Below are 103111 nucleotides of genomic sequence, written 5' to 3' on the forward strand. Positions count from 1 at the left end.
ATACTTGCAATTTATAGCAACAAATTGATTTAATCTGAATTGATAGAATCTGAATGGATCTATCAAGTATCAATTGCCAATGTAGGACAGATAATGCAATCTATCAAAGGTAGGTTTCTTGTAATCTCGTAAGCATTTATAACTCAAGTCAGAACATCAGGCAACTGCTTTCTGTTTTGTTACCATCAGTACATCCTTCCTGTATTAATTTAAAACCAAATTGCTTCCATTTACATGTAAACTACAGAAGACAGTCAAAATATTGTCTTGACCAATTTTCCTCATGTACAAAGTATAAATTGCTGAATTTGTCAACACTTGCTTCATCTACTTTCCAATTGTTCTCATCCCAAATGGCCTAATTCTATTTCATCTACTAACCATTTGGTCTAATTACTGCATAGCATGTTTGTCTAATTTTCAGTAAGACTATACCCCTTTTGTATAATATAAACCTGGTATAACACCATTTACCAGTGAACTGTTATGAACCAAATTTTCATTTGACAAGGTGAAAATAATAGGAAGATGAAGTGGAAATTAGACCAACTGAACATTAGACTAAATTAAAGGGGTTTAGCCTATGTGATAATAGGCTATCTGAGATTAAACCGACTGCTTGTAAACCAAGTGAACGTAAATAAATAAATAACCCCTGCTTTCCCTACCCCCGCCCCCTCCCCCACTGACACCTGGCTACGGAATTAAAGACCCGGTAAAGACAAAATGTATGATCATTAAGTACTATGATGGTAATATGATTTATTATAGGAATCATATAAATACAAAGAAAGTACTCAGTTTGACTGCAATCATGAAAATGTCATAATTTGCTAGTTAATGTACATACCTCCATGTAGGATCATGTATGATAATTTCAAAATATATTTTTTTTGCATAGAATATATGACACATAGACTGCATAGAATTTTCAACAGGAATCTTATCAATTATGACAAAATTATTTGAGCATATTTTGCATCAAAATTCATACATTTCAAGTGACAATGATAATAATTAAAAAAAACATTATGTATATAGTGGTTATCACAATTAACATTATAATTATCACAATTAACATTTACAATTATCACAAATTAAGTAACATCAATTTTATAGCGGTTATCACAAAACATGTCTCTAAGCGACATTTAGAGCTATTATTAGGTGTCATATAAACAAAATAATTTTTTCTTATTATCATGTTCAAACTTTGGAGTATGCATGGTTTCAGATGTTCAGATTGCATTTATAGGAAAATGAATGTTTAAAATAAAGTTGAATGATATTTCAGAAAGTGAAACCAAAAATGCCAACTAAATGAAAGAAGCTTCTAATTTCAGTTATATGTAGGTACATGTAGCTCTGATAAACAAATTTAATTCAACAAGTGGGTAATTCTTTCAGTGAATGTAAGAAAATAAGCAAATCCTTCTAAGATGTAGAAATACCAGTTAACTTACATTATACAAAAGAAGTATGAAATAGCAAGATACAATTAAGCAAATTCAAAGTTTGTTTAGAATACAAACAGAACATTCTTGAGACAAATTCAATGTTTTGACATAAATCAATCTTTAAATGGAACCAAGATGCTTCATTATTTTGATGGTATCAGAAAAGTTAACTTAAGAGGGTGATCTTCCTATTTCTAAGAAAGTGAGAAGCTAAACTTAAATCTCAAATCTCAAATTACATTGTAATCAATATGCATAAGATTATAAAATGGACCATATTCAACAAAACATCATATATATCTTTCAATCAAAATTTATTCAAACACTTTTTTTATTTAGTCTGTAACTTTGGTGTTAATGAAAATTCAAATTTTTTTCAAAAATCAACTGCTGACATAAGGAAAACACAATCAAAATAAAACCTGACCCTCAATTCAAACATTTTACATCTTTCGAGGTTTGATGGTTGCATGGTAAAGGCTTTTACCAGCTCTTCCGTCAGCAAATGTGAAGTCCATTCCAGAAGTTGTTGCTTCCATGTACGCAAACCCTCCAAGGCTAGACTCATCAGCATAATGGAACTTCACCCAGTTTTCTGGCACATCCTTCTTGTGAGCCACTGAAGGATCAACCTCGTGTGCTGATCCAATCACAAAGTATTCTACAGACGAGTTGTCTTCCCTGATATGTTGCAGGTTGTGATCATGACCGCTGAAGTAAGCATTCACGTTGTACTTGATCAGCAGCGGGCGAAGACGGTCGACAAGCAACTCTGTTGGTCCATGCTCTGCAATTGACCACACAGGGTAATGCCCTGCAACAATGACATAGGTGTCGTTCATAGTAGCCTTCAACTGATCCTCAATCCAGGAAAACTGCTTTTCAACAAGGAAGAGGTCTTTGGGCTTTGTTGGTTGCTGCAGGACATTGGAGTCATCCGTGGTGCCAGACAGCGAGACAGTGTCAATCATGATGAAAGAAACCATTTCTTGTGTCGAAGGGATCTGATAGCGCACCAGGTAATATAAGGACGGAAAGTTCCATCTCTTGGACACATTGGAGTAAAGTATCTGAGCCGTAACATTGCCATGCCAGTCATGGTTCCCCGCCACCACGTACCATGGAACCTGAAGGGAATCTGCTGTGAAGACATTTTCAAATGTTTCATTGAATCGAGGATCGGTAACGCTCTGAACTCCATCATAGTAGAAGTTGTCTCCAAGAGCAAGGACAAACTGGGTTGCATAATTCGATGCGAGGTCTCCCATCTGTTTGGCAACATACTCCTCGCAGGTCGTATAGAATGGATAATTTGGCTGCCCGCCCCAGTCAGCGAGTACCATGAAATTTAATGAATTCTTTTGACCCAGGTATGCTGAGTAAGAACCTTGTAGAGATACTAAAACAAACAAAATGCATGATGTATATAATGATGCTCTCACTGTGTGAGAATCCATTTTCTCTACTGTTATTTTCAACTTTCTCAGCTCAACAGTTGTTACAAAGTTATTGATGCTTTTGATGCCTCCTTCAAAATTCAGCTGAGCTGGTCTCACAAATCACATCTCATGCTAATTTGGACATGACCTGCTGTCTGCTAACAAGGCCGGGGACAAGGAAGTGCTAATTGCAATCCGACTTCACTACGACTTATTTTATTTAGTTAGCTTGCTGCTTAGTTGGACCTCGAGATCCCCCGATGAGTTTTATCGCCACATCAGCAACAGTCAACCAGTTCTTGATCAAAACCAAAGTCTAAGTGGTTTGGAGATGACTGACAAGTTTATTGACTACAAACAAATTTAACAAAACATGGTGAAAATGAATGATGAGCTAATTCTTGCGAGGACGCGGCGTACATGTAACACGGAAATCACACTGTTGCAATGTCACATGATCCAGGCACTTTTGATCAGGTGACCTGAGTTCGTAGTATCTGTAAATCAGGATCAAAAAGAAAAATATATATTTCCTTAAGTCATAAATTATGCCCTTAAACTCTTAATTAGATATATAAGTTAAGAAAAATATACATTCCTTGTTATTAAATTCATGATTATAACTTTTGATATTTCCATCCGTTCAAATCTTCATTAACGACGAAAACTATTTGGTAAATTAATCATCTACAGCTGAAAAGTAGCTATCCCGCGCGAAATTTCGTAAGCAACGTTAACCGTGCAAGCGCAGCCAACAACAGTAAAGAGACTTTGTTTTGTACAAATACAATAGGCCTACCGTATTTATACCGGAAAAAATAGCTGCCTACAGTAAAGCGCTTTTCATTATATTCAAAGGATCAAAGATCTAACTCAATGTCTCTAAAGGTTAAGTATGAAATATGCTTCTTATTTTTTTAAAAGAAAATCATAGTCATTTTAATAGATTAGACAGGAATAACCGTCGTTTCTGGGATTTGTTCAACAATTTCTGACATTTTACTATAATCCCCATTCACATTGTATTGGTGAGTGAGCCAACGCAGTTCAGCGGAACAACCAAAATACAGAGACTGAAGCTTTTGGTCTATTTATGGATAAGAATTGAAAATTTGAAGGATATGACCATCTTTGGCTTTGCTACTACCAATGACTACTAGCATGACTAGCTGAACCCAGGGGCTTACCGTGTATTTGGCCATACTCACGGGACTAGCGTGATTTATGGTCTAAATATTTCTCCAAATGAATTGTGAAAAGAGAAATTATGCACTTACCATGAAATGATGATTGTATGGATGAAGGTCTAATGAGTGGCAGTTTTCCTGACATCTGGGCACAGACTGGAACCTCAAAAAACAAAAAGTTCTCTCCTAGCTATCCCCGTTTCGATTGGCCATTTACAATTCATAACAAAAATGGCCGATCGAGACGCGGGTAGAAGTAGGAGAGAACTTTTCGTTTTTTGAGGTTCCAGTCTGTGCCCAGATGTCAGGAAAACTGCCACTCGTTAGACCTTCATAAGTTCATCCATACAATCATGGTAAGTGCATAATTTCTCTTTTCACAATTCATTTGGAGAAATATTTAGACCATAAATCACGCTAGTCCCGTGAGTATGGTCAAATACACGGTAAGCCCCTGGGTTACTACTAGCTCAGACTGTGTCAGAGCAGTAGCAGTAGGTACCATAGGTGTAGCTGAAATCTGAATGATGGGCCTAGTAATTAATACTTTAATGGGCTAGCTTAATAAACCTTGTACTGAGAGTGGCGAACATGCGCATGCTTAAACTAACCAACTTTAGACAGTTGATCCAGCCGAGAACTAACGTTAGAAAGACTACTTGAAAATGAAATGACTAATTTTATAGGAAAAGGATTAGACTGAGTGTGAGACAAAAAACCTTCAAAAGGCTTCAGTGTTAGAGACTAGAGTGGCTAATGACTGGAACTCTTTGCCCGCTGAGGTAGTCACAGCAACAACATTATCATAATTATCATTACCATCATCAATTTTGGCATTAGCATCAATCATCATTATGATTATGCCTACTGTTAATTTCTTCTGCTTTATCCTCTTAAATTTTTGTTTTAATGGTGTTCTAATTTCTAAATAAGTTTAATTAATGTCATATTTTTTTTAGTGATCATGTTAATAATATCAATATCTAGTGATACTCATTTTCTATTTCAAAGGTCTTTTCCATTACCCGGTATTGGCTTGTTATAAAAGGCCATGTAGGTTGCGCATAACTTTATGGTAAATTTGGGTTGGGCTCAATTACAAGGTAATTGATCAATTACTTAATTCATTAATTCCATGTTTTAGAGTAATTGTAATTGAAGTTTTGAAAGGGAAAGTAATTGTAATTGATAAGAAAATGTAACTGACTTTAATTACTGTCAATTACTTCGAATAACATTTAATGACTTAACATTAATCTTCAAGTGTGAAGGACACAGGTCTACCCTGAAGAAGAAGAATAAACTGACATTAATGATTTTAGAATTTAATTTCAGGACCTTTTCCATGTCAACTGCTTCAGCATCAAAGAGATTAAGAGGCAGAATCCGTGCTCTCTAACCTAAACGTTCATCTTGTCAGTTCCTATGTAACTTTGAATTACGTTGAAATAGGGGGTACTCTGATAAGAATAAAAACTGGTTCCATTTATGACTTTCCTAGAAAGTAATTGACAAAAGTATTTGGAAATTGTAATTGAAAAAAGTGTGATTTAATTGAAAAGTACGCCTAATTGTAATTGGAATTTTCTTCAATTACATAATTGTAATTGAAATTGAAGAAAATAGTTTAGCCCAACCCTGGCAAAAGGGTAACATCAGGATTTCTTGAAGGGAGGGGAGGGGAGGGGGGCTTGACAACCCAAAGGGGAAGCCATTTTGTTTTAATTGAATAATAGGGGTTATAGGCAGTAGAGTAACGTGATTTATATCTGACTTCTTGATAGGGCCTAGACCGCCGCCTAGTCTTTATTCTTTCTTCCCTACTCTTTTTCTTTTTCATCATTTTCTCCTCTTGTTTGTTTTTCTCCATTACTGTAACAAGCATATGAATGCATTCACCACTCCCCCTTAGCAACGCTCCTGGTATACATGTGTATGGTCGCATATCCTGATGGTGTCTTCCTAAAGCCATGAGCATTGCAACTGGCTTGTAAAAGTTTGGATGAGATTATCATGCTTTATCTGCGGTCCTTTTACGGCGCATTTTTGTAAATGGTACATTTGGCAATCTCTATCACTTGGTAGCTTTGTTCTTTGATTGACAAGTTGCCTGCTATTTAGCAGGTCTAGCTTGCTTCTATGCACTCCACTATACTGGTCATTTAATTTTGGCCCTTAGGCTGCCCATGAAAATTTACCCGAAACTGATGCGTAACTTACACAGCCTTTTTTAACAAGCCTTTCCATTTCTGAAAATCTGTTGATTTAATTCAGTTTCAAAATGGATGTAAAATGGAAAATGCATTTTGTCTTATAAATTGTACACAGCCATGACTGCAGAGACCTGAATTCTGCTCTGCAAAGGTAAATTCAATAGATTCTCTCAAGAAAAGTAAATAACCAAAAATATTTTCTTTTTGATTAACTGGTAAACCCCAAATCACTGTCCCTGAATATAAGGTTTCATAATTTTCCTTCTACTACAGCATAAGCTCAAGGGTGCTGCTATTATCCTTGGAGGGGGTGCTGTTTGTTTCACCGGGATCAACATTGCTAATGGCAATGAGAAGTTCTACCATGACTTTGTGATGCCAGCGTTCCGATGGGTAGACCCAGAAAGAGCCCACGTCTTGGCAGTGAAAGCCGCAGCCTGGGGATTGGTGCCAAGGAGCAAGTACAAGGATTCTTCAATTCTGGTAAGCATTGATCATTGCTTCCCATTCAAAACAGTGTGGTGTTTCATAAAGGTAACTAATAAAGTTCTAAAGACATGCCTGACTTTACGCACAACTAGAACTTTTCCAGTTTGGCCCTTATGAGGGGAAAATCTTCTTTGCTAAACATAGAGGGAGACTCACAGAAAACAAATTAACCCCTCCCCCCCCAAGTCCACTTCAGCAGGAGGCAACTGAAGTGGAAAGGGCAGGGGGGGGGGTAATGTGACTGTTTTTAGTCTCCCTCTGGAGGAAGTAGATTCCCTCTCACAAGTAACCAAAGTGGACAAGAGTTGAACATGTTTTAGACTGTGCTAAGTTAGGGTCACTAGTCTCCTAAGGAAGTCATGCATACATGTATTTTACAAACAGAAATATGAAACAAACCCAGTTTGAAAGTTTCGTATTATTTTATGGATAGACTAGTTAACCTTCTTGTACTGAATTATATGCCCCAAATTTCAAAATTTCTGTTTATTTTACATAAACTATGCCTTGAAATACATGATAACAACAATAATTTAGATCCAAAAATATTGGATTTCAACTTTTATGGAATGCAAATTATTGAAAATCTGATTCTGCACGAGAAAGTGTCACCAGTTATGTATAAATTTTTTGTTAAACAGCTTTATTAAACATCACCCTGGTATGGAAAAAAAAACTATTTGACAGCTAAATCCAGCAAACATAGTGAAGATATAAAGTACAATCAATATTAGAAAGTATGTTAGGGCCGTAAACTTTTGGCCCTCTAAAATAATGCAAATCATGTGATATAATATCCACCATATATACTTCCCTAGATATATTTGATGAAAAATCTTCATAAAAACATACTAGATACCAGGCGCGCCAGAACACTTTCAGTTTTGAAGGGGCAAAATACCGAAGGGGGCACAATATATTTGACAGCGTGAGATACTGAAGCGATCAAGTGGGAGAGGGGGTTGGACCCCCCGTAAGGACTTTGTGTAAAAATGGTGTATAAAAGTTGCATTTCTAAGAGAATTCAAAAATAAATTTCTTGAGAATTAAACATAGAATTCACTACGAAAGACTATACTCAGAGTTTATGAGAACCTATATAATCTGCGCGCAAAATGTGTTTTTTGTGTCTGATTAATTGAATTACGTAATACGCTTATAAATATTGACTCAAAATACCAGAAATTACATTTTTCATGCATTGTCCTTTCAGAAATACTTATTTATATTCATTTACATACACGGACGACACAAGAGAGCACAAAAGTTTCAAGGAGTGTATTAAGCAGAAGAAGCGTAACAACAGAAACAACATACATTCTAATGAATGTCTTTTCAAATTCAAAATGTCATACTGTTCTGACGTGGCAGACGTCGATAAGCACTTAAATCCCCATTTTATGCAAATCATTTCTGACCTCAGCATTGGAGATAGTCAGTCCCTGATTATCCATGCATAGGCAAAACGTTTCATATTTTGTAACTGGAGGAAAAAGAAATATGACCTGCTTAATTATTGTCTAACAATTTTATACTTTTCTGAAAATTTAAAACATTACTCGATTTATGTGTTTCCTTTGGCATGTTTTGTATGGCTGGGAAGCACTTTTGGATGACCCCTTCAAAATCTTCTTTTTTCTTTACATATTTTCTGGGGAAAATGTGACCATAACTAGGAAATGATGAATATCAAATTCCATGAAATATTCATTTGTAAATAATCATGAATTAACAAACTACGGCAGTTCATAATGTACATTATGTAACATTATTTAGAAGAAAACAATTACATTCCAATAGCGGATGTGGTTGACGGTACACCATGTGGAGTTTTCGAAAAAGTGGATAGAGGAAGAAGTGAAATTGATAGGAGGAAGTGGACAGTTGATAGTCGAGTAATTTTTTGTTCAAATGAGCGTAGTCCTGATAAAGACAGTAAACCAGAAAAGGTTGAAGACTTGAAGAGGCTTGATTAGTTGATAGATGAGTACTGCTCTGCACTCCATTCGCCGACTCAAGCTAGCATCTTCTCATTTATCCAATAAGCAACTTTCAAGCCTCTATAACTCTTTAAACTTTTCAGTTTTACAGCTATTTTCAGATTTCATATGTTGCTTGAGTAACTAGTGTTCACGCGCGTTGGTGATATCGGGTCCGGTCTGAGTGTTTCTGGGCGACCGCAGGTTTGTTAGCCGACACAGCATTGGCGAACCACTTTCAATTTGCCATTCGGTTTTAGTCTGAAATGAATTCATTAAAAGGTTAAACGTTATCACACTGTAATAAGATGGGAAAGGGGCTTATCAAAGGTATGTTTCACAGAGGGACATATTGGTCAAAAGACGCAAGGCTTACTATGATGTGTAATTCAGGGGGAAAATGTTTTCATTTTTGACAATGGAAATGACAATTCTTTGGCAGAAAAGTGTCTTCATCGTTTACTTTTGTCCTTAAATGATATAATTTTTCTACTTTTAGGGGGGCTAAATCTTGTTTTGCCCAATTTTCTTTGAGGGGGCAAATGCCCCCCCCCCCCCCTCCTTCCGGCACCCTTGCTAGATACCGGATCTATCATATCAGTATTATTGCAAGCATGTGTAAAGTTGTGAAAATTCAATAATTTTACACCGGGTACCGGTATGTATACAAACCTGTGTTTCCAACTGTCCATATTTTTCCATTACAGCACTGCAAAGCCATGGGTTTAGAATTCACCAATCCCATTGGCATGGCCGCTGGATTTGACAAGCATGCGGAGGCCATGAATGGTCTACTCAAGATGGGTTTTGGGTTCGTAGAGGTTGGCAGTGTCACCCCTGAACCCCAAGAGGGAAACCCCAAACCCAGAGTGTTCAGATTGACCGAAGACAAGGCAATTATCAATAGGTATTGAGGAAATCAGGGAATGTTTTAAGAAGAATGAAGTTGTACTAAAAATAATGTTTAAGCAAAAATGTGCAAATGATATGTACATTAACATGCAGACTCATTGATAGAAAAGTGTGTTGAATGATCATGATGTGACTAATTCAGTCATGTATTATATTCTACATACAACTGGAAATTTATGTAAACTTTCCCCAGATTGTAAGCAGGTTTGAAGCAATTTTTTTTTACCATGATATGTATATGAATGTCTTGATGTTCATTTGTTGTAAAGTTTTACTTTTCCTTTTTTTGCCCCTATGAACAATTTACAGCATTCCACAAAGCCTCAAAACTCTTTTTTTTCTTAGTGTTCTGTTCCAACCACCAAAATCCTATCTCATTTTTGAGCAGCCCCCAAAAAAATTGTGATGTTTGAAGAAAATTAAGAAAACATGAACGATCAAATACATGTGAGTCATAACCAAATCTCTTGTAAATGCATACCGTTTTGTCAGATTACCACCCATGTCACATATTATTTCATGATGGTTTTATGTTTATTCCTTCTCCCTGTAGGTATGGCTTTAATAGTGTTGGACATGATGTAGCTCAACAGAGACTGAAGGAAAGGCAAGAGCAAGCAGCACATCTACCTCAAAGTAAGCTAATTGTAATGTCATGCTAAATCGTAGAAGCTAATTTACATTTTCTTTTAAATAAATCTTCAGAATTTGTGTTAACTATTTAAGCAGAAGTCAATTTTATATCAGTCTTTTTCCCCCTCCCATTGCCTTTTTTCAACACCCCCCCCCCCCCTTCTGAAAACGTTACTCTCTTTTAAGTGCTCTTTACATGTACCTTCAACCATTTTAGTTACATTCAAAGCTGTCTGTAATGACCACCAAGGGAGCTATTAAAGGGAGAGTGAACTGTGTTGTCTCTCATTGACTGTGTGTTATAAATACATAGTCTTGAAATGTATGTTTTCAGATATCTACTAAGACTACAAAGAATAAATTGACCTATAATTGTATTAGACAAACTAAAAAAATTTTAGAAGAAAAGTAATTGATTTGCTACTTGGTAACATGATTTTTGCGGTAGAAATGCATTGAGTAGTTAATTAGCATGTTATCATTCAAGTGGGTCTATATTACTAGACTACACTGGCATTATGGGTAAGGAAACTGGCCAGGACTCGAGGTGGCGCTATTGGTTCGTATCTGCTATTAAGATAGTCTTTATGGACAGATTGCTGTTATACATATTCCAATCAATCACCCTGAGTGTTTCTTTGAAGACATGTGGGCTCTTTATGCAGGTGATGCTATAGCAAGTTCAAATACATTTTCTGTGCAAACCCTTCACTCAAGGAAATTGATCTGAATAGATGCATCCTAAAGTCCCTGGATTTATGCATGGAAGGAAAATTGAAACAAGTATTTTCTCTAGTGTTGTCTCTGGACCGACTTGCTTTCAGACTTGGTTAGAATGTGTTTATTATAGACTCTTTCTTTCTTCCAAGAATGTACTTAGTTCAACATTCTTGTATTCCATTTATGCCTGCTATGATAGATCAAAGGGGCATTATTGGTGTCAACCTTGGTAAGAACAAGACCTCTGCGAGTGCGGTCCAGGACTATGTCAACGGTGTGAAGAAACTAGGCTGCTTAGGGGACTACCTAGTCATCAACGTCTCTAGTCCCAACACACCTGGGCTAAGGGCTATGCAGGGAAGACAGCAGTTAGCAGAGCTTGTTGACCAGGTATGGTATCCCCAAAGAAATAATTATAATAATGGACATTTAGATAGCTCTGTCTCTGTAGAAATGTTCTTTTCCTAGATGTATAAGCAATATAGAAAGAATACTTGAGTTCTTAAAATCATCTAGGCAGTGAGGTAGATAAGGAAACTTGGTTAAGTTATCTTTAAGAGCTTTGCATGTGGAGCGTTGTGGCCCAGTGGATTAGTCTTCGGACTTTGAAACAGAGGGTCGTGGGTTCGAATCCCAGCCATGGTGTAATTTCCTTCAGCAAGAAACTGATCCACAATGTGCTGCACTCAACCCTGGTGAGGTAAATGGGTACCGGTAGGAAATAATTCCTTAAAAAGGTGTGTGTGCTATGAACGCCTAGCTTAGCCGGGTGATATAGGAGCGCCTTGAGCACCTAACAAGGTGGATATGTGCGCAATATAAATAACCCTTATATAAGTCCAATATATCTTTGAAAATAATATCAATCAATATTGTCACTCTTATATATGGAAACAATACCTAACTTATTAATATACACTAAAGGTGAAAAATGGGGAGAAAGAAAATTGCAACATCTATATGCTTAAACACTGGCTCCATCGGGTATGTTGTCCTCAGTGAGAGCTAGTGACATTGACTTGATAATATATTCTCTACATAGATGACCATGCATTTCATCTGTTTCTGTCCACTCCTGTGTTAGAGACTTTGGAAAAGGTCATTTTTTTAAGTTTAGCACAAGTGTAGTGGCAAAGTATTTTGTCTTCTGTGTAGCCAACTATTTTATCCTTATAATATTTATATATCTTAAACAAATATTACATTTATTTTTTTTCGAATTGGTTGCACACTGCTTTGGTTAGCTTATGTTCATACACAAAGTAATGTTTTTTATGGCTGTTGAATAATTACAAATTTTAGGGCTTTAGCAATTATTTTGATTTTGATTTTGTAGGTAGTTGCCACGAGAGATCTCTTGCCCTGTACACCTAAGCCTCCAGTTCTAGTCAAAATAGCTCCTGATTTAACTCAAGCAGATAAGGAGGATATAGCTGCTGTAGTGATGGCCAAAAAGGTGAGAAAAGAAAAATACACTTAAACACATTGATTATATCATTGATTGATAAACAAATGGATGAATTTTAACATCCTTTGGTAAAAATAATATTGCAATGTAAAGTGTTCAATTGCCACTTTGTTCCAGGGTTCCCAGCCCACATCAGGGAAATTTGGGGAAATTATTTTCCTTTTTTTTCCAATCAGGGAATTTGATTAAAAATACTTCAAATCAGGGGGAAATGCCTCAATTGAGGGATTAAATCGGAATTTTGATCAGCCCAAAAGTCGAAAGCACGGTATGTAGTCAGTCAGACTCTGTTATATTTGTAAAGTGGCGTCTTTAACATAGTGTGTTTTTAATTTAATGATATACCCAGTTGTTGTGTGTCCGGACAGGTTGTGTGTACAGACGATCAATTTTAGAAAGTCATTTGGAAAAATTTACAAATGAAGTTTCATCAATTTTTAGTACAAAATGTTAGGAAATATTGTAGAGAACAAAATAGAAGATGATTACAGCTATTGAATTCATATTTTTAGTGTAATCCAAAGACAAAAAAAGAAGGCTTCAAAATTATAAAGTGTCCGGACACCCGACCCCCCATCCTACTAGAAATCAACCTCTTTCTGTATATTAAAGTTGAGGAAAGGATGGCTGTACGGGCAGAAGGGAGGCCATTACATACCTCTGTAATAGTACTAATTAGTTCTACATTTTTTTTATATACTGAAAATACATGTAATTCACTGTAACAACTTTATAGAAAACGTGCAAAAGTGGGAATGGGTTTAAATAATTTTTAGGGAAAGTTTAAACTTCATCAGGGAAAAATCAGGGAATTTTGTTTTCTTGAAAAGCTGGAAACCATGTTGTTTACTTTCCATTTGGTCTCATCCTTTATGTTCTAATCTTTGTTTGTTTACAACTTATTCATCTACCCTTTGGTCTAAAAGCCATTTAGTATATTTTACACTTTGCTTAATTTGCAGTTGTGCTTTACCCATTTTGACTTACATCCATTTGGTCTAACATTTAAATGGCATAATGAACCATTTATGTATCAAATCTTCATTTTACAAAGTGGGAATCAATAAATAGAAGAAATGGAAATGACACTGTCTTGTCGTTAGGTGTCACTAAATGACACATAAACTATGTGAGTGTTTGACCAAGGGACAGTTGGATCAAATGGCAATTAGATAAAATAGATCATAGACTAAAGCCATGGGTCATGGTGATGTTAGTCAATATAAAAATTAAACCATCGGCCATGACCTAGTGAATTGAAAATTACGAAGTATTTGGAATATTGTTATTGTTGTACAGGCAAAACCTTCATTACTACAGAAAAGGATTGGAATGGAAATCTATGAAGAAAAAAACAATATCAGTTATCACAAAGATTTTGGAAATGTAAAGGGATTGGTAAATGAATGCTTTATACTGTTGGTTAAAATGTTGATCATTCAAATCAACAAAGTGCCTTATTTTATCTTTCAAAACTATTTGTTATCAAAATATCAAATAAAATATTAAAAGAAGCAGACTAGAGATCGTTCGCAAGTCTGCTATTAATAACAAGTTTTGTGATTGACCTGGGGACTTGCAATTAATAACTGCAATGTATAAATCTGTCAGATTGAATGTGTAAATGAAGTCAAAGTTTGTGTTTGAACACTTCAATGTCAATGACCTTGAAGCTGGCTCATGTAGGTCATTGCTTTAGTGGGGTGATTGCTTGTAGATTACACAGGACATGCTTTCTATGAAATGTACACATTGGTCAAGAAACTTACCTCAGCTTGGGTGATCAAATATGTAAGTCACCTTGACTATAGTGTTTCGATGTGTAAATTACAGGCAGATGAAATCTACAACATTGGCTTTTGTAAACAAGAAGGAATGTAATTTACCTTGAATATTGATTGGCAGTGTGTGACTCTTTGGGATTTATGCAAAAGGTCAAAAGTTCACTTAAAATCCTTTCTTAGGAAAATGTGTATCACTAAAAAAAATTAGGGCTTTAAATATAAGGCTGTCAGCGCCATGGCTGGGGATACCCTGCTAACTGACCTTAATGGCCTTCTCATACACCACAGAGATTCATTGTGCCCTTTTTAATTTTTCTCCATTTGTTCTGTTTAACCAACGGGAAATGTGGCCTTGCTCTATTCAAATAAAAAAAAATTCAGGCTCTAAAGAGACACAGATAAGGGTGATTTTTAGCCTCAAACAATTATAAATAAATGGTACTATAAGTGCATTTAAGTGTGGGAAAATGTTAAAGAATGTGTCACAAGTGATTATCGGTACTTTCGTTGTTGTTGTCTTTAGGGTGCTGTGGAGGGTATCATCGTAACCAACACAACGATAACTCGTCCTGATAGCCTAGTGGGCAAGCATAAAGGAGAGACTGGCGGTTTGAGTGGTGCTCCTTTAAAAAACATGTCAACAGCGACAGTTCGGGATATGTACAGATTAACAAATGGTGAGAAATGTCTATGAATGTTTTAGATTTCATTAAGCTAAGTGTAAAAGCAAACCTGTTACCTGGATATATGTGGTCAGAAAATTTGAAAAGTTTCAAGGGATCTACCAAATTTTAAGTTTTGGCTAGGTTGTAATGTAGACCCCATCCTCCACCCCTCACGGCCAAAGTTCATTTAGCCTGATGAAGTTTCTTTGACTGGACTTGAAAAATGTCACAATGAAATATACAAGTAAGTCCATGTTTACTCATTATAATAAAATATGAGGAATGTGCACTAGCCTGCCTAAAAGTCCAATTCTGGATCGTAATTTCTTTTAGAATCTTACTTATATTTGGTAAAATTGATGAAGACTTAAAAAAAGTCACATGAAATATGACACTAATTTGAGGTAAAATAATATTTGTCCACAATTTTTTTTTCATGTGCAAATTTGCACAGCCTATGCACATGTGAGCGTAAACCAATACAAGTTCTGTTTGTTACAAATTGCAGGCATACTGTGCATCTCTGAATAAATATTTTCAAGTAAATTTTCAATTATGGTAACTCACATGGAAGCCCTGATTTTGATTGGTTGCCGAGTATTGTTACCATAGTAGTTACCATAATTGCAAAGTTATAAAATCGGAAGCCCTCAAATAAACAGCTCTGCATGGTGATGATATCTTTTCTTAAGTGGTAATGTATTTTTCTTTTACTAGACATAATTTAATGGATAACAATTGCATTTTTAATGATTTTTTTTCAGGTAAAGTGACCATCGTTGGAGTGGGTGGGGTCAGCTCAGGTCGAGATGCCTATGAGAAGATAAGAGCTGGAGCCTCATTGGTTCAACTCTACACTGCATTTGCATACGAAGGACCGCCTCTACCATCTAAAATTAATAGGGAATTAGAAGAATTGCTGAGGTAAGTTTCCTCACATCTTTTAAAAGTCAGATGGGGGTGAACTTTTTCACTTATGGTTTAAAATATAGCAAACTTTAGCCAATGGCTGTTCTACAAGTCTGTAATTACATTAAAATCACAAACAAAACATCTGACTACCAAAAAAGGAGAAATTAAACAATTTCATAAATCAAACAGAAGGTGATGAATTAAGTAAAATACAATGAAATTTGTGTGTAATGTATATGAGATACATTTAACAGGGATGAGACAGCCAACTTAATCAAAATATTTTGGATGGGCCAACCGTTGTGCTTAAATAACTTGACTGGATCTGCCACTGTAATTATAGGCCTACAGTTTGACAATAAATTTGCTCTTTTCAAAGTGAATGCAAGAGCGACCCAAAAGTGGGTGGAAATTTTTATTTTAGGTGGGGTGTAGGATACATCATATTAAAAAAGTAAGAAATAGACACATTATTTAGTTTTATTATTTCATATTCTTAGTCATCTTGTCACTTCTCGGCTAATCTTAGTTAAATTTGAATATAGGGCCTATTATATCTACTATTTTGTCTAGATTCATTTCCGAATGGTATAAAGCCTTGTCCTGATTGTTACAAAGCTTTACAGTGTGCTCCAATAATACTGTATGTTGACATTGGCCACTCAACAGTAATGATATCTAAAAAATGGCCAGTTGAGAAACATAGACAGTCATTGTAATAGTTTAACTTATTTTACTTCCAGAGTGAGCGAAATTGACAAGATTTCCTGTTTGTAGCCATTAGTGTTCAGCCCTATAGAGTATATAAGTGGATAAGTTTTGTTGTTGTTGCAGTTTTTCAAAAGGTAAACAAAAATGCTACAAAAGAGGAGAGATGTTTATAAATGTCTACAAAACAGCAAGTTGCTTACTTTGTTTCAATTCTTATTCTATGATTAAATTTTATTCTGAAAGTCATTTACTTTTTTTGTTTACAGAAAAGATGGATTTCAGTCTGTATCAGATGCAGTCGGAGCAGACAACAGATAGCATCACTTCACATAGATATACTTCACAAAGATAGACAACAAAGCGGAATACTAAAATAGCATATTTCACTTCTGCATATCTGGTTCCTGTGGCACAAAACTTAATTGCTTCTACAGTTGATTTGTATTCAACGTAGAAATGCAAATAAAACACCTTCATAAAGATTTCATGGACATGCTATTTTAGTCATCTGGCCCATGCAATTTCTGCATCCTGCTATGTCAGGCATGCTTACATAATATCTTGCTTTGAAATTTGCCCATCATAATAGATGGAAGGAAAGGTCATTTAATGAAATTTGCCCATGAGATAACTCTGAACTGGTTTATTAAACCCTGTCCTTGAGCAATAACAGTAGTCGTCGCCGTCTGAAGAAGCTTCAAAGGGCCAAAGTCTCACAAGATAGTACAACTGTACTAACCTGTTGGTTACTTATGCTTTATTATTATTTTACAGACTCCTCCAGGAAATGTGTGGGCTTAGTTTTGACTGGGTTTACCAGATTGTGTAAAGAAGAAATCCTTTCAGACGCTTTTTTGGAACACCACCATTTCTTGTATGGTCTTTTAAGAAGGGTATTACAGTAATAATTCTTGATGTCATGTATGATATATGATTTTTGTCTGATTTGTTACTTTCTTTTAAATTTCCAATCATGGAGTATGTATTATACAAAGTCGGTCCCAGACCGGTAAAAATCACTGTTGGGCCAGTAACTTGTTGCATGAAAAGAACAAGTAAATTCTTGCCTACCATGTTTAAAACGGTGAATTACCAAGTTTTCAAGTAGAGTCATTTCACATGTTTTTTCACCAATCTCACTACTATAGGCTGGCGATTGTTACATTGAGACAAATTTTTAAAAATACATATCCATGTATGTTTGTATAAAGATAATTTGTGTGGTGTTTAAAAACACAGGTTTCACTGTAATCTTAGATGTCATGAGGTAATAATAATAACTTCTTAGAACTTGATTGTGTATTAGAAGAAATTTCGTTTGTGATGACTTAAAAGGTCTACATTAATTTTTTTTGTGTGTGTGATCTTTAAAAACAGGATTCATGGTAATAATTCACTTATGAGGTATAAGTAAAAATCTCTTACAGATGAATGCCAGTTGTAACAAATTATAAGTGAGTTCGTACTGAATCCAAGCAGCACATCTACCTCAAAGTAAGCTCATTGTAATGTCATGCTAAATCGTAGAAGCTAATTTACATTTTCTTTAAAAGAAATCTACATAATTTGTACCTTTTTGTTGAGCAGAAGTCAATGTTAAATCATTCTCAGTTTTTCCCCCCTTTGTCCTTTTTCACCCCCCCCCCCTGAAAAACATTGAAATAGGAGCTTGTTTAAACTATTATTTTGAGTGGACTTTATAACCATTTTAGTGAAATTTGTCATTAAGGATCACCCAAGGGAGCTAAGATAGTGGTCTTTATGAACAGATGGTCTTTATGGTCTGGTATTACAGTAATAATTCTCGATGTCACGTATGATGTAGTAATTAACCCTAAAAACGTGATTATGTAATCCATTTACAGACATGCCAACAGTTCCCTTTTTAGAGTATTTGGTCCTCTTTTTTGCTATAAATGCGCCAATACTTTTTTGTATGATTTGTTACTTTTTTTTTAAATTTCCAATCATGGAGTATGTATTATACAAAGTGTGTGACACTAGCACCAGTCCAACGGTCCCAGACCGGTAAAAATCACTGTTGGGCCAGTAACTTGTTGCATGAAAAGAACAAGTAAATTCTTGCCTACCATTTTTAAAACGGTGAATTATCAAGTTTTCAAGTAGAGTCATTTCACATGTTTTTTCACCGATCTCACTACAATAGGCTGGCGATTGTTACATTGAGACAAATTTTTAAAAATACACTTTTTCGTCAAAGAATACTTTTTTGTAGACGGTTGGCAGGTCTGCATTTAATCCATAATGACCTTAAAGTTCTCCATGGATTTTGTATAAAGATCATTTGAGTGGTCTCCAAAAACACAGGTTCCACAGTATTAATTCTGGATATTACCATGTGCTAATTGTCAATATCTGATATAACTTGATTGTGTTTACAAGAAATTAAAGCCATAATTACCTTGAAGGTCTACATGTCCATGTATGTTTGTATAAAGATAATTTGTGTGGTGTTTAAAAAAACACAGGTTTCACAGTAATCTTAGATGTCAGGAGGGAATGAGGTAATAGTAATAACTTCTTAGAACTTGATTGTGTATTAGAAGATATTTTGTTTGTAATGACTTAAAAGGTCTACATGAATTTCTTTGTGTGTGTGATCTATAAAAACAGGATTCATGGTAATAATTCACTTATGAGGTATAAGTAAAAATCTCTTACAGATGAATGCCAGTTGTAACAAATTATAAGTGAGCTCATACTGAATCAAATAAAATGACCACGAAGTGTCTGCATGTGCGCCAAGGGATTTTGGAAGAGATCATGTAATTACTGAGAAATTTGCAAATTGAACTTGCCATTCCAGCCAAATATAGTAATAATACACTGTCCCAGGGTTCTAGCTAGACCAATCGGGTGCCGGGTAAAATATGAAGAGGTGAAGCTGCGAAGTAGAGTTTTACAACAAAATAATTTTGCTCAATATCGATAGTCTATTTGGCAAAATAATGCATGCAATTGCATAAGTTTAATTGTGCAAATACGTAAGACTTTACTAGCTTGAAATACATATTCAGAAAATTTAAGTTCACTTTTTTAGAAAATTTGTGCCTGGCAGTACATGAAATTTTAACCCAATAGCCAGGCGGTAATTTGCCTTGGCAAGTGGCTCTTTCTGGCATGACTAGCACCCTGCACTCTCCCATATGTGCTTATCTGTTTATGCGATTTTCGAAAATTATAACTATAGCATAGCGAGATCTGTGATGACATTGAGAATTAACATTGTTTTTACAATTTACAGTGTTTTTTAATGAAATTGTTAACTGCAACTTAATTTATAACTTTATTATGTTAAAAAAGGAAATTGAATCTCTCAGGACCTTTAATGTCTATACATTGGTATAAAATCATGTTTGTGCAGTCCTTAAAATAAGGCTTCACAATAATAATTCTAGATGTCACTAGTACTTGTATAGAATGTAGAATAGTTTTATTATCCATGATAAGAATTAGCAGAATGAAGTTCAATGTATTTATAGAATTTCAGAGAATAGGTGACAGGGTTATGTTCTTCATTGTCTTTTTTGCATTGAGATATAATTTATATGTATGTTCTATGAATATGTCTAGGAATAATCACTATTTTTTTTTGGGAAAATCTACCCCCACAGAAATCAGGTAATGAAATTTGCTGGACAGTTAGAGGGCATATCATTTTTGTCAAAACATTTAAGAGGTGTACATGTATTATGTAGTACTTTTATAACACCAAATGTAATATTTTCTCAAAGTTGCAATTAATGATATTGCACAAGGATTCTCCAGACAATGTATGATGTGTGTAACTTTTACACTAGGCCCTGCGTCGGTAATGATATTTATATTAAATATACCAAATGAAAAAAGACTTCGTGAAAGGCAGGGTGAATGCGAGTAATGCGAGCTCAGCCACAGGGCCTTTAAGAACCCAACTTGGAATTCCTGTTTTAATCATTGTTGCCGACTAACGATTAGTACTTGGAGGTAGCAGCCAATCATCGAGCGTATTGTTTGCATTAAGGAACCCCTTACCACAGAAGCGAACATTCTGGGCCCCCCGACGTCATGAGCATCAACGGTGCAGATTGGTGCATCGCCATGCTCATGAATGATTCATTCATTAACATTTCCGCCAGAATCCAAAAGGTCTAGTGACTGGAGTTGCTCGATCACATGTTAACCCAGGTTTTACCACCAACTCATCATTGACTGGTAGTCTTATCTCAGCCACTCTTTGATGAGGAATATGGCCAAGTAACGAGGCCTTGTCACAAGGCTACATTGTGTGCTAACGTGTTCCTCCCGTTTCCCATAAAGACATGTTACAGTGGAAACCACTTTTCCCTCTGAAAGATTGTCATATGTATATATAAGGATTCCTCACCTTTGCATGTTAAGATCAGGTGACACATTTGCTCCTACCATCGATTGCTCCGGGCTTAATTTCATCCAAGATGTAGGGTTAGGGTTGCAATAGGGTTTTATGTAAAGTTTAGGGTATAGTGTTAAACCGAGGGTTTTAAAGGGATGGTCCGGGCTGAAAATATTTTTATCTTGATACATAGAGTAGAATTCACGGAGCAAAATGCCGAAAATTTCATCAAAATCGGATAACAAATAGTTATTGAAGTTTAAAGTTTAGCAATATTTTGTGAAAACAGTCGTCATGAATATTCATTAGGTGGACTGATGATGTCACATCTCCACTTTCCGTTTTTTTATGATATTACATAAAATCATAATTTTTTCATTATATCATACTTGTGTGAATAATATGTCACCCTTATAATGAAATAAGTTGCAGCAATAAATATCTAATGCACTAAATCAGTTGTCAATCCGATTTTTCTACTTCTTGGAGGAAAAAATTTGAATAAACCTAATTTCATATAATAAAATACAAAAGAACAAGTGGAAATGTGACATCATCAGCTCACCTAATGAATATTCAGGATTACTGTTTTCACAAAATATTGCTAAACTTTAAAATTCAATAACTTATTTGTTATCCGATTTTGATGAAATTTTCGGCATTTTGCTTAGTGAATTCTACTCTATTTATTAAGCTATACATACTTTCAGCCCAGACCATCCCTTTAAGTTGGTCATTCGATTAGAGTATGGAATTTAGAGCGGAGCAATTGTCGCGAGAGTAATTGTCATGGAACCTATGATCCTACAGCACTATTCGTATAAAGATAGGGGTTAACCTAGGTGTAGTGGTCCACCTGTACACCCCTTATCAATTTTATCAGACCAGTGGGTCACAATGATTCAGTTCACTTTTCACCTCCCTGGCACAGGTGATGCCAAACAAATATGTGATACAATCTACCATAATATGAAAGAGAAATTCACTGTTAAGGTGCAGTTCAATAGTGGGAGAGGTGCTTCAGATATTATTTTTTGTTGAGCAATAGTGAAATTATTTTGTCCAAAAATAATTGTACACTTCTATTCTTATTATAGATACTGCCTATTTCTTCATCATTATCAGTGTCATTTCAGGTTTTATTTCATCATTAAAAGAAAATGTTTAGTTATAAGTCAATACTGTTTATTTTAGAAGCATGAAATGTTACTGTAAATTTAAATTTGCGATTGTATTTTTTAAAGGCTCAAAGCGAAAATACATCATTAAATAAATAAACTTCAACTTTCATCTTCCTTTATCTTGTCTGAGTAGTTCAGTGTATAGTCCTGTTTTATAGAACAAGAAAACCATCGGAATTAACAATTACTTTTACAAGTAATAAATGTAAAACCTTGCATTTTCACCCTAATAAGCTCCAGAGGGGGGAAGGAGTCACCCAACCTTTTGCACAAGAAATAAGTTCATAATGCATGAGTTTTTCATTACAGTTTTCTTTTGCGACCAAATTCCTGATGAGCAGTTGTGCAGTTTTAAATAATAATAATAATAATCCGCTTTTATATAGCGCTTAATCCATCGGAACGACGTTTCTAAGCGCTTTACAGATATATTATTACCCCGGTCATCGGATTCAATCAGTCATTCCCGCACACAATGTGTGCACATCCTCCACTCCCTGGGGAGTATTCCAGTCAGTCGCCTGCAATATTTCTTGCTTGTACATCAAACCCCGAAATGCTCAAAAACACAATTTCATGTAAAAATCCAAGACAACTGTAAAAGGCAAATTTCATCAATGCCATTATTTTTTCCTTTGGTGATTGAAATAAATTCATTTCATGATTTTGTGATAGAAATCGGGTATCAAACAAATGTTACTGAAAATACTTCCTATAAAATTAATAAAAGGAATAGTCACAAAGTCAAGAAAACAAATATACTGTTTACTTTTATAAAAGATTCAATCAGGATCTAACATCAGTGTCTCGACAAAAAATAATAATTTGAGGGTTTTATTCCATAAATTGGAACATAGTTACAATTTCATGCACAAATTAGCGCAAAATTTCAATTTTTCAGTTTTCATAGGAAATTTTGCGTGGTGTGTGTACCAAGTTTAGTTGCACAACATCCAAGATGTCAGGCAGGAAGTCCTGGGCAAAATAAATCTTACAAGTGACTTTCTACATTCAAAATGTATAAGTAAAACAAAATCTACATGTAGTAGTGAAGGAAAAGAATTTTAATTCTTTACTTTGCAAAATGACCACATTTCTACAGAATACATGAAAAAGAAATTAAAAGCCTTGCTACAGTATAATACATGACATGCACCTCTGTACATCACACAATTTTCAAATATTACATATCTTCACAATTAACCAGAGAAATGTGTTAAATCAGATTTACACACCGAGTGGTTCACGAATGTAAGAAATCCATATCAATTTTAGGAGGGTACATTTCTCATCTTAAAAAAAAAAGTATTATTTTCCATTACATTTAATTACAAATGTACATCAACATTCCTCTTCTCATGCTAGTTAGTTTTGGTTCTACAGTTTAGAAAAAAAGCAGTTCTGACACCCCTCAATATTTTCATATGAAATTGGACAATGCTTGAAGTCTTATGACCGCTTCATATAGGACTGGTTATGGAAACCAAGATATACTTAATCATATCAAATGCATTTAAAACCAGCATAATTAAGCTGCATATATAATCATGCCACATACATAATTATGCTGCATGTACTTCTGATATTACATAGGAAAATTTTTATTTTGAAATATCATAAAATTAAATGTGTTTGGGGGATAAGTGTCACATCATAAATATGTGAATTATGAAAAATTGGATTTTTCTCATTTAAGAATTACTATCTTCAGTATTCACGTGGAAATTGTGAAAAGATATATGGAAATAATGACAAAATAGTACCCAATGGATCCAGATAACTCGCTGTCACATTGAGAGTCATTTTTCAGCTTCAGGCATTTCTGGACATGCAGAGTGAGATCATTTGTTTCTGATACCAGGCAATGTGTAATATACAGTGTACTACATAACATTCTGTCTCCCCTTTTTTCAAGGTATTCTACAACCTCACAAAATGTCAGCATCTTCACTAGTCTCTCTCCATTCCTTAGATATTGTTCTGTCATGGTATAGAAATTTAAATTCAATCAGACTTTTAGCCAGCGCGCGACTATGGCACCGGCCCGATGGTCCCAGACCAGTAAAACACTTTAAATTCATTTATCTCAAAATGTGTTTCTATCTGCTGCAACCCTCTTATGGTCTTTTGTGAAAGTGGTAATGATTTATAAAACTAATTCCATCCTGGGTAATAGAATACACATATCAATTGATAAGCAGCATGGGTATGACATTCAGAGTGAATGTTGAGAATAGTATTTCTTTGAATGTCCGTCAGGAGAAATTTATTATGATTCCAAAATCCTATCGCAACTCTTATGTGCTTTAAATTGTTTCTTATATTTTGGTCACTTGGCCTTTTTTCTTACAAGGATCTCTCTATTTAACATACAAAAAACAATATACAAGACAATCTTTAACTAATCATTATGAGGTTGGAGCTCCTTTCTTCTGCTTTTTCTTCTCTGCCTCCTCTTCCTTCTCCTTTTCGATCTCTGTGACGTACTTCTCGACTTCTGATACCTCGTACATCTGATGATAAAAAAATAATAACACATATAACACAGGACATTAATGTAGGAAGTAGATGATAATGAAAGACACTATAAGGATGGTTCGGTATCTGTACTGTTTATTTAGATTTTGTGGCCATTTTGAAGAGCACCCTCATCTTGCCTTCATACACATTTTCATACGTGTAGATTCTTTTCAAACAAATTCAACCAAATTAAATGCAAAAATGGGGTCAAATATGCAACCTTTTGCTGAACATACAGAGGCCATACCCTCTATGTGATGATAACGGCAATTTTGACGAGCGCCATCACTCTTTGAATGTTTTATGTACATGTATACTTTCTGAATAACTTTCATAACAATTCATACAAAATATGTCCAATTCCTACTGCCCAACACTAAAATGCTTAATGACAACAATGCATGTATATACACTTTACAAATAGTTTGGCAGCCATTCTGAAGAGCACCCTCACTTACTTCAACTATTTAGGTCTGGAATATACTGTAATCATTGCTTGTTTGAGAATATTCATCCATTATAAATTCTAATGCTCAATTATAATTGGGGCTGGTTACATAAAGCTTAGCAACTGATTGTGGGACTGATTTTTACGAATAATCATACACAATAAACAGTCCGATCAAGCACAGAAAATAAGCCGTACAATTAATCGCTAAGCTTGATACTACAGGTCCCTCAACTAATACATCAATGCCATGTTCAAATTAGCTGAAGCTTTCATAAGTCAAAACTTATAATAATGTGTGATATTTATTTAGTTTTCAAACTTTAATTTTTCATTGTTATACTTGTGCCATATTTGATTTTTCACAATTATTTTTTCTTGGGGTAGTCTTGACCTTTAACCCCCTCACCTTGAGTGGCTCTCCTCTCCTCATCACAGCCAGTTCTATATTCTTGGCTCCCGATTGGACGACTTCTAACAGGGCTCTGACTGCTAGCTTGACCGTCTCGCGTTCCTTCTCAACAACCTCGTCAGAGTAATGCTTCTCGAGGAACTCCCTTACTGTCTTTGCACTGCGTCCGATGGCATTAGCCTGAAACATTGATAATGTAAACAATTCATTAATTCATCAGTGCTTAAACCATATTGTTTTAAGCATTTGGTGTTAATGGAGCACAACAATCTAAGAATTCAAAACTGAAGGACCATATAAGAGTTTCATGAAGATTCTTGTCAATGATTTCACTGACAAATGTTAAGAGCTACATGTACTACTAATTCTTGCATCTGAATGGCTGAGGGCAAATAATCAATAAGAAACCCTTTCACGAAACTCTCATTTGAATAGGATATTTTACATGACCCAGCAAGAGACAAGAAAAAAAAGGAGCAGATTGAATATATAATAAATACAACACTACAAAGGAGTGTATTATTGTTGTACCACCAGTGCTCTGAAAAGAGATTATTGTGTTGCTGATCCTTTGTCTTTACTTCCTTTGCCACTTTTCAAAGTTGATTGAACCTACTGCTCAGTGGTCAGCATGTTCAGGATTGTAATGTCGTAAAATTGGTGCAAAATAGGCCAAAAGGTGGTTGGGATAACCGTTTTTATGTAATGCACCTTTCACAAATGACAACACCTCCAAGGGCCACCCTCTCTTGGGTGAGGTTTCATAAAACTGTAAGTTGTACAAAACTTTACACACAACTTTTAACCTATTCTTATGTGCTTAGTCAGATTCTGCATCATTTTTATCAACCATCGGAAGAAACATTGTTTGTACATTAAAATTCTTCTCACTAATAAGGCATCCCATTTAGCACAAGAACATGTGACCAGTCGTGAAGGAAGAACCCTTCCATTCCAGAGAAAGCTGCTGAGAACCAAAGCTCTCTTCCTACCTTCCATGAATGGTATGTGCCTGCTGGGTCAGTCTGGTACAGTCTGGGGGAACCATCATAGTCAAATCCTACAATCAGAGTTGACAGTCCAAAGGGCCTTCGACCATTGCTTTGTGTGTAACGCTGGGTAAAAGAATGAGACAGATTGTTGATGCATTCAAAACAAGAAGCTCACAGAGGTAATAACAATAAAACTCATATAATGGATGCAAGATCACACTGTTAAGTAAGCTGAGGGCTCAAATATATTCAGTACATGCATACTTACGTATTCCTTAAACATAAATTTTGCACTCGATTGACACAAACAAGTACCAACAAAGGGCATTGAACTTTTATGCATGTCTTTGTACAGAACCAAACAAAACATGCATGTTGCTGGCATAAGAAATGGAACCCTTAAGAACAGAATCTTAATGATTTGGGGGCTAACCGAATGAGTGATAAAACCAGAGAATGAGAGATTTCAACTGTGTACCTAATAACTCAGTCACATTTGCTCTACGACGGGATTACAGCGAGTAAAAAAAAGCCATTTATTCATTTTCATTCAACTACCTTTATGTATCTGGTACAAAAAATATTGAAATGGCGGTTTTCAACTCACCGTACGAGGAACAGGGATACAGGGTTCATCAATAAAAAAAAAGTCAAAATGATGTGCTTGGGAAAAGCTGGCAAGACGTGGAAAGGGGGTTTAAGGGCCTCATATATCCACACCGCAATTATACACAAGTTCCCCCGTTCTACCCGTCGTCACCTAACCAATAGATGTAGTAGTTACTCTGGTACATACCTGTTTAAGCTGAGCCATAAATCGAGTGATATACTCCACTGTAACAGGATCTTCTACAGTTAGCTTGTGACTCTGGCATTCTATCCTGGCCCTGTTGATGAGGATGCGGGCATCTGCTGTCAGGCCTGAAAGGAATTAAGCAATGGGTAATTTCAAGTTCAGTGTTGACATTTTGGAGGTGGTGTAAGATCAATTTTTTAAGTTCAGCAAAGCACCAAACTTAAAATAAAGCTGGTCCCAGGACAACTCTTCCCAAGTGTTGATCTATCAACAATTTACTTTGTTCATTCTTGTAAACTAAAATAAGGTGATAGAGCTGGACATGCTCCGGGTCTACGCTTTAGTATTGGGATTACAGATGTAAAAGGGTTTTATAGGGTATAAAATCAATGGTTGAAATTGGTAATCCGATTAGTGTGTGGAATTTATATGCAGCAATTCTCACCCGAACAAATATGTCAGAACCACTGGAGAAGAGCATTTACATGTAAATATGTGCTTCCAACACTATCACCAGTACTATTAAATCTTGGTTAATGATAGTTCAGTTGATTTCTTTGCTTAATTGTACATAATGATCAATGAAATCAAGCATTTAAAGGGCCTATCTATTTAAAGCCAATCAGCTTTCATCATATTTTTCTAGCAACCCCCTTTTCTGGGGTTTAACCACATTTTGTTTCCATAGATCATCACAAGTAAAAAAAATTCATCATATTGGCACTATTATTTTGTCAGTTCTCAACATACTGGAACATGAAGAATGCAGAGCAGATTCATAAATTAACTCCATAGCTCTTTGCACGTAAGAAACTAAAGGTTATGAGACACAAGAGAAGCAAACTCCAGCAAAGTCACATACCATTAAACTAGCCATTCATGTGTATAACAGATATGACTCTGTCACTGTTTGATATTTGCCCTCTCCAGTCTACATGTATAAATACTTCAATACAATTAGATGGAGAGACATAAACTTGAAGATTATTTTCTCCTCTTCACAATGCATCACCTCTGATCAGGTAAAAACCTTTAGTGGTTGACTTTTTTTTCAAGAATGGAACTGCACTGGATGCAGAATGTGCTTCCTCTGGTGAATCATTCCAATTATTTATGCTTCTAATCGAAAAGTGTTTTAATATGTGCAATTGGTGATTGTCAGGTGATAATATTGATATCATTCAAACAATCAACAAGTGGAATGCCTCTGGCCGTCTCACCTGCATCACGCGGTTCAATATAGCAGCAGTGCTGACTTTGAATACTACTCTAACTCGCACAAGATGTTCAGTGATACATGGTTACTCTTATGTCCACTTTTTATGAACTAGACCAATAAACTTACAGAGATTCACCAAAAAACCCCAACATGGCCAAAGTTCATTGACCTTACATGACCTTTGACCTTGATCATGTGACCTGAAACTCAAACAGGATATTCAGTGATACTTGATTACTCTTATGTACAAGTTTCATGAATAAGATCCATAAACTTTCAAAGTTATGATGGTAATTCAACAGATACACCCAATTCGGCCAAAGTTCATTGACCTTTGACCTTGGTCATGTGACCTGAAACGTGCACAGGATGTTCAGTGATACTTGATTACTCTAATGTCCAAGTTTAATGAACTAGACCAATAAACTATCAAAGTTATGATGGTAATTCAACAGATACCCCTGATTCGGCCAAAGTTCATTGACCCTAAATGACCTTTGACCTTAATCATGAGACCTGAAACTTGCACAAAATTTTCAGTGATGCTTGATTACTATTATGTCCAAGTTTCATGAATCAGATCCATAAACTTTCAAAGTTATGATGGGAATTCAACAGATATCCCCAATTCGGCCAAAGTTCATTGACCCTAAATGACCTTTGACCTTGGTCATGTGACGTGAAACTCATGCAGGATGTTCAGTGATACTTGATTAACCTTATGTCCAAGTTTCATGAACTAGGTCCATATATTTTCTAAGTTATGATGACATTTCAAAAACTTAACCACAGGTTAAGATTTCGATGTTGATTCCTCCAACATGGTCTAAGTTCATTGACCCTAAATGACCTTTGACCTTGGTCATGTGACATGAAACTCTAATAGGATGTTCAGTAATACTTGATTAACCTTATGGCCAAGTTTCATGAACTAGGTCCATATACTTTTTAAGTTATGATGTCATTTCAAAAACTTAACCTCAGGTTAAGATTTGATGTTGACGCCGCCGCCGCCGTCGGAAAAGCGGCGCCTATAGTCTCACTTTGCTTCGCAGGTGAGACAAAAATAGACTAGACAAACAGTTTTATGAAAATACCCAATCAAGTTCTTACCAGCAAAGGCCATACAGACATGGTCATCAAGAACACATATTTTCCTGACAGTCCTCTCTTCCTGCAGCTTGGCAACTGATTTCTTCTCTACACCCAAGACCACCAGATCCTTTCCACGCACACCAACCTAAATCACACAGGACAAACAATGATTAGGAGATTTTGTTCAATTGTACACTAAAACAGGGCGGGGGTAAAATGCCTCTTGCAGTCTCACCTGCATTACCGAATTCAATGTAGCAGCAGTGATGAATCCACTAAAAAAAAAAGGTTTGGATAAAACGAAAAACATCAAACAAGCATAAATATACTTCAAGGTTTATCTTCTTTTCAAAAAACAAGATATATGCACAAAACCATGTTATGCACATGAGAATCGATAATGTCACAAGGTGCTGGTCAATATTGATTTCAATGGTGATTATCGCCAATAACGTAATATATTTCCAAGCCTTAAAATTTATTATGGGCTGCAATTCTGTGAGAACAGGGAAGGGGGAAATGAAAGATAGGCTATCATTGGTGCTTGTCCATGATAATTGGGCAATTGGGTACCAACTCATGAACTTCTGAGTTGGTTTAAATCTAAAGCAATACAGAGCAGCATTTAATACTGATTACCAGAAACATTTCATAATCAGCAATATTTTGGTCAATAGTCATATCATGTTATCGCGACATATCTTGAATGAATACCATGAATGAATATTCAATATTTTTCAATATCATATAATTTTGATATCTGAAATCGTCCAGCACTTTCATTTGTTGCATTTTGTCATATATGAAGTATGAGTTATTTCAATTTTTTCCCTATTATAATGTAATCAAACCGATTCATCTGGAGCAACCCAATCACGAACCAAGACCATTTCGCACATAGACAATGTGACCGGATATCGATAATTTTGCACGCAGTCCGAAGGAATTATTTTGGCGACCACGTAGTCATGACGTGATCTGCGCAAAGGCCAATCAGCGGTCTCCGATTCGCTTAGCCGAGACGGTGTATCCATTGTCTTGTCTTGTATTTCCGTTAAAGCATACAATCATTATATTGATTATTATGGCATATGAACATCAAGATTGACTTGACCTGAATTTTGCAGGGACCGGCAGGTGCAATACACCGGGTGAACACCCTACTCTTTGACGAATAGTGTATTGGTTTTAACGTGCATAGGTTGTGACTCTCCTATACACGGGACCAACATTTGCGTCCTTTCCGATGGACGGAGTGTTTTCCAACTGCATTCACACCTGCACTGAATACAGTGGTGAGGCACGTTAACACACAATGCTATAGCATCAGATTTTTTGTCAGACGCGTTTCGGCATGAGCGGGACTCGAACCCCTCACGTTGAGATCTACGATCTTACCCGAAACATGAGCTCCAACCGACTGAGCTACGCTGCCATATCGCCATTGTACACAGTCTATGGACAATTTACCACTTTGCTGCCACACTTTCCATCCTAATTAGATGCTTGCGTTTACTAGCATTATGCGCATCAGAGCATATCAAAGAAGAAAAAAAAATAGATCAGTAAGAAATAGTGAAAGTATCATTGGCTCTGTTCTCTTTGTCATGAAAATATAATTTTGAAATTTCATAACTTCCTAATTATTTTTATCATGGAGTTTGCAGGATTTTTCAAAATTTACAGTCACATCATGTCTTCATAATCACGGAATGCATGCTTTGAATTTTCAATTCCAGGCAAGGGCGCACAAACAATGTAATTTAGTACATGCGTAGAATTCAGGGGCCCGTTTCTCAAGTCAACACCATCATAAGTCTAACTTCTTGACTAAATAGGAGATAGCGAGCTACTTGTCCGCCAACCGTTTCACGAAGCCCTCTTTACCAAGATCGGGTACAACAACCTTACTAAATATTTATGACACCTCCGAACCTGTCATAACTTCTTTCTTAATGACGTAGAGGCATCACGTGGGTAGACTATGACATGCAAACGTGCCTAGAAATTTGAAAATTATAATCTTACGTAATCAATAATAGAGGTTGAAATTACATCACAAAACAAGTAAGATAATGCATTCAATGGTCATTGTAATACAAAGAAACTATAAAAACTTACTAAAATGCCACAAAACCATTCATTTTGAAATATTCCACTGATTCTTGGAATATTTTCCCAAACTCTTAGAATATTTCTGGTATTTTCTGAGCCATCCGATTATAATATAAATATGCATAGCATAACATTGGCGAAGAACAATAGGAAACAAGATGGCGGCGTAAACATCGGGCAAGTCTCTTCCGCCTTGTCATGATATTTTTCTCATTTTTTTTATGAATTCTTGTTTAAAAATAAAATCGCGGGCGCAGAATTGTCAGAAATGAAGTTACATCCCATGTACATGATTTAGGGCTAGATCTTTTAGAAGGAAAGTAGAAATCTCGGGGGCGAAAGTTTCAGGTTTTGGCGGCCTACACGCACGTGTATGGATAGGAATACCTGGCTTCAATGAGAGTAAGCCTACGTCAGTGAATGATTTTTACTCTCAAGAAGCCGCCTGGCTAGTCACACGGAATATCCGATCGAGTTCACCGTACCAAAGTTTGGGTAGGTGGAGTGGAGTGTAGTGTAGCGGTAATGAAGTTGAGCCTGCACGAACTTCGCCCGAGGTATAACTTAGTGAGACTTCTTCTTCTTCTTTAGGTACATGTATACTGCCCAACGCCCCACAATGGGAGCCAACCGGGCAGGAAGTGTAAAGAAAAAATAAAACCCAAGTAGGCCTACCTCCACTCCATAAGTTAACGTTAAACTGGCTTAACTTAGTTAAGCAAGGTAAAATCTTGCCTTCTTGGTTTAAAACTTTAATTCCCAATCCTTGTAATTGTATTTCTATTATTCTGAAATAAAAACTCTTTTACAATCCTAACTCTAGAGTCTACCCTGTGCCTTTTGAGATATCAAGGTCGGAGCAAATGTCGCAGGAGTCAGGAGCAAATGTCGTGACTTGTGTCACTCTCAGTCTCACCAGGGTAGGCAATATTTTGAAACAAGTAGCGGTCTGCGCACAGCACTACGTGAAGAAAATGTCGACTAGGTAATACCGCCCCTAATGAATATGCATAAGTCCATTGCGGCGCTCGGCTCACTACACAGCTCTTCGTCTGAATTAGATTTACAATTCTTACTTGTCCGGCCTAGCATGGAAGTTTGGGGAACACGCAGAATGCAGCTTGGAACTGATAAAATGCAAAAATTATTGATACAAGTAATCATATGAAGTATGACGTCAAAAAATACCATACAAACGATACCAATACTAGAACACGCAAGATGTGCGTTGGAACCATTCGGGAACCATGCACTGTCTCCAGTGGATAGATTAATGGTTCAAAAATAACAGAGTCACAACAATTTAACCTGAAAGTTCAAATCTGCATTTTCGGTGATACACAATTTCTATCGCGGTATTGTATTTTTTTGACTACACAATATACTTTCATTGATTAATTACATTTTACCTGTTCCAATCTGCACTTTACAAGTTCGAAAACTTCTATCCTTGTGCACCCATGGTTTCAAATCATCTCGTGTGTGAAGGATTCATATGCACCTGGTACACGCGAATCTTTCACACCTTTTTACTAAAATAACTATGACTTTACATCATAGCTAAGAATTCTAATTGTGCTATGACACTTACCGAACCATATGGATCGTTTGTTGACTTCTCTTTGCTGTTTTTTTTAATAAAATAAGAGCATTTTTCGTGATCTTCACGTAGATACCTTCTGCTCAGCATGGATATCAATTTTTGCCTAAAGAGGGCGCGCGATATTATTCACAAGCCGGTAGGCACTTAAGAACCAAGTTTGAAAGGACACTCGTAAAATTACGTCACTCTCGCCGATGAATATTCATTAGATCGTGGTCGTGCGTGTTCAATACAAACTCTCTGCATGCATGCACTCAGTGTGTATTGAACACGCACGACCACGATCTAATGAATATTCATCGGCGAGAGTGACGTAATTTTACGAGTGTCCTTTCAAACTTGGTTCTTAAGTGCCTACCGTTTGGTGTTTACGGTTTGCAACTTGTACTGCTAGCTGCATTCTAGGCGATCGGCATTATTTTCTTGCTCGTTCAATCCACTTTCATCATCATCATCTTGTCAAAAGATGGCGTACTTTACCAATAAGTATATACATGAGATGCAACCTGTTGATTTTTGGTACAATTTCCTATTATGCGCTGACGACTTGAATCGAGAATGTTCGATAGGAAAAATTGCTTTTCGATTGTTGTTTGCGTACTTTCCACCGCAGTATCAAGGATAACTAAGGACGGATCGAACGGTTGAGACTTGGAGGTAAGCAATAAAAACACTTTTATAAATAATTTCCAATTCCCTTTTAAAACCAACTTCAATCATTTAATAAAGATAATAATAAAGATTTCCATAGTGGAGAAATACTGAAAGGTTTGGCGTGTTTCATTCCCTCACATTCGTGTGATGAATGAAAACGTCAAAGTCCACTATGAAATCACATGCGTTGTGCGAGGTTAGTATTACTAACCTCGCATGTTGTGTGAGTGATCTTTGTGTTGTATTCTTAAACTACATAATATACTTTTACTGAGTTACTGCATTTTAACTGTTCCAATCTGCATTTTACCTGTTCCAAAATTTCTTTCTTCGTCTTGTCTTGATTCGACTATACTGTCTTGACTTCACACTTGCCTAAATTTAGTTACTGCATTTTACCTGTTCCGATCTGCTTTTAACAAGTTCCAAAACTTCTATCTTTGTATTCTTAAACTACATAATATACTTTTATTGAGTTACTGCATTTTAACTGTTCCAATCTGCATTTTACCTGTTCCAAAATTTCTTTCTTCATCTTGTCTTGATTCGACTATACTGTCTTGACTTCGCACTTGCCTCAATTTAGTTACTGCATTTTACCTGTTCCAATCTGCTTTTAACAAGTTCCAAAACTTCTATCTTTGTATTCTTAAACTACATAATATACTTTCATCGAGTTATTTCGTTTTAACTGTTCCAATCTGCATTTTACCTGTTCCAAACTTTCTTTATTCGTATTGTTTTGATTCGACTTTACTGTCTTGACTTCACACTTGTCTCAACTTAGTGACTGCATTTTACCTGTTCCAATCTGCATTTTACCTGTTCCAAAATTCTTTCTTCGTCTTGTCTTGATTCGACTATACTGTCTTGACTTCACACTTGCCTCAATTTAGTTACTGCATTTTACCTGTTTTACCTGTCTGCTTTATACAAGTTCCAAAACTTCTATCTTTGTATTGTATTCTTTAATCTACCTAATATACTTTTATTGAGTTATTGCATTTTACCTGTTTTAATCTACATTTTGGAAGTTCCAAAATTTCTATCTTGACGAAGAGAGAAATTTTGGAACAGGTAAAATGCAGATTGGAACAGTTAAAATGCAATGCAAAATCCCCCGTCGGGGCTCTTCAATTTTTGTTTTTAATGAATAAAAATTTTGAAAATAAACGCTACCAAAATGCAAATTCATATTCCCCCTTGGCATTAATTGCTAAAAAACAGAGAAAAATCAAGTTAAAAGGAACAAAAACAGTGACTTACCTCGGCTGTCGCGCAAATTCACTTCCCCGTTTTATCCGATCTTAAGTACATAAACATATGGCCATTGAGTCCCCTGGCCCTGTACAGATCGCGCTAGAACGTCTTCGGTCTCTGTATTTGGTGAGTGAAGCCAACAGAGTTCAGCTGAACAACCAATGAATTACATAGCAGAGACCGAAGCTTTTGGTCTAATGATTACTTGCATCAATAATTTTTGCATTTTATCAGTTCCAAGCTGCATTCTGCGTGTTCCCCAAAGTACTTCCATGCTAGGCCGGACAGGTAAAGAATTGTGAATCTAATTCAGACGAAGTCGAAGAGCTGTGCAGTGAGCCGAGCGACGCGACGCAATGGACTTATGCATATTCATTAGGGGCGGTACACTCACACATTGTACGAGGTTAGTATGTACTAACCTCGTACAATAGACCGTGTTTGACCCTGGATTTCGAAGTAGTCGGCAAACATCGCTTCATTGCTGAAGTAATATTTGCCGAAGCTCCTTCTCGCTACGCACCGGGGCTCTTGCCGGTAAGTAGCAAGAGTTTGTTGAATATAAAAATAATAATAAAATAATAATCCGATAAAAAAAGCACATTTTGCTTACCTCGGCCTCGAAAGTGACTTCGCTTGTCTCTTCCACGGAAATACAAGGAAGCCCGTTGGTGGCGCTAATAATTTCACAACCTTGATTCAGCTCCTCGGTAATTTTATAACTGTATCTAAATTCTTTGAATGCGCAATCCTCATGATTAATTTACTAATTATGGGCACCAATTAATGAAATGCCTTCAAAAAACATAATGATTAATATTGGTGATGATAACACTCATTTGCATTAATTTAAAAAGATGACTGATAAAAAAAATGAAAATAATATACGTGCCTGGAAAGAAACCAGCAGTACAAGCTTTGACGAACGTCAATAATACGTATACGGTATACCAGTCTATACAATGAAAAGATTGGATACTTCACGGACTTTGCGTAATGCCTTGCGTCGATATGCGTGTAAAATAGTGTAGGTGCCTATTCTTTCCCTTGTCGTGTCGTTGATATGAATATAAATCGCGCGCCCTCTTCAGGAGAAAATTGATATCAACGCTGACTGATTTCTATCTCCGTAAAATCTTCACTAAAGATCAAGAAAATATACATATTTTTAGAAAGAAACTTCAAGGACAAGTCACGGAAGGATCTAAATGATTCGGTAAGTGTCATAGCAGGATGTGGAATATTTATTTATACATAATATTTTATGTGGGCAAAAGCCCACTGTATTTTCGAAGTGTAGTGGTGTGTCGCGTGCGTATGACTGATAATCCTTCGCTCGCGAGACGATATGAACCCATGGGTGGGGGCGGTATTACCTAGTCGACATTTTCTTCACGTAGTGCCGTGCGCAAACCGCTACTTGTTCCAAAATATTGCCTACCTCTCACCAGAACGGTTACGTCCTTGGGCTTAAGTTACACCCCGTAATTTCCAGCGTATGGGACAAGGCAATTCCACGGAGAGTGTCAATGGGGAAAATGACTGCGTCCGCGGGAACAACGTAATGAATAATCTATATTAAACTTACCGCAGTTGAGCCCTTTTTAACAGCTTCCTGTGCATATTCTACTTGAAATAAGTGGCCATCTGGAGAAAATACTGTGATTGCTCTGTCGTATCTAGAAGTCATGTTGTAGATTTCGCAAAATTCTGGGCAAAATTCGGTTCACACACGCCGCTGACTTGCAATTATGTTGGACTATATCTGGAAGAGACAAACAAAAACTGAAAAATGAACTTCGATGTTGGACTCGGGAGGGGGGGGGGGGGGGGGGGGTCAATCTCAAAGAATGAGCCCAGCCTTTCTTGATACATGAATGAGAGATGATTTTACTGGTGTTTTTGAGTAGCAGTCGGGGCTCAGCCACCATAAACAAGAAACATATAGGCTAGATCTACATATTTTCTTCAGGCGGTGAAGACAGTGCCGGGTAGTTTGCTATGCAGCCACATATATTTTTGCTGCCAAATGAATTACCATGAACACTGGATATATCCTAAATAATTCCACTCCCCTGATAAGTCACCTACTCGTATCTCTGATTCAATCTGAGCTCTACATGGTTGGGCGGTGTCCCCCCTCCCACCCTTTAATATATCAAGCATGTGCATGGTGAAAAGAAGAATAAAGGGTTGAAAAATAGAAAGAAGGATAAAGAGGTCGTGAAATTGCTAGGCCTGCATGTATTTGAAAAAAAAATAACATCACCTCTCAGTAGATTGTCATGAGTGATAGGCCTACGGTGATTAACAAATATTAAAAAGTTACATAATAACAATCCATTCAAATAAAGTTACAATATCACCTACATTTTGGCCTCAAACAATGATTGTGAAGTAGGAAATTAATTTCATTTAGTTGCAATATCGGAGTTCGAACGTAACACCAAATAATATTAAACAGCAAACAGATTTGCTAGCGTTATAATAATTTGGTAGTAGATTTGTGATCATTACCATCCCCCTAGGAGTCATGCCAAAACCAGTACCTAATCATGTTTGTTATGTAATGAAAAAAAGTTATATATGATTGATGTGAAGAAATAAATCAAATCAAATTCTGTTATTACACATATCGGCGTTGGAAGAACACAATACCCCGCACAATACATTGGTCTCAGTGTGGTGAAGTCTCAGTAAACACTGCATGGTGATGTAGTTTTAACATGAATCAAATATTTTTAAGAGATGGAGAACCTTCCTACACAGTTCCTTTAAAGCCACTTTGATATCACGAGGATAAAATAAATTATGTAAGACATGTTCTTCATTTAATTTGTCTTGCAGATTGTAGACAAAATATGACTACCTAATTACAGACTCACTGGTCAGATAAAATAGGAAATTTTTTTTTTTTTTATTAAATGATAATTACTTTTCGCTGCCTATGGTCGGACATTATGAGCAGACACATTGCTAGATTTTACGGCGGTAAGCAAAAATGAATATTGCAACATTTATTGAAATTTTATTTTGAATTTGTCGACTGACCGCTACTGTGACACAAAACATAACAGATATATTCCCTGTCATCCCTGAAACAAATCTTAATATTTGTAATGTGGAAATTTTGATTAAAAAATTGTCAAATTCTGAGGATTTTTCACATCTTGAAACGGTTACACTTCGTAATTCGGAAGGCTCTATATTCTGAAGGTTCGTAATTCCAAAACACGTAAATTGCCTATACCTTGATGTTCTTTAATCCGTAAAACGTAAAAGGGTTCGTTAATCTGAACATTTGTGGCGTTATTCCCAAGGTTCGATAATCCAAAAACGAAATAAGGTTAGATGTTCCGAAGGTTCGTCAATCCAAAAACGAAATAAGGTTCATTGTTCCGAAGGTTCGTTAATCCAAAAATGAAATAAGGTTCGTTGTTTCGAAGGTTCGTTAGTCCGAAAACGAAATATGGTTCGTTAATCATTTCGTTTTCGGACTTACGAACCGTCGGAATTACAAACCTCATTTCGTTTTCGGACTTACGAACCTTCGGAATTACGAACCTCACTTCATTTTCGGACTTCTGAACCTTCAGAAGTATTGGAATAACGAACCTTCGGAATGCCTTCGGAATAACGAAGCTTCGGAATTACGAATGTATGCGCTTGAAACTGTTATCATACAATATTTCGCCCAATTTCAGGACAGAAAAGGCTTTGAGATATATTTTTTGGGTCACTGGCGGATCGGGGGAGGCACAATTATCTTTATTAATGTAAACATGCTATTAAAATAGAAGTGTGCCCCCCCCCCTCTTTCGAAAGTGAAAAACGTTTTTTAATTTTTTTTTGCATGCCAAATTTTTTTCGTGGACGAAATCCCCATAATTTTTGGTTAAAACCTTTTTTTTAATCACACATTTCGTTCTTACTATTTCTCTTGAAACTCCTTGCAAAAAATAAGTACTACAGGCTAGTGTAATATTCGGAGCGGCATTATCTTGATTTCTCAATTTGAGGGATACATTTGAGAACTTTGTTTTTTTTATACAAATGTAATTAAAAGTATTTTCTCAGTACGTACATCAACCATATACACATTGTTATATCACAGGGGCCGTGGAACGGATTTGAAAGGGGTTTGAGATTACACTGAAAATTAGAAAATGACAATCACAATCAAAAGGTCATTTTTATGACCGTCGGTTTAAAAAAAAAGTGGGGCGGCCCCTACCGTTCCTCGGCCCCTGTAACAGCCCTTTTTAAAAGTGCTCAGTCCTTTACTTAACGGTCATTAATGACCGTTAAGTGGTAGTAGCCTTGTAATACTTTTAGGATTTGGGGGGCTATTTTTGCAACATTTTTTTGTCGGGTAAGCTTCCCTTTTAGATGTTGGTTTGTTGTCAAGTTCGAATGATGCGCTTTGTTTACATTCTTATTCAGATCGATGGGCTGTGTTGAAAGAAGTTTCAGAAAGACATAATTCAAATTTATCATGGCACACTGCACTTAGCAGATGAATTCCCGTGGAGTCCCACAAATCAGTGTCAACTATATCACTATACAGTGCGCCCCCCCCAAAAAAAAAAATATACATTTTTGAAATGGCTGCCAAATAAAAAAAAATGTATCACTCTGGGGGGAGACTAAGCTTGGCAGCCAGCTAGGATTGGCAGGAATTTTCCTTGCAGTTTTTGAGTGGTTAGTCGTTTGGAACTTAAAAAGCAAAGGGTGTTCTGCTAAATTTCTGAGTGAGATAAATTTTGGTTTCTTAGGCAAATTTAATGAGGTACCAATCTAATGCATGAATGAACAGGAACGGTAATTTTAGTGTAGCACATTCATCTTGTGGACCTCAGCAGTGTGTTCCTGAGAGTCAGAGTAATGTGATGGTACCCGTTTTACAAGCAAGAAGGCAAGATATGGTAAGACTTGGCTAAAAGGGCATTCCTCTTCTTTGTGTCCTTTTACTAATCAAAAGTCATATGTACCCCCCCCCTCCACCTCTATTTCCCCGGCGCTCTCTCTGTCTCACTTCCAGGGTTGTAGCCAACTGGTATTCAAAACTTAAAGGGATGGTCCGGGCTGAAAATATATTTGTTTCTTAATACACAGAGTAGAATTCACTGAGCAAAATGCCGAAAATTTCATCAAATCCGATAACAAATAATAAAGTTATTGAACTTTAAAGTTTAGAAATATTTTGTGAAAACAGTCGTCATGAATATTCATTAGGTGGGCTGATGATGTCACATCTCCACTTTCCGTTTTCTTATGTTATTACCTAAAATCATATTTTTTTCATTATTTCATACTTATGTGAATAATGTCTCCCTCATAATGAAATAAGTTACAGCAATAAATATCTAATGTACTAAATCAGTTGTCAATCCAATTTTTCTAGTTCTTGGAAGAAAAAAAATGAATAAACCTAATTTCGTATAATAAAATACAAAAGAACAAGTGGCGATGTGACATTTTTTGATCATCGGCCCACCTATTGAATATTCATGACGACTGTTTTCAGACAATATTGCTAAACTTTAAAATTCAATAACTTTGTTATTTGTTATCCGATTTTGATGAAATTTTCGGCATTTTGCTCAGTGAATTCTACTCTATTTATTAAGCTATACACACTATCAGCCCGGACCATCCCTTTAACTGTCCAGTGACCGGTGGCTGATGGTCAGTTATTTTTTCATTGAATGATTACCAAGAAATTGACCGATTATGATGATTTATGAAATAATCTATTGAAAACAATGAATGTTCGATACTTCGATTGATCACTTTGCACATTGAACATGTTGAATGAGTTGATTTATTAATAAATCGTTGACTAAATGATTTATAGGAAAAAGTTAATGCCCCACTTCAGAATTTCTCATCAAATCAACATTCTGCTCTTCACTTAACGCGTACATGACAATCAATAGCAATCAGTCTCTCAACAGGAGGGTAGGGGGGAGGGTTGATTAACCAACCCAAACTGGTCACGATTGATCATTAATTCATCACAACACCCTTAACTTTGCAATTTCCGAAGGATTTGCCTCTCAAAAACTGACAGAAATTGAAAGGCTAATTCCAGCCCAGCCTAATTTTCATACCCTTTGTTCTGGTGGGCTCAAGCATGAATGATTTTCCAACTTTTTGGTATCATTTGAAAGTTGACTTTATTGGCTTTCCAAATATATAAGTTTTTCCCCTAAAAGTGATATATTTTTATTCAGCAGCCACTTCAAAAGTGTATAGTATTTTGGGGGACGCACATACGTAGTGGTAAGTCACTGTGGTGTCAGTGCGTGTACATGGAGACGGCACTGCATGGGTTGTGTTTCGTTGAATTGCGCCATCTAAAGTTTGGAGGGGTTTTGTTTTTCTTCTCAAGACAGTAACCCCCCCAAAAAAAAAACACAAAGCAGAAATACTGATTTCGATGAGTAAACCACAGAAAATTTACAAAGCTAATTTCTCATATGCAGGGGCTGGATATCAGTAACCTTGAAAAGACTATGAACACGATTTGTGTCTTTAAAAAATACTACAAAGCGCGAGGCACGAGCTCTCCTCCTTTATTTGCCGTGAAACTTTTTTTTTTTTTTTGGGGGGGGGCGGTCCACAGCCCCAAGACCCACATCTGAACGCCAGCTGAAGGAAGAAAGGTGGGGTTTGCGATTGTCCGTAAGACTAAAGTGTTAAGTATAATATATATCAGGCTGTGAGCTTTATTTCTACAACAGTATAGCTGTCTTGAAAAAAAAATCAGAAAATGAGCCATGTTTAAGGACTCTTGTCGGGTTTCATGGTTATTTCCCTTTCGAGCACTCTTAAATTTCTATTCTCATTTGTATGTTCTCCACATCATAAAGCCGAATTTACTTGGAATTTAAAAAGGCGGTAAAATAAACACATCCCATTCGCTTTACAGCTGGGAGGGGTAAAATATAGCAAGATAATGTCATGAATAGTATTCAATATAGGCATGAGAGGGGAGACAAACATTAATCTCCTAAAAGCATAAACATGAACATGTTATTCTGTTTTATCCTAGATTTTTTTTTCTTTCTGGCCAGCTTTCTGTTTCTTACAATATATGTTATCGGTTTCATTTGTCAAAGGAAAAGTCTATATACTCCAAGAAAAAGTTAAATTAGATAAAAAGAGGAAAGTCAAACAAGCAAAACACTGAAAATTTCATCAAAATTTGCTGTAAAATAAGAAAGTTAGGACATTTCGTAAGTTTCGATTATTTTTTTTTCACAAAAATTCAGAGAAAATGATGGTCATCACGCATGTACGACACCGAAAAATATACACTGTAAAAACTGTGGTGTTAAAACTGACACCAATTGGTGTTAATAGGGGACCACACCCTGAGGTGTTAAAATAACACCCTAGAGATTGAACATAACACCAAAGAGTGTAAATGTAACAACCATAGTGGTTGTAATAACACATATAGGTGTAAAACTAACACCACCAATTTAACACCGGTGTAAAATAACTGATGTGGTCCTCTATGTACACCGGTTAACACCACAGTTTTTGCTGTGTACCATAATGATGATGACTATTTTGTACACCCTCCTGATGATCATCTTGATCATACCTGCCATAATTATGATTCATCATAAATATTATGATGTTCGACAGTAAATTATGGGGGAGGGGGTGATAACACATTCTATCCCCTGAAATATTGAGGTGATATATCCACCCCCATGATAAACACCCATGTTTGACACAACAGTTTGCAGAAGGGATATACGTTTCTCGGTATAATGCGAGCACGGTATATATGCGAACTATTTTTTAACGATTCGTACCTGAAAAATTAAAAATTTTATTAAAATTTTTTTGTAATACGGGAACAAGATCCATATCTTACATATTAACTAACAACAAAAGCGCGAAGCGCGACCTATTTTGAAAACGAGTCATTTTACAGCCAAATCCCCATGAACATGATGAATGTATATAGGATGTATCAAAAAGGCAATACGGGCGCAAAGTGCGAGTGAATTCTGTTTTGATACGTAGTGAAGATTTCCTTTTTTGTAACAAGTCCACACAAATACCCGCTATTTAGGAGGCCTGTATTTGCTTCATTTTCTTTTTCATGTTTTCATTTTTATTCTCCTCCTCCTTACTTATTAGTTTCCCTTTCTTCTTTAATAATCTTAAATGGCTCTGCAATCATCTCGACAATAATGTTATTTCTCCATTATTAGTTCGGGGGAGGGGGATCGCACCGCACCCACTCCTTGTTGGAAGCGAATATTGCAGTATGCCTGTCAGTAATTGATGTAAACTTTGCTCCAAGAATACTTGAAAAATATTAAGTAAAATAACGCTTATAAATGCCACACTGGCGTAAAGATGGCAAATTTCTCGACCAAGAAAATAATAGAGAAAAAAGAGAAAAGGAAAGGAAAAGGTGTGAAATAGGGCCCTATATTTTTCTGGATTCATTTATGTCAAAATCTAGTCCCGAAATTTGATTTTAGTAATACATGTGACTTATAAAGCACCAAAGCCACGGACTGTGTCTAGTTAGTACAGTGCTCAAGCTGCATAAAGAAATTAACAAGACTAAAAGAAAGGTTTTAATAATTTTTTTGAAGTACTCACCAGAGACGCAATTTTGTAAGCAAAGTAATGATAATAATGCTGTAATTATATAAACAAAAACATAAATCAGTCATGACGTTAAATTTTGCTGTCATGTTAGGGTGGACTTTGAGGAGCCCACAATTTACAAGATTTGCTTTCTAGTGGGATCCTCAATTTTCACAAAATCATATATTTCTTTGTATTTTATTATAAAATGTTTATTTTAAGTTCATTCAATGACCTTGATGCATGTATTGTTTATGAATTGACTTATTACGATTGTATTTACTTGGTTTATATCATATATATACCGTTATGTCTCTATGGTTTATAACTTTAAATTTTGTGGAAAATGAAATGAAAAGATGATTTGCATGAACTTATATGGATGCACATGCACCCCATGCCCACTCCCCAAGCTTAGGGGACACGGGAGGTGATTATTTAAGTCAATAAATGAAAAAAAATGTATATAATTATATGAATCCTAAAATTCATTGATTCTTTTTGTACGAGAGATACAGTACGGTGCGATCCGGCGCGCGCGCGCTGCACTGCATGCATGCACTAGCTAGCACTGCATGCACTGCAGTCGATCGCGCACGCGTGCAGATCAGCTGGCATCATATCGGATACCGGTACATCGAGCGTATCGGTGTGCCACCAAAATTCTGATGGGATATTTTCAATTGAAGCGGTAAATGTTGGAAGCTCTTGATGTTTGTGTGAATATATTCAGATGCAGAAACTTTGAATGATATTTGGATTATCATTTTAATTTGCAACACTTCAGCGGCCGGAGAGTTTCCCGTAGAGGTAGCTAGCGTCATTCGGCCGGTTTTTGCTGCATGCGTGCAGCCGACGCCGCTGCGGCCAGTGGAGACGGTACGGTAGTCGGGACGGCTCTGGGAAGGCGAGGGATCATTGCCATTCAGATCAGCTGGGCCGGGTTTGCACAAAGAAAGACGGTCATCAGGGACTTCCTTTCGCTCAACCTCGTGGAGTTTAATCGTGTGGATTCTTAATTTTAGATAATCTCTAGAACAAGCAAGAAATATTGTTAAAATGGAAGGGAGTGAGAGGGATTGCAGTGTTCTTGGAGGCCTATTTCAAAGTGTGATTAATGATATGAAGGTGAGTATAAAGTCTAACTGTACTTAAGACTCTAAGTTTAAGTTCTAACTAAAGTAAAGACTAAGTTAATGTTCGGACTATAAGTACTAGTAGGCCCTATAACCTCTAAAATAACACTGACAACATTAATATAAATCTAGCTTAAAGTTTAAACTAAGGACAAGTCCACCCGAGCAAAAAGTTGATTTGAATAAAAATCCAACAAGCATATTCCACTGAAAAATTCATCAAAATTGGATGTAAACAGAGCTACCAAGTCTCACGCATTATGTGTGAGACTCAGGCATTTTGGACTCTTGTTCATCCCCTCAAATCTCTGTCTCACGCAACTATCACAGCCTATCCCCATATACATTGTACACAATGTCTGTGATCTCACTCAGATTCACAGAAAATCTCACGCATAGCTGGTCTTTGAACTCTCTTGGCATCTCTGTGTAAAGAAAGTTATGACATTAAGTTTCGGCTGCTTGATTTCACAAAACAGATCTACATTTAGGCCTAGATCTATGTGTAGACTGTAAAGTAGAATGTCTATAGTATGCACATTCCAGTCTGTATGGTCTATGGAAATAAGGGGACTGATGACATCACTCATATTTCTTTTGTATTTTATATGAAATATTCAAATTTTCTCATTGTCATGTGAGACAAAGTTTTATATCTGCCTAAAAATGTAAAATAACAATTTTAAAGATTTTATGGTTCAGTGAACTTCAGTCAAGACTCAATTTGGTCCTTTTTGTCAAATCTGGAAAAATTGAATTCAAACAATAAAAAAACAAAAGAAACAGTGAGTGAGGGATGATTCTATCATCATTTGCATGTGACAAAATTGTGCATATATATACATTTTACAATGTCATAACTTTCTTATTTTACATCTGATTTTTATGAAATTTTCAGCAATATGCTTGTCTGGTTTTTCTTTATTGATTAAGAAAAACATTTTTCTGGGATGGACTTGACCTTTAAATCTTGATCTAATGTTGTTAATTTACTTTTTAAATTTGGCATATTTTGGGAGGAGGAGTGGAGTCCACTTTATACAGTGTAACTTTCATTCATTGAAAAATATTTTGACACAATCAGAATGGAAGACGGATTTAACTGCAAATTGATGATAAGCCAGGCGACAGGATAATTACCAGCAGAAGATGTGTTAGATTTTTTCATTTATTATTGGACTGGATTTCATAAAATTTGCATTTTAAAATCTTGTGAATTATGATTTGCTTTAGATTTTGACATTAAAAAATGAGAATTATTGGAGCTCATATTTCACAACTTTTCCTTTCCTCTTTGATTTTCCCCTGAGTCTTGGTCATGGAACTTTTTTTTCCAAGTGCCCCCTACATGCCCAATGTACATGTAGGGGGCACTTACAATCTGCTCAATCTATCCGCCAGACCAGTGTATGATTTTTACAGAACCTCATGAAACTGGTCAAACCTATACAGTGTGGAAAAGGTGACCTCTTGTTTGACCAGATAATAATTCGAGTGAACTGTCTTCATGGTTTAACCATTGCAACCAACTTTTTATGTTTTCATTTGAGTGGCTTGATTGTAGGGTGATTGGCCTACATGTACATTGTATGATAACTGGTACTGTACATGTAGCACAAACCAAAAAGTACATGTATTGATTTGAAGAGTATAATGTGTACATGTAATTTGAAGCAGTTTTCTTCATGTTTCAGGAAATATATCATGTTTCCACCCACCTGAACATAACTTGTATACTGGATAAAATCAATTTTACGAACAGCTGTTTTGATGTTTAGGAGTGAGGACATCTTTTGAATGCATATGCACCCACAAAGGATTTAATACTCAGGTGAACAATTGGTCACAACTCCATAGGTACTTTGTCTTTCCACCTGAGTGAGTTTTGGAAAGTAGAAGAAAACAGCTAGCTGATGTTATTGTCCTTTATTCTCCTTGTGTTAAGTAGCTTTTAGGGTTTTAAAAGGCCTGCTGGAACTTAATGAATTTTGGCTCAGACAGATAAACTTTCTCTCTATAAAATAAAATGCTTTCACTTTCACATCATACCTGTTCATGTACATTGTACATGTAAATGGGTGTTAAAAACATTTTCTGTACAGTGTAAATGCAGGTACATCTACACTTGTATGTAAATTTGTATTCTAAAATTAAAACATGCAATGTAAAACTTTACTCTATTGGTTTTTGTGCTTGTTTATTGAGGGATGTTTATTCACTTTGAGTACAAGTAAAGCAACTGCTCATATACATGTAAAGCAGTACAGTGTCATGTTGACAGTACAATGTCTTAGTCACATTTTCTGTTATTTCAGTTTGAACTTTGGACTTGTGTCCACAAGTGAACTGCAAATGTACAGATCAACCAATTGATTGAATGCATTGAACAAACACCAGTTTTGAATGCATGGATCCATGGAAAGGGACAGCTTTGCCTTTCCAATATAATTGATGCTTCTTGAAGGTCAATTATTTACATGTAAAAAAAAGGTCATTTATTTCAAATTTCACAGTTTCTTTTTTTTGTGTTATGATAAATACTTCAAATATTATAAAGGAGCTGTGCAGATTTCATTTGACTGTGACAATTTCTGGATAGTTTGTATTGTTTAGTTGATTAAAATACTGGTAGTGTCTTTATCTATTATTAGCTGTGAAGTATTTCACCTGATTTGTATAGTATTTTTTTATTAATGTGATTTGTGAAAGTACATGTAGGGCCTACATTTATGTATAGGCCTACCACTTACAGTAGGCCTACTATAGATAGTTTTATTGTTTATTGAATATCACAAAATAAAATAACCATTGGTGTTGATTAGAGTAAAAAACAACTACTTAAGTTGAGGAATCCAAAATTTCAATGTTAAAGGTACCGGTAAATAAATTTGGATTCGTATATAGGCCTGTACAAATGCTACAAATTGTACAGCATTTCAATATCTCTCCAGTATACATGTACGTATACATGTTTCAACACTTCTTTCTGACAAATATCTATTTTGTGTCCAGACTCACACCTTTATTTGAAGGGATTACTAAAGACACTGAGTGTGAAGTGAAGACCTGGTCATATTTCTCTTTTGAATCGCCTTCAACCCAGGGAATTATTATTAATGGACTCATAAGCAATATGCACCTTTCTGTTAAAATTGAGTTCACTGGCAGGTCACACAGCGTGGTCTTAATTGCCAATCGAAGCATAGCCACATTGAATCTCTGTCCACTTCTGCGGTGCTCAAGTGATACTGACTTTTATTTGGCCAGCATTGTAGCATTTCAAATGCACATGCTACTCTATTCAAACTTCTTTATTCATTTCAAATTAAAATCAGATTTGAATAAATATTATAAGCGCCTTAAATTTCAAGAAACAGAAATGTTAGTTTTTGATTGACGTCCATGTTTTTTTGTGATGTTATTTATAAATGCATGTTTTCTAGGAGCCTACATGTATTGTCATATTGGAGCTCAACTCAGTCCATAATTTTTATTGCTCACTTGCTTTGCTTTCTTCTTTTTGTATTTTGTACAAGTTGTCCTCAATGAGCTCAATCACTCACTCAATTCTCACTCCCATCATAGTCCTGTTTGCTTTGTTGAATCTTCATTTGTAATTTACAATGTGTACATGTACCTTTTCATTTAAACAAATTGCAATGTAGTCCTAAATGTACATTTATTGTGATATTTGTATTTGATATTGAAAAGGAATGCATGGGAACACGCTACATGTACAGGTATGTACATGTATATTAATGCAATCCTTTTGGGTGCAAAATATTGTGAATATTATAGAAACTTTAGAAAGTGTAACAGCATATTTTATTACCAGTATTCTACATGTATGTGGGCATACATCTGTACAGAGTTTCAGACTTTCAGACTCCTTTCTTTTTGAGTTTTGTGAGCAAGATTTGCAGTCTTTTAGTTGTGAATGTCACATGTCACACAGAGCAAATAGCTTTAAGGTCTTGTTTTCAAATTCCAGTTCAGGTTGTTCTTTTCCTTCAAGAAAAAATTTAAATTGTGGTGCATTTGACTGGTGGAGTTGAGGGATATCCTTTGTTTGGCGATCACTGAATGAGTGTTGGTACAAGTGCCGTAGATGATGTTACATAATTTTAAAGTGCTTTGGAATAGAATATATTGCTACACACAAAAAAATCAAACATTAACTTTGTATATGTTTATTGTAATATACAGAGAGAGGAATTCCTCCATGGTCTTTTGCCAGTACACACTGCACCAGCCAGATAAAATGTCAATGAGATTAGTGATTTAGTGCACACCCAAAAATAAATGCATTAATTCATCATAATATAGCTCTATAGGCGGTGCTGCACCATCCCGAGTTTGCTCAATCTCGAGATTTTAGCCCGATCAGCCCTCTTCGCGATTAATCTCGAGATTCAAGAAACCCCGTCTCCACCATCGCACGAAGAGCGATTCTTGCTCGAGCGAGGCAACAAGCCCGATATTCCGAGCATGCGCACTTTCGATCTTGGAGTTTCAACGGCCCGCGCTTTTGAATAACTTCCCGCGATATGCAATCAAGTCCATGTACTCTTTCGCCGAATTCGACCGTTGTTATGCAACAATCCTCTCAGCTCAGCCGCGCTATAATTATAAGCGAGTGAAGTATTCTTCGTTTAATATGATGGCGGACTCCGAGGCAACGACAGAGGGGGAGAGGGAGAGAGGGGAGGAAAGACATGAAAGAAATGCTATTTGCTCACATTTTTGCGAAGGAATAAGACAATGCTGTCAGTATTGTTATTGACTATGACCATCGTCGATAATGAGCGCCTCCCCCATCGGTCTGGTCTCTCCCAAAATCCATTCACGGGGGGCTTGACACCATCGTTGCTGATTGGGGAATTGATGAACGCTATGATAAAGTTGACTTTCGCATGCGTTCGGTATAATCGCTGTTTATGTTTTACCAAGGCGGAAATGGAACGCGAATTGCATTATGGACTGAAGGTCATGAATAAATTAACCCGAGTCCAAACCCGAGTGCGTCTGCACCTACGAATTAGCGCGATAATTCGTAAATAGCGCGCTATTTTGCAAATAAACCCGAGTTGACTTGGGATTGCAATCTCGAGATTAATCCTACGAACTAGCGCGATAATTGCGTCTGCATTACAAACAATCTCGAGATTTTTCAGATCGGGATAATTTGCCGGATCAGAAATAGCGCGCTAATTTGAAAACTCGGGATGGTGCAGACGGCCCTTCAGTTATTATCATGGATGCAGTGCTGTGCTGTGGGGAGCCATTTATTGATTTCTACAGTAGTACTGTCTATGGACATGAAATATTCATATTTTTAACATACTTGTATGTACTGCCTCCATACTAATGTGTACAGTGCAGAGTGTGCATGAGTGCACAATTTTTAACAGTCTACTGTAGGCCTACATATGTTTTTATTAATATACACTCCTGCAAGGGAACTGACAGGGTCTGCTGTGATTTCTTTGAAATTTCAGCTATTTCACATCATCTGAAATCAGATGATTGTGAGGGAATCGGCAGCATCTAATCATTCCATGTAGAAACAGGCTATTTTTGAAGCATTATCATTATTTAGTCAGAAAAGCAAAAGGTGTCAACTTACTACAAAATAGTGCATGTACATACATAGCTGATTTCAAACAAAGGTTTTGTTCTGAAATTGTAGGCCTACATATGTTAGCAGTGATTTTATACATGTACCCTTCGCAGTTAACTCAGACACTGTCATGTGATATCTTCTCTTCTACTTTAAATTGTGATTAATCAGCATTCTTTGTTCAGACTCCTAAAAACTGTCTTGTACATGATGGAATTCACATACTGAGTATTTATAAATCCAGTGGTTTATGAAAGGAGCTCTTGCAATTAGTTGTGTTTTTGCCTTCCCAGATTACATCACTGCAACTGTGTAGTACTGTAGTGTACATGTGGGTCCATGTTGCAACAAGTCACAACATCTGTACATTATTTATATGAGGCTAAATGAATTATTAGAATAAAATGTAAATGTACATGTACATGTACATTTAATTTGCATCCTAAAATAATGCTCCTTGAATTAACTTCAGGATCCTCTTTTACTGTATATCAAATGCTGAAAGTATACGGTAATTGAAAAAAATCAAAAGAATTTAAATTCAAACATAATGCTTGACTGATGATACAGTGAACTTCAATGGATTTGCATACAATCCTTGCTTACATCTGTATATCCTGCTTCAGTACATTTCAGCTGATCAAATAGTAAGCTACATACCATGCTAGTGATGCTACTGTTCAACACATTGTGTGGAATTCACAAAAGAGACCCCATTTCGATTCACTTTAAACATTTTATTTGATGATTTGACATTTAAAAATTCATAGGGTATGCATTAATTCCTTATTATCAAGCCCTTTTAATAGAGAAACAAAAAGTTATTGGAATTGCCAACTTGGTCACTTTTTACAAACATTCACTGGTTTTTGTATGCAGTCCTTTATTGCTGGGCTTATCATCTTTATATCAGTCAGTCAAACAAATCTACATGTATTTTATACTGTTCAGTGTTGACAATATGTTTTGATTGTACATTATAATTTTTCATCATCAAAGTTTTTTCTGAATGGGTTTTTAATTCAATAGAGTTTTTTAGATTTGCAAACTGGAAAGCAGGGTTAGGGTTAGGGTTTGATGTTTATATCCAAAAACATCTTTGGTCAAACCTGAATGTCCCAATTCAATTATTACATGTATGTCAACGCTGGGATTTATACCACCTAATGACCAAGGCACTGCACATCCATTCAAGGATCTAGAAAATCAGCACTCTTCCCAACAGAAATCACTCCTCATTCTCTCTTGTGTCAGAGCAGTGGAAATTGTCCATCATTTGCATTAATGGGAGAGTTATAATGGGTTCAAATTGCTCCCCTGATAACCATCCCTTGTGAAGTCTTTAAAATCTCCCTCCTTGGGATTCATGGAAATGAGGTTCTGCTCCAGGGGGTTTGGATTTGTAGCAAAGTCTTGGCATTACGCAGCCATCTCTGACTGAATGAGCAATTTAAATTGATTCTGATTTGAAATATACATTAATTGCTCTTGTTTGATCCTTGAAAAAGCAGCGTAGTCTTCTAAACTCATCACCATACTCACGTGAAGTTTTGTAGAGGAGACGCTACATGTACATGTATCTCTCCAATAACAGTGATTGTCTTGTGAGCTCTATAAAGAGTGGAAGTGATAGTCTGAAGAAACTTTTTAGTGTAGGCCTACATGCACATGCTACGCCAGTTGATGCATGGAATGTACAACATTTCTACTTTTACATGTACATGTAGTTAAATTCATGAATATCAAAATGTAGGCCCTATCAGCCTGTTCCCATTTTCTCAAATTTTCCCATCCAGTTGGTTTGCCCTTGTCGAGCTACAAGTATATCTCAGTGTCATTCTCCTTGTGCTTATTCTATTTGTTTGTTAAAACTTCATGAATCTGAATCATGATTTGACATAAAATGTCTGGAGGCCTAGAATGTAGTCCTACTTGGATTGTATCACAATTTGTACCCTATGGCCTCATCACTTTCTGTCATCAAGAATCCTTGTGTCTCCATCATAAATATTCTGTCAATTCTCTGTCCGCATCATGTGTCCAAGTACCATGTACCATGTACAATGTATATGTAGGGCCGATGGCAAGGGGGGGGGGGGTGTCTGCCCTGAGTTATAGGTAAAAAAAAAGACATGAGGGGAGAGAAATGAAGCCAGAAGAAAGAATACTTTAACAATGAAAAGAAAGTCAAGACTTCATTATTTATACTATGCTACGTACATGTACATGTACTTCAAATGAAAAATGATGTCATCTCCACTCCTGGATTAAGGCCATTTTCCCTTCTCCCCACCAAGAACATACACTGATACTGCCTCTTTACAATGGGTCAAAATCTGAAGAGTAGGTACTGGTCTGGTAGTTCTTTTGTTCTGTTTTAATGATGATTATATTTATTTTAGGGCCTATTTGTAAAATGTTATGACTACAAGTACATGTAAGTAGATCTGTCCAGACTGACACTTGTTCAGCTGAAATGTGGCAACACTTGTGGTGGTGTGGTAATATCGTGCAAAATACCGCACATCTCAGTCTTCTGATCATTTCACCTACAGACATTGGCGAAAACGTGCGAATCCTGCACTGCCTATAAATCCCATTGAATCAACAATGTTGTAAACCACAGTGGTTTTTAATTTGACAACATCCAAACTGGCCTTTACACTTTTTACACTGTCTGAAAGGGTGCTTGTCAAGCCGCCTGCATCATGAGACAACATGTCATGCATTGTTGGCGTTTTCAGTGTATTTTCCAATTAGCGTTCATCTCTCTTATTACTCTGTCAAGTACACAGAGTCTTGTCTCCCGAGCCATTTTCACACATGTGGCCTTGTTGCCTAGCGACGGGTATTTCATGTGCCATTATCCTCATGTACTCGTAGACATGTAGTCTCGAACGCAATGCAAATTATGATTTAAGCCAAGGAACTGTGGTGGAAACCTTATACAAATATCTGCCGCAACCTCAAACATTTCAATTTGTACTGGCATTCTCTGTTATGCCACATACTTTAATGTGTAATTTTAGAGTTATTATACAACTTTTAATGATGCTTCTGTTGTATATTGGCCTAAAATTACATGTACATGTACATGTAGCATGGTGTTGTTGAAAAAAAAAAAATCGTCCTCAAATTTATCAATTTTCTATACATTTCCAGATCAGGCCTACACGTACATGTATGTAGTCAGACTTGTCAATGAAATTCAATCATTTCTAGAAAGTGATTTTTTAAAAGGAAAATATCTTCTTAAAAATGTATGTGTATATTGTATGTTTACTGAACGTGTATACATGTATGTAGGTCTACCACTTTATATTCTTATGAATTCATCATGCAATTATTCATGAATACCAGTACATGCATATTTGATTTCTGTGGTTTGGACTTCAAGAATTCTTTACATGTAGCAGTTTGTTGGGAAAGGAGGAAAGTCTTGTCCACTGTTAATCTTGCATGAAGTGAAATTTTCGTGGCAAGGTCGGGATTATTACTTTTTATAAAAAAGGATTTGCTCTTCTTTTACTTTATACTGCATGTCTTGGGTTAAAGGGGCTAGGTTTGGTCGTACAATGAAAATTATGTACATGTACATTCTCCTTGGCATTGTAGACTGACTTTAAGTGCAAGAAATGAAGAAATAGATGTCCAGATGTGTTTATTTTTTTTAGCTGAGTGAAATCAAGACTACCAGGAGCGGTTGTGTTTGCCTGTCTAACCACAGATCCCAGGTTCAAATCCACCTCACAACTCTTGTAGGTTTACTGGAGCCTACATTGTGTGTAATTTTCCTGTTTCAAAGACATACATGTAGACTATTTTTCATATTGGAAACTAGTCTTCCGATATTCAATGGAAGAACCATGAAGAGGGGACTGGAGCACATTTAATAAGAATCCATTGCAATACAGGGCAAACCCTGGTGTACATGTAGTTATCCAACTGCACACCCCAAGTACACTTACATATAAATATAATCAGGAGAGACCTGAGGGTCACAGTGATTCAGTTCGCTTTTCACCTCGAAGACTCCAAATCCCAAATCAGTAAAAATTATTAGACCGTGCACACATTGGCAGTTTTTGCAAAACAAAATCTAGGGCCCCGAAACAAAAAGGTTTAGCGATAAAATGAAACGACCATAGTCAAGATCATCAGTGCATGCTTATTTTGCTTGGAGACTGAGAACCAATCAGAATTGTTCTTTCAAATTAAATTATGATTAATCGCTAACCTTTGTGTTACGGGACCCTGGAAGGGTTCTGTATCCCTTCCTAGATGAATTCTTTTGGGAATTTGGGGCATAGTTGCGGTGCTATAATGGAAAATATGAGTATGGAAGATAGACTAGAGTATGTGGAGGAGGAGGTCCTCGAATGTGCTTGAGCCTTTCTTGCTGACAACACAAGCCCCCAACCGACAGAGTCCCAGTGGAAGAGGATACCGTCTGTGGACTCATGCTATTGATGAGTAACCTGCACAAACCTGAGATGCATAAAATGTTAATTGCTATCTATGTGATGAGGGGACATCATAAAATCCCCTGGATGGGACATTTTTAGCGGGGTAAGCCGTCTTCTCCCTTCCAACTTCCACCGACTAATGGAGTACACGGCTAAAGTGCGGCTTCACTGTTTACGACCGAATATGATCATGAATGTGTGACAAGGTTACCTCCCGAAACGTGCATTTGCTGCAGATTTGCCATAATTAAAGTGAAATCGAGCATGAGTCATGGGTTTCATGCCTCTTTTTTGAGGAAAGGGAGGACCCCCCCAAAAAAATGCTTTGTTTTATTTTTTAGTGAAAGTATTCAGAGATATTTAAACTTAAACTTGACAGTGATTTCTGTTTTTGAGGTCAATTTTAAATGCAGTACATGTATGGAGGGAAACATGGAAATAACTTACAGAGAGATTAAATTAGCAAATGACTTTTGTGTTAACTTTCATTAATCATTTTTCAAAATACAATTAAAGACTTGGCTGTTTATTGTATGATGAATGACACATCTTTGTGTGTGTGTAAAGAGTTTCTATACGCTCACTACAATGTACATTTATCACAAGGACTTTGCATACTGTACATGTACATACATGTATGTATCTTAGTATTATTCATATTTTCAAGTAATATCACATGATTTTACCACATGTTCCATCATTTCTTTATGGTTTTGACTGTCATACTATGTGTGAATGTCATCTTCATACATGAAGCGTTACCTGCAAAAAATGTCAAGTGTATAAATGTTGACTCCTGTCACTTTTATAATGTTGTAAAAAAAATGGAACCATATTAATGAAATAATTGTTTTTGCATACATATAGTAGATTAAAATCATTCCCATATTCATGTTTGGTGTAAATGTGGTATGATCTTCAGTAGATATGGACATAGGACATTTTTTTTTTCATTTTGATTAGTATTAGTTTTTTGACATGTAGGGCATTCTTGCACCAGCTTGTCAATTTGTTCTCCTGTGGGCTGTAAACCACATACATGTACATGTTTGGAGTATTTTGCCCAATTGTACTTGAGATGTCTGAGTACATGTGTGGCTTGTACCCATTCCACTGCACCATGTTAATAAAATTGGTGTTACCTGTGGTAAGGTACAAGCTGACTAGTAAAAGCCACTGAAATGCAGTAATGTGACTGGTTGAAAGTAGGGAAGTAAAGAACTCCAGAGAAATAGCATTTCGTAATTCCTAACATGGCCGAGATACATGTCAGATGTTTGATATTTGTATGAATGTACATGTAGTTGAATGGGTACATGTAGGTCATGGTTATTATTCTCATAAAGGACTAGTTTCACTCCTCATCTTGTTCTTGAAGGAGATTTTCATTTATTTTCTTTATGTGTCATTTTTTTCACAGTCACATACGCCTCTTTGGGATGATTTCTCGAGCAAAGCCGGCAAGCTTCACACACAGCTCAGGTTTGTTCTAATTATATTTATTTTTTATATTGTGAGACATATTTTTGTATGAAATTGTTTTATTCAATTCCCTGTTTAATTCTTAACATTTTTAAGCAACCTTTTCACTTGTGCAAGTACTGTTAGTTCATATCCAATGATAATTTAAATGCCATATTTCTAAAAAGTTATTTAATATTTAATCTAAATTTCCATTGTTATACATGTACATGTATTCTGTGTGTCTATAACACATGCACATATATGCATTCACACCTCCTATACCTTTAACATACAAGTACACACTCATTAAAGAAGACTTCAAAAAAAGTAACAGCTCACCATCTAAACAGATGTTGACCAAATGGTGATTTACAGCTGTTTTATAACATCTGCATCATTTGTTAATACTAACACTTTCCCAACACTTATGTTGTGCCGGACAAAAGCGAGTCATTTTGAATCACTTCTGTTTGCCGTATGTTAAAATATCACAAAATGATTTTCTTTTGATTTACATGTAGATGAAGAATGAAGCATAAAAATAGAGTGACATATGGCGTTCTCATTCTAGTTGGTATTTTCCTGTCGCCATTTATTTCTAATTCAAGATGGAATTGGAGTAATTGTGTTCCCTGCATGTATAGCAAAGATTTATGGACATTCTGACATGTACATGTAGTTGTATGTAATAGAAGTTTGAATCGTTACAATTTTAGAACAGTTTGATTGATAATGATTTTTGTATGTTGCACTTGGATGCTACCAAAATTGTCATTTAAATGTTATACAGTTATGACTTTCTCTATACAGTATATACAGCCTATACATAAAGACTACAGCATGAACTAGAATTTAATTCGTCATGCGGACGAATTAGGTGGTCTGTCATGATTTTTCATTCAGAGTCGGCTAGTGTATAAAATGAATAATTTAGATATGATTGATAATCTTGATTCTAGACATCCTAAGAATAAATTTTGACCATTGCTCAATGTGATTATTAATGTTTCCCATAGACTTTACACGTAAGCAATTTTGAGAATTACAATTCCAATATTGCAAGTGAAAAACGGGCATGATCCCGGCATCTGATCAAAAAGTGAAGGGCACATTACCGAAAGCCCAGAATCTCAGCTATAACATATGAAAAGCTCCGGCAAAACTGACAAGAAGAAATGGAGATATGGCTCACGAAATAGAGGAATGTCGAATCTAGTTTTGAGAAAAAGTCATGTCCCATAGAGATTACACACAAAATACATGTGATATGAAAAAAAAAATTATAATCTGTTTTATCTTGCTAAATTTTAACTTTCATACCTTTTAATTATCATAAAGGATCATGTAAGAGGTGGCAAAAAGAAAAAAAAATGAAAAAAAAAATCATCTTTTCTACCCCAGGAATCGAACCTCCGCCCTCGAGAAAGCAAGTCAAATGCGTTATCCATTGAGCCACGATATTCCCCATAGAGATTACACGTAAGCAATTTTGAAAATTACAATTCCAATTTTGCAAGTGAAATACGGGCATGATCCCGGCATCTGATCCAAAAATGAAGGGCACACTTCCGATAGCCCAGAATCTCAGCTACAACATGTTAAAAGCTCAAGGAAAGCTGACAAGAAAAAATGGAGATATGGCTCACGAAATAGAGAAATGTCGAATCGAGTTTTGGGAAAAAGTCATGTCCCATAGAGATTACACGCAAAATGAGGAAAAATGATATGCCTCTTTTCATCGCTGTTTTACGCAATGATGCGTTCCTCAAAACGAATATTCATGTAACTGAGTAGAAAGAGTACCTTCTAAACTACAACATATCGAAATCTGGGCGAAAAATGATTTATATTCGAGAAGTTACAGCCAAATTTGCATAAATTTGATGACGTCATTTTTGAATAAATGAAATTTTTAGTTTGGGCGCCTATTTGATGACGTCACGAGATAATTTAGGGACAATGGTGACATGAAATCAAATTTACAACTCATAATCTATCGATATATGAAAAAAAATTGGGGGTCAACGGACTATTTAAAGAGCTACAGTGAATTTGCAATAGGCATGTTTTTGCCCATATATGGCCTATAGTGAGAGCTCGCGCGCACACGTGCTGCAAAGTTTAACGGGTGTTAATTTCGTTATTAATGGTTGTAGAAGGTTGATCAAGGTATCAAATTGCTCAGAATTTTATTAGCAATGCAATGATATTAAAAGAAACGGTTTTTCTGGGTTGCGTTAAGGTGTAACGCGCGGAAACGCGCGCGCATATGTGCGCGCGCGCAAATTTTTGGAATGCTTAAAATGACCTGAAACGTACCCAAAAAAATTTATAGGTCATTTGGACGATTTTTTTACCTTTGACGCGCGCGTACGCGCGCGTCATGACCTCTACATGACCTTTGATGACATTGGCATTTGAACCCTGACATGAAGTTAATGTCATGTAAATATTGTTAATTTTTGATAATTGATAATGAAGATATGATCAAATGAAGAATTTTACAAAATGGCGCGTAGATGACGTCATCATGACCATATGACCTTGAAAAGCTTATTTTGCCGTCTCTATGATAGATTCTATATATGACAAAAAAATCAGCAAAATTGATTCAGCCAATTTCGAGAAAAGTTGGCGACAAAAAATAGGTACAATGAATAAAGATAGGAAGAAAGAAATAAAGAAAATTCTGACGAAATCAATAGGTGATCTGTCATAGACAGACCACCTAAAAATGTAGCATTACATTCACCTTTTGATACTCATTCATATTGTAATGAGCATTGAAATTTTTTCCATTCATAATAAAACAATGTTAGCATTGCATGTGCATTGTTATTATTTTTGTATTAGAAGAGAGATAAAACTAATATTATTGTTTTACACATACATGTATGTGTAAAGCAAGTTTTGTATTCTGATATCATTTTTCAGTAACCATGCAGTGATTTTAATTACTTTTTGTCTGATGAGCATGGTTGCAAAAAAAGAGAGAAATCACTGAAAATTGCAGGGGATGTAATTTTTTTTTGCTCGTAATTTCACTTGGATGACATGCAACATGAATCTTTCATTAGTCGGAAACAAAACATGAATTAGATGAGATTCTTGGCCAAACACGGAGACAAAAGCAAACATTTACCGGGCGATCCTTGGAGTGATTACTGCCTCGGAAGGAGAGTGCACGCCTGGCCAATTTTGTCACTGGCAGGGAAGATTGCTTACATTTAGCCCGCTTCACTAATTCTCTGTCATAATCATACAGTATGCTTATTCTTTCATATCCACAATTTATACAAAAAAAGATGACTCATCGCTTTGTGAACAATCTTTCATGATTTATGGCGGTATAAGCATAGGAATAAAAGTAGCAATACATCAAGGCAGTTATGATGACATTTTGGCTCAAATTCATTTCCTATCCATGTATCTAAAGACATGTACCCCTAGAATTGCCTGGGGATGGCGAAGGGGGAGGGGGTAATAAGATGTGAGTGGAAAGTCGACTGCCCTCTTCCTTTGTAATTCAAGGCCCTGGTTTCCTTTGTAAAGTTACTGTCCCACAATAGCTGTCTGGCCTTATAACATAAACAGGTAACTGAAAAGTTTTTTTCTTACATGGTATGACCAGGACATGTTTTATAGCTTAAATTCACAAATAAAACTAAGATATACAATAGTAGTAGAGCTCCGGAGAAGCATTTTTTCACGATTTGTGTCTGTGATTTTCACTGACTATACAGTGTAGCTTAAAATAGCAAATGTCCATGAAAATCATTACATGTATGGAATGCTCCGATGGAGTCTCATGCTTACATTAAATGTCATTATAATCTTCAGCGCTCAGCATTAACCCAGGAAATTTATCATAGGTCTATATCAAATGATTGGATCAGGATATCAATGAAATTACATTTGTAGTCTGGACCTTCTCATGCTAATTGATAATTAAAAGTGAAAAAAAATGAAAGTAGACCTGTGATCTCTGAACCCATGATTTACCTGCTTAAATGAGGTGAGTAAGATCATATTAATAAATTATTATTTTGAAAGTTAAAGTGCAACTGAAACCACACATATTCATTGCACCTATAATTCATCAGTTATGTGAGGCCTGTTAAAGGGTTCATACACAGGAGGGAATCCTTCTGGTTTATTGGTACATTGACAGGACAGATAGTCTTCTGTCAGATACCATGACTCTAATGTCATCTTATCATTAATCATCCAATCCCTTTATTTTTCTGTTTCTCTTTCTTTGTTTGTGTGTTTAGGGCCACCATCACGGTCCTGTCAGCCTTCTTGGATGCATTCCAGCGGTTGGCTGATGCTGCCACCAACACAAGAGGTAGGCAACGTGGGGGTACTCAATAGACTTCATGTTACATGAATATCGTGTGAACCAGATTACATGTAGCTCTTTAAAATATAGGCCTTCATGTACATTGTTATTCACATAACAGAGTAGTTTGTACGCTATTATTACAACAGCCTGTATTGGTGGAAAATTGTTCTATACAAAGTTCTGTTTTAACTAAACCTTCATTCCTTACGTTTCCATAAAAAACTTTAAACAGGTTAGGTTAGAACTTATGTGACTTGAATTTGACAAAACTGCTGTCAGACACCAGCTTCTGGAAAATGGAACCCCCTTAAAACATGCTCTTGAACATTACAATATATTTTGCTGAGTAGTGCAGTAACTCTACAGATTATTTGCTTTTCAAATATAAAGCTGCCTCATTCTTTCTGTTTCGAAAAAAAAGGTACAATCATTAGATTACTTTCATGTCTATCAATAATTTACAGAATTCCACTAAAGTAAAGACTGAAAAAATATTACATCTGCCAGTGTATTCAACATTTCATGCCGTGTTACTTTTAATCAGAATAATTCATGGGTCATTTATATCAATCCAAATGAACTATAAATAGCAGGTCAAATCGCCATGTATAAGCCAGTGGACTTATGTAATACCCCCCTGATTCACGTGAACTTGCGTCAGCATTGGTTGATGATGAATTCTAACCGGGATCCGCCTGAACTGCTCATGAACTTGGCTACTTGCAATAAATACAGCAAATATAGATGATATTTCTACTAATCCGCATCCATGCAGTTGGAACTCGATATCAAGGATATTAGGTTGATTGGAAAAATATTCAGGCATAGTCGGCCGTCGTGGCTAAAACAAAGGGAATCCCCTAATATTTAGATTAACAAAACCTCCAGCGCGAGGGTTACATTTACGATCGGACCTACAGTACCTGTAATTGTACAAGCACTGGGTAATTTAGAAAAGCTGAATTATGAATTTATCTGATTTGACAGAGATGCTACTTTGTGTGGTTGAGGAAAACTGAGTCACCACTTAATTATTGGATAAAAAGCATATTCATTTCTCTTCATGTTCATATTCCATTACATGTATATTCAGACCACAGTATCTTATTCATAAATATATTTAAAATGGTATTGGTCACAAACTGAAATTGGGGTCATCGTACTTGCTAATGGAATTCAGAATCCTGCTCAAGATAAAAATTAAATTTGAGATTTAATTGTGTATTTATTTATTTTTTCATCAATGAAGGAATATTTTGTTTTTAGCAAATTTTCTGTTTTTTTATAAAAAGAGATGAGAGAGAGAGAGAGAGGGAAACAATTTTTGTTTTGAATTTGAGTGGCTTCCTTTTGTAAATCCTCTATTGTTGCGGTGTTTTCTATGATTTGGAAACATGTTTTTCCAACAGCTCAAAGCTTTTAATCCACTTAACGCTCACAATGGTGATACTGTTATACTAACAATGAACTACAAATAAGATCAATCAGTACTCCAGGCAGAATATGAATGGTGTAAAGTGAATTCGGAACACAAGGCTGACTGGTGTGTAGGGTTCCAATGCATTTGTACGTAAAATCAGATTGGGGCTTGTGCTCAACTTTCACCATGCATATACAGGCTGAAGACTGAGAAAGTGAATTTGGAGGGTTTATAAATTGAATATTTCTAATATAAAAATGCAAATTTCTTATTGCAAATTTGTAATATCTTTTTGAAAATAAAATGTATTTTTTTTATTGAACATCTTTCATATTTGTTTTTCCAAAGTTAAAATGCAAATTTGAAAGATTAATACCTAATACTTTTCCATCAAACTGTATTTATTTTCATATTAAGATAAGGAAACTAGTCACTCCCTGTTTAAAGGATAAGAACTACAGGTTTCTTAGTTGGCATATTTAACTAGCAGCCTAAAATGCAGGGTATAGAACAAACTTTATAAAATATAAAGGGCAGGAAGGGTGGAAAATACATGTAGTAGAAACAGTATTTAACACAGGAGCCTTTAAAATATTTTGTCGCTCCATGATCTGATTTAAAGAGAAATTCCAGTAGTTGCAGTAAACACTGATTTCATGAGAAAGTCTGTAAAACAAGGCTTAATTGTCAGTATATCATCAAGGATCTAGATCTGGTACAGTTACATAAACTGAACTTTGTGAAATCTTGAAATCTATGCTGAAAAATGTCCACACCGAAGATCCCCAACACAGATAAGTGCACGTGGGACAATGTATAAGTATTGCTTTGAATGTCGGGCCCAACGCTCTACCCAAATCCTGTGCTTATTTACTGATTTTTCAGCAATTACACAATTTCTTCCAGAATCCTTTGGCACATACATTTTATTTATACAGACACTTTGGTGGTCATTTCATTGGATTCTGTACTCATTTTGATATCATTACCAAAACTAGCATTTACCTTTAAGGATGATTTATCCCTTTCCAATCTTTTATGTTTACCTCTGTAATCTCCATACTCCCTGTAGCACTGATAATATTCAAATAGCAAACATTTACCCTGTATGTAGTCCCAAACACATATGGAAATAAAGATTTATGCATTGCTAATGAGATTACACTTTTACTGACCCCGTCAAAGTCATTACTGGTTAGGTCATTATCTCTTGAAGAATACATCGGCTCCTGATGCAGTCTCTACCCCAATTTAAGTCATATAAATTTGATCAGTTATAATGTACATGTAATTGAGATTGCATTGTGAATATATTTTAGTTGTCTATTTACAAATAATATATGAACAATAATTTTGTTGCTAGTAATGACTTACATTTATGTGTGACTTATGTGTACTTTTTAAAAATGCATGCACATCTGGGGGCTGTATTCACAAGGTTTAACAAATGATTGTATGGCAGACCTTTGACAATTGCAATCGATCATAAAAATTATCTGCACAATCAATTGTAAATGTTTGTGTTACTGGGGCTCAGGTTGAACTGTATTTGACTGCCTTGTGTTGGTACATGTACAGTATATGACCGGCCTCCTTTATGCATTCCCCAGATATAGCTGTCTTATTATCTCATCTTCATTAGCAGAGTCTTGACTAATTAATTGAGTATCCTGTTGTTGACTAGCCCCAGGGGTTAGTTTACTACTTGGTAATCATAAAGGGGGTCAGATATGTTATGGGTAGGGGCAGGGGGTTGATTGTTTGTATTATGAGATTACACAATGGGAAGTGCCCTGTTTAGTGAATATTATAGAGAGGGATTAAGAATCAATTTAATTTGAATCACGCTTGATAGGGGGTGGGACTAACATTAAAGCGTAATACTGTATCAGGCACACACTTCTGCAGCAATGCTTGCCAGCATGGGGGGGGGGGATGGTGGTTAATTATTTTTTTGCTATTACAAATACATGTAGAATAGATAAGGGAAGGCATTAATAGGGAAGAGATATTTCATGTTGTTAATTACGCCATTTTCCCATCATATCCGTATCAAAATACTCTGTTAATGCCTTTGTCTGCTATGTGCATGTAAGCTATCGTGTTCAAGTATCTCACATTTTAAATGATCTGAAATTGAAAAGGACTGTTCAATTACATTTACAATGTACTTTATAAATCAGATACATTCATGCACATGAACAGTTGTTTCATGGGCATCATGGCATTCACAATTTTCATAATAGGGCAGCTCTAGCAGTCCTTTATTGTGCGTAAAAATTACACAAATGATGAATAGTATATGTAATAAACACTGTCAAATACATGCACAGGAAAAAAGAATGAAGGATTCATAAATGATCTCATTGCTCTTTGAAACGTGAAGCCTTATTTGATACCAGCAGATTTAATGAAGGGATATGCATGCATGTGAAGTGCATGCTCTTCTGCAAATTATATACCACTTTAAACTGAATAGGATGAACTGGCTAGCGTATTGGAGCTACCACAGGTCTGACATTTCCAGCTTAACTTATATTTAGAATATGTCATGTGATCTTTGTGGAAATGGTAGCTTTTTGGCTTGTTTTTCCTGCGAGCGTATAAAATATTTTCATACCTTTAGAATGCAGGCCTATTAATTTTTTTACATAATTTCTATATTACGAATATCAGGATGCATGGGCCAGCTATCATAGACATAATGCTTTATTAAATAGCAGCTATAGAGGATTATTTCTTGATGTGTACATTAATATAAACATACATGTATATCTACTTGTGGTTTGTTAAGTTCTTTTTCAAACAGCAATAATTTCATTTTTATGAGTCCTTCCAATGAAACAAGCTATGGCAAAGTTTTATGGATTTACTCTCTAGAAAGTGCTCTTAACCTGCAGTATATTAAAAATTAAAAACCCTTTTAAAATGTAAAACCCTTCTACTTTTGACGTTACTGGTGTTGATAAAAAATTGATGATTTCTATGATTGTAATGAAATACTTAAGAAAAAAATTAAATAGCTGAGAGCCATAGGAAGCCTTTATACGGATTGTCCCTTCCCCCATCACCCCCATCCCCCAAACCCGGTCTAATACCAACCAACATTTTGCCCACCCCTGCACTACTATATGCACAGATGTATAGACGTCTCTTCAAGGGGGAAGCTGTAAATCTCGTCATTGTAGCCGACAAATTTGGTAGATTGATTTCAAGAGTCGGGGCTGCAGAAAATTCCTGCCATTCTTGATAATGAGCATGACTTTAGCAGATGCGTATATGGGTCTTGTGTCGTTTCAAAGGGTGCGTTGCTGCTTCTTGAGCTTGTTCCGCAATTGCTTCAAACATGGTTTTGACTTGTACGCTATTTACATTTTACGAGGTGTAATGATTTTGATGTTGCTATTATTATTTCGATTTGGAGCATGATTTGTTTCCAAGGCATGAATCTGTAATTCATGGCCATTTGGATTTTGCGTGGCACATGTTCCAAATGGGATAGGTTCTAGTATATTTTTTTTAGACTGGAGAAGTTCATTTTTGATACTTGCATAGGCCTACATGTTTAAGAAATTATGTTTCTTGTGATCATAAGGATCAAGATAACGATTACCCATTAGGAGGAATGCTCATCGACATGTATTGAACACTTTACTTTATATTACATTGATTCTTGTCTGATTCATGACTAGATACATTGTATGAAAGTCTTTCTAGGCAAATATGTATCAAAAGGAACATGATAATTGATCAAATGAATATTTGGGTATGCACAGTGAGGTCTAAGACAAGTTTACAGAAAATGTTGTTTGTACCTCCTCTGACTTTAATATTAATGAGATACAGATTTCTTCCAAATTTGATTATATTAGAGTGATGAAAAATAATCAAATCATATAAATGCATGACCCTGAACTTGAGACAGATTTTATTTAGGTATTGTTGTGATAGAGCTCCTTATATTGTAAGGTGCCAGTGCTGTAGTATAGCGATTTTTAGGATCCCTTGTGCATTTAACCTTGCATCCTCTCTCTGTCTACATTTCCCCCTGTATCTGAAGTAGTTTTCAGATAATTGCTTTCCTTAGCACAGTGGTATCAATTTGCTGCTGAAATGTAAACTCCCCGATTTAATCAAGCTGAAGAAATGGCTCACTTTCGTCTGCAAATTAATTTGATAACCACGTGCCTTCGCCTTGATCGTGCCCTTTTGTACCTCCAATCAGACTGGGAGGTTAATTCATTCCAAAGAAATCTAGTCCATGTGCATGTGTACACACAAGTTCATTTGTATATGGCTTAATATAGCCTACATAATATACGCTGAGCTGGGTCGTCCCGTTACTCTCAGCTTGCTTGTCCTGTACCATGCATACTCGAGTGCTCCCGTAATATTTTTGATATGGTTAAGTCGAGGGTCCGGTAATTTCTCCCCCAACTGGATTAAGAGAGGAAAATGGAATTGATTGATAAATATTGGCAATATGTCTCGGTATTTCAGGATGTTTTTTTTCAGTACCCAATCGGCTTAGTTGTATCGGTTTTGAGATGCAATGTGGTTTCTTGGTCGGCATCTTCATTGGGGGTAAAATTATGATGTCTGCGAGAGGAGAATGACTTCTGTTAGTTTTTCCCTTGAGTGAATTATGGATTCTCTGGATCTTGGGAAGCTCATCTCAAAGAGATTTTAATGGTTACCTCAATAGTGCCCTGGGATTGAGAGCATATGCATGGAAGGATTGCATTAGATTATTTTCATCGCTGTATTAATGGATATCTTATGGAGAGAGAGGGGAGAAAGAGATAATAAGCAATGAACAATGTAGTATGCTGCTTTTATTTAACAACAATCAGTGCATCAGAGGTCTCTACAAATAGGCCTACATATTAAACAGATTTTCCAAAGTTTTTAATTTTGTCAAAACTCTATTAAAAGCTAATCTGTGCCCATGAATTAGTAGCAGAATTTGTCTACTCTGATCTAGAAAATTATCTTTCAATTTTTCATGGCACATTTTGATGGAAATTACATGTAGATTTTTAGATTTTGATTTAAAAGTAGGCCTATATGTCTTGAGTCAGACCATCGACCTACTAGTAGTACACCCTTGGTCAGATGGATTCATTGCAGTTATTGGCATGGAGCAGGGGTACATTCTGATGGGGGGGGGGTGAACTAGTGACTAGTCTCCAACTTGTCCGATTCAGACTGTTCTTTCCTGTCATGGGTTCAAACCTTCAAGTTGGGTTTGACCTCTACTTGCACTGAGTAGACTTCCATCATTGAAGGCCTCAAGTTATCCAGGTTAGGAAGCCAGGGGTTGAGTCAATGAGGATGGGATAACACTGACCTGGTTGTGAAGGTGCATTTCTGCTGATGAGTGATGTCTTTGGGGGATATCCTCTACCATGGCTGTTGTCATGCATTGTTGTCAATAAACTCTGTGTAGGGCAGCACCAATGATACGTTGACTGGAGGATAATTATTTTTTAGTAAACTCTACCAAACTCTCCATAAAAATAAAATAACATTCAATAACCTTGTTAATGTATCGTTGCTGATGAATTTTATAGGACACTACCAAGTATCCTTGACAAGAGGAGAAATACTGTTGGACTTCACCAAACCCTCCAGAAGAGTAAATCTAATACCCCTTTCACAGTGCGCTTTTCACCGGCGAACTTCACCGGCGAAGTTCGCCAGCGAAGGGGAAAATGTCCAGTATGAAAGGTACACAGGAGAACTTCACCGGTGAAGTTCGCCGGCGAACTTCTCCACCTCTAGAGGTGGAGAACTTCGGTGAAACAGCCAGTATGAAAGCAAACCGGAGAACTTCTCCTCTTTAATGACGTCAGAGGTCAAATTTTTTCTCTCCCGAAGTCCCCTGCACCGAGATTCCGCGCGCAACTACTTGCAAGCTCAGCTGAATGCTGTGGCCAAGTAGATACCCTCGAATCGCCCATTGAACTTTCGCCGGTGAAAAAATGTCAGTGCGAAAGGGTACATTTTTTTTTTCGCCGGTGAAGTGAGGAATGCGAGGCGGAGAAGTTCGCCGGTGAAAAATGAAGAGGGCAGCGTGAAAGGGGTATAAGAATCTTGTCACATGTGAATCATTCATTATTCATACTCTGGTATTTGGTGACCAAAATGATGTTTTCACCATTTCCATCCGAAACTTATTTCTCTGGCTGTATATTTTCATAAGGAGCTTGTTTCTGTTTCGTGCATTTGCTTATCATTGGATGATACTTGTATAGGATGGCTAATCAGTTGACATTTCATCTTTATACTGAGGTCAAAGGAACCATTGTCAAAAGAGTGGCTTTTGAAGAATCCCATGTTTATCATGTGAGAAAGGATCACATATCAGCATGCATGTGACAGTGTCATTGAAGAGGAAGAACTTCAGTTTATTCCAGGGTTTTCTGTTTTCTCATTCTATATCAGATACAGAGTAAAGACTATATTTATAGTTGATGATGTGTGGGAATGCTATTTTCAAGAGATATATAATTTCTCTTGCAGACATTTTGTGAGGCCCTAGCTGTTGACATAGAAACCTTTAAAACCTACATGTAATAATGTGAGATTGATATTTGTAGATATTGTCTACTCGATATGCAAAGGGTTGTTTTCTTTCAGTGTATTTTCTGTAATGTATGAAGCATCTATCTGCTTTTGATTTACTAAGAGTTAACACCTTTCTGGCTCCACGCAGAAGAAATGCCACTGAACTAGAAGTTCTCTCACCCTCCTCACCACAAGGCATCAAACATTTCTATTATTTGACCAGCTTGCAGTCCTTGCCAACTATAGGGCCTACATCTTGGCTTTACAGGTTTAGCGGACAAGTCTTAAAGGGCATGGTACTTCCTCTGAACCTTAGTAAATCCTCCCTCTAAAACCCTGAATAAATCTTTTCCTCTATTAAAAGCCAAAGTAGCCTTCTATGGGTTAATCCCATTCTGTCAGCTTTGTAGCCACTGGACTGTTCTAACAAGATTTGGGGTTATTAGACCAATAGAGTGTCATAGGGTTCAATACACTCCCAATGATGCTTGTGTGTGCTTGCATTGTAATTTTCTAATTGATAATTATATGTCAGAAAGGATGATGCAGTTAAAAAAAAATGATGAAGTTGGTAAAGTCTGCTATACATACATGTATTTACATAGAATATGTAGGCTTAATACAGTTCATCTATCAAGCTCTGAGCATAAGGTTCTTAACTAGGACTTAATACTCCAAAAGGAGTATTAAGTCCTAGTTCAGGTGGGTATATGAATGCAGAAAATGGTTATTTAGAATTTTAGGCCTAAACAAGTTGTAAATTACTGGAGTTTTGATGATCAAGTCAGTTTGAAAGCACCCGAGGAGAAATTGACTTGGAAAATGTGTAAAACTAGCCAACAATTTTGCAAACTTCTGGCAAATGTTTTATTCCTACAAACTTGTTGCAGCTCTTAGGTGGTCAAAGGTTAAATTTTCTTGATTCTGGCAAAACCCCAAATCAATTGCTATAAAATATACAGTGCATCCCACAAAAAATGAAACCGAGATTTATCGATAATTTATCATAACTTAATCACAAATACAATAGACAAATAACCTACCATTGTAAAGCTTAGAATCTCCTCTTTCATCTGAAATTACTTAGATTATTTCTCATTCATGCATGAGTGAGCAAAAACAATTTGAAGAGGGGATACCAAAAAGTAATTTGGTGGGCTGTATCTGGGTTTCAAAAAGAAAACCACATTTCTAAAAAGTTCAATATCTGCTCTTTAATTGATACCTCAATTACAGAAAATGGTCAAGAAATAAGAAAGTTCTGGTTATTTGAAATAAGGCTAGAATTTCAATAATTTGATAAAATGAAGAGGTTTACAGGCTAGCGTTCAAACTCACTCGATACTCCGTTTTGTTGACGATCACCCATGCATTAAGTCTTTTGTTAACCATGCGATAGCTTCTTTGGGAAACCGATGAAAACATGTTTATTTAATGAAATTATGGAAATACAAGCATTGTTTCGAAGGAACGTAACTTTCTTACTTCTTGAACGTTTTTTGTGATTTAGGTATCAAATTAAAGAGCAGATATTGAACTTTTTAGGCATGTGATTTTCTTTTTAAAATTCAGATACAAAAATTTTTTGGTATCCTTTCTTCAAATTGTATTTGCTCACTCATGCGTGAATGAGGAATAATTTAAGTAATATCAGATGAGAGAGGAGATTCATAGCTTTACATTGGTAGGTCATTTGTCTATTGTATTTGTGATTAAGTTGTGATAAATCATTGCTAAATATCGGTTTCGTTTTTTCTGGGACGCACTGTACATGTATATAGCAGTAGTTGCAGAGTGGAACAGGACTTCACTGTGGGTTTCTTTTGACTATGATAGAACTATAGTGATCATTGCAGAACAACATCATTACTTTTTACTCAAATTTTCACAAGAATACAAGTAGCTGTCAAGAAAACTTGAATGAAAGTTGACAGCATGAATTTGGTCTTTTTGTTGAGAGATCACTCTAAAATGAACCACATCGCCTTTATTACTTTGCGAAAAACTTCCCTTTCCTATTTGCGGTCGAAACAATATTTCCTTTTGATGGTCTGCTAAAAAATGGTTTGCAACCTCTGTTTGAACCCTGTTTCCCTCAATCCTTTCTTTTCTATAAAATGTGTTCTAGTCAAAACTTTTCTTTTACATCAATCACTATATTAGTTGAAATATAGATTTAGATGGGGGGGGGGAGGGGTTGGGTGATGTTAGAGGCCGTTCTCATTAAGCTTTCTAAAACTAGTTTTCAAAATCACTTCACGTTAAAGCGATCTTGTTGCTATGGAAACGCTCTCAGTGGGGTGACACATTTCGTGCGAAATTAAAAACTGCAGCGTAAGCATTCTACGCCTGTCGTGTGGAGAAGCGCGCTCAAAATGTGCAAAGATTGCTTCCTAAAGAACGGTTGTGTCCTCACTTAAGCTGAAACCAGTTTAAAGAGGCAAAGCGATCTCGAAAACTACATAGCGAGGTGGTTTTCTGAACCGGTTTGGAAGATCGCTTCCAAGACCGCTTCGACCGTTCTCACTACACGTTAAACTAGTTTTAGGAAAGTAGTGAGAACTGTGTCTTAATCCGCTTGTTAAAATTACTGTGAAATGAACTAACCCCACCCTACTGGAGCATGGGCTGCAGTAGTTGTACTGACTGCAAAGTAAACTAAACAATACCTAGTTCACTGAAAACGACAACAAAACTCTCCAATTTGTGACCCTGCTTTTTAGACAAGTTACATAACATGTCCTTGTTGTCTCAACCCCTTGACCATATATTGAAAATGGATATTAATGGATAAAATCATGCTGGTGGATGCATGCATTTGACACCAACTTCAAATTTCAGAATCGACGTAATCTGATAGCTAAGTTAATTATGATGGACCTACTTCATGAATTTATGTCTCTGACTTCATGCAGGATACATAAATTATAAAAAAATAAAATGTCAAATGATCTCGATATGGGAAACCAATCCAAATTTCTGTTTTCTTTTTAAAAAAGGTATTGAAATAAAAAGCATAATGCCATTTTGTAAAAAAAAAAATTATCTATTGTGGAGAATGCCTGTTTTCAAAATGAAAATTATTGAAACCCTTCTGAAATCCTAAAAGAATGGTCTTATGAATATATACCAAAGGTAGGCCAATATACAAATTACTAACAATATCACAAAGTTTTCAGGAAAGTTCAGTTTTCATTTTCCATGAAAAATGATGGCATATTTAGATAGAATTCATTTTTTTGAAGACCTGACATCTGGATCTATTCTTTGGTTCATTGCCAGAGCTAAATGCACATTTTGTTCTTGGTGTTTATGTGGATTTCAAAGACACAACCCAATTGTGATGTCTCTCTCACATGTTTAGTGTTATGACATGTAAAAACAAATGGAAAATCCTGCTGGAGTACATCTGCCCTGATTGGCTCATGACAGTGAACTTTGACCCCTGTGTGACCCCAGGCGCCCCCTCAGAGTTTGTTCCTGACAATGAACAAAGGCTGGATGAAAAGTGCATGTCCAGGGTCGACAGGAGGTTTGTTTAGTCTTGCATTCACGCCCTGGTAGATGGCTTCATGATGTTTGTAAGCCAAGTAATGACTATTTGGACACGTCAACAGAGAAATGAAGAACTTTATCTGGTGATGATCTACTGCAAAGTCCTACTTTCAATAGCAAACAACCTCAAAGACACCTTTATTTTTGTCTTTGGAATATGAAGTTCTTTGATGTGAGATTGATAGTGGCTTCTCAAGTTTTTGTTATTTAAGTTTTAAACCCACTTTTCTTGCTCCATTTCAGTGATAGAAACATTGAGACTCCTTTTAGATGAATAAATTGTTTGCATTTGAAAGGAATGAGAACCAACATGACCACAAACAAATGAGCAATGAATTCAGGCAGAAAAGTATTTCTTTTTTATTTGTTACTAAGATACCATTACTATTTCAAACCGAGGTCTGTTGAGAATATCCACCTTTGGAGAGAGTGAAATGGTCTGGAAACAGAGCCCTAGGTCCTCTGCATTACAAACCCACAAATGTGGCATTGATTTGGTTGTTTGGTTTGTTGAGTAAAGGTCATTGTTTTTCCAAACTTTCACCCTAACTCAATACATGTGCCTCCTGAGATAAAGTCTTCGTAACTGTCTGGCTCATTTCTATTCCAGCTTAATATTGGAATATGATTTTTATTTTTTTGCTGCACCTTGAAAGTTGAAGCTTTTTTGTAGTAAACAGTGAGAAAGCTGAGAAATAAGGCCCCTACGTATACATTTATACAAAAGATGATGTTTTAATAGTGGCATGGCTCATTTAGGGCTATATTATTTTGGTGCTAGGATGGACTTTTTTTTAATGGGTTCGAGCTTGTATCTCAATTGTAAGAATGGCTTTTGTATCATGCAATCTGTAGCAGAAAGTCTGGCCACACTTGCCCTTTTCCACCATTCAATCTTCCCTCGCTGACCCAGGTACTCATATTTTTCAAGCCCCTTTAGAATGCACATCATAATTTCATAAATTGTTGGCCAATCCACTTCAGAGGCAATATATCACATCACAGAACTTGGCTGGTCCCCCCATATCCCATTCCTCATTTGGTATGCATTGGGATGTTTGTGAATGGGGGTCAGTGAATTTTCATAGGTACTGGGTATTCTTTCCGCTTTACCCCAGTTATCGAATGCAGGCTCATGCACAGGAAATCATGACTTGAATACCAATGGTGGTGGAAGAGTGATTAATACCAACTGTCCGAGGTTTTTTTTTTGGGGGGGGGAGGGGTAGATGGAAGGATGGATATGGGATGTTGTCTGAGATTTCAGTTCTTTGTAGGGCCTTTCATTGTACTTTGCTTTAGTAATTCTGTATTTAGTTTTTGTACATTATTGGTGGGCAAAAGGAAGAAAAAAACAATTACTATTGTTTAAATCTAAAAAGGTCAAAGCCAAATTGGAAAAAAAGTAAATTTAGTCATTGACACTGCATTGTATTTATCATGTAGGCAATTATGACGAAGTTAGACAGAAAATTGGAAGAGAAAAAAGAAGTTAACAAAACAATTACTACAATATGAATATTTGCAATGTACATGCACACATAATATCTTGCAAATCAGCATCTTCAGCCATAGAACTGTTATTTAAAGGTCAAGTCCACCTCAGAAAAATGTTGATTTGAATCAATAGAGAAAAATCAGACAAGCACAATGCTGAAAATTTCATCAAAAATCGGATGTAAAATAAGAAAGTTATGACATTTCAAAGTTTCGCTTATTTTCAACAAAATAGTTATATGAACGAGCCAGTTCCATCCAAATGAAAGAGTCGATGATGTCACTCACTCACTATTTCTTTTGTTTTTTATTGTTTGAATTATACAATATTTCAATTTTTAGGAATTTGACGATTAGGACCTCCTTGCCTGAAGCACAAAATATTAAAATAATGGAATTCCACATGTTTAGGGAGGAATTAAACTTCATTTTACATGCCAATGATGAGAAAATCAAAATAATTCATATTTCATATAATAAAATACAAAAGAAATAGTGAGTGAGTGATGTCATCAACTCTCTCATTTGGATGTAACTGGCTCGTTCATATAACTATTTTATTGAAAATAAGCGAAACTTTAAAATGCCATAACTTTATTTTACATCCGATTTTGATGAAATTTTTAGTGTTGTGCTTGTTTAATTTTTCTCTTTTTATTCAAATCAAGTTTTTGTTGGGGTGGACTTGTCCTTTAATGAGTTTGGAAAAGAGGATTATTTTAAGCTTGTCTGTATTATGATATTATGTGAATAGTTTAGATTACATCTTAATGACACTAAATCTTGATAGAACAAATAGAACAAATATCATTTGGGTATAATTTTGTTTGCGTTGGGTATACCAATGATGAATCCTCAAGTTCAAGTCAATAAACGGTTGATGAATGAGACCTTTCAAACAAGGTTATGCCTCACTTCCTTATAACATCCTGATATCATCCATCTTCATTGAATTCCTGGAGGGGCAGGGATAAAATGAGATGCCTGCATTGTTGTCAGACCCCTTCATTCATACCAGATAAAACTAGAGTAGAATAGTTATAATTAATGAAAAAAGAACGAAGTGGCATTACGCACCAAAAAGTTGATTTGTTGTAACTATCGTTTCTATTAAAAAAACGGTTACCACCCGCAAAAATATGAAACAAAACCATGAAAATGTTAGGTGTGCCTGTGCATGTAAAGTGGGCTCTTGATACTGGTCACATAATTATTCTGTACAGTGTACATGTATTCAAACATTTGTTTATCATTGCTGATAAATTACCTGAAAGCTGTACAAAACATACTGTACATTTCATGTACATGGTCTACTGCTCCTGGTGTACATGTTTATGGTTTTTTTGTACTCAAAGTCGTTGAAAATTTACATATTCCACATTTATTCATATCTTGCATAACATTTGCCAAAGTGAATAGTTAAAGTCTTCCCTGTGCCTTTGCCATATAAAACACACACACTCTTCAAGTTTATGTACCAAGGACTTAGGTAAACATTAACTCACTGAGCAAACTCATTTGATACTTGGTCCTTCTGCAAGAGGTCAACAAAGAAAGCATCATCTTCATCAAACATTTGCCCTCATCATCAGCTGTCCAGCTGTAACCTCTTCTTATTTAGACCACCAAGATTGTGCAAGCAATATCACCAGATAGAAAGCAGAGATCGCTCAAGATTATATTTCATGTAGATTGTGTAGGAGGTAGGCCTTTATAGGACAAACAACCTATTTCGGGAGTGAGAGAAATAATTTTGTAAACAACTCCTGTTTTCTTATTTTAATTGAGTTCAGCCATAAATGAAATATTTTGTGGGCCTGACTGTTATTAACTTCGTCAGTGATTTTACGAACTGGCTCAAACCTTGGCTGGTCTCCAAAACATGATTTTGAGATAATTGTGTTTAAATATGCCCTTTTTAAATAATATGAATTTTGATCTGAAATTTGACAAATCAATAGAGAGACTGATGGGCTTTTAGAATATTCCAAAAATATAAGTTTAGAAAATTTTACCGAAAATTAGGTCTGAGCAAGTTTGTAAATTCACTGGCCAATTGAGCACAAAGAAAAAAAATACCTTTTCTGGTTCTACCCTCACAGCATAAATGTTATTTCTTATAATTCCACTAATTTTTGTACAGACCCTTTTGTAGATTTTGTTTTTGTTTGTCTTATTTAAGTATTTAATTCATTCTGAAAAAGAACGCCACTGAAAGGAATGGGATTATTTTGGCTGATTAGAAAATTAATTGAAAAGAAAAATGAGTGAAATATACTCTATGTCTCTTTTTCAGGATGGCATACAAAATAGTATTACATGTAGAAATGAGTATGTACATAGGAAGGTCGACAACAAATGGAAATAAATTTCTAATTCTATTTCAACTTCAAGACAGTGTGATAGAAAATGAGACCATTGTTGTATTTAATTGGCCTCCAGTTGGCCAGATAATTCAATTTCCTATTTTGTACGGCCATTTCAATGATCAAGAATTAATTTGAAATGTCATTGAAGAGATTTAAAAATAATCTTTTCTGATTGCTAATTGTTCAATTATCCAGTGACACAGAGGGGGTGGGGGGGGCTGGGGACAAGGGTAAGGGGCCACAGGTGCCATGATATCTATCTATGGTCATGATGGTAAAAAATGGAGTAATTAGATAAAAAAAAGTAAAATAATAAAATAATAAATGTAAAGCAAATAAAAAATAATCAAAGAATCCTACATATTCTGATAAAAAACAAACAAGTCACCATTTTAGGTTTGAGCAGGATTGAGAGCACTTTGCCTGGTGTCGGATGTTGGAAACGCATGCTCCAGCATCAGCTTTTGACTGAGGTGCGATTTCAGGGCTTGCCTTATTATCTTTTTGGTAGAAAATCCCACTCCAGTTATCCCTTTGCATCCTGAATCTTAGCTTATTCATTTTGTGCCCCAATGTTCTGGAAAATGTTGGTGCTTTCATACCTGACCATTCACAAAAATACCCTCAAATTATGAGCACTTCTACAGGCCTCAAGATACCAAATATATAATATTTGACCTGTTCACACATACCTGAACCAAACGAAGATTTCATGAGCCAGCAACAAAACTCTCTCATTCTTATACAAAGTGAACAATGATATGCCTTTATTTTCCTCTCACTTATACCGTGTTTACACATTGACTCGGCTCGGGGGTTGAACACGAGAGCCGTGCTCAACACGGCAATTTTATGCTGTGTAAACGCGATCAGAGTGATCCGCGAGCCGTGTCGAACACGGCTTTATCGATCCTACAAAATCGAAGGTTTCAACCCGCGACCCGAGTCAGACTCGGCAATTTTTTCGTGTGTAAACAGAAAGCCGTGTCGAACTCTCTTGACCTAGGTCACTGCGCGCGCTTTCACTTTTGGCATTGTTGTTGTTCGCACGGACAAGATTCGATTCCGGCGGTGAATTTCCCGCCTTTAATTTGCGACGTCATAATTCTTCTTCCGTTCGAGATCCGCGAGCCGTGTTGAACTCGCCTTTTCATATGTATGAACGCGATCTCTGATCCCTTCTTCGCAGTCTTCAACCCGGCTCGCGGATTCAACACGCGAGCCGAGTCAATGTGTAAACACGGTAAAATAGTGTTAACACTAACCCTAACTCTTAATTTGCTTTCACACAACAAATATCTCAGTGAATTTTTGAGAAATTTCTTTGAAAGTACTTGTAATTTTCAAAAGTTCCTTCTATCTTTCAGGTAGGCCCATTTCTTTGAGGGATATAACACAAACGTTGCTTCCACATTGGCAAAAGTATCAAATCACCATTATGTTTCTAGAGAATGGAATTAAATTGCCTCAAATTAGGTGTCTGAAATGCTTGACATGGGATGCCCCTTTTCTCAAGACCTGGTCAGTACTTTGGTTTGCAAAACAATTTATTGCAAGAAAGCTTTTTGACAATCACTTGAGTGCATATAACAGTCTTCACTAAGCGGCTTAACTGGTAACTGTTCATTGGTTAACAATCAATTCCTGAACACAGCTCAAATCCTTAGTGATGGTCTAGTGAATGCACAAACATTTACATTTTTATTTTGCCCATAAGATTTAGTAGAGAAGCATGCTTCTACACGTGCAGTGTACAAAATGAACCCTAACATATAGACCCTATTTACATATTTATATATAGTTATGGGAATATTTTTTCAAATTGCATTACCGGTACATTCATTTTGAAAAAAGGAAAATATTTAGCTCTGCAGATGTGATAATTATTCTTGGTTATCTGTCGATCATTTCAAAGCTCATTGCAGAATCCATTTCATATCATAACATGATTTGCTGACATCATTTTGAATAAAAAGAACATTTTATGGATTTTGATCTTTTTAATTGGGGGCATTTCTGTGTATCCAAGATAAGCAGGAATTCGGTGCAAAGGTCTTCTTTCAATATTACCTCACCAGGCAAATTCTCTGAAACTACTATAACTTGAAATTTTTATAATTTGTGGCTCCTCCCCTCTCTTATTCAGGATTTGCTCCTTGAATTCGGTCATTGAATCAATAAACCTTCAAGTGGTGATTTGCCAACCAGACATCGACAGCGAATTCATTTCCTCTGGATATTAATACCATCCATTTTACAAACAATTGTCAGGCCACAAAAAAATAATTTTCACTGATATTGGAATTACGATACTGCCATTTGCGACCTTGCGCATATCATTACTGGATGATGCGACTAATTATTTTCCCTCGATTGCAGCATTTAGCCTTTTGTTAATTTTGTTGACTCACTCGTGAGGATGAGACAGAAATACTCCTCAGTCTTGCTTTATCTATTTTTTTCCATATTACATCTATGTCATTAATTTCTTGTTGATTGTAATTTTGTTGTGCCTCAGCCCATCTCTAACTTTTTGGAAAATATGTCCGTTGGCTTGTGGGCATTATTGTGACATTCCTATTTTTGGAATTAATATAATAATATTCCACTTTTATCGCTTATAATACATAAGAACAATGTTTCCAGGTGCTCTACAGATACATATACATTATTACCCTGGTCATCAGATTGCATTCCTGCATATAATGCACCTCAAATGAGTTAATGGTACTAAAAAATCAAAACAAAAATACTGATATTGACAACAATATTGTAGATTCAGACCACCTACAGGGTGGTAAGGTTTGTTCACTAAAAGAGATTTTGTTTACTTGTTTCCACTTCATTGATATATGTATGGCTTCTCTCTGTGAGACATATATATGATATGAATGGAACATTGTGTTCTAGAAATAATTATAAATCATGTATGCAAAAATGGATAGAGAATGCTGAAACTTTATGCAGAAATGATTACAGTAGCATCATCAACCTTCTGTTTTTCAGAATTTTAGGAACACACGCTTACATAATTCAGCATTAATGTTTTACAGTGACTATACACTGTAGTCTGTATACTGTAAAACAAAGAGTGTTAAGAATAACACCAGTCAGTGCTCCGAAGGACCATACCTTCAGGTGTTAAAGACCATGGATTTTCAAGTAACACCAAATAGTGATGAAATAACAAGCACAATGTGTTATGATAACACCTGTGCATTTTTGTGTTACAGTGAAACCATGAATTTAACACTGGTTTAAATAGCTTGATGTGATCCTCGGGGAACCCATGTGCTGTACAGGTGTGTGTATGTGTAGTTTTGACACCATTGTTTCTTGCAGTGTACTGTTTGGGTGTATCTGTGTCACAGTGTTTATGTGAACTCAGGGTTTGAAAGTTTTTTTTGTCACTGATCATTAAAGTCAGCTCTATTTGTGCATAATGAGATGTGTTTTTATGGAGGTCATTTTGTTTACAAAACTGTATCCAGAGGATTATTGTTGACAGATTATGCCTTTTATAACTTGATTTGTTGTTTGCCCCTGATGTCCCAGTTATTTCCATCCCATTGCTTGCTGAAAATGGATTATGTGATTATCCTTTAGTCTATAGAAAGGGAGAGATATACGGTACATGTAAAAGTACAATGATAAATCTAATGCATACTATTGTAGCTATCATTGCTTTGATTGAGAATGAAATTGTTTACGTGGAGTCATTGGAGTGCATTGGCCAGTTAAGCTCTAAAACACAATGAAAACCCAACAATTAAAAAACTTTTGGTGTGCTAATTGCCTTTATTATGCAAAATGTTCCTTTTTATTTCCATTTTGTCCTATTTGATTTGCTGAATTATTTTTCAAAGGCAATATTCATTAATAAATCAATTTGCTATGATACAGTATGTGTTGCTTCATAGAGAAAAAAGGGGTTGGATATTGTGATAGTACTTTGACAATATGGAAACAAAACAAGGAATATCTGAATTTTCTTGTACCATTTGTGAAAGCACCCATGAATAAAGGATTATTAGCGTGGTATCCAAGCTTCTCCACTCACGTATTGTAAACCTCGATGTGCATTTCAAATCAATAATCTAGGGTATGTAGGTACTCCTTTACTGATTGGGTCACTGATGCACATGAACTCTATGAGAATAGTGTAAGTAGATCTATATCGAAATATTTCTTCTCATTGCTTAAAGTAGTCCCAGATATTGACTTTCTTGGCTTATAAAGCTTAGCAACAGCTTTGTAAAAAATGACGTAGTACGATGTCTTGAGAGTTTAGTAAAAAAGGCAATAATAGAGAGCAAAAAAATTTGAGGGGGCCAAATGTGGCAAATGATGCAAGATTTCGAAATTGTTAAGAGCGAGCGAAATGTTTGACCTTGTTTTATGTATTATTATAATACATGTGTATTAAATAAGGTAAACAATTTTGATGGACTTTTATATAGTAAATAAAATCATTTTTTCACCCTTTTCCTTTCCTTTTCTTTATTTTCATCTTTTTTGTTATGATTCTTGGTCATGTACTGTAACCTATCGGGGCTGTGGCTCCCATGCGCCCCCGCATCTACATGTATACACCAGTGATAAAAAGCAAGGAAAAAAAAATTACCTGCAGTTACATTTTCTGACCTTTCCACGTTCATGATACCTTTTTTTTTCTTTGAAAATGATTGATTTGCCTGTATAGAGTTTCATCTTACTGAGAAAAGGTAATAGATTGGAACAGTATCATGAGATCTATAGCAGCTGTTGTCATGTATCCCCCCTATGGTAAGCTAGACATCCATAATGATTGGCTGAGCTTTTTAATTACATCTGCAACTATTGATTCTATTTCGATGAACTTGAGCTGCAGTTTACCCTTGCAGTTTATTGATGGTAGCTCATAAATGGTGGGAAAATCAACAAAAAAGGTGGAACATAAGCATGATACTTGATGACCACAAAACACAATTAAAATTTATTTTCAATTTCAGTTTAGCATATTGATTTTTCTCCTAAATATGCTGTCTATTTGTGAAATATTTCTAAATTAGTCTATACTGGAAAAACATTTTTTCATTAATTTTTATTTTTAGAGTGCATATACAATGTGATAAATATTCCATTTAATTCAAATTTGTATCGTCAATCAAGTTTGAAATTATTTATCAAATTTGATATTTAAAGAAAGTGATCTGTATGACATGTAGGCCTTTAGGTTGATGGGATGGAAGGGGGACAGTAGAATTGTCTGTGCTTTCCATTGAATGGTCACAACAGATACCTTATTAGGGTGTTTATACCAAGCCATTGTCCATGATAAACAGATGGTAATTCAGTTCATCTTCAGTAGATGACCCCAACACTGACAGGACTGATAGTAGAAACTTCCTCTGTAGGTCTATTATGTACGAGATCATGGTCTCTGGATATTTTGTGCAATATGTTTGACAAAATATTGTATTACAAAAATAATGTGTTCAAAAACATGATTTTTCCCCCCTAATCCACTCTGCTCTTGGAAGACAGACACAAGCAGAAACTTTTAAAATTAATACATATCAAATGGTTGTCGATATTATCACTAAATAAACAGTATTTCTCAGGGAAAGTTGTGAGGATTGGCATAATTTTTGTGATTTATGATGTCCCTTCAGGGCCACCTTATTATTTTGGTAGCTGAGAGACTAGAGAGATGTCAACTTGGCAGTGTAAGTCCAGGGTCAACCAGAGGTCTTTGGTAGAGTCAAGGGAGGAGAGGTTTGATAGAGCTATAAATCCATGTATTATTCTGAATATTACCCTATTCACATTGATTTCACCGATCAGTGTTGAATCTCACCATCGCCAGAATTATTACTAGAAATATTATTTTACAGTTCAACTCTGCTTAAACTGTGGTGGTATTAGTCATTCAGAAATTAGTTTGATATTGATACAGGTTGAACTGTCAGTACCCTGCCAAATTTACTGGTCTATTTTGATAGATGAATTTTAGAAAATTCAGGGTTTTTATTTTTTGTTGTCTATCATTATTGTCATTTTTTTTAGAGAGAGAAAGGGGTGCAGGCAATGCGGGCATGAGCTAACAAGGTGAAAACAGCTCGGCGGCGACTGGAGCACCTGTAAAATCTCCCCTCTGTTAATTAGATTTCAGTCGTTATCCATTCCAATCAAATCCAACATCAGTGGCAAGTGTGAAGGGCACTGGTACAATGCCAATCTGTTCCCGGGGATCGTGAACTCCAAATCTTTTTATTACCTAAAATTGATTACATGTGTGAAGGACATGAAGAAGATGGAGAATACTGGGTGTGGGAGTAATCTCTGCTTCTTGGATTCCAGAATGACAGGTTTCTGTCATGACCCCCAATGTGATGTGTTTCCATTAGTCCCAAAGTGAAACAAGGAAATTAGTCCAATCGGATAACTTTTTTTTTTTACAGTGTTCTAGTTTTACGTTAGTGAAATTTCATGTACATGTAGTAGGAGTTGTCCTCAAAGTTATTATGGTAGCGTTGCAGAAAATGTTTCACTAGTTTGTCAAGGAACTTTTTTTTCAAATTGCTCTCTTGTACTTTTGTTCTAATGTATTTTATGTTACTTGTAAAGACATGTGAGTGCAGGTAGGCCTACTAGATTGTTAAAAAGTATGTTTAACAAAAAACCCTTTCTTATTGTCATCAATGGGTCAAGGGATTTATTGGAATTTTTTACAAAGTCATTTTAGAAAAGGTGGTCCTTCAGTCCCATTTTTCATTTCAAAACGTTATTTCAGGGGAGGGTTTCATGAAACGAATAGTGATTATAACAGACAATGTATGCTTTGAACCAATCAGAATCAATGATTTTGGTAACTTATAACAATATTTATTGGAGATCACTGACCATTTATACCAGACATGCTCCCCCTTAGTTCTTGAGTACTGTTCCACGGGTATGAACTTGATGATGCTAGTCAGAATGCTTCTACCAAGAACTGCGCTTAACCTTTAATTGACCTGCAACTGAAGTGAAATTCATGTGGGAAGCAAACTGAGCAGAAGCATGTTGTACCACTCCGTAACATGGCTACAAAAATAATGGCTTTGATGTGATAAATTTATGGATTTTCAGGTTATTAATTCATGATGCATGGTAGTGGGAGGAACAAGTAGCAATCATCTTGTTTTTGTGATGAAGGATGATGATGGAATTCATTCTTCAGATCACATCTTTTTTAGAAAAAAGAGGTGAATATAAAAAGAGCATCCAGTCAAACTTAACCTTGAAGCTGTGCTTAGTTTACCAGTAACCCTTTAGAGACAAAAAGCCAATGGAAAGCATCAAAATTAGAGAACAACAGTGAACCTATAATGATATGTACACGGGCAATACAATAATTAAGGAGAATGATGAATTAAATTATGGACATTAAATGAATGATTGAAATAATGAGAGGAATTTTAATTGTATTTGATTTTCTATATTTTGAAGGTGCAACATCAAACAACCTTCATTTTATCATGCATTTAATGGACCCAAATTTTGATGCAATATATGTATGTACTGGTATCATGGCTGTTCAAATTGTATTTCTATCCCTGAACGCAAAAAATCATGTTTTGTGTTTATGTGACTAAAGATAAAAAAAAGAAAGAATGTTGTGAGGGCTTTGGAATATTTGATGAAAAACATGATGGAGTTGTATTTCCAGTCATGTCATACTTCTCTGCTCAGGTTTCACCATCTCTGTTCCTTGTCTGCCCACAGTGGCATTTGACATTGATATTGACACAATGTATTGACACGATGACCCCTACAAGCTTTGACCTTTGACACAGAGAACATGGAAACCAGATTTTGTCAACTCCTGGGAGATTGTTTTTCCTTCATGTAGACAAAATAGTCTCTTTTTTGGGGGGGGGCAGGGGTAGTGGGCATTTTGAAAGAATTCTGATGAATGCACCTCCTCTTACTGATACCATAGATATGGTTTGCTCAGAAATTTATATTTTCAAAGATAATTTGATGGAAATTTTTTAAAGTGTTAAGGTGTAGTTCGCACAGAATCTGAATATCAAACCCTCCCCTCTTTGTTTGTTTGAGAAAGTCACATCGTTACGAAGACATTCTTAAATCGAGCTGAAAGTTTTATTTCAGGTTATGATACTTGCGACAAAATGTTTAGGTCTGGGACAAATCATTCAAGATGTGATAGGAAATGCAGCTTTAAAAACTCACAAAATGATCAGTTATGCTCGTTCATTTGTGGTCACCTTTTGTTTTGTAATAATTACACTACCAGTCACAGATCTGTGAATTACTGTTATCTATAAAAACCAAAGAAAGATTCAGTGAACTGAACCTATTACTCTCTGTTTTTTTACAGGTAATAGTGATTCAAAGATAGCTGACTGGTATTGTTGTGCTGATGAGATAACATTTCAAAACCTTTGGTCCTGTGTCCCTGTTCTAAATCACACTGATCCTAAACTAAACTTGGCCTCGTATCTGGAAAGCTGATCAGGAAGTGAATGTATAGGTGGTTTCAAACCGCCTCGATCACAGAATCCCCGTTAAATTACGAGAACTTTTTAAGGCTAAAAAATACCTGTTAATTATTCCTGCATTCACACCGCCCCGAAACACATACTTCAGGATAAGTTCCCGAAGTTACGAGCATGCGCAGTATGGTCTGATAAGCAGGCAAGGCGCGAGATTCAAAATCACTAGCCCAGCAGCCACCCACGCCGCCGCGCCCAACGACACGCTGGGCTAAAAGTTCCCGTAATTTGCTTTCACATCGCCAAAATACCTGCGACCTTGGAAAAATCCCCACGAAAGTTCTCGTAATTTCACCAAGTACCTACTATTTGGCGGGTATTTTCTTTCGGGGAAATTACACGTAGTTTGCTTTCACATTACCAAAATACCTGGTATTTTCTGATCGGGGTAAATTTCCCGATCAGAGAATACCTGGAACTGGCGAACTTCGAGGCGGTCTGAAACCACCTATTGTCTTGGGATTGACCTGATATGAAAACATTGGTGATGGGCTTTAGTTGGTTTTTCATACCCACCTGAAAATCATAATTACATCCATGAATTCTGATAAATCATCATCAGGCTGCAGGAAACCCTGATAGTCAAATTACGCATTCACACCTACCAAATAAACCAGATAAAGATGTCAATAGTTTTGAACCTGTGAAGAAATACTCTTGCATTTCTATGTATGTATACAAAGGATTATGTTCTGCTTGCTTCAGTGCAACCTCTCATGGTTTTACTGTCTAAAACCTCTGAAACTTTTGAGAAATCCTGTGATAGTTCTTTATTTTTAAAGAGAACAGCACCTACTTCAGTATGTTATACTTTTAGGGATATTTCTGTTCTTTGCTTTAACAAAGCCAGATAATCTTTGTGATTTTGGAGGTATGAATGCACCTGATAGGTTCATAGAAACATTTCCTTTTCAGAAACAGATTTTCCTTCATTTTATTAGTTAGGCCTAAAAATCTGCTAAAAATTCAAAAGCTTGAAATTGTCTTGTTTTGATATTTGATAGGTTTCATAAACTTCACAATACAACCCTCAATACCACTCTGTCCAGGACAAGACAATTACTGCCCTGCTGTTATATACATGTAGTTCCATGGGATATTTTGGGGCTCAACAGAATCCCCAATCTAGCCACTGTCAAAGTCCATTTCATTGACTGGTCTTTGTCACAGGAAGAAAATGACCACATGTGATGATACCATGGCAACGTGGAAGATCATCCTGAACGGTAAAATGGAGATGCGGTTGCCAAGAGATGACATCATCTCATTAATTTTTTTTATCCAATTGCCAGGTTAATTAATCTTTACAAGGAGGGAGGGGAAATTAATCTTGTCTCTCGCCTTCATTGAAGTGCATCGGTTTGCAAAACTCTGCACATCCTGTTAAATTAAATTTATTACTTTAACGACTGCTGTGTGACACAGACAGTAATGTATGACTAATATACTTGTCTCATGAAAATTTGTGATTGTTGATACTTTTACAACACTACACTTAATGTGAAACTTTTATAAGAAAACCAATTCCTTTCTCTTTTCTACCAAAGTTAAGTAGCTAAGTAAAAAAAGAAAGTAGTTGATCGTCTGGGTTTTTTGAGAGCGGTGGTGAGGGAGGTCCTTGCTATTTGCTATCTTACTATTTCTTTTAAGAACAAGGAGGCATTTTCTCGGCCCGATTTTTGACATCAGTGATGAGGGAGGTCCTTACTATTTACTATTTTTTGCTATTTTTTATTCAAATGATTGTCAGGCCATGTCAAGCTCGAATTATGTGATCGATGTATACTGAATATTAATAATAAATGAGTAGAAATATATATATATATTATTACATATGTATAAATATCTACGATTGGAAATTTATGGAAAATGTATTGTGCGATAAAAATCTATTAATTACTGATGTATACTGGTAGTAATTCGGGGGGGGGGGGGTAGATGGTACAAGGGATATGGTCTTTGAAAGCTTGAACCATGGTGGTAGGGTCCATGGTGAAATGTAAACAGGTGCTACAATGTATTACTTTCTACAGATGTGCCTATTTTGATGACCTGTTGGAGGAGGTTCCAATAATGACTTCTGGGGCTCAGTTTCATAAAGTGTTACGATTATTGACACTTTATGGCAACTACCATGGCAATAGGCTCAGCAGCCAATCACAGTCAAGGTTTTCCTGGATGTTACAATAATGGCAAAGTCTGTACAAGACAACCTGAAAACCATCCATGGTGAGGATGGATTGATGTGTAACATTATAGGATTCTGTTTTGATGTTGAGTTTAACAAGCAAATTACCTGTGACGGATGCCCTCTGAGAACGAAACCAAGAGTCTCCAAGACTTCCTAGCAAGAACCATCTTTATTTCATTGCAACAGAGCAAGAAAGGCATTATCTGATGTATTTAACTCAGTGTTAAAACTTCCTTCTGGCATTCAGATATTATTTTTAGAAAGGAGTGTTATTTTGATGTTTTATTTATCTATGTTTTTATTTGTCTGATCTTATTGCCCTGTGATTTTGTTTAAAAGTTTGCAAGTTATTTTTTAATTTAGAAAAAGAAACACACTCCAGTTACATTTTTAGAATCATTTCCTGTTGCTTTTAGAGGTTATGTTCTGTTTAATGTGTTACATTTATTTCATAAAATCTGTGAATTCAAGTATGTTTTAAGTTTGAACAACTCTTTATCTTTGAGCTTTTCAGCCCTTTTATGTTTTTATTTTTAGCACATAAATCAATCATCTAATACTGGTAGCCTTCATTTACCATTAGCTAACTGTGGTTTCCCCCTCTTTATGAAATCCTTTGATTATGCATATTTGTTTGAGATTACTAGTGGACAATTTATGAAAGCCGTCAGTCAATTTTTATTTGTTGTCACTCCATTTTGAACTGTCAATAATTCCTTCCCTTTTCATGCCCACACATCCCCATTTCTATAATGCAAGTTTCCTTCCTTTTGTGATTTTGACAAGTCATTTTGAACTGATTTTTCATTCCTATTAATACTAATTCAAAGCCAATTACTGTTTTCATTTCCTCTTCATAGTCTTTCAATTTATATTTTGCTCTTGGAAGAACTTTCACTACCATGAAGCATTTTCACTCCAAGTACTGGACCACCTCTGCGACACAGTGGAACTTGCTATTTGTTTGTGAAGTTTGAAGTAACAAAAACCTACATCTGCAGTGACCAAACAAATTCTGTTCTATGCTTTATGTGCTATCAGTTCACAAGCTTATATTTTCAGTCCAGTGTGTCAGCTTGCAAGGCTGAGCATAAAAAGATCTACCTTCTTGAGTGAAGGCAGAAAAATAAATGACTTGGGCTAATATTATCTCAGTAGTGTAAACCTGTGTTAAGGTGTTTGCTTGTGGTCTGTTATTCATCTCACAATTCAGGGGCATCTGGCTTGTGTTTAGTTTATCATACTCATTTACAGGGTGTAGAGGAATCTTGGCAAATATGTAATCAATATATAGAAGTATAAAAATAGTCTAAATATTTTAATTTTGTTGACATTGATAAAGTTATTGCTTTACCTCTCTTTTCCATGTGGGTAAGTCTGTACTTATCATTGCTCAGGCCCAATATTTTTCTGTTTATGGTAACTTCCGTAGGAACTATGCAGGACAGTGTTTTGCTGGTAAACGCCGAGCTGGTATATAACCAATTACCTGGGAAACATTTTACGTCTAGGTTAATCAGTCATGGCTGACTTTATGGATGGCAGATATTACTCTCTGGCCTTTTTATCAAAGTGGAGACAATGGCAGAGTGGGGATGTGAACTCACAACCTTGCGATTATTAGTCCAATGCCCTAAGCACTGGATTACATGACCCGTGTTGACTTTCGACTCTCACTCTCACAGAATAAATGTGGAGATACACTGGTAGCCTTATGTGGTATGGACACATAAACCAGATTATGGCTAAAGGCACTTTCAGCAGGGAGGTGCAGAGTCCACAAGATTCCATCTACATTCAGATTCCATCTACATTCATGATGTGTCTGTTTGCTGTTCGTAAGATCACATAATATGACGTATGTCCTCTATTAGTACTAGCTAAATGAATATTGTTGAGCTAAAAAAGTCTGCTACACCCCCCCATCCTTCCCCACCTCCCAGCCATAAAAATGTGAAATATGGATAAGTACCCAATATAAGTCTTCAAGGTGATTCATGCCAGCATGGTGACAGACCAGGTTTTATACATTGGCCTTTGGGCAAGATAAGATCAAAGACAGGTTAATGGCTGACCTGTGTTAATCCTATGATAGGATAATAGGTAGGTCATTGCCCCCCTTTTAACGGAGTTCTGAAGCAGTTATTGTCTTTAGTCGAGTATTTGCTGCATAATAGGCATATTCAGATGGACTCAATCACCGGAATAACTGTTGAATTACAAGAACTTGTTCAGGCCCTGTAAAATAGAAAATAATTATTGCATTTTCACCACTATTCTCAGTCTGAGTGGAAAACCAAGAATACTTGGTATTCCCTGTTAAATCCTGATCTAGGAGTTAGCACTATGAATTCAAGTTATTTCAAGCTGATGCTGTACTCTTCCAAGTTAAATTGATTTGGAATCAGAGGTACTTTCCCTTGGAATACAGTTGACGCCTAGATTATCGCTATACCAAGTCAAATTCAACATTGTAAGAATGAAAGCATAGGCGAGGGTACAGTATAACCTCCTACCGAAAAAAATCAATATTGTCTTTTTTTTAAAGTAGGCTTATACCCTTTTTACACAGGATTTTCTTAGCCCCGGACTATTGCTAACCCCGTACTATTTTTTTTCCTTTTCACACATGCCAAATTGTTATTGCTAACCCTGGATAAGCAATGCTTGCATTTCACACACGAAACTCGCTAACCCCGGACTAGTGGTTTTTGTCGATCATTCGTAGTACAAGTACTTTACTCGTACCTTTTTACACACGCTAAAATTTCCTTAACCCCGTACTATAGGTGGGGCTAAATGGCCATTTAGCCCCACCTATAGTACGGGGTTAAGCTTAGCCCACTTTCGTTTTACACTAGCGATCTTAAACCCGTACTATCGCTCTTAGCACCACAATTGCTGAGATAACCCTGCTTTTTTGCAGGGCCAAATAATCCCGTACTAAAGGTGGGGTTAGCCCACTTTGCAAAAATGCTGTGTAAAAAGAAAGTGGGCTAAGCTTAACCCCGTACTATAGGTGGGGCTAAATGGCAATTTAGCCCCACCTATAGTACGGGGTTAAGGAAATTTTAGCCTGTGTAAAAAGGGTATTAGATAATTTGCTTCAGATAGAGAGGTCTTGGAGGTCAGTAGCCTTCTAAAAATAGAATTATATTGAAATCACATCATCAACTTGTGATATTACATGTTGCAAGATTCTTATTGCACTTCACTAGAAATACATAATTCTGCACATGATGCCTGTACATGTATAAATGGAGTTTTCCTCGATGATCCTTTTTTTATATAACGGGTTGTAGAGAATATTATGTTCTGCTGATGGCGAGTATAATATTTTGCCCTATATTTCCCCCTTGGCAAAGGGACCTTCCGTTCTGAGATTGAGCTGAGCTTGAGAGAAGCCTGGCCCTCTAATAAGAGGAGATTGATGGAGGGAGGCAAACAACATTGTCAAAGAGATTGAAGTAATGGCTCGTTCGCACTGTCATGCGATTCCTTACGAACATCACGATAAGCTTTTCATAGCTGATCAAGAAGAAATTTGAACTGTCCAAAAATTTTCGATGATTATCACGATTGCCACGACTGATCTGATCCGATCAATAGAATTACTCCTAGCATGATTAAGACCATGGTTTCAATCATGAGAGTGGGAACAAGATATGATAATGGAGGGATAGATCGAAGAACGTGAATTTCAGTGCCTGGTTTCAAACCACCTCGATCATAAGAATCCCTGTTAAATTACGATAACTTTCTTAGGCTAATAATTACCCATTAATTATTCCTGCATTCACACCGCCACAAAACATATCCTTCGGGATAAGTTCCCAAAATTACGAGCATGCGTGGTATGGTCTGATAAGCAGGAAAGGCGCGAGATTCAAAATAACTTGCACAGCAGCCACCCAACGACACGCTGGGCTAAAAGTTCCCGTAAATTGCTTTCACATTGCCAAAATACCTGCGACCTTGGAAAATTCTGTGCGAAAGTTCTCAAAATTTCGCCAAGTACCTACTATTTAGCGGGTATTTTCTTTTGGGGAAATTACACGTAGTTTGCTTTCACATTACCAAAATATAAGATATTTCCTGATCAGAGAATACCTAGAACTGACGAACTTCGAGGCGGTCTGAAACCACCTATAGAGATGGACATGATGAGCTAACACTGATGATGAGATTTGATGCAAGAAGGTTGTTGAAGGAACAGTTCGAGGGGCAGGGAAGGGTGGATGTGAGGCTGCTGAGGAGAAAGAGAATAAAATTGAGATGGACTAGCTAACACTGATAAAGAGATTGATGCAAGGGATACTACTGTATAACAGATCAAGGAAGAGTCGGATGGGGGGGGGGCTGAGTGGGATAAAGAAACAGATTGGAGCAGAGCTATTAAGAAAGGGAATAAATCTTGGAGCTACTTCAAGTTCTTTTATTTAGAGACCAGCTGATACAAATATATCAGTAGAGAGGATCAGTCTGTGAATGGTTGAGAAAGGGAGAGACATTGATAATATCTTGAAAGGAAAGTGGAGGCTGCCAAGAAATAATGATTTGAGAGGGATGGATAAGAAGTAGCTAATTAAGAGATGTGATCCAATATTGGAAAGAATGGGGAGGGGGAGAGGGTTGAAAGTAAGTGCTGGAGTGCTGTAGATGTAACTGAAGAATAGGTCCTAAACTAAAAGGGAGGGTGCGGAAAAGATTGAAAAAAAAAAAATTTCACTTCGGGAGAGGAAATATCGGGGGTGATGAATGGTCATATGTAGTAAGTTCAAGAGTGTTGTATCTACTAGTACTATAAAAGGCTGAATGGACCATTTTTTTTAAAACTTGAATAGATTGCAGGAAATGTATATGCCTTAAAATGGCTAGGTCTATAACCTGATTTGAATGATAAGGTTATAGCCTGAGTCTGCCTGACACTATTTAAGAGATGATTAAAGAAACCATAATGATAATAGACACTGGAGGACAATGTTTCTTTTGTTTTTATGTATGGCATTAATAATATCAAATGAAAATCAAAGTGTTGAATAAAGCTACAGAGGATGCAAATATGACTGAGAGTGGAAGTCAGCATTGATGAGTACTCCAAAGAACTGATGAGCGGAGAAGTATGTACATGCATTTGTATAGGGAGCTTGCATGTATACACAGTCTAGCTCCATAATGATGGAAGCCCCTATTATTACTATTGATGTTATCGACTGAGTGGGAAAGACAAACTAGCTTCGTCAATGTACGTCATCGCCCTTGGACCCCAGGCTGGGACATTTTGAAGGGAGGAAATCTAGGGAGTAGTAGTGGTACGGTGATCATTATTTTCATTAGCCATCCCAACCAAACAGTAAGACAACATTTATTGGGTTTTTGCTCTGCCCATTCATTGCACAGTCTGCTCACTCTCTCATACGGCATTCTAACATTGATATGCAGTGCCAAAAATATAGACGCAGTATGTGCACGTAATGACTCCTCGAATTCCTCCCCTCCTACAACGATAAATTTAGAGCGGGAGGGGTTAAATCTTACTTTTTCCCTTCAAAGCCACTTAAAGAAAAAATAATAGTATGTTAACCTAAATATGGTTTAAATTGCATGTAAAATTTTTTTAGGGATTGTTTCATCACAATCACATATGATTATTTCACAAATCCCCAATGTTTTATTTTCCATTTAAATGCCTTTACCCGCAAAATACCTTCATTTCAAAATATTGTGGTTACCCCTTTAGGCAGACTCTGAGCCAGTCAAAACCAGGTCATCCTCAGATTATATTTGTGTAAACTAGGTCTTGGGTTATTGGCGATTTCTAATTGAACTTGTAAACCCTAACTGTATTTGATTGATGATGTTGACTTGTTTGATTTATGAAGATCAAAATCTTGTGCAGTCTTGTGTAGATAATTTTGTTTTTAGGTGAAGCATTATTGAATTGACATAGGCCTAGTTATCACTAATTATCGTACGCCTACATGTGGTTTATTTTATTGTGACTCAACATAAACTCACATATCTATTTTTGCTATGAAGACTAGGAACTGTCGGCAAGTTTTGCTTTTATACAGTCAAACGCATATGATAGATGCAAAATATCCTGTTGGAATTGTAGACCACACTCTGTGAAAGTGCCCTCCTGCCTCTGTTCAGTCAGTCGAGTGCAAACAACAGTACCGCATTCTTAATGAAAAATGTAACTCATTAGCACAGAGTTTACTGTAGGACAGTAACATTAATGTTACCCATGCATGCTCACAGTGTGAAGGCCACTCACAACAAATAGCTCTAATGAGTTATTATGGAATTGGAGGGGATTGCAGGGGTACGATAAGGAGGGGAAGGGTGGATACACAGAGGAGTGTATATATATGTTACCTTGAGGAAGGAGGATTAGTAATTGTATGATGTCATTAGTGATTTATCACTTATTACATAATCACCCAATGAGTTGTCGAACTCCCAATGCTAATTGAATTATAGAGCTACCATGATTACAGTGCGGACGATGTTTTTTTTTCTTCATTAGTTTGTAGTGTATATATACAACATGATTTTAAATTTCTCAATGTTTACTTCAGTTTTTATTTTTTTTTTAATTTAAAGATTCTTACATTTTAATAAATCTATTAAAAGTCAGGTTATTTTTCTCATCACCAGCTGTTGAATAATCCAAAATTCATAGAAAACACAATTCTATATGTAGGCCTAACTGACAGCTATTTTAACTCACTATTACTTGTAAAAAACAGAGAACAATGGATTTGTTCCACTGACTATTGTTCTCTGGTTTTTACAGGTAATAGTGAGTTAAAGATGGCTGTCTGGTAGTGTAGATCTTTGATTAATTTCGTATGTACATAGTTATGATCAAAACACATAAAATGTCCTGTGTAGAGCTGCTAATATTTTCTCAGTAAACACTGGTGCAGAAATGCAAGAATATTCCTCTCTCAACCTTCATGCCTGCCGACAACCCTCAAGAAGGTGTTTGAGTCAATAGTCATATCATTTACATACGATTTGGCATATTCATCCAACGGCTATTAAAAGTACAGTGCTGCAAGATCATTGAAAGGGCTATCCATAGCTTAGTCTATGATTTCATGATAATAGGCATTGAGGGAGGGGAGGGGGGGGGGCTCTTGCTTTATGAATTGAATGTAATTGATTCCTTTTAAAGTGTCTGATATGGAACTTTTGAACTTTCAAATCGCACATGAATTTTCTCTCTATAAGGAAACATATTAGTTACTGGATGTAAATACAATAATAATAATAATATTTCAACAAAATCATCATACACAATTGCTAGGGATTATGACATAGGCTTTCACATCTTACTGGGTACCCATTTAACACCTGGGTAGATAGTGGCAGAATGTGGATTGATGCCTTGCCAAAGGATGCTTGGCCGTGGTGGGATTCAAACAAGGTGAGAGTGAGAACCACTACACCATGGCACTTCCATTGGAGTGAACACAAGTCCTGTCATAATGAACTGCTACTTATTATTCAGGGGCTTTCCTGTGTGTTTCAATTAAACAGACTAAGTCTTTTATGACCACCCTAATAAAAGCCAGAGTTGGCTGGTAAGTACGACAAGCAACCATTGTTTTTCACCATGTCTCCATTAATAATTTTTCATTGCGAAGTTTGGCTGCTTTAAGAGGTATACAAAGAAAATTCAAAGTGAGTTTAATGCCCTTTTTGCGAAGTCGTGAAAGGCATTTATGGGTGTCAAAAGCTTGTAATGGTAGCAAATAATATTTGATGTGTGTAGCTGATATATTGGGTATTTTCTGTATATGTATGAAAGGGTTTGAAAAGTTACTATAATATAGTAACTTAATTTTGCCATCCAATGGTAGACAATAGAATTTGTTATGTACTTAACCAATACTACCCATCCTCTTGCCTATTCATGTACTATGTAACAAAATGAAAATTAACCCCCCCCAAAAAAAGAAAAGAAATGAAGATAAAATAATAAAATCACTCATACGCTAGTTTCTACATGTAGGCCTACATCTATTTAACAGGAAAAACTTGTATTAGTTTGATTCAGAGAAATCAAATCTTTAATTTTATGTTTGCTCGAAAGCAGTGTATAAAAAAACATTGGCATTATTAGCCACAGGTACAAGCACGTTTCTCCTTGATTTCCTGTGGTTTATCACAGTGATATATCTTGACAGGTTCATTATGTTGGTTCTTCACATAGCGAGAGGCTATTTGTTGTAGGAATTGTCTCTTTTTCCTGATGTAGACTTTGGGTTAACTAGATCGTGGGTATTATTCTTTTCCCAAGTTTGACCAATACTGAAGCATAGGTCAAGTAAGAATGAAGGAGTGGAACCTGTCTTATGGTGCCCACACCTTTCTAGAGTGAAAACCTGTCTGTAGTGGCCACCAAAATGTCTCCCATTTGGAAGGAATATGCCTACATGTAGTAGAAGCCATATATAAAGATCACCTGTTTACAGTGGCCTATTTATTTCTGTTTCCCTTGGTGGCCTTAAATAGGTTTGACTCTACATAGCAACCAAATATCTATCTATAGCTATGTCCTGTGTGGTCACGATATGCCAATCATAATTTCATTATTGTTGAAGAAAGAGGCATATATTGCTATATATTTCTGTGGTCACTATACATGTATGTGTTTATGCTTCCATTGCGAGGACAGAATCAGCGATTTCAAACATCGATTCAAAACGCCGATCGTAAACGTGGTTCTGGGGGTGCTGTTTATGCTTAACTTTTCCGAGCAAATCATGATCTCCAGCTGGCTTCGCATTGTAAAGCGAGGTCAAATTGGGCGCGCCTTTTTTCGAAAGTTTTTTTTTCCCGATTGTTGTTATTACGTGGAGTTAAGCATGGAGCAATACGACTGTATTGCCCGCGGATTTTCATCTCACTGGAAGCATGTACCAAATGATGTCATTTAAACACGTTTACGATCGTGGTTCTGTTTATACTTCCCCAGAAAGCCTGATTCTGGTCAAACGACGTTTACAAACGCACCTTTTGTGAGTTTACGATCGGCGTTTTGAAACAGCGTTTAAATGAAAGTAAGCATGGACGCAACCGTGTTTTGGACTAACCACGTTTGGAAACGCTGATTCTGGCCTGAAAAGTGGAAGCATAAACACGGCGTGAGATGAGAAAATAAATCAGAAGGAAGGATGTGCACAATGTTTATAAAAAACAGTTTAGGCAATAAGTCAACAAGCCAGTTGCATCTTGGCTCTGATGAATTCCTGTGTTATGATTACATTAAAATGGAGGTCTTGTTGGCTTTTAAGATTAAAGAGGGAAACAACTTCTTTGGTTTTCCATGCAGCCTTGGATAAATGCATGCAAATGTTCTTGTAACTTTGAAAAGTACAGTACGTTATATATTTCCTTCCAGAACATTGCAATCATTTTCACACTATTTGGTATTTCTCTGTTCATGCTGGAGCTAAAACACGTATAGTGTGAATGGGGTCAAGTTTTTAAAAATAAATTTAACCAACACTTGTTGTGACTTTCTCAAGTGGCTGAAGTACAAAAGTGATTGGGAGGAGCTGTTGCATTTTTGCATATCCTGTTCCTAACATGGCAGCAAGAGAGCGATTGGGAAGTTTGGTTAATTGGCAGCGTGCCTCAAATAGAGTGGTTCCTTCTGCCCTTCTTTTTTTCCTTTCTTAAGACCATTTCCTTTCTCTCTGTCTGTCACAGCGAGATGTCCTATTCATTTGGATGTTCATTAGATTAAATGGAGATTAAGACAAAAGTACTGGCCATATTTTTATCAAGAGGGCAGTCCATGTCCTGGATTGTTTTTGTTGTGCACCCCCAGTAGATATTTGTTGCCCGTGGCCCAATTATCACTTTCCTGAAGGAATGGCAATATACATGCATTAAGCTTGTGTGTAACCAGTAAAATTTGTGATATTTGGGCAGCTCACGCTTTTTACACATGGTCTAAATAACCAAAATAATATAAGAATTCCAATGATCAAGATTTAGTTTTTCAAGACAGGTAATTTGGTGAGTGCTAATTTGTGCACAGGTGTATCAAAAAACTTGGTTGTATTTCAATTTACTTCAATAATTTTGATATGTCTGATTTACCAGTTGAGTATTTATTTTGCTAATAATGCCTGTATATATTGTTCACAAAACTGTTATATTAATATTCTTCTTTAGTATACATTTGATGCTATTACATTCCCTACATGTAAGTCCAGGATGCACAAGCAGTCAAGAGCTGAAGCATCTTTCTGATGGTTCAAAATACGTTTTTAAAGATTAAATACTAAATCCTGCTGAATTTCTACCCCAGCCACTTTTTATGGGATTGATGAAAGATTTGTCATTGTGAACCAGATTATTCAAATGTTATCAAAAGTAAGCTAGTTCAGTTGTCCTCAATCAAGATAAATTGAGGCTTTATGACTGCTTTCAATTGATAATTTGAGTTAATGAAGGTTCAAGTAATGGAGGAAAATAGTACAGTGTCTGATAACCCATTTTTTTGTTTGTATTTTTGTTAGATGCCTTCATCTATCATTTCACAGCAAATTCAAGTGCCTTTTTTTATTAAACTTCCAGTACTTTTATGATTTTCTTGTCATGCAATTAATTTTGCTCTGTAGTGTAAAACTTTGCAAATGCCATGTACATGTAGGCCTATTGAGTTTTAATAGTGCCTTCTGACCTTTTCGATAGGCTTGTCCACCTTAAAGTTTCATCTAGGAAAACAAAATCTGAAATTAAAAATTGGACTGAGGAAACGTGGCTCTTCAGCAAGAAGAATCAGCCTTGATTAAGTTTCTTTCGCTTCTAGCTTTGTTGAACTAGCTCTTCATAGTCTGAAATCATTCATATAAGTACAGATACTGCATCAATATGTTACAGGATACAAGTCTCAAGTGCTCTTAGTGTGTCCATGAAATATTGTAGGTATCATGTTCAAGTTCATTAAGACATGCCAGATATACTGCCCAAGAAAACTTTGATTGGTGAAATCATGCATATTGCCACTATGGAAATTTGACAGCAAGGAATGTGGTGCTATTGTAAAAATGTTAGTTACCTTGGAAATCTATATTATTATTTAATAGATATATGAAGTTTGTTGAGCATTACAACACAAAGTTGTAATTGCCCCCTTTCCTGACTAAAAGTAAACTTAGAAAATTTGAGGGTCTTTTCGATTTCCCTCGAAGTTGCTCTCAATGTGATATCGTTACATTAACTTCAGTAGCTCAGAAATGTTCAGTCAAGAGTAATATAAGCAGTTTTTGCTAAAATTTTGTTAGAGACAGAATGAGATCACTATTGTCGTGGATAACAAGTAGTGACATATATGCAGTAGAAAATGAAGAGGATTATCGTTGGCTTACAGTTAAATTGGCAAATTCAGCTTCACAATAGGGAGAAAAGAGAATGGAATCCTTCAACTTGAACTTGCCATATGGAAAGGTTAGGATTTATATTATCGAAGTTAACCACAAACATTTTGAGAGGGTTTGCATGGCACAATGATGAAAGTTCATCGGAAGTGCCTTGCAATAGTAATGGACTTGGGAGGTAATAAAAGCCAAACAAATAGGATATATGTCTGGAGGCTAAATCCTTGGTAAACTCAGTCAATGGGATGTTTCAATTGGATGAAGTCCTTTGATATAAGCTGAGATGCAAGGCATGCTTGCAGATTAAATCTTTGTTTTCACCCAAGACATGTCCACATTCAACTGCAAAATGTGGGATGTATCCAAATACTGTAGGTCTAAAAGTGTTTTCCTCCTATTTTATGGTAGTCAAGACTTTGGTATAGGTAGGGCATATACAAAGGAAGGAGCATTGAAAATGAGTTATTGTACCAATAATAAATCTGGAATTGAGTCTAAAGCAAGATGTTACTATGATATGGTTTAGTGCTTTCACACCCCGTGATTGAACAAATTATGAGAACTCACTCAGACCACAAAATATTGTATATATTCACTAATTCACACTTGCTGATCTTGGATTAACCTTCCAAATGTTCTTTATTTGTGATAAGTAGACCCTTGTTTGCAGGTGTTTTTTTCTTTTAGGGATATTTTGAGTACTCTCTTTGCTTTAACAAATTGGCCAAATATCACACATTTTATGTGCCCAGGTTGATGTGAAAGCACCCTTTGTTATGGGCTAACAATTACAAAGGGGCACTGGATGATTTTGCCCCCGAAGTGCCCAAAAGAGCCCTGAAAAAATAAAAAAGACCCCCGGAAAATATGCATTCCTTGGAATGTGAAAGGTTATCCATTGTTGCGGATTTAGGCAGTAGGTTTTGAAATATTGCCCACTTTTTTTACCTACATTGTGGTAATTGAATTTAGTTGTATCCATAAAGTGCACCATCTCCACTTCCAGAGAATATCCATGACAGATAGTCTGTAATTAAAGGCACGATATTTAGTTTAAAATGTGTTGTATAACGAAAAAAAAAATCAACTTGAACTTTCATAATGTACAGTGTAGGCCTTATACTCATTTGTGATCTTTGTTTGGATAATTACCGAATTATCTGTCATCTCTCAGTATCAGTTTTTTTTTTTGGCATTATAGTTATTACAGAATCCATTTTCTACCAATTTAGTTTTCATATGTGCAAACTTCTTGGCCTGTAGGTTTACACTTAGTCCCTTTCACTTGTCTACTAAAGGCAGCACTCCTTATTTCAGTTTAATATTATCTTGTTAACCCAAGGTCACGGCTATTTTTGTACCCATTGGAGGCACATATATAATATACAAAGAGGAATTTAGTTGCATTAGATGGAGTTGTTAAAATGCCAAGTTATATTCAGTGTTGGAGTTGACTGAAAGCTGGTGTATATGGGCATAGTGGACCAAAGTGCCATAGCTTTTGTGTCCTAGGCCCTAGACTGCCATTGTGGCTCTGGAGAAGATGGAAAGTTTGTGACTCCCAACTTGGCAACTTTCATAATGCATGGAGGTCAAAGGTCGAGCCATGAGTGAGGTTACGATTTTGGAGATGTGACAGGGTAGAGGTTATGGTGGTGGGAAAGGGAAAGGAAAAAGGGAACATGAATGGTTTTGTTGTTACAATGCTACAACAACATAATGAGATGGAGAAACAGAAAACACTAGGGAAATGATTTTAAAAAGAAAGAGAAAGTGAATGTAAAATAATAGGTTGTTATTCAGGCAACTTTAGTTCCCAAACAAACTAACCTAGTTTTACTTTTTTCTTTCCTTTTATTGGTCAATAATATTGACAAATTCGATGAAAAGCGATGCATTGGTTTTACTCTTACCGCAGCTTTAAACAGCAAGTACAACCAAAAAATGTAATTTTTTTTATTCATGCTTTGAAAGGCTGTAATGTATTCAAATGTTCACTTTCTATGTAGCCTCTACATATATTATAACATTTTGTGGTGGTTTGGTGAAAGAAAATTTAAATTTTAATGTTGCAATCATTTATGCTTCCAATGTACTCCACTTAAACATATACATGTTTTCGACTTTCATATTTGTAATATACGTGTGATGAGAAACAGATGTGGTCCCATGCATTGTTGTTGCTAAAAATACTACATCTTTGCATTCACCATCATTTGATGGAGAATTTTTTTGTGAAAATCAAACTTTTTCAGTCTGAAGCCAGTGGACAAAGAGGCAGGGAATAATAAGCTTGAGAGAAAAAAGAATGAAAGAGTGAGAAAATTAAGAAGATGGAAATTGGCATCCTACTGGGCTATATTGAAAATCACTCAGCGTGCTTTATACGAAATGCTTTTTTTGGAAATCAAAAAGAAATGTGGTACCCATGTTTCTCAAAGGCATTTATGTTTGCTCATGAAAGCTGAAACACACATCTTGATACTGACAAAGAGAGAAGTGAAAGGAAGAGTGATATCAAAGCAAAATGGAAAAGGGGATATTGGTCAGCTATAGGATTATGGATTTAAATCCTTTATGAAAAATATGAAAGAAAACCTCTAGGCCTATACAGTGAATTATACTACTCATTCTTGAAAGTAAGTGAAATGATAGATAATTAAGGAATAGACTATGTACAATGACTGTCTTTCATGTTTATTTTTATTCTATTATTTTCTATGGATGTTGTTATGGTGCTTTGAGTCCTGTGCATCAATTGCTGCAAGGAACTTACCAAGCTGCTTATGGGATCAAACCTCTATACTGGTTCTTGAAAATATCCAGAAGAATAAACGGTAAATTGCCAATTCGTCCACAGCCAACCTGTCCACTCACAACACGGTCTACCTTCATTTAGTCTAATACCATTCCGTCCATCAACATAATTTCGTCTAACAACCATTTGGTCCAATAACCATTATGTCCAATCATCACTTCGTCTAATTACCATTTCGTCTAATAACTAGTTGGTCTATACCCATTTTCTTTTGAACATTCATTTTGCACAATTACCACTTTAGTTTAATTACCAAATGGTATATGGACTGAATGGCTATTGGACCAACTGGTTAGTAGACAGAATAGCATGAGACTAAATGAAAGTAGACGAACTGATGATAGACCAAATGGTAGTAGACGAGTTGGCAATTGGATGAATCGGCATTAGACGAATTGGAAATAAACCGAATAAACTGGTAGGGCCTAAACCTATTTTAACCCCCCCCCCCCGCATACAATGACTTCCTTACTGTAGGGCCTATGTTTGTATTTATTCTCTCTGTTCTGGATAGATGGTGTTGATCGTTCCTATGACAAGCTAGTGTTCTGTGAGCTAATTTCTGCAGAGATCATACCAGCTGCTATGAATTTAAAGCCATTGTAACAATACAAATAAACTTCAATATTACTGGTTCTTTAAGATAACTTTAATAGAAAATATTAGTTAATATTAATATAGAAAATATAAATAAAATGAACTGTCCATGATTACCGTAAATGAAACTGCATTTTACGTGGTTTTGTTTACTGATGATAGGAAGGTGAGGCAAGGGGAGTTTGTGTATTGGTTTCTCCACATTGCATTGGGCTATAAATCATTTGTTCCCAGGGCTACATGTATCCTGGGAAGAGTAGGATCCCAGATGCCATCCCAAAACACAGGAGGAGATATTACTTTCAATGACCTCATAAAGGTCATTTAAGGTCACAATCAGGTCAGTCCTGGGGAGTTCCCTGGAGTCTGGTGTTAATAGTCTCAACTTGCAGACACTGTGATGGGAGTGGAAAAGGTGTTTCGATATGTACTGTATGATTTTATGATTCATATTTTCTGAATATTCATGGCAGACAGTGTGTGGAATACTAATAGGCCTATTCATATCAGGACAAATGGGCTTTAGAAAAATGCTTGGGAATTGTATAGGCCTATTTTGTAAATTATAGTGTTTTGACCCACTGAAGTACATGCTGGAGGACTTGTATAAGTTCCAGTGCTCTTTGTACACCTCTTGTATGTGAATGTAGAGTGACAAGTAATTACCTGGTAGATTGTTTTTAATTCATGGAGAAATCATGGAAGTCTCAATACACGTATCTATTAAGGTCTCTAAAGGAACATGGAAAAGGGATTTAGCAGGTAGATTTTTTTTCAAGGCTATGCTAATAATGTGGGCAAATTTGTCAATTTATTATTATTTTTTTTATCATTGTAAAGTCTCTTAGTGGATCCAAAGGGGTCTGTTTCAGAGACTCATTTATTAGGTCCAGACCTTGAAATAAACAGTAGACAGTCTGTGTTTTGGGTCAGTTACATGCCCTGGGGGCACCAAAGACTGTTCTGTTTGGAAACTGTTATTAGTGATCCAATGACTGACAGCAGATTGCATGCATGGGGATGTAAAGTAAGGAGGATGAGGGTGTCAGATTGATTTCAATATTGGTTTCAGCATGACAAGGTTATTGTAGCTTGTAGCAATTTGACTTCATCCAAGATTATTATCGTGTTGTGAAGACACTTTTGATTTTAATAGAAATTGAGATAATGCCTGAGAAACATGGGAAGAAATATTCTGTACTCAACATGGACATAAGTAACCTTCTCTTTTTACTTCCACAATACAAC

The 103111-nt window shown here is 36.1% G+C and overlaps 4 protein-coding genes across 4 annotated transcripts; 2 read left to right on the forward strand and 2 right to left on the reverse strand.

Moving 5' to 3' along the window:
• Positions 1-731: 731 nt before the first annotated feature.
• On the reverse strand, positions 732-3307 carry LOC121407402 (tartrate-resistant acid phosphatase type 5-like). Its single transcript, XM_041598458.1, has one exon. It carries the CDS (start codon positions 2912-2914, stop codon positions 1901-1903), a length of 1014 nt encoding a protein of 337 aa, XP_041454392.1. The 5' UTR covers positions 2915-3307; the 3' UTR covers positions 732-1900.
• A 355-nt stretch (positions 3308-3662) lies between these two features.
• LOC121407403 (dihydroorotate dehydrogenase (quinone), mitochondrial-like) lies at positions 3663-17569 on the forward strand. The gene is made up of 9 exons (XM_041598459.1): positions 3663-3784; positions 6570-6779; positions 9472-9671; positions 10230-10312; positions 11229-11419; positions 12366-12485; positions 14805-14958; positions 15711-15870; positions 16836-17569. The coding sequence occupies exons 1-9, from the start codon at positions 3773-3775 to the stop codon at positions 16885-16887; spliced, it is 1182 nt and encodes a 393-aa protein (XP_041454393.1). The 5' UTR covers positions 3663-3772; the 3' UTR covers positions 16888-17569.
• A 5602-nt stretch (positions 17570-23171) lies between these two features.
• On the reverse strand, positions 23172-37009 carry LOC121407404 (proteasome subunit alpha type-7). Its single transcript, XM_041598460.1, has 6 exons — positions 36828-37009; positions 29626-29752; positions 27294-27418; positions 26498-26620; positions 25503-25685; positions 23172-24638 (listed from the first exon to the last, which is right to left on the reverse strand). The coding sequence occupies exons 1-6, from the start codon at positions 36927-36929 to the stop codon at positions 24534-24536; spliced, it is 765 nt and encodes a 254-aa protein (XP_041454394.1). The 5' UTR covers positions 36930-37009; the 3' UTR covers positions 23172-24533.
• A 7442-nt stretch (positions 37010-44451) lies between these two features.
• LOC121407405 (protein MTSS 2-like) lies at positions 44452-62163 on the forward strand. Its single transcript, XM_041598461.1, has 3 exons — positions 44452-44992; positions 56507-56568; positions 60825-62163. Exons 1-3 carry the CDS (start codon positions 44924-44926, stop codon positions 60922-60924), a joined length of 231 nt encoding a protein of 76 aa, XP_041454395.1. The 5' UTR covers positions 44452-44923; the 3' UTR covers positions 60925-62163.
• The last annotated feature ends 40948 nt before the right edge of the window (positions 62164-103111 follow it).

The sequence above is a fragment of the Lytechinus variegatus genome, chromosome 2 (genome assembly GCF_018143015.1).
Source record: "Lytechinus variegatus isolate NC3 chromosome 2, Lvar_3.0, whole genome shotgun sequence".
NCBI lineage: Eukaryota > Metazoa > Echinodermata > Echinoidea > Temnopleuroida > Toxopneustidae > Lytechinus > Lytechinus variegatus.

Coding starts and splice junctions, on each gene's coding strand:
- LOC121407402 (XM_041598458.1), bottom strand. CDS start 2,914: ATGGATTCTCACACAGTGAGAGCATCATTATATACATCATGCATTTTG.
- LOC121407403 (XM_041598459.1), top strand. Junction 10,313..11,228: donor AGCAGCACATCTACCTCAAA/GTAAGCTAATTG, acceptor CTGCTATGATAG/ATCAAAGGGGCATTATTGGT. Junction 15,871..16,835: donor GAATTAGAAGAATTGCTGAG/GTAAGTTTCCTC, acceptor TTTTGTTTACAG/AAAAGATGGATTTCAGTCTG.
- LOC121407404 (XM_041598460.1), bottom strand. CDS start 36,929: ATGACTTCTAGATACGACAGAGCAATCACAGTATTTTCTCCAGATGGC. Junction 26,621..27,293: donor TTATGGCTCAGCTTAAACAG/GTATGTACCAGA, acceptor TCTTTTACCCAG/CGTTACACACAAAGCAATGG. Junction 25,686..26,497: donor GCACATACCATTCATGGAAG/GTAGGAAGAGAG, acceptor TCAATGTTTCAG/GCTAATGCCATCGGACGCAG.
- LOC121407405 (XM_041598461.1), top strand. CDS start 44,924: ATGGAAGGGAGTGAGAGGGATTGCAGTGTTCTTGGAGGCCTATTTCAA. Junction 44,993..56,506: donor GTGTGATTAATGATATGAAG/GTGAGTATAAAG, acceptor TTTTTTTCACAG/TCACATACGCCTCTTTGGGA. Junction 56,569..60,824: donor AAGCTTCACACACAGCTCAG/GTTTGTTCTAAT, acceptor TTGTGTGTTTAG/GGCCACCATCACGGTCCTGT.